The sequence below is a fragment of the Varanus komodoensis genome, unplaced genomic scaffold (assembly GCF_004798865.1).
Source record: "Varanus komodoensis strain SLA01 unplaced genomic scaffold, ASM479886v1 scaffold1, whole genome shotgun sequence".
Classification (NCBI taxonomy): Eukaryota; Metazoa; Chordata; class Lepidosauria; order Squamata; family Varanidae; genus Varanus; species Varanus komodoensis.
Window position 1 is genome coordinate 117182974 of NW_025335268.1, and position 143693 is coordinate 117326666.

General features: G+C 43.2%; 4 protein-coding genes and 1 pseudogene across 7 annotated transcripts in view; 2 read left to right on the forward strand and 3 right to left on the reverse strand.

Moving 5' to 3' along the window:
• The first annotated feature begins 8695 nt into the window (after window positions 1-8695).
• Window positions 8696-77469, forward strand: PTCH2 (patched 2). Its single transcript, XM_044441876.1, has 23 exons — window positions 8696-9143; window positions 10347-10539; window positions 38253-38442; window positions 38731-38800; window positions 39622-39713; window positions 54395-54590; window positions 60284-60405; window positions 61061-61208; window positions 61983-62114; window positions 62213-62368; window positions 63146-63238; window positions 63354-63479; window positions 64022-64140; window positions 64666-65068; window positions 65967-66279; window positions 67025-67167; window positions 67487-67667; window positions 67872-68155; window positions 69995-70132; window positions 70914-71056; window positions 72112-72211; window positions 72412-72660; window positions 73279-77469. Exons 1-23 carry the CDS (start codon window positions 8994-8996, stop codon window positions 73690-73692), a joined length of 4155 nt encoding a protein of 1384 aa, XP_044297811.1. The 5' UTR covers window positions 8696-8993; the 3' UTR covers window positions 73693-77469.
• A 9327-nt stretch (window positions 77470-86796) lies between these two features.
• HECTD3 (HECT domain E3 ubiquitin protein ligase 3) lies at window positions 86797-112177 on the reverse strand. The gene is made up of 21 exons (XM_044441902.1): window positions 111644-112177; window positions 109937-110097; window positions 108310-108402; window positions 107887-108022; window positions 106545-106660; window positions 103726-103839; window positions 102397-102479; window positions 101450-101615; window positions 100452-100533; window positions 99167-99349; window positions 97997-98049; window positions 97151-97215; window positions 95570-95673; window positions 94818-94937; window positions 93881-93970; window positions 91744-91950; window positions 90537-90666; window positions 88435-88509; window positions 87841-87922; window positions 87654-87725; window positions 86797-87292 (listed from the first exon to the last, which is right to left on the reverse strand). The coding sequence occupies exons 1-21, from the start codon at window positions 111989-111991 to the stop codon at window positions 87208-87210; spliced, it is 2565 nt and encodes an 854-aa protein (XP_044297837.1). The 5' UTR covers window positions 111992-112177; the 3' UTR covers window positions 86797-87207.
• On the reverse strand, window positions 98268-98420 carry LOC123034508 (annotated as a pseudogene).
• Window positions 112178-114818: 2641 nt separating the features above from the next.
• UROD (uroporphyrinogen decarboxylase) lies at window positions 114819-126948 on the forward strand. Of its 4 annotated transcripts, none has more exons than XM_044441922.1 (10): window positions 114819-114912; window positions 117269-117381; window positions 117950-118029; window positions 120008-120070; window positions 120181-120378; window positions 121125-121286; window positions 122374-122511; window positions 124092-124192; window positions 125009-125075; window positions 126433-126948. In XM_044441922.1, exons 1-10 carry the CDS (start codon window positions 114890-114892, stop codon window positions 126595-126597), a joined length of 1110 nt encoding a protein of 369 aa, XP_044297857.1. In that variant the 5' UTR covers window positions 114819-114889; the 3' UTR covers window positions 126598-126948. The 4 variants fall into 4 exon arrangements, with proteins under 4 accessions (XP_044297857.1, XP_044297866.1, XP_044297849.1 ...); XM_044441914.1 differs by lacking the exon at window positions 114819-114912 and adding an exon at window positions 114943-115787; XM_044441939.1 differs by lacking the exon at window positions 114819-114912 and adding an exon at window positions 114945-115609.
• A 1930-nt stretch (window positions 126949-128878) lies between these two features.
• The window catches only part of ZSWIM5 (zinc finger SWIM-type containing 5), a 62135-nt gene continuing 47320 nt past the window's right edge, over window positions 128879-143693 (reverse strand). The window contains exons 4-13 of the mRNA XM_044441890.1: window positions 142901-143080; window positions 141439-141615; window positions 139685-139831; window positions 138970-139107; window positions 137486-137746; window positions 136502-136637; window positions 135256-135410; window positions 131724-131887; window positions 130975-131056; window positions 128879-129981 (exon numbers count right to left, since the gene is read on the reverse strand). Coding sequence (XP_044297825.1) covers window positions 129119-129981; window positions 130975-131056; window positions 131724-131887; window positions 135256-135410; window positions 136502-136637; window positions 137486-137746; window positions 138970-139107; window positions 139685-139831; window positions 141439-141615; window positions 142901-143080 — 2303 coding nt within the window. The 3' untranslated portion in view covers window positions 128879-129118. The remainder of the gene's footprint in view (window positions 129982-130974; window positions 131057-131723; window positions 131888-135255; window positions 135411-136501; window positions 136638-137485; window positions 137747-138969; window positions 139108-139684; window positions 139832-141438; window positions 141616-142900; window positions 143081-143693) is intronic.

Here is a 143693-nt window from a genome sequence, read left to right on the forward strand (position 1 = left end):
CCTCATCTGCACTGGGTAGGCAGGCAGGCAGGCAGGGTGTGAGATAAATCCCCAAGGGATGAATGCAGGGTTGCCCTATCCTTTCCCTTGCATTTGCTTCCCAAATTATCCCCCCTCCCTTGCTACCCAAAGTCATCCCAGTTTTGTGGGGCTGAGCAGCCTAATGTGTCTGAGCCTTGTTCCTCACGTGCATGTACAGGCAGCAGTGTGCCCTCCCCCTGCGATCGCAGCTCCTCCTTAGGTGAAGAAATATCTCCCACTTTATCTTGCTGCTTAGATGTTTTGGGATGCAGATGTCTTGTTGGCTCTTTTTGCTCCGCTGCAAAAGAAAGCTGATTAATCAGCTGCACTGGCCAGTGCCTATTTCTGACAGTAGCTTAAAATGGACAAATCAGGAAAATGTAGAAAAAGCTTTAGCAGTCCTTCTTTGCCCACCCATTCACCCATCTCTGCCCACTCAGCCTCTAGAACTCTTAGAAGTTTAGGATCATTCCTACACTATCTCAGTAGTTGTTGTCATGATTTTGCAGATGCAGGAACATCCTTGTTTTTAAGCGTACCAATGAACCTAGCTCAGAAGCCACATGCTCTGACAAAGAAGAACCACCCCTTAATATTGCATATGGGGTATGTGTGTCCAATTTGTGTTACTCCATGAAGAAAGACACCCAGCACTTGTTCAGAGAGACAATCTGTTTTCTCACCAGCATCCAAGCAATAAAATGCCAAACTCTCACTTAATGCATGATATGAGAATTACAAGTTCATGTTGCAGCTGAGTTCTAAACATGCATTTTCATAATGGTTGAAGCCTGTAAAGGCTTTATTTATGTGAAATAGTTTCCAAGTGAAATAGTTCCAATATCCACAATTTTTCCCCTCTGCCCCAGTTCAAAAATCTTTTTTCTATTTTGCAGGTAGTTCGGTCATCATCTTATCACACAAAACACATCATTCTTGTGGTTTTTAGAACAATGTCTTGTGTATGGCATAGTTCTGAATTAGTGGGACATTCTGCATTTGCAACTTCCCAACATAACTCTGAACTCTTTAGTACATTGGTGTAGTGCCTGTGACAGAGAGGCCTGTAGAAAGAAACTTGTAGAGCATTCTTAATGTGGTGCAGATTGCCAAACCCAGATGCTACAATGACACTCATATCTATTGGCATATTCTGCTCAATAAATGCAGACATTTATTGATTGGAATGGTGACAAAACAGAATAATATGTTCCTGAAGATGCGCACAGGCTAGCCTGAAGGCATACAAAGGAGGCACAATTTGACAGTTTATGAGTTCTCTTTTTTCCTAGATTGATAAGCCAGTTAACAAAGTGCAATCCAGTGCACACTTACTTAAAAGTAATTTTTTATGTGCTCAGAGTGGCTTAATCCCAGCTATCTGTACATAGGATTGGAGCCCAAAAGTGTCTTATGCTACATTTTACTTCATTCAATAAGCATTTTGCTACTGATTTCCATAGATGCAGGATTGCACCCTTGCAGTTAGAGCACTTGGAATTAAAGGTAACTCTCACTGTGTCCAATGTTTGGGAGGTGCTTTGCTGTCCATTGCTTAAGGCTGAAGTGTTGAATGTGCACCCTGGCCCAATTTCAGGAGTGATTGCATAAAGAGAAAAAGAGGTGAGGTGGCACTGAAAGAGTGATAGCAAGATTATGCAATGCTGCCAACTCCTCGCACCTTTGGCTCTGGCTCCACCACCTTCACATCTGGCTCCACCCACTGTCGGCTGCAGGGCCTCAACTGACTCCTTATATAAGCAAATAGCTTTTCACAAGAGAAAGGTTCTACAGCTTTGGCTTAGGGTAGTATTGGGGGCACCAAGCACTATGCTAGCCTGACCTTTAGAATTAAGCAGCTTCAGTCTCCATGATGCTCCCTTTTATTCTTATCTTTCTTCCTCTATTGTTGGGAATGGAATTTAATTTAAGGAGAATGTTCTTAAACTACTCAATTTCTTCTACTATTTCTCTAGAAAGGTTTAGCATAGTATGACATAAATAAATAATTCTAATAGTACATTAAGATGAATTATACTTTTGTCTGGTACTTTTATTCTGCTTCAACAATTCTTATACATATAACACTTTTTGACCCATTCTTCATGTGCAGAAAAATCCACATGTGCTCAGACAATGATGGTGATTCATCACTCAGTTAACTATTATTAGTATGTGAAAGTGTGTGTGAGAGAAATAGTGGGGAGAGGAATAGCATTGGAGGGTGATGCATTTGAGAAGGGGTTAGAAAAGTTGCAAGAAGAAAGCTTCTATTGTAGATCTGGGATTTGAACAATCTAATTAAGGCCATAAAACTGTAAAGGTTGAAGAAATGTCCCCATTTTACTAATGTTCCTTAATGTGCTGTAAACAGAATAGAAAGCCTGAAGGACAGAGTGCATCCTTTGTATGCTGCTGAACGCTCCAGGTTCAGTCTCTGCATCTCCACCTACGGCTGGGAACGATTCTTCTCTGGATTGCTGGAGTCTTGCTGCCAGACAGTATAGATCATATTATGCTAGGGGGACTAATGGTTCAACTTGCTAGATAAGACAGGCTCCAGCCTTCCTAATGTGCAGTACCAGGAGACAACAGCTTTAAATCAGACTTCTGCTCTACAAAAATCAATTCTGTCCAACCCAGGGTAAGTCTATTTTCAAGGCACAGTGGGCATTTATTTATTTACCGAACATCATAAATACCACTGAAATGAGTAACTGACACACAAAGCAAATCCACCTTCTGTGTGTTCATAAGCACACTTAGTTAAGTAGATGTAAGGGAGGGTTATTTTGGGGTAGGTTAACTTGAAATGTGGGTAGGTTAGCTTGAAAGAACGAGTGCATTTTGGTTGAGCAAGGGTGGCAGAGCTATGATTGATCCCACAGTGAAATGCACTTTCATTGTGGTGCTCTTATCTAGCCACAGACATCTTGACATACAGATAAAGACTCTCATTATTCCTCTCATAAGTAGGAATGATCAAGATAGAGAACTCCTCTTGTATTTCCATCTCTATCCACTGTAGCTTATTCCCTCTAATTGTCAAAATCACCAACAGATCATGTCTTGACAACTTTCAAGCAATTGTGAATTACAGCTTTCCTTGCAAGATTAAAGCAACCATCTCTTATTTTCCATTAACTTATATAAGGGGAGGAGGGAGAGAGGAGAGCACCAGAAGTATTCAGGGGCAGCTTATCCCAGCATTGTCCACTAGGGGGGTTCTCTTGCCTTCTTTTAATGCTTCGGGTCCTTCTCATTGACCAACTGAATTTGGAGCTGTTGCAGTGATTATACCTATTGATCTAAAGCTAACACATTCCAAAACAGGATATACAAATAGTAGCATTAACCACTGTGTTCAACATAATTATTCCCGGTGTTGTAGAAAACATCCATTGTTTGACATAATCTTGGGTGAATATGGCCTCTGAACATAAATTAAAATAAAGAGGATCAAGATTGTGTGCATTATCACAGATTCAAGGAAAGTCCTCCCTTAGATTTGTGTTGGTGAGAGGAATGAAAGCCAAAGGTGAAAATACTCTGCTTTTTTTTAATAGTGAGGCAGAGGTAGGGTTATCAGTTTTGATATGATTATTATGAAGCTGTCCAAGGGACTGGGGAAGATGCATGATAAGAAATGAAAACTGCAAACATTTGTGCATAAAAATAGAAAGGCAAAACTGTTTGAACCTGAGAGTTCTAAAAAGGAGACAATAAGGTAGGACATGGTACTATTCTATACAGCACATTAATCAAAAGGAGGAGATAGAACAAGAAGTACTTGTTGTTCCCTAAGATTTAATAGCCTGTGAAGAAAGGACCAGCCACTAGAGTGAAATGGTGGAAGAAGACCAAATCTAGCCTGTATAATTCACTGCTCCAGAAGGGAAGCAGAGGCCAAAAAGTATCACAACATTCAAGAGAGAAATAAGTTCTGTGCGTGAATAAGACTTTACAATTTCATGTTGCAAAATATAGGGAAAGGAGCAACTCTTTCTGATCAGAACCATTTGCTACAAGTATTCTAGATTTACTAATGAGACTTTCCTGTGAACGAACTGTCTTACAGTATAAGATCTGGCACTTTCTCCTGCTGGACCAGGTGTTATCCTTGCTGGGTGGAAACCTGCTTGCCAAGGACTAGAAAGGAGACTACATTTGGTGATTGCTGTGCTTCTGCATGAGCATCCACCTCAGGATCCAGTCCTCTCCTGTGAGTGATGTGTCTTTCTGAAGGGACAAAAGCTGGTGTGGAGATGTCTCTTTATAAAAGAAACCCTGAGGCTTCAGTGTCAGGGGGTGATAACAAATAGGCAAGTAGTGAGTTGATGACAGATGAATTGTGCCTAGTGGAAAACCAAGGATCTCACTTAGATAGTGACTTGGGACCAGACCAAGCTAGTAGTTGCAAGGAAGCTTCATTTCAGGATGGAGCGGGGGTGGGTGGGAAAGAGTCATAATTACAGCTGGTGTTGCACACAGAGAGACAGACAGAGTGTGTGGGATGTTATAAGAAGACTTGTTCTCATTACCCTGGCAGTCTTAAATATGTCAGCAGCATCCCATTGCCTCAGAGGAAGGCCCTGAGACAATAATTTGTTAATGGGGACTTAGGCCCCTCAGAAGTCTCCAAAACACATTATAAACTGCAATAACAATATAATAAATTATTGTGTATGGCCTTCTGATGGTTCAGAATATGGCCTTGATGGGGAAAGGGATGGACGGAAGGGGATATATGCAATTATATGTTCATTGCTTTACTCGGCAATGTAGTTTTGCCTCAGTTGCAGCTTTCTGTTGGACCCCATAATATGTTGTGAATTTATTGAGAAAAAGAACACTTGAGGCAATGCTGAAAGAAGGCAGTTATTCCAAGATTTAAACATTTCCCCCAGGAAAAAGTCAAAAAGCTTTTACACTTGCAGGTCTTAATTTTAAAGATAATGGATGCTGTTTCAAGTCTGACAGGCCATGAAATGAGGCTTACAAGGAACGTTTGCAAAATTCCCTTTATTCACTTTGGATTTTTCTCTAACTCCCACTCAAACACTTCAGAAGAAATAACATGTTCCACTATTCCAGTGTCCAGTCCCAAGCATACATCTTCATAAAGCCACATTCACAAATTTTTCTGAACACTTATCATGTGCACAGTATAATACATATAAGCTCTATCACCCCCACAAAAAAACATAAACTGTCTCCTATTCACATATATTCATTTTTCCTTACCACCCAGCTTCTCTAGTAAAATTCACATTTCCAAATACTCACCAAATAAAGCAACATATTGCTTCCTGATATGGGAACAGGGGTGGCTTTACCCTCATTAAAGGCCATTGGAGGATACTATTCAACGCAACTGTTACTTGCTTTGGTTTTCCAAAGTGAACTTCAGTTCAGAATGAGTTGTGTGATTATTCAAGCCACCTCATATTTCCTTGGAACATGAGCAAGTTAGTTCCTCCCACTTTGTGGGTCTATTTTCTTCCAACCCAAACTTTGCAACCGGAATCCAGACTACCTATTTGTTACCTGTTTGCATGGCTCCTCCTCCTCCCTCCCTGGCAAAGATAATACAATGCCTGAATTCAGACCACCTGATAACCCACACTCAAGGGTGGAGTATAGGTTGAATGTGGGTTGTCACTGAACCATAGGTTGTTGTTGAACCTTGCTGGACCAAGTCATGAGCAGCGCTGGCTGGAGCTGGGTGTCAGACTAGGGAGGCCCCTTCTGACTCAACCTGTTTCTATGTTTCTAGGACTGGACTTATTAATCATGACCAATTCATGAAGATTTCTCATGGTTTGTTATTGGGCTGTGAACTCTGACCTATGCTGGGTTCAGATAACACAAGAACCCACATTTCAACGACAAGCCATTTTTCATTGACTACCCACACTCAGTCCATAACCTTAGAGTGTAGGTTATCACACTGTCTGAACTCAGTCAATAGTTGTCTTGTGGAACTGAAAGAAAACAGAGCGTGGGGACCCTCAACCACTAATTGGAATGGGCTGGGAAGGGTAGGGTAGGGTAGGGATGTTGCCTGGCTATAATTTAAATTGAAAAGAAGCATCCTGAATAATCATGCGGCTCACTCAAACTCTTATTTTTCACTTCATCAGTTTGAAATCTGTATTAGGACTTCTCTTGGCACATTTGTGTTTTTGGATCCCATTTCCCTGTGCATACAATGCGGCATCCCTGAGCAGCCAGGCTCCCACTCTCATTTTGATTAAAGATATTGTGAATATTTAGGAGCACTAAGAGTTCTCCTATGTGTCAATGCATTAGTCTTTGTTATTTAAATAGGCATATTGTTGGGAGGGGGGACCCTAGCAGCTTACAAGGTGGGTCACTTTGTGTGTAAGAGTCTTGTCAGTTTGCTTTAACTGTGTAAAAACCTGGTGGTTCTGACTGTGAGGATAGTACAACAACTGGCACCCCTTGCAGATAACCAGCCTGGTTGTGTTTTCTCAATTGTGAAAAATGAGGCAGTGGGCTGGTTTCAATGAATGATACAACCCATTGTGGGTTCTGTAAGTCACCATGGATTGCAGAGTGTGCTAGAGGCCATTGTGAATATTTAGACCAAGTGGGTGGATGTTGCTGTTTGCCATGACATACAACCCCCAATGAAGGTGGGTTATTGCCATGATTAATAAACCACCCACAACCATGGGCTGTCTTTGGCTTGGGGTTTATTAGCCATGACATCAGTCCACACACATTTTACCAGGTTTGGATGCACAATAAGCCACAGTTTTTGTCTTTGCAATGTCTTTTGTTATATGCCACAACACACCATATTGGTGTGGCTTAACAACTGGACCAGATCACATTCTTTGAGTTGCCTAGCTTTCTTGTTGGTTTGCTTAAGGGTTTGTCAATGAATGCTATTGAACCCTATTCTAGACAAGCCTATCTGGGTTTTAAGATCTTCTTGAGAGGAACTTCTTTCAGTAGCACCTCCATCAGAAGAACATTTAATGGGGACATTGGAGAGGACCTTTCAGTAGTTGGTCCTAGTTTCAAAAACTCTCTGCCAAGGAAGGCTAGGTTGGTTCCCTCTATGTTGTCCTTCTGCCAGCAGGCAAAAATTTTCTTACTCAAACAGGCCTTTGGCATAAGCTAGCTTGTTGCTGAAGGGATTTCAAGTAGTTGTTGCTGCTTATTTCTTTTATTGATTTGTTTGTATGTAATATGAAAAGGCTTTACCCTTAAAGGCACCTGAAAAAAAATTGTAAATCAATAAAATAAATTTTAATTAAAAGCTTGTTTTTAATCTAGCTTTTATTGTTAGTCACCATTTTTGCCTTTTTTGTCAGAAAAGCAGCATTTAAATTAAATAAAAGTCCTCCTTCCCCCTCATTTCCAAATCTGGAAAATATTCTTCCTAATTTTTGACAAAGGAAGTTTGGTCATGATTATTTGGGGTGATTACTTTGTATATGGTCAGGCACATTGCTTCACATTTCAACTACTAAGCCAATGAATTGAAAAAATGTTTTAATTCAAAGTGCTGCTAGAATTTGGCTTAGTGTAAACCATTATCTTAGTCCATGTGGTTGAATGAATGAGTTATTCTGATTTTATGGGAAGTCATAATTTTGGTTTTGAGAGGCTGAGTATATTTTGTGGAGTGGGGTATTTGATGGTATTTGTTGTCCTGATGTTTGGCAAGTGGTGTATATGGAATCCCCTAAAATATCATAATTTCAAGTATCATGGTGGCATGGTTTACTTTCTAAATGACAGGTGTTGGAGCTCAAGTTTGTTTGGAAGTTCCATTGCCATGTCTGCTCACATGGAAGCCATTTCTCCATTAAGCCACTGGGACCATGGAGCAGGTTAGATTATGTAAAGAATAACTGACATTTCTCACTGGGAGACCATGACACTCTGTACATGGTTAAAGGAACTGTTTCATTTTTAAAATCTGCATAATTCCTGGTGTAGGGAAGAAAGCATTTTTTGTTTGCTTGTTTTCTTTTTATTGCAGCCCCAGCAGCTCAAAAAGTAATCACCACCATCAACTGTATAAGAAAAGTTATTTTTCTCTTTTGTGCCACTGCTGATAGTAGTGCCAATTTGGGGTTTCCTACTCATTGGATCCATATAAGCTTTTTCCTGAAAGCAACCAATGTTCCCCTTCCCACCTTCCATTAAACCAAAAGGTTTGCTCCTTTTCTCTCCCCGCACCCAAATCTTTTGCAGAGTTCTTCGCTTCCCCCCGCAAAGTTTGCAGCTGTTCCGACGCATCGCTATGTCCGCTTGCAATCATAAATAAAGGAACCCGTTTGCATTGGCGAGGGGGAGGTTGCAGCTGGGAGGGGGCAACGACGGGCAGTGTTTGAAAATCTGTGGAGCAGAATTCCTGTGTTGAAGGCAACTCTCGCTCTCGCTCTCCCTCCCTCTGCCCTCATTGATTTAAGGCGGGGAGGAGGAGGTGCTGCCTGGGTGGTCTCTCCTCTCTCCACTTTGGTGAGCTGTTGCTTAGCAGCTAATAATAGGAGATGTTTGCGGAGTAATTTGCCTCTTCCTCGGCCAATGGGAACCGGGGCACTTTCCCATCAAACCAAACCTTCCTCCCCCCTGCTTCTCTTTTCAGGATCTCGGAGGGGACTGTTTGTTCCAAATGTTGATGGGACGGGATCCGAGGCGCACTGCACCGCCGGGCACCCGGGTGCCTCAACTCCTGGGGGCTGTGTGAGCTTGCCATCGCCGTCTCCTGCCGCGCGTCGCGAAGGGGCCACGCTGGGCGGCGCCAAGGGCGCATGGGGCGCGCTTGGATGGCCCCGGATTCGCCCCCATAATGTGCGCATGGAAGACCCGCAGCCGCAGCCACTTTGAAGCCTCGGAGCCAACGCTTCTCGCTCCTGGATTACCGCTCTTGGGAAACCGCCTGCGCCCCGTTGCCTCCCCCCAGCGCCGTCCTCGTTCGACCCCGGAGCATGGCTTCGGAGCGGCCGGTCCCTGGGGCCGGGGGCTACTTTAGAGAGCTCCCGCCGTCTTACGCGACTGCAGCCGCTGCTGCCAACTCGGATCTTCTTCGGAGACCCAGCTACTGCCACGCTGCTTTTGCCCTCAAACAGATCTCCAAGGTGAGGGAAGGAGGGGGCGGCGGCGCTTTCCCACGGGTGGGGGGAGAGTGGGGAAAGGTTGGGGTGATCCCATCCAACGGGGAGTGAGGCGCGCAAAGCAGCGGCCACAAAGGGGCAGGAGCCCGAAGCGGCTCCTTTGGCCCGGGCGAGGAGACGGTTGTGGGGTGGCGAATCCGGCTGGAAGCCCTCCGCTTCTTTGAGGTGGGGTATGGAGGGAGGGGGCGGGCAGCTCTCGCATGCGTGCTCCAACTTAGTCCGCTCCGTGGTTCCAGCGGTTTGTTTATTGAAAGGGTAGAGCCGTCCAGGAGAGATTGGTGTAAATGGGGAACTTGTGAGAGGCCTGTCCGCGATCGGGTCTTTGAGGGGATGCGGGGAGCTTCGGAGTAGGACTCGGGTCTGGGCGTTGGTGTGACTTTTTGTCCAGGAACGAGAAGAATTGGAGGGGGAGCGGTACTTCGGGTAATGGCTTGGTGAAAGGACACTGGGAAGAAGGAGCGCGACAGTGCAGACTGGGACGCAGCTGGAAAGCATGACAGGGCGAAAGGACACACCTGAGGAAAGGGGCGGGATGCCCCTCACATCTTCCTGTCCCCCTGAATATAACAGGGAGCTGAACTTGGGGCTCCTTAACACATCAAGTGGTGGCTGTAAAATCCTTGCAAACTCCCTTCAAAAAGGGAGCGTCAGCTGTTAGGTTTTCCCTAGAAGTGAGGGGTGCGACTGGAACTGAGGAAGGAAACAGACCTCACTTTGGGAGAGGCAGAGGACGAGCCTGCTTTGAAGTGCTTTCCCTATGCCTGAGTCCTGCGAGTCCTGAAAGGGTGACTGTTCCATGGAGGCATGCGCTTCAGAGTGGCCTGTTCCTCTTTGGCTAAGGACATCCAGCATATGACTACACATACAAATACAATACGAGTAAGGGATTCACCCATGTTGAGAGGCATCAGTCCCTAGTTAATCTCTGCAGGCTGGTAGAAGGAGAAGCAGCAAGAGGGGAGACATTGGCCTCTCCAGGTTCCTAGCAGATGGGAAGACTCTGGAGTTATGGTGCTTCCCCCACAAAAAATGTGAATAGGTCTTCTTGGAATGCTTTCTTCCAAGGCATTAGGTCTTCCTTCACCCTGATGCTAGTTTCCCTGCATTAGGAAGCTGATGTTCCCTGTAGTAAAAGTGTCTTGGCTAACTCTCCTTTTCTCTCCCCAGGGTAAGGCTGTGGGCCAGAAAGCCCCGCTGTGGTTGCGGGCCCAGTTCCAGGCCCTGCTGTTTACACTGGGCTGCTGGATCCAGCGCCACTGTGGCAAAGTACTCTTTGTGGGGCTGCTGGTCTTTGGGGCACTGGCTGTAGGGCTGCGAGTAGCCTCCATTGAGACGGATATTGAACAGCTCTGGGTGGAAGGTAAGTTCTTTCCTGGATGGTGTGAATGCTGAGAGGACTAAATAAAGTTTTGGGGCATTTGGGGGGGGGCGGACGTGGCTGAAGAAATTGTCCAACACAGTGAGTGGGAGACATTGCTTCCAGGAGAGCCTTTTAAAGGAGATGTTGGCAAGGGGCTCCATCTCTAAGCTCATGCGTATGTAAATCCAGGTTTGTATGTAGCTTCTTGGGTTTCACGCTTTGTCTCCTTGGAGGCATGTACCAAGCAACAAATGTAAATCTACTCACTTGGCTATGAAAAGTCTGTTCCAGTTTGAGGGACTCCTAAGGCCTCAAGGTTTGTATTAAAATCTTGACTATCCCCATGTTAACTGCTTTTCTATAATTAAAGCAGGGTTTGTAAGCTTTATACAAGTGGTAAAAAGCTTGGAAATGTGACCTTTAAATACACTGTAAAGTATTCAAAGCCACTTGGCAAAGAAAAAGAAAAAAAAAGCCTTTGTGAGGATCAAGGTATGGGGAGCTTCTTCTGTGCAAGCTCCATTGAGATGAATGAGAGCTGGATGAGCATGTGTCTATGCCTTGTGCAAATCCTTTCAAATAGAAGGGTTCCTCCAGTGGTTTTCAAGTCATTTCATTATTTAGGGGTCCAAAACATAATTCTTTGCTATTTCACTATACGATATGCAAAAGATGAGCATTGTTTGTAAATGTCAAGACATAGAAAGCTTTTGTTCCATAATTTAAGTCCTTAGATGGATTCATGGGTTATCAAGATATGCATAAGAGTAACTGGAGAATATGAGGTTGTCTTTCATATTTTCCTTCTGCATCATTGAAGACTGTGGCCTTGGCCTTGGATTTAGAGGTATCTGGCAGCTCCGTTCTTGGCAGTTTCACGAATGGGATATATCACATTCTTGACTGGTGGTTTCCAGAGTTTTGGGGAAGCAGATCCATAGATACTAAGATATATTTATTTATTTATTTTATTCTGTTCTTCCTCTGAGGAACTTATAGCAGCTTGCATATGGTTTCCATGCAGTTTCCCATCCAAGCACCAGACCTGTTTAGCTTCAGCAGTAGAAAATACTCATCCAGTACTTTCAAATCATTTTCCAGTAAGAAAGGGGTCATTGGTGATCCACTACAATCTAGAATGACTTCCTGTCAAGGCTCCTTTTTTTGTTTCAGGCCTGTTTGATAATGCTTGGCTCAATCTGTGAGGAACTATGATTTAAAAGCAACAAATATTGGGAAATAGACTTTTCTGCAATCCAAAGAGTTCTCCACTCCATTTTTTTAAAGAGAGAGATTTCTATGAACTTGTTCCCCATGAGTGCGTGAGTGTGTATCAGTCTTTCCATGCTGTTTTGCATGTATGTGCCTGTGTGTAGTGTCTCACTATGTGTGTAGCCCAGATCTCTATCAGTAAAAATACATGCCTCCACAGACAAGTGTAATTAAATTCTTTTTTTCCACCTCAAAGGAGATGGTTTTTCTTGCCACCGGGCCCTGCTTAGTGCATTACATTATTGATATTAAAATGCTAAATTACCTTTCTAAGGGTGGTGCTGAAGGAGAGGATAATTACTGTCTATGACAGAGCTGTCAGTTGAAGTTTGACTTGGGTCACACTCTTTTCCTAGCTGAGAATGGAATCGGGTTAAATGCAAACAGCCAAAAGCAAAAGGGGTCACTCAGGAGCAAATCCTAATTTCCTACTGGAAACATTTGATAAAAATTATGTCTTTGTTATTAATAAGTTCAGCATGCTATGCCTTCTCCCTTCTCTGCCATCAGTTTATGTGAACAGTGCCTGGGGTCTGCCTTAGCCTGCCTCCTGCTATTGCAGTCTCCCCTCTTATTCGACACCAGGTTGCACTGAGTTTTCACACCCTGTGATTTTAATTTTTTTTTATTTTTTGCAAGCAGCCTGGGAGCTTTCCAAGAGCAGATGTTTCTCTGTGATGACTGTCAGCGATCTTTAGCGTTCCACACCTCCTCCCCCTGCACAACCCCAGCTCCATGTGTGGTCCTAAACTACTCTTGGATTTTGTTCAACAATAGAAGCAACTTTACTCTTCCACCCTCCCAGTCCCTTTTAAATAAAACCCACACTCACATGAATGCCAGTAAAGTTTACCCACCTGTTTCACACACTGAAGGGGGATTGGAAAGCCAAAAATGCCTCAACCTTAGCTTCCCCTCTCCCTTTCTCCTTGTCTCTGTCTTACAGAAGCTTGTAGCAAAAGGGAGATCCATCAAAAACCTGCAGATGTTAAACATTTAAAGAAGGGAAATCCCCTTTTTGTAACCAACACATCTTAGCCCAAATCAAGAACATCCCCGGAGAACCTGTACAGTTGGGCTTGTACTTATTTATTGCTTTTTGATGCTGACATTTGCTCACTCTTCAAAAACATTTTTCTGCTGCCTGTCCTGTTGTTGAGTTGCTGGCATGCCAGAAAGAGAGTTGAAGGAGCAAGGGATCTAGTGCTTGGGTATCCAGGGATGTTGTATTGTAAAAGATACATCAAACTCCTTGGGACAATTTTGTTGGAAATGTGTTTTGCAACAAATTATGTATCAACATATGTTGATTTTAAGAAAAACGTTCACTGTGATAATATCATTAGAAACTACATACTGCAGCAAATAACTGTGTTCTGATCTGCTTGTATTTCTTTGGATATATAAGCTTGCTGTCTCTGTTGGCTGGCATTTGCCAGGCAGGACTTTCCAGTGCTGCCTTAATATTGGCAGCCTGCTGTGTTGCAGGAAACTTGACTGGGAAGAACTGGCATGCAAATAGAAGAGGAATAAAATCACAGCTGTAGATTTCCTTGTCCTGCTTTTCCCTCTGCATTCTGTTCTGTAAAATGCAGTTGTAATTGCTTAGCTGCTGTGGTGCAGGATGCTTTTGTGAGATTCTCACAGTTCTCCAAGGGAATGTCTCTGAATGCTTTATCTCTTCTCAATTGCCATGGGTCATTTGGATAAAAATAATGTTGTCAAAATTTTGATTTCTAGATAAGCAAATCCTCATTTTAGACACCTTTTTATACATATGGATTTGCATATGGATTGTATACAGTGACAAACCAGATGAACTTCTTGCCATGTTCTGCAACTGTATTATGGCTGTAGCTCTATGGCTGGTTTTATTTTTGCCATGCTCTTCCACTGTTTTTTCATGTGTGCATAGTATCATACACATACCTCTTGGGCCAGTGCAAGGAACCTTTTTTTTCTGTGAAGGACTACATGCTGGTGATGGAAAGGGCTGAAGGCCAAAGTGAATAGGTCAGAATCCAAGGTGGGCAAGCTTATGCATTTTCTTTCTGCCATTCTTTTCCCCCCTCTTTCTGCTATGCCTTTTATTCACACTTTCTAATTTTTTCCACCCAGCAGATGACCAGGGGAAAGACAGATCATTCTTTTCAGAGGTTTGAACAGATTATTTACAGTGGGCTTCCTCACCTTTTCATAGCTGGAAAGCTTTGAAAACTTCTCTCCACCATTACCTCCTCCTTGCCAGTGGTCTGAAGTAATGGCTTGCATTACCCCCACATATGCCTTCCAACACTCCCCGCTCTCTTTCCCTCTCCTGCTCCTTCACTCTTCCCCTACCTGTATGAGGGGGACATGTGGCCTTGAGGTTGCAGCTGCCTGCCTATGTCCTAGGGAGAAATGGCTTTAAAAAAAAAACACTCAATAGTATACACCTTTCTGTCAAGGCATATTCATGATGACAGATCTCACTCTTTTAATGTAGCACCGTGGTACAATATGATGAACAAATGAGACATCCTTGGGAATGATGGTTGTATTTTCTGTTCTAGATGTCTATAATCAAAGCAGAAAGCTGTCATTCAGACTTGCATGTGGACTAGCAGGTATAATATTGGATGAAGAAATAACCTGACTTTGTGTACAGTGCAGTTCAACTGTATGTCTGATTTCCCATTTTATTAGACATTAGGAGAACCATGGTTGGCTCTCTTTGCTGTATGTCCTCTCCTTGCTCAATGTCCTTTTAAAACTCCTCTTCCCATTCCATCTCAAAGTTTGTTATACATCATATATAAGAGGTGCTGTCACTTCATGGCCCAAGAGGATATATAATGTCAATGATTTGCCCTTCTCCCATCTCTAGGGTGTATTTCCCTATTTCAGAACTGTGGCCAGTGTCTCTTGAATGAGTGAGATGAAGAATTACCAAACCGAATTAAATCACCAGATGTACAGTTGACTATCTTTAAGTGGTCTTATTTTTTCAAGAAAGATAAATTGAATTTTTCCTATGTGGACCCTTCTAGAAGTTTAATCTATTTGATGTGTGTGAACAGGCTATCTACATCACTGATATACCAATTACATCTTAGACAGAGGGTTAGATTATGCCCTTAGTAGAGCTTTTCCATGAATCTAAGTTGTACCTGAAGATGCACTTTGAGTTCACACTGAAGTTTAGGTAAGGCAAGGAAGCAAGAGAGCCGCTGTCCCAGGCTGATCAGAACAGGAGGTTCTGATTGGTTGCTTGTATTGGCATTTGCTCTAGCAGTGGTAGACTGAGATCTTTTTCACAGCAAGAGCATGTGTTCTTCAATTCAACTCTCACTGAAAATGCCAATTTTTGAAGAGACTGGCTGTGTTTCCTGTGTACCAAGAAACCTCAGAATATTTCTTAGGAAATTGCAGGCAATTAAGAAAGATATATTCCATGACCTTCAGCCAAGCCTTATTAGGACTGACCTATTATTTTTGGAAATGATTAGATGAAGTTAGAAGTGTTGAGTGTAGTTTCTTCGGAGTAAAAAGCATGAGGGCATTCCGCATCTAGACCATGGAGTAATGTCTTACCTTATAGGTCTTTTCTGTTCAATGCTTGGGAGAAAGTCCTGAATTAAGCTACCTTGAGTACGATGTAAGTTGGTGTAATGCTAAGAAAGTGAACACATTACTTATGTGCTTTTAACTAATATAGGATAGGATCCAACTGTGCCCTAGTGCTAGTGATGTTGAGTTAGTATAAACTAATGCTTGCACAACATAACTAGTGCTAGTTGGGCAATGGAAAAAGACCAGGTAGTAAACTTTTGTCTGTGCTGTACCACTTCAGGAAGTAAGGGGGAGTTCAGAAGACTGAATGCAGTAATTACAAATTATATATGTAATTACAGTATATTAAACAAACAAATGTAGAAAACTGGGTATCAGAGAGAAAGGGTCTAGCATAGATTTCTCACTGAAATGCTAGTCTGCAAGTATTTTTTAGTAAAAAAAAAGCAGTTGGTTATGTGAACTTCAGCCTGCAATATCAAGTAGAACAGACTTGAAACATATTTACCATCTCATTTGCTGTTTGTGAGAACTAAGCCCAAGAAAATATCTAAATTACTACTAAAATTTTAGTAGCAATCTAAATTACTATGGCTAATACCATCTCAATTCTTAATATTTACAAAATTTTAGTTTTTTCTTATGTCCTGGTGGAATTCCTGATTTATTTATTTATTCATTTATTCAGCTGTAAAGGTAGCTAACTTGGATTACAAATGAGAAGAGTTGTTTAGTGAGGATCAGCTTTTTAGAGCGGTGGGCAGGGACTTCAGCCATTTCAGTGTGGGATAATATCTTCCATCCCTATATTCCATGTTTATGCTGATCCTTCTGGCCAGTTGCAGTGTAGAGGAATATGCCAAGAGCTGATGCCAACAGGAAATGGCTGCAGGCGCTTGCAGGTAAACTTTTCCCAAGGCACTTGCCTGTTAACATAGTTATGACTACGGTAGACTACTCAGTGGGAATTAAACCTAAAGCCTGGGACTTGAAAACAAGCCAGCATTTGGGAGGCAAAAGGTCATGGCTGATTTATAGGCTAAGAGTGACCTCAAAGGAAGGCAGGTTTAATCTTTAACCAGAACATTTTAGTGTAGCTGTGTGGCTGCAGGGCCTTTTAAAAAGTTGCTGCTACTGGACGGCTGTCCTGCCAGAGGAAATGCTTTCATCTTTGAATTCCTGAGAGTGTAGGGAAGCTAGAAGAAATGATGGAGAATTTTTGCCCACCCATACTGGAGCATGCAAAGATTGGAAAGAGTGTTTGATCAATAATTATGGGACACTGGACAGAGACCCTTGGGGGATGGACAGATTAGAGGAGGTAGGAAGCATTCAGGATAAACTTAGAATTGAGAGATCTGGAAGGGACTGCCCAGAAACTTGGTAGTGAGTCCATTTGGGTTCTGAGTGGGCATTCAATATTATTCTGACCTTGAACATGTTTCCATATCTTGAATAAGTCAAGAAAGCTGGTGTAGGTTGTATGGTTTTGTTGTGTTTTGTAAGGGGTTCTTGCTGCAGGGGATGAAAATGGTTCTTTGTTCTGGATTTGTTTCTTGTAAATTATCACGTCTAGTGAGGAGCAAGGAATATTCCTCTTGTCAATTTTTTTAAAAAAGATTATTTCTTTAGTACAGTATTTGGTGCTGGCCATTCCTGGCTTGTTGCTTGTGCAGTAGTGTGGTGGCAGTCTTAATGCCTCCTAAATCCAACTCAGTCTTGGGGAAATAGGAAAAGCCAAGGGTGGGAGGAAGTAACTTATAGATTTGAATGTTGTATGTGACCTGAGGTAATATGTCAGAAAGGGAGATTGTGATTTGGACATTCCTGAAATACACAAGCTTACAAAGTGGCTCAATATGACTGGGGGGAAAGTCCTATTTTTAGGAGTTCGGCTCAATCCTGGAGTCCTTTCCCTATTACCTTATAAAAATGTCCCATCTCTGTATCCAGTGTCCAGCGAAAGATGCCTAAATTGCTTAACTAAGTGCTTAGCAAAGGATAGTGTCTAAAGATAGTGCTGAGGCTCAGAGGTGGCAGATTTTTTAAGGACTGATACATGTACAGATTTAGCCTAATGTTTCAGTACATGGGAAAGATAAAGTCATCTTTGAATGGGGTCAGACCTCAGACTGTTTGAGATTGGAGATGAACCCCATGAAGGCACGCCATTTGAGGAATGCTAGATGGCCCAGCATATGTTCAATGGACCTTTTCTGTGCTGAACCTTCTTTCTGAACAGATAAATAAACCATGGATGTGGGGTCTGCATACCTCACTCATAAGAGCAAATAAACAAGCCCCCAAGGCAGCTGAGTGCAGAGGCCAAGGGAGCTTCATTGTATATATGTAGGTAATATACTTGGGTGGGCAATACAGGTGGGTGGCCTAGTGGCTAGCTGAAGGCTCTGAAGTGGTCTTAGTGCCAATAAAGGGGGAAAGGAAGGATCTGGAAATAGAGCATAAGTGAGATGGGTGATATGGACAGGCCTGAAGCATCCCATGGTGTTGGCCATTTGCGTTCTTTATTAGAGGCAAAAGAGGTTTACAACAGAACTAAGAAGGATTAAGCTGACAACCAAAAGTGTTTATGATCTTGCATAGGAGTCATGAAAGTTGTTAAGTTACAAACTGGTGTATATAAGTAGAAAAGCAAACTTCAGACTGTTGTGATGCAGGGGAAACATACAGATCCAACAGCCACAGAAGAAACTAGTCAATCCAGGGAAGTAGGGTATAAACTTAAATCCTTTCATATTTCCACCATAGGGAAATGCACTAGGCTGCCACAGCGATACAGAGTTCCTGTGTTTTTGGAGTATGTCTCAGCAATTCTACTTCATAAATCTCAATAATCCTATAGACAATTACACATTGTTGGCTTTACTTTGCTTCTTTGACTAACAGAGATGTCTGCTGGTATGCCATCTGATAGCTTAGATTTGGCTAATAACCTGTGCATCTTTACTCATTTTTCTCTGTAAGCAATGATTCACTCCCAAACTCTAATTTAGATGACCTTTCTATAATGAAAGTTTTAGGAAACAGACAGTCCAACCTTGGCAAACCCATTTCCATAGTCACTTTGGTCATATATTCACTATTCTTATGCCCTTTTCTTTTTCCTTATGATAGCAGCTGGCAGGCCTGACCGCAACAGCTTTGGCACATGCCAAGTGAAAAACATAATAAGTTGTAATTTATCTAGAACCCATAGATATATTTTTTTAAATACTATGACAAAGAAATTGTGTCACAATAGAAAAATTCTATTATTAGTAGAAGTAGAAAAGCATGACTTAACTGACAAACAAGAACAAAACTAAATGCAAGGAAAATGCATTCCCCCAGTCTAGTTTGTCAGCAAGTAATTATTTTCTATTTCCACTGGCAGTAAACTAATTTCTCATGTAGAATAACACTGGTGCTGATTAAATCCAGTTGTTTATAGGAACACTTGAAGAGAAATTCACTGAACGTTACCAGGAGCAATAGAGTATTTTTTATCATTGCTAATAATTAGTGTTGGTTGCACATGTGAACACTGCTGTTAGTCACTAATAACAACTACAGAATAAAAGTGTTCACTAACTACTGTAAAAAAATAGTGTGTTTGAGAATACCCCTCAACTACTCCATCCTCAGAGAAAGAGGGGGAGAGAGAGAGCTTTACCCATTATCCTCTAAATCTGCTTTGTTTTCTGCTTCTGCTTTGACATTTGCTCTAAGAGGCATCTTCTACTGTGACCATGGCCGGCTTTGAAAGGATCTTTCTTTTCTCAGACTAGCTCAAACTTGCTAGAGTTGCCACTCAGGCTGTTTCAATTTCCCAAAGAATTGAAGGGCTGGGGGAGGAAAGAGCTCCTTTTGTTGGGGGTGGGGGGTGGACAAGAGAAGAGTGGGAGGAAGGATGCTTCTAAATAAAGATGGGGTCTCCCCACCTCGTTGATCAAGTTGTGCATATGGAGATTTCATTTTTAAATGATATGTGAAGAAGGGTGCCTGGCCCTACCGTAGAGATTTTATTTTATTTTTTTACTATATTGGCAAGGGCTATGAGTAGGGAACAGAAAAGGGAGAGAGGGAGAAGGAGAGAGTGTTATTCTCTGGTCCATCCCCCCTGGCTTGGAAAAGTGGTCTGAGTTCAAAAAATTCATTTCTTGTCTGAATGAAGGCAGCAATGTGGAAAAATTTCGCCATTCAGAGGGGGATGAATGTATGTTTCAACCGCACATTAAGTCACATTAGCAGGCAGTGGAGTGCTTAATGTGGGCATTTTTCACAGCGGCCAACAGAGGGGATGATTAGCATAATTAGTCCAGGCAACTCTATACATATGGAAATGCCAAATGCGTAAATGCCAACACCAGTGGAAATTTATGTCAATGCTGACAGGAGTCTTAGCAGTGAATGGCTCCCAACTGAATCTCTTTTAGCCCCCTTTTTCGGGGGGTCGGGCTTTCCCCTCATCTTTGGCCAAGGCTCCTTCGTCCCATTCCTCTCCCCACCCACCCCCTCCACACTGGGAATCTGAGTCCTTCGGATTTCTGGTAAATAAAGACATTAATTTAGGTCTGGGATAAACAAAAGGCCAGGCCAGGCCTGGGGAATGGGGAGTAGGCCTCAAACAGGCCTTTCAGTGGTCTCCTTAGAGCCAGCTCCCCCATCCAGCCTGCCAGCCATCCCACCCCCTCTGCCTTGTTTATTTAGAAAGCAGCCTGGCGTCTCTGTCTTTGTCAGACTAGGTTTGTTAGAGAACAAGAACCAAGGGACACAGTGCTGCACATCTCCCCCTACCTCAGCCCTCAGCAATGTTTAGCCCCAGGGCGTCAGTTTAATGGGGTGCCTGGGCTCCCTTCCTTGTCTTCATGGAACTAGCTGCTTCTCTGTGGTGAACAGGATCCTGGCTGGACGTGTTTTGACAGCCATAGGCCAGCTAGCGGCTGGCAGGCCTTTCAGAGCAGCCGGGACAGGTAAAAATGGCTCTTTTAGCACGCCCCCAGCGAGACTTCCTCCCGAGCAGCATGGCTCCTTTCATAGCCTCCCTAATCCAGCTAATCCGCCCCTCAACACTTTGAAGGTGGCCTACGGCATGTGCGTGCAGCGCTGTGTTGAGGACGCTGCAAGAAATCAGAATCAGCTGCGGCTGCCACTGCCATGAGGGAGGGAGGGAGTGTGAATTGCGGAGTGAGTGCATATTACTCCTCACTGCCCTTTTTTCACTGCTTGTCAAGGAATCAGATCCTGACATGGACATAGAGATGACACAGCTGTCCCTGTACTCTCCATTGTTGCTCTGTTACTCAATTTGTTCCTGATGGGAACAGACATGGAATAAATAAAAACCTAAACTGTCCATGGTAGGCCTTGGTTTCAGTCAGACTCAGTTCTAACCACAGCTAGTATCGCACCAGAACAAGCAGATTCTAACTGGTTTTTAGGGGAAGCTTCCTCATTCTGGAAGCTGAGATAATCTGCCAGCACTGAGGCTCCAACCCTAATTTTGGCAGTTGAATAATAACAGTTAATTCTTTATTACACATTTAGTAATAATTAAGGTCCCTAAATTAAGAGAAACCCTATTTAGTCACAATGAAAACAAAATATGGACATGCCATTCTTCAAAATATGGCCCTTTAAAGACATTCTTGCTTTAGACAATGTGTAGTTTTAATACTCAATATTCATATTAGTATGTATTGTTTAAAGCAAGAATCATAGACAAAAAATCCAGTTATGGTGGTAACATACATGATGCACTTCTTATTTTGTGGCATATTTATTTTTGTTATAATTTTTCCATTAAAAATAATTGTTTCATTTCTTTTCTAGTGATGTTTGTAAGATAAAGATAAGGTGGGTTTTTTTTTTTTCATGATCTGTTATGTCAGTGGTAGGCAACCTTTACACCCTTGAGCGTCATGTATACCTCTAGGCATGGATACATATATGTGCAAGGTCACAAGCACATCAGTACCCAAGTGCACATGTTCTCACATACTCATGTGTGTGCATACACATTCTCACACTCATGTGTACACATAAAAATATTCAGGAGCTGTGTGCATATACATACACAAATATATTTTCATGCACATACATCCAGATATACAGACATTACCCCCATACCCCAACATCAAATTTCCTTACAGTTGCTGTGTGGAAAAGAAAAGGATTTTACCTAATAGCAGTGGGGAAACACCTGCCTGTTCCTCTGCACTCAGATGATGGTTGGCCAACTGCATAGTGCAAAGAGTGGGTAGGATACCTCTAAGGTTCACAGATCTGCATAGGGTATGGATGAAGACTGTGACCTTAATATGCAATAAATATATGTGTACATACATACATACATAATTAGAGTGGCTAAGCTATTGTGGAACCACATTTGTACCATTTTGGTCACATACTTCTCTGCATTGTAGGATCAAGCTTAAGAGAAACTGGCTCTGCTAATTTCCAACAATTACCAACTTTGTACAGTGCTGGCTATTTAGTAACCTCCCCAGAGCAGATTTTCAAGTTAAAAGAAAATCCAATGTTGCTTTTTTGAGTAATTTAACTGTATAAAATGACACCATGACACAGATGTTATCCAAGACGCAAATGTTACCCAAGTCACTTCATAAATACTCTTGGTGTTCTGTTTGAATGATAGTATATGACTACCTGAGGGCTTTGCATGTACCCTACTTAAGTTGCCAAGTGGTCAGACTTAGCATGCATGGTTATGAATGAACCAGTGGGTATTAACACATGGTATTTTGCATACTTTTCCAGCTTTAGAAGGGTAACCATATTATATTCCAGCAGTTTGGGATCTACAGACTATGAGGCCAGTAGGCTGATTAAGATCACCTGAGCCTCCTACACTTGAATCTTGCAAAGCACCTTGCCCAAGATGAGCAGAATGTATATCAGAGCCCCCTTGGGCACTTATGAGATAAAGAATCAATTCCCAAAACCAGTTGATCTTCATGTCTGCTGAAAATGAATCCTGTTCTTCCTGTTCACTTTTGAAGCATATAGACCTACTTTTGGATTTCCAAAGTTTTGAACTGTGCCTTTGAAAGTGTTCTCTTTGAGGAAACATTTATCTGAATTCAGGTCATGAAAGCTTAGGCAGTCCTCCTGAAAATGCCTCTATTTCAAAGCTGTGATCAAAGTTAAATATAACTGTGCCAAAAGGGTAGGAGACTTGCTTCCCCCAGTCTTTGTGAGATCCGTTTCATAGAAGTTATATTGTATGGCTGACAGAGAACATTTTTTAACCTGGATTAGGTGAATGAATGATTGTTTGAAGCTCTACCACACTGATGTGAGGAAACTGTTCTGCATGGGATCAGACATTCTTTGGATGAGGGTATACGTAAATAATGCAACTTTTGGAGATGAGCCATTGGTGAATAAGCTGCCCCATACAGAAAGAAACTAAAGGGCAAAGTTGGATACTGTTGGTATTAACTATTAAAGCAAAAACAATAAAGTCTCCTGTGGTATGCTGTTTGCCTGTTGTTTAAAAAAATGTAATAGGAGTAGCCTAAGGGATTTTGTTGATGATTGGACCAGTACTGTTGTCCCATTGAAATGGAGCCCAAATATTAGCTAAGCAGGACCAGGGAGCAGCAAAATAAGAGGTTACAACAGAAGTGCTAAGAGAAAAGCACAGGCCTTTTTTCACATTTTCTATTTTAAGGGTTGCATTTTGAATGTTGCCAGCAGTGGGGAGTACCATGGGCTTTGATAAAGGTGCATCCCTCTTAGGAGACATGGCTTGTCACTGGAAAGGATAGCTCTTCACTTGTTTATTGAACCTAAACAAAAACAAAAAACAAAAACCCAAAAATAACTAGCTTCTCCCACTCCTCTGGGGCACATGTTCAGAGACATGCAAAAGACACCATGTGCTTCTAGGTATTTTGCATGTATTTGTGGCTAGGGTTGTGGAAGAAGAGAATGGGAAGGTTAAGATAGATCAAGAGAAGTCCAGATTCTTGACTGCTATAGTTATTATTATGTACAACAAGGCCTGAAGAAATTACCTAATGTGAGGTTCTTCATTTATACTATGTTTACATGTTGCAGATGTGTCAACAAATAGAGTAGAAGGTGAGTACCTTGTTTTGTTCGTTGCCAGGGTAGTTGCCACAATGGTTGGAAACCTTGTGGGTGACAGGATGTATCTAAATCCATGCAAAGCAACTAAAATGAGATACTTGACTTTGTTTCTAGCAAAGTCAAATGATTTGAACAGGAACCTCTGACTCCTTAGAAAGGCCTCCTGTTTCATGTTGGGGAAAGCTCTAGAGCCAATGGCTAGCTGATTTGCAAGTAATTTTGATCACAGGCCAGATTCGCACATAGACAATAACCCACAGTTAACAAAGAATTGAAAATGCAGCAGGAGGAAGCACGTGGGCTTGTTCCTATCCACCGGATGTTCCCCAGCAACCCAAAGTTCCAGTTTCACACAAGACTTTTCCTAGGTTGTTTATTGCTGCAGAAGTAAGTGGGAACATGGGAACCAGCATGCATGCTCACTGCCACGGCATTTGTTAAGTGTGGATTGTTACTGGCATGCAAACTAGTGCATAGAGAGATCAGTAACAATTGGTCTTAGCTTCCAAAAACCTCAGCTTATCAACCAGACTGAGGCTTCTGGAGAATAAGGCCAATTGTCACTGATGGATCTGCCTTCAGAAGCTAGTGGCAGGAAGTCAACAGGAGATTCTAGTCGTCTCTGCAAGCAAAAATAAGCAGCTGAGGTAAAATATGATGAGAGTGCTTGCACATAAGGCTTTTATTGTGCAATCATACAGCCTCCACAGAATTTTACAAGGACTATCTATATGTGTGTTTCCAAAAGTCTTCATTGTCCATTTCTAACCTTTCTGAGTTTTTCCAGTTTTTCAGACTGAAGGGGGGAATCTATTAAGGAAAAAAAAAGTTGGAATAAATGTGCAATACCTTTTGAATATCAATATTATGAATGCTCCCTTGGGAAGTGTCCTACGAGGTTTCAGGGAAGGATGGAATGCTGCTATAAGCACCTGTTTTTCTTTTCTATATGTCTATCTCCTATCCTGACTGGGAAACATAGCCCTTAAATTTTGGAATGGCCAAGACATACAGATATAATCTGGTGATTCTCTGGTCTATTTGAGTCAATTCATTGTTGAGTCAATTTAATTACATCCTTCATTAATTACTCTGTTGCTGGTTTTAAGTTCTATTAATTAAATTCTATATCACCCAACAGCTGAGGCTCTCTGGGCAATTCACAATAGCACATTAAAAATACAATATAAACTACACCATATTAAAACATCATAAAACATTGTTAAAATTTACAATTCAAAATTTAAAACCAAATTTAGAGAAGATTTAAAAAATTAAAGTAACTAGAAGAAAATCTTAAGACCTGCTGAAAAAGTTAGCAGACTCTAATAGACTAACTGTGAATGCCCTGCAATACAGGACAGTCTTTAACTGGCACTGAAAAGATAGTATAGCTAGTGCCAGGTGGGCCTCTGGTGTTGGATGCGTATGTTTTCTAAACACATTCTCTTAAACTTACATGTCAGCAGTCCAGCCTCCATGCTCGTTCACTGAAGAGAGAGATCCAGAGTTTCCCTGCATCCATTCCTGGCTTTGAAAGCTGCTCTTCCCCAGCCTCAGTGAGCCTACCCAGCTGTTGGGATTTTGATCACTGAAGTCTTTCCTCTGGCAAACTGCTATAAACAGATGGATCCCAGTTGGATCTTGGGGTGGGGTAGTAAGAACTGTTTCCAGCTTTTGGACTGAAGCTGTGGTTTGTTTTTACTTTTATTCTTTTGAAAAGATGGAACTATAATAGGAGGAATAGTGTCCAGTCCCATTTACTATGATTCTTCAAAACAGAGCCCCAGTGATACATACAGAAAATAATGCTATTATTTTTCTGTTATTCAATAAACCCGTTTAGACCCAGTTAGTATCATTTGCTTGACTGGAGAGACAAGCTAACCAAAAATGCTAAAAGAAGAAGATGAGGAGGAAGATTATACCTTAAAGATCTAAGGGGTCTGTTGTATCTGTGCTGTTTCTGATACATTCTTTGAGTACTGTAATAGATTGCTATCCCTCTAAAATGTATCAAACGATATATTTTTCTTACAGCTGAGAAAATTATGGATCATAACATGTAAATTGCAATTGTTAAAATACAAAAAAGTTTTATATTTCAAAATTGAGTGTATCCTGGCAAAACTGAGAGACAAGATCACCAAGCAAAGCTGTTTTGTGCCAGACAAATAGGTATTAATGGTAGGCATGTTCTGATAATGGATGCAAGTTCAGCATACATCAGCAAATAATAAAAGGAGTACAAAGATATATATTTTACTGATTAAATAAGTAAAATGGTAAGTTATTAACTAGGTTCACTGGGGGAGATAACTACTTTTCACAATACTGCCATGACATATAAAGGAATGGATTCTCTGCTAGATGGAATCTTGCCAGTATCATGTTGATCATAGATTCAGAGAATCACTTTTGGAAGTGCCCAATGCATGTACAAGACCTCTGTCTTGAAAAGCTTCAAGACCTCTTCATAGATTCCATGGCCTAATCTAATATAAAGGCACACATTTCTCTTACATGTTTGTTAAAAACTGTATTGTTCATATGAAACTATAGCTGAGACGATAGGGTCTGCTTACACTACAGACCCTCTCTGATATAGAATAACCTTGGACTTGGTTGGATTAATAGTTTTGCTTGGCTTCTGTAGTCATTAAAAATACACCTATGTCACACACCATAGGACTTTCAGAACCTGATCATTCCTACTTTTCTTATTTAGTCACTTCTTTTGTCACATTTCATCTGGGTTTGTTTTTCAAATTGATTGGATATTTTGGATGAAGAAAGGCAGTTTTTCTACTGAGCAGTTGGGCCTCACAGTTAACTACAAATTAACAAATAATAAAATAATTATTTATATTATTTTGTTCCCATTTGCATTGTTTTTCTCCTGCACACTTCTGTATGTCCCAGAACATACCCTCTACCTATCCTAAATCTTTTTGATTTACATTTTTAAAGGAAATTATATAGTAGGTAAATAGAGAAAAGTATATAACGCAGCATAACATGCTGTCCATAAGAGGGTGCTCCATGTTAGTTTTCTTAAATGTAGATCACATTAACAGTAAGTTCGCACATGTATGTTCATCATAATAAAGCATTCCTCACAGATCAGACTTCATATGTGGAGCCTTTGTTTCTCTCCTTTCAAATATAATTGGCATAATCAAACAAAGATTAAAACCCATTCAAAATAATGAAATGGGACTTACCATGTTAGGTTTTTCCTGGACTGTGTCCAATATTTTTCAAGTGAGGCAGTTTCAACATTTAGCTGCAGATGATCATCAAATGATGAGTGATGCAAAGCCCCTAATTCTGAGTGTGATTCAATTCCTACTTCTCTCACTTTGTTCCTTTTCATTACTGGGCTTTCTCCACTTCAGCTGAATTATTAATATCAATAGTATTACACATATATTGCCTGCATCTTAATACTGAGCTTTGATACTAGAAAACTGATTTTTAAAGGCAAGTTGTTGTGTGCAGATCTGGCTGTTTTGCTATAAGTAAGGTGGCCTCTCATTAAAAAAAATCAATCCAGCACTTTGGGAACCAGGCATATAACAGTATCAGGGATTTAAGTGGAACTAAGTACTACTTTTAGTCAGGCAGCTGAATAAAAGGCAATGTTGTATGAAATTGTAATTTTGCTGAATATAAAATTATGATAGTGTGCCAGTTGGCACAAATAGTTCAGATCTTAAAGAGCCTAGATTCATCTCCTGTTGGAGAACCTGGCATAGTTCACCTGTGAAATGAACGCTGTGCTTATCTTCTTAGCCAGGAGCTGAAAGTGGATAATGGCAGGGAGATGGACTATGGATAAATACTTCAAAGTCAACTAGAACCTATACTTATCCATACGCTAACCTCCATTTTGCATTCAAATTGAAAGAGATAAAAAGTATTAAAAAAAGGGGTGGGGACATAATTTCTTGAAATGATTCTGATTTACACCAATATTTTGACACTCTTAGGTAAGGCACACTCTGTAGATCCTGTTTACCTGGAAGAAGTGGGATTTACAAACTGAGACTTTTTTTTCACATGCCTCTGATTTTCTTGGATGTTCTGTGCAGGGTAGGAATGCTGTTGTTAGAGAGGTGGGTGCTTTCCTGTGGGGCCCTCAGAGATACCTGACTGTGCCATTCTCTGGAGCTGGCCTGGTTTCAGTTTAACATAAAACAAGTTTGTCTATCTTCATCCATCAAATGGTGGAGGTTATAAAAATAACCGGTTGGTCCTGTTTCCAGCCATGTGCCCTTGAATAATTGGACTGCTTTCTTTTGCACTCAGAATATTACTCCCTGCACACTTGTGGATCAATAATGCTTTTTGCTCAGCATTTTTTATGTTATATTCAAATGAGTGGGATGCAGATTGAAGATTACTGGAAGGCAGCTCAGTGATTGTGTGAAGTGGCTTTTTTGTATCTTAGGTCATATGAAGGCATTTTAGGCCATATATCCAGATGCTGAACCTTTCCTTTCTCTTTTCTGCAGTTCTACTTACTAGAATTTGGGAATGGCACATGTAGAGGGCAACAAAGAGTGATGACAGAGCAGTGTTAGCCAGTCCCCCTTCTTTGTAAGTTTACTGTAGCCCCTATCTGCATAGGGGCTGCATCTGTATTTCAGGAGGCAAATCTAGAGATTCCCCAAGTAATATATGTTTATTTCTCATTTGTTTCAGAATGTATGTGTTTTCTCCAAAAATATGCTACTGCTTCTGAGTATTTGTTTTTCTCAATACAAATTGTGATATATTATAAATGAGATAATTTCCTCAGCTAGCAGGGTCATAGAGGTTTGACCAGTTGGAGAAATTTGGTTGTACAGGTGTCAGGAGCACTTGTTAGAAGATGAACGAGACATAATTGGTAATGAGTGACACATAACATAAATTATCACAAGTGTACAACTTGTCCTCACAGTACTTTTGAAAACCATATTTCCTTCTCATTAAATTGTAAGAGTTCCTTAATGGTGTAACTAGAACCCTACAAAGAACTATCAAAAATAAGTGAGGCTATCCTCTTCTTCACAGCAAGACCATCATCAGTTTGTTGGTGCTTTAAAAATAGTTTAAAAACCATCTTGGAGATTGTATGATTGATCTCTTTTGCACCAGAGCATACATATCCCATGTTTCATTTGCTCTTTAAACTAGAGGCAAAATATTCACAGCAGCAGGGCAGGCCCCGACCCACCTGCAATAGCAAAGCTATCCCTATGATGTTTAGACAGGATATTGTACAATGCTGCTGGGTTTGGGGCTGTGCATTAGTTTTCAAAAATGATTTGGATAACCTTTGCATGGTCTGACAATCTTGAGGCAAATTTCCTCATTCTTTCTTTGTCTGAGATTCTTTAGCAGGTTCTTGGACTGTGTATCCATTCTCTATTAATTCCAATATCGCCTGTTGAATGGATTTCAAAGGAGAATGCCATTATTAACACAGGAGTGAAGGCAATCTTGTATTTTCTATTGTTGACCATGGTGACAATGCCCAGACTGAACTCTTTCCAAAAGGTGAGAGATCATTATCCGCATGGAGAAAGTTTTGTATATCTGGGTGATTAATTACACAATGATTTCTTGATGCCTTTCAGTCACTGCATCCTTGGAAGACCTCAAACTATGGGTCTCTTTGTTGCCCTACAATCCCATGACAGGTGTTCTCCTGTTCCTCTGGCCCAAGGCCTACTGTGAGTGCTTACACCCAGGGCAAATAATATGGTAGCATTACTTGAAGAATCAAAGCAGTTGTGTTACCTGGTTAAATTCAGATCAGTGTCATGCAAATTACTTAGTGTCATGCTTCAGTGGATGGGTCCATACAGCATGGCAAAGAACTCTGCATTGTTTCCACAGCATACAGATTTTTGCCCAGACTTAGAGGTCAGGGTTCCAAGGCCAGCATGGTTTCTGCCCTCCCTACTCCATTCCCTTGGCCTTGCCATGCATCACAGCAGTGCCAGAAGCAAAATCCTTGTCTTTTCCCTGTTTTTGCATATTTGTACTCCAGCATTCTCATCCTGATGGGTCCACTGTGGTCCTGAGGCAGATTCCCTCTAGCAACTCCCAAGTATACCTCCATATCTGTAGCACTTCTCAGCCACATTTTTATTAAAGGAAAATAAAAAGTTTGTCTGCAGGGATACAGACACACTGCTCTGCCAATGGGAATAAAGTAAGCATCTGTGGCTAGGATGCTGAAGGTAGTAAGGAGCCTCTTGGCCAGGCTATTTCTGTGGTTTCTCTTACCAGGGGACTTTATGTTGATTCCATACCGATACAGGTAACACTGTGATTCTGGATCCAGACAACTGGAGAAGCTGTGATGAACCTTAGAACAGACTATTGATTCTCTTCATGGTTTCAGAAAATGAATTCCTACTACACAGGAACTCTGGAACTTGATCCAGATGACACAACAGACCCACAACAGTCAAACTTCAACCTGTCTTCTCATGTTGTGTGAACCCACCCAGTGAGTGCTCTTCTGGAAGTGCAATGCAAGTTATGTTAGGAAGCTGCAACAGCCTTTTATAAGTTTGTTGTACATTTCTAGCCTATTTGTACAAAAAGATTTGGTGATGAGAATGTCTAAGTTCCTTATCTATGTTTCCTCAGACAATTAAAATGTGTTTGGTTGAAGGCTGTTGAAAGAGACACTGTTATTCAACAACAAGAGTTTCTGCTTCTACATACCTTTCACTCTGATATTTTTATCCCAGAATGGATTGCAGTTACACCACAAAAGAGGGTGGGGAGGCATGTTGGAATGTTCCTTCCTTATGATACAGGGGAGCAATGGAAAACCATTTTTGAAAGCTTTTTTTTATGCTGTTATCCATTTGCTATCAATGGGAAACAGACTGCTTTTCTTAAGGAGGCGTTTCCGTTGCAAGGATATTGCATTTCCCCAGCACTCAAACTGCAGTGTTAGCTGAGAAAATGATATGTACATTTCCTCTAATGTGCCCCTCCTGTTGTAAATACTGTGTGCATCATCATGGCATAGAAATTACAGGCATCTGTTGGATGACATTTGTCACAACTAACAGTCATCTCCTCTTGATTCGCTAGTTGGTTTTATTTCCTACTAGATCAAAATCTGAGCACTCTCCAGTGTATAAGCCCTTCTTTAGCCCCATTGCTTAAGCTCTTCATATTTCTGTCTGATTTGTACTTATAATGTGACATGGCTGTATGGCATGCATGCATATTAATTATATACTGATAAATGTCATATAGGCAATGTTTGCTGTCTTGGACCTAGTGGCCGTTCTTCTATGAACTCTAGAGGCTCAGTTCAGTTACTTGTGTAAATTTTATTGGCTGTACTGTTTTCCATTTTCTAATATCTGCTTGACCCTTTCTTCATTTGCTAGTCAGGTATTATACCCTTTTGGTTTCTCTAGCCCATGCAAAGGAAATGCTATCAGGAACCAAATGAATTCTGGAATGCAGTTCTTAAAAAAGCATATAGACGGATATATATCTCTTCAAGTCAAACTAAATGTGATGTTATTAGATTGCCATTTACTAAATAATGTTCACCATGGCAGGAAATTTGGATCAAGACTGGGGGCATGGGTTTAAGGCTTTGCCTGCACTGTAGTCCCAATTTAAATCAACGGCTAGTTGCTATTTTCTGCCATTGGTAAAGTGTCTCAAACTTTGGCCCTCATACTTGGGCCCAGCGACTTCAGCATAATAACAAGGACAACCAACAAGAATGACACACCTTCCTTACATACTCTTTCCTTTTCTCCCGTTCTGTGATGTTGATTAAGTGGTGGATGACTTGCCTCATTCAATAAGGCTGTCCTTATGACAGCAAAGCTGTCAACGTTACGAACATTGTGATAATCAATGTTATAAACTTTGATTTCTTACAGAGCTTACATGTAACCATTTTTTTCTCAGTTGTCAGTTCTGCATTTGGTCAAAATCCAGGAACCATAAGAGATTGATAAAGTCTAGGTTGTTTAACTTGCTAAATAACTCAAGAGTTTTTGTTCGAGACCTCAAAAGAGAGCCAGTGTGGTGTAGTGGTTAAGAGCATGGGACTGGAACTCAGAGGATCTGGGTTCTAGTCCCCACTCGGCCATGGAGCCAACTGGGTGACTTTGGGCCAGTCACAGACTCTCAGCCCAACCTACCTCACAGGGTTGTTGTTGTGGGGATAAGATGGAGGAGGAGAATGATGTAAGATGCCTTGAGCCCTTTGAGGAAAAAGGCAGGATATAAATCGAAAAAATAAAAAAAATAAAAAAAACAAAATAACCCAGGAATGGGTTATTGATTGAAGGCAGAAACAAGGAGGTGGAATGCTCATGTGCTCACTCTCATTGGACCCTAACAATACCTAGGTTTAAAAAACAACAACCCTGGAAAAGAGATTATGTGAAAATTGGGTGGAAGATAGGAGATTGTACTGTTGGTGCTGGATCTTACTATGAATACAAATTTGCCCTTTTTTTCCTGGAAAGGCTTTGAGAAGGGCTTCTCTCAAAAGTTTTGTCTGCTGTGTGCTTGCCACCCCTACACTATTTTCTGTTCCATTCACGATGCAGTATTTTCCAATAGGAGTTCTGTTCATTTCTTCGTCTGTGCTGTCTAGTTGGTTTTCTTCCATGAATTTGAGTTTCATCTCCTATGTCAGTCCAGATTTTCAATTGTTTGAGGCAAGAAATTATGTCTTTTTTTTTGTGTTGTGGGTTGGATCTTTGCCTTCTGCCATAAATATCCATAGGAATAACTCTGAAGCTTTAATAACATAGCATTTCTTTGTGGTAGGAATAGATGGTCTGCGGGGAGATTTCACTCTAGAAGAAAGTGTGTGTATTTCACTGGGGCATAGCATTTATTGTCTGAACAGTTTCTCAAGCCAGGTGGCCATTAATAGAAGAGCCCTATACTGCCCCTTTTAATTGAGGCTCTCTTGGGCCTCCCAGCTGGTGTGGAAACAGAGCAGCGGGGCTCATTTGGGTGGCCCAGCTGGAAAGGAGGAGGTGCCCAGCCCAACAATTTATCCAAGAGCCTGTAATTATGGGGATAATTCTGACGGCCTGTTCCACTGCCTGGAAAGCTGCTTTGCTGAACTCACATGGGGGGTGGGGGGAAGGAGAGAGTCCGTGTCAGCATGTGCAAACCAGGACTAAGACATTGCTTTTGTCAACACCAGGTAATTGATCTCCCCAGCTCCTCACTTACACAACTGTCCATTTCTCAGCTGAGTTGAGAAACAGGGTTTCTCATCTAGTTTGCCTGGAAGGCAGCTGACTGTGTAGCCCTAGCTGAAACGGCACCCTAGAATCCGTTGAGCTTCTTCAGTGAATACTCATATGAGAAGGCCATGCAGTGAATCCCAAGGTGTATGGCCTGGAATGGTTTTCCAGCTATGGGAAATGATGGCAGAAAATAAAATATCCCATAGAGGAAGTTTACTGTATAGCCCCCACCCCAACAACTGGTTGATCATGGCACTTCAAGACCCTAGTCTTGTGCCAGATTTGCAACAACAGTTTTGCAAAAGTAAATTGGTTACCCCCTTTAGGCTTGTTGGATGTGCTGTGGGGATGTTATTAGACTGGACATCTTTGGGTTACTAGACATCCCTCCATTTGGGTTCCAACCAATTCTGCTTTTGTCCTTACTGGTGTGCACCTTAGCTGCTGTGCAGTGACAGGGGAGGAAGCAGAGAAAGTTCAGACTGGCTGGGAGCATGCTGTGAGGCATCATCTGGCCCAAAGAAGCTGTGGTAGGGAAGGAGTGTACTATAAATAGGGCTCTTCCTGCAAGATGCAGCAACAGATATATTCAGGGCCCCACATGCTGCAAGGACTCACTGATGGAGCCTGCAGCCTTGAATTAGAACATCTTGGGGGTCTCAAGCACTAGAAGAATTCAGTGTTTGCAGGGAGTGCTCTAGTGTTTGACTGCTCTTGAGGAGGCAGTGGGAGTGGGATATGGTGCTCTGGGATCTGTATGTGTGCAATGCATGTGTGGCAGAATGAGGGATAATCCAATCTAATACTCAAAGCCAAAACAGCAGTACAATTGGGGGCTTGATCAGAAGGGAGAGGGACCTTTTGCATGAAAAAAGGAGAGGGCTTCCTTTGTTAATTGGAGTAAAAAAGAATTTGCATAGGGCTCCTCATTAACATGCTCACTGTTGCTACCTCCCTGGATACCAGGATCCCCTCCTCCAACTTTGCATCAAACAATGCTGCTCTCTCAGTGTAGAGGAGGGGTGGGGTGAGCAGGAGCAGCTGGGGGGGCTGTGGGACATTGAGTGACAGTGCCTAGTTTAACCACCTCCCCATCGGACGAGAAAGTGCCCTCATGTAAAGCATACTTGGCAGCCCCTCTCTTTTTGCCTTGTCTTTTCATGTGGCTCCCTGGTTAATTAGGGTGTTGGAATTTGAAGCTTCCTCATTCCCCTTTGAAGCTTCAGACTGTCCTGTTCCAAATTAACCCTAATTACAAGGAATATCTCCCTCTCTCTTTTTGCTTCTTCACAGCATTTGCAGATGTACTGTCATTTTAACTCCAGACATTAACACATACATACATACATGCATGTCTCCAGTGTCCATTCCTTACTTTCTCCCAGCCTAGTCAAGACAAGAACAAGGTTGCTGAGTAGTCAGTGCCCTGAGGCAATTTCCAGTTAAGTTCAAAGGATTTACTAGAGAGGCAGCAAATGGGAGAGGTGCAAACTCTAGCAAGATTTTCTCATTTTCTGAATTGTAGGGATGGGAGGCTGTTAGTGTCTCTGCCTTAGCCATCACATGGCACAAAGCCATCTCCTGGCACTTGTTAATGGAGCTTTGTACTTCAGGTCCATCTGATGAAGGACTTCTCTAATTTTCAGGTTCCATCTTGGCCTGTGGCTTGAAAGTTTGGATTGAATGTGTTCCCCACCCTTCCTCAACATTCTGGTTGTATGTGTGGTTTCTCTCCTGGGTGGCCTAGTCAAGATCAGCACAGCTCAGCATGACTCCTAGTGCCTTGCCTCCCAAATAGCCTGGAATGGTTTGGATTCTGCCTCTAATACTTCCCTTCCAGCTCGGACGCAGAACATCTGTCCCCTCCCTATGTTCCTTGGCATGAAGTCTTCCCTTGCTGGCATTGCAGCCTTTCCTTTGGAGAGAGTGGGGTGGAAACAAAACGTATGCTTGTCAATCAGCCTATTTTTTTCAGCAGCCACAAAATATTAGAACTAGAATGTATAATGACAAAAGTCACAAAAATAGTGGGATAAACTAAGATACCATTAGAATTGCTGATCTCAGCAGTTAGAACAATAAAAATCTTGAAGCAAGCTGCCTTTATTACCAAATATAAAAACACAGTTTCTAATTAGGAACCTAGAAGGAGGCTGTGGTGGTTTCATATCTTTATTTACTATTCTGCATTAAAAACAAGGTGAGGAAAATGCAACATGTTCCTCATGTTTTAAAAATATGTAAAACTGTATTCTTTTAATATGAACTGTGTTTGGACAGGCGATCTCCTCTCAAGACAAATAGTTTGATAAATTGATACAATGGTGTTCCGATCAAGAAGCAACACCTTGCTTATTTTACTGGAGCAATCAAAATCCCTGTAAAGTGGCTAGATTGTTCTCTATAAAATTAAAAATACACTAGACACGGCCTTTATAGATTCATCTTAATTCTTCCCTTTGAAGGCTAAATTAAATATGGATAAGTCTGAGTGGCCCTTTGACCAGTAGTGTGTTTATGCTCTATGGTATACCTTTTGTAGTCATAGCTGCTGTTACAAGACATGTCTACATTACAAAGTTACTTTAGGTTTATACTGTTTAACTGTCATAATTTCCAAATAATCCTAGGAATTGTATTTGGTGAGGATGGTAAAAATTCTCTTTCAATAATCCTTATCTTCCTGGAACATTATTAGTGTTCTTTGGAGACAGATAATGTCTATTAAAGCTGTGCAAGTATGTAGTGAAGATATGCCATACACATGTTTAGAAAAAATGAAATGGGACAATCTTGGAAAATGAGATTCTTAGATTCAGGGTACAGTTCTATGGCCTCCTGACATCATATGGGAGACCATAGGCCTTTTTGGAGTCTGAGCACTGAGTTTCTCTGATCTTGGTGCACAGACTCTGAAGCTTGTGCTCCTACATTGCCCCCTTGCAGCCAGAGATAAAAGATCTGTTCTGGCTGCCTCTCCTGGGCCTCAGATGGGCCTCAGAGGGGATGTTGGGGAGCAGGGAGAGGAGGAGGTGGCTGGGGCTGCAGAGTTGTGCAGTTCTCATCAGTGTCCCAGCCTATTTCCCTCTCCAGTGATGGCTGACAATGGCCATCTAGATAAAATGCCATTCATGAGGTGCACAAAGGCTGAGAGAACTGCTAATGTACCTCACACCATACACTCTGAGTTTGGAGGCTTATAAGTGGGATTGCATCCTTGCTGTCTTTTGGTTCCAGCTCCTAATTGACAGTTACTATTGTCAGCTCCATATGACAGGGACCAAATTCTGCAGAAATGTTTGTTCTACTTTAGCAATTACATTTTACATGGACAATCTTCTTTGGTTTACAAGACAAGAGGTTTAGACTAGAAAGTGAGATATGGTGTTTCAAAACCAATTTGAGATCAGTAAACAAATTCTATGACTCTTAATCTGAATGTCTATATAAGTAAAATCAGAATAGTGAAGACAGCTCTCACATTCTTATTTCAAGGTTCTTGGAAGATACAGTCGCTCTACAATTAGGGTCATGACAGAACCCTAATTGATTTAGATTTGTAACATAAATATGTCCTACAACAAATAGTGAAACAATGTAAATTAATATAAATTATGTGTTTGTTCTGAGTTCCTCAGAAATTTATGAGGTGAGGTTTTCCTCAATGAGAAGATGAATAATGGCAGACAAGTGACTCCACAGGAGCATTTTTTGTCCACTTCCCTTCTTCTGCTACAATGTGCAGCCACTGAGTAGTGGTGTGTGTATATGAGGGTGTGCTTTCAGTTTGTGCAGGGGTGAGGTACTCTGAATAGGTCCCAGATTCCTCTGCTGAGTACAGCAGTTCTGTGGCAGGTATAAGGAGCTCCTTTTCAGTTAGGAAGCCTCTCACATATGAATTACATGAAGGGGCATCACACAAGTATTGTGGAGCACATACCTCACCACTGCTGTCCTTGCTTCCCAAGTATCTTTGGTGCAGACATTCATACTGCCATGTGGATCTTCAGGGGTGAGACTACCAGTGTTCTAGATGTGGAAATGAGAAGCAGCACTAGTACCCAGCAATTGTACAATGTCCCACTTAGAAGTGAATGAGGCCAGACATATGGAGAAAGACTTTCCCAAAAATACATATTTGAAAACTAGTAGATTTAAAAACACCAAAATTTACAGCCAGATAACAGCTAGAAGGGCATCTAAGGCCTGGGGATCAGAACAGGGGCATGTCTCACTAGAAGAGCAGAGGAGACAGCTGGTTCCCACTATGACTCCTTGGCATTACAATACCCAGTGGACTGATGATTAGGGAATGCTGATGCAGTGATGAGGAGAAAGGGAGTCATCTTGCATCAGGTTATCCTACAAGCAGAAGCAGGGGGTACAGTGTGTTTACCCTTGCCATTGTCAGTTCATTTGTCCCTCCAAAAGCCACAGGAGAAACAACTCATCCCTTTTTGGTTTTTAATATGACTCCATAGTCATATTTGCTACACTTCTTATTGTGGCTCCTGGAACCACTGTGGGCACCTTCCTGTTGGGAGGTAAGTGACAGCACTCTATGCTGGCTGTGGTGTCTCATATTTTGTAGTCTCTCTCTGACCTTAGCACTTTCTCAATAATAGTAATCATCATCATCATCATCATCATCATCATCATCATCATCGAGAATGCTAGTCTGTCTGCTAATGCCATAACTGAAAGACTGTGAAATCTAGACACTTGAAATTTGGTATGCATATGAAGGGATGTGCACCACAGTGGTATTTTAAATAAACGTATTAATGAATTATAATTAATTTAAATATGTCTGTGCATTTGAAACTTGCAATACCAACTTCAGTCACTAGGGGACAGAGTTCCCTAATCAGTACACAGCTTTGCAGTTTGATGAGGAGGGAGTAGTCTGAGAGTCAAAGCTATATGGATATCCCTTCTCCCATGCTTTGGGGAAAACAAAGGAATCGATTGGACAGACCGCTCCCTTAGAGTGCTGAAAGGATGCACCATAGCTGCTACCAGCTGTAGCTTCATTCAGACATGGTAAATGCACTGTGTCCAGCTCCAACAGTTGTGTAGCTTTGCTTGAAGGCTTTGTTGTACCAGCTGATGGCTATTCTAAATTGTACAAATGAGCTGGATTAGCTAGAATTGCAAGCTTTTAAATAAAATACTCACAGAAGCTGCAGTCTGCAGTGGAAGACCTGGGAGAGAGACTGGCTTCCAAACCTGGCTTCAAAAATCCCACCATTGCCACTTACTTTCATCCTGCCTTTCCACACCTCCCCATTCCTCTCATGAGGTGTGGATGTGGGGAAGCTGTTTGGTAGGTGATTTTCAGCAGAAGAATCACTGAAAGGGAAAGATTCAGAAATTTGAAATATTGCAAGATGCAATCCTATGGATGTGTTCTCAGTTCTATTCATTGTTCTGGTGATAATGTAAAAGGTCGTCTTAGAGGGTGGAACTAAGTGAAAGGTGTATTGATTTTAAGGTCTGTCTGTGTCTTTTCAGAGGGTAGCCGTGTCAGCCAGGAGCTCCGGTACACAAAAGAAAAGCTAGGGGAAGAGTCTCTCTACACATCTCAGATGCTGATACAAACACCCAAACGGGAAGGAGAAAACATCCTGACCTCAGAAGCCTTGGGAATGCATCTTGAAGCTGCTCAAGCTGCTAGCAAAGTGCAAGTCTTACTCTATGGAAAGTGAGTCTGATATGGAGGATCTGTGTAATACAATCATTTCCTAGTTTGATGAACTGCAGATTATCTAGTCCAGCATTCTGTTTCTGTCAATGATCAGCCAGATGTCTCTGGGCCCCCAAAAGCCCAGAATATGATGTTCAGGCTTCCTCTGATGCTTGTGCCCAATAATTGCTTCTATACAAAGAAGTTCTCTTAAGTTATCATCATACTAATCCTATATTAACTAAGGTGTGTGTTTGCAGATGACTCTGGCTTCCTGATACTCATTGTCTCTGTTTCTTCTTTCAGGTCATGGGATCTCAACAAAATATGCTACAAGTCAGGTGTCCCCATAATTGAGAATGGAATGATTGCTCGGGTGAGTTGCTAAGGGAACATGTGCATCTGAAGAAATAAAGATTGCAGAGATATGAACTGGATCAGCTAGGGAAATTCTTTTTGTTGGACAGTGTAAATAATTCCTTGGGGAGAGACTGGTTGGCTGGAGAATAGGGAAAGGATTGTTATTGAGATAGGGTGGATTTTTTTAAGGATACTATCTCAAAGAGATAGTTCCCCACAACATCCTTCTGGGCATTTCTGTATAGATTGGACATTATTCTTTTGGCGAGATCTCCTCACTCTACTAACAATCTCTACTGTATATCTGAGATAAGAGTTATGCATCCTTATTTCCCTTCCAGCCAAGTACAGGAGTAAAGTCTATTTTATCCTAGCTGCTTTTAGCAGTGCCTGTCCTTTATTAATAAGTGGTTTTTATATTCAGCATGTTGAAATTGTAAGAGAATGCAGAACTGCTGGTTGTTTATGCAGCCAGCCACTGAACATGACTACCACACTTAACTGGGCTGGTGTCCTCAGGGTAAAGACTTCCCATGATTAGCACATGGCCTCTAGGATCTCTGGAATGAGAGTTCTGTTTGAATTATGGGATTTGTATTTGGGATGATGCTGTTTGGTACCTAAGACAAGAGCTCTCTTCCAGATGATTGTGAGAGAGTATATGCAAGTGACAAGATGTACTTTATTGGTTTCAGTGACAGTTGTAGACAGGAATTGTAGAAAGTCAGACCTACCGTGAAATTAGGTGAGCACCTGAGCAGGTGGATAAGTTAAAGAGAACAGTAACTATGAGCTTGTGGCTTTTCTTAGTATTCTTATTTCTGTTGTCATTCCTAGATGATTGAGAAGCTTTTTCCCTGTGTTATTGTGACCCCACTGGACTGCTTCTGGGATGGTGCCAAGTTGCAAGGTGGTTCTGCTTACCTTCCGTGAGTACCTGCTTTTCTCGTGCACTTTTCTGCCCTGCTATGATTGGCATTTAAGGACAAGCCTGTGTAGAAGGGATTCTGTCATTTCCTTAGCATCCAGCCTAACAATTAGGGCTTACTAGTTAATGATGCTGGGGGCTCTTTTTGTCAGTTGACCCTGTGCAACACTTTCAGGAAAATCTGATGTCATTAGCTGTCTCTGCTTTCATCAAAAATTATGGTAATCTACCAAGCCAGAGCTGGATTAACCTGTGTATTTTTAGGGTGTCTGGCCTTACAAAACATAACAGGTGATGTTAGCAGAAGGTTGGATGGATTTTGACAAGTATTTTGCAATTGGTATTGTCTGATGTTTGGGTTTCTTCCTTGGCATCTGAGGCAAAGCTACTTTCTTTTTTCTGGTACTTCCAACTCCCCTCTGAGGAGCAGCTAAACAACTGGGACTGTTTAGCTTAGAAAAAAAGGCAAGTAAGGAAAGATATGATAGAGGTGTTTAAAATAATGCATGGCATGGAGAAAGTGGGGAGGGAGACATTCATGTTCCTCTTCCGTAACACTAGAACCCAAGGTCATCCTATGCAGCTGATTGGTAGGAGGTTTAGGACAGATAAAAGGAAGTACTTCTTCACACAGCATATAGTTAACCTATGGAGTTTGCTGCCAGGGGAAGTGGTGATGGCTGCTGATCTGGATGGCTTTAAAAAGAGATTGGACAGATTCATGAGAGAGGAGGCTATCAGTGGCTACTAGCCTTGCTGGCTATGTGCTGCCTCCTTTATCAGAGGTGGCATCCCTGCATACATCAGTTGGTGAGGAGCTTGGGCAGGAGGAGGGATCCTATCCTGCTTAAGGGATCCTGTGGGCAGATGGTTTGCTACTGTGTGTACAGACTGCCGGACTAGATGGACTTTTGGTCTGATTCAACATGACTTTTCTGACGTTCTTATAACAGACACATAGATGCCAGGTCATTTGCAAGGGGCTCCAGCCATATCTGAACTGAAGTTTAAAGTGGCATCTGCTTAAGCAGTTAATATGACACGGCAGGAGAGCCCTGTAATATCACTCTAGAACAGCAGTAAGATGTTAGTAGCACTATGATGTTACAGTTTTATATCCTACAAGAACATGATTGGCAGGGTACTACTTGCAGCATCACATTAGGGAGGGGTGACAGCAAGGTGGTGGGTGGCAACATGATAGAACCACATCCTCCAGCTTGTCCCCAAAGAATTTCTAAGTCCACAGCTCCAGCCTTAGCTCTTTGCCCCATTTCCTAACCAGAAGAAAAGATGCTTTTTCTCACCTCTGCTTCCCCTCCACACAGTTTCAGCTTTGAGGGCAATTGTTTTGCTTTGTTGCCTTGTAATTATGTTTCTATTAAGGTGTACAAAATGGGAGATGGAAGGGGAGAGGGAGTAAAGATCTGGGGATCAGCCCCTATGCAAGCACTGGGGGAGGGAGAGCCAGGAACAATAGACAGCATTCTTTCTGTTTACAAGTGTGTTTGTCCATAAGGGGCCCTGGAGACTTATGCTTTGTCAGCAAACGCCAACACCATGTATTCTCATGCTAATGATACTTTGAAATCTCCAAGTTGCCCAACAAATGGAATAGTAGCTTTATTCAGCCTGCTGTGGAGAAAAGGGGGACAGTGAAGCAGTGAGGAGAAAATGAATTTCATAAAAAATTAAAAGGAAAGGATTTTAATATAGGACTGCCAGGAAAAGGGGTTGGAGTGGAGTGCAGGATTTCTCTTTGGAACTGAGGAACAGCACAAATCCAAGGTGGGGGCAAGAACAGCATTCATCCCATTGAGTTTTTATTGTATGGTTGTCAGGTGTTATCTGTAGAATGAAGAACAATACAGAAGAATTTCTCTTGAGCCCCCCAATAAGAAAGGGATTTTTAAACATCTTTTATCATGGTTACAGAGTCTGAGATTTTTGGAGGCCCACCTTATAACTGTCTTCTCTAGCTTCCTTTAAAAACACATTTTAAATAATCCAACAGTAGCAACGTAGGAGACATTGGGCTTTAAGCACACATTTTCATAACCGCTCAGCTTCTGCCACAACAAAGCAGCTAGCAAAGAAGTGAGAGTTTGCTTGCTTTTTCTAGACCCTTCTATGGCAAATACTCAGTGTCTTGCTCCCTTAGTTTCTGAACTTGGTTGCTTAGATTATGTGGAAGAAATGAACACATTCCATATTGTTCTTCTAACCCTGTGGAAGCTGATGATCAATCTGACTGGGACAGGGCTGTGAAGGACAGGACAGCAGAGGTGGAGCCAAAGGATCACAGGAAGCAGTGCCAAAGGGTCATAGGAGTCAGGACAGTCTTAGAATCCCGAACCACCGGCAGTTCATGCCCCAAAAATAAGTGAGGCACGTGAACTTTAAGACTGAATGTACAAAGCAGGGAGTGAGGACTCACATAAGGCACTCCTTTGGATTCACATTGTCTTCATCCAGAAATAACTCCCAGTCCACAGAGAATAGTGAATTATTAGCTGGGGAGGGGGCAGGGCGGGGTGGTGTCCAGACCATGCAAAATCATGTTGCTTCTGCTAATGCTGATAATCTCAGAGTCACACAGCCAGGGCCAGGTTAAGGCCATGATGAGCTCCAACTTAGGATTTTGTAGTGAGTCTTCTACTCTAGCATCAATACGGAATTCACAACACTCAAGCATTCAGGCACAATATATATTGTGTTGTATATTTTAGTGGAAATCATCTTCTAGGCTTTCCTTAAAACAAAAGACTCATACCCATGGTAGAAAATTCTAATATAAACACAAGCTCCTCCTTTTGCAGCACACAGAAAACATAAGCATGAATCGATGTTCTCTGTCATATATATGTACATTCAGGAAAGAGACATAGACTGACATAGCCACATACAAAGCCACGATTGGTCCAGGATACTGTTTCCTGAGGCAGATCAGCAGATGCTTCCCATTACTGACAGACTGAGCTGGGCCAGAGGGTAACATGGAAAGGAAAGGCAGAACAAAAATATAAGTAAATATTTTTATACTAGAAAATTGTCTTACATTATGTTCATAATAAGCTTCCTAACACAATGGTTTCCTGTGCATTAATATGTGCATTGCATTTGTACTAGAGATGAGAAGCATCCCATACTCCTTTCGGTTATTTATCTGATATAGACCATGGAGAGGGAGCCTGAAAGTTGATACCAACTTTTATAACTCATATTAAATAAAATGACAATTTTTAAACACCCTCTTGCTTCTCCTATGTTCCACCCATATGCGCATCTTCATATGAACATCAACTCAGAGAAACTGTATTAGTAGCAAATATCTTGTGGGATCTTAAAGAATAACAAATGTATTCTTGTATAAGCTTTTGTGGATTATAAGCACTTCAAATTGTTATCCACTGCCTCCCTCACCCTACATTTCCCTAAAAACAAGTAAAAAATCGAACATACTAACCAAACTGGATATAAAATCTGGACTGGTGATTCAGTGTGTGTAACAATAATAGACCACTTTCAGTGCTTACATGAGCCATGAGTGTTCTCAGAACACTCAAAATGCATCCTTTTGCATGTTGGGAGAACAAAAACAATACCAATAATCATGCAAATGCTCTTCTTTAAAGCCACATTTTTTCATTCTAACAACCCACATTCCAGTGAGAATAAAATTGAATAAACTGTCTTTGAAATTATGAGTGCCAAATGTACAACAAGACCCACATAAAAATACATGCACAAGCCCCAAGGCATCCATGCATATACAAAGTATAAACCACAAGGCATTCATTTTCGTTCTCTTTCTGTCGCACGCACACATGCACACACATGGTGTTTACACAAATACCTTGTTTGCACAACATGACAGCTCAGAATGGATAATCATCCAGGGTGGGGTTTTGTGTTGTACAAATCTGGTGCAGCTTCTGCAGGGTCTTCTTTCTTAGGAACCACTACCATCCTGAGTACCCATGGATTGTTTAAGGGTTGTCTCACTCACAATTGGGTCTCTCAGCCATCTGAGACAGATAGTTTAACTTGGTGTCCTACACTGTGTGGGGGTTGGACCCAGTGGCCTTCTGCCCCTTCCAATTCTACTATTCTACAATTCTGTGAACCTGGCAGGGTAGTATGATCAGTTACAGAGCCACTCTTCAAGATTAGCAAAAACTCCTACCACTTGCTTTCATGATTTTCACCAGTGACTGCCCTTCCACTGATGCCAAAAGGGAAAGACAATCATTCATGAATATTTCTCATTTCTAGAATGGCTGGAAACTTAGAGACGTGTTGAAAAGGTGGAGGGCACTGAGAACTGTCAGTTCATTTAAAATTAAGAGGATTACACTGATAAATGGGTATATTACTCCCCCACCCCTTAGCACATTTTCCTTTGTCTTTCCCCTCTTTACAGGTGCTTTTCAATTAACAGCCTGGCAATTGTTCATTGTATTCAAATTAGCCTAGCTGCAGTCTTGTCTTGTCCTATCCTAGCTTGGACTGCTGAAACTGAGAAGGAAATTGACTAGAGCCTGCCTTGCCTAGTCAAGAATGCACTTGTGAAAATCAGAAAAATAATAGTAATAATAATTTTAAAAATCATGAATACAATTGTGCAATTGTAAGGGCTTACAATAGGAACCCAAGTGCACTTTTTGAGGTTCTGAAAAATAAAATTAGAAATTGGTAACATATGAAAAGAAGTTGTGATTGGAATGAGGAGAGGGAGAGAAGACAGGTTAGGTTGTAAAGGACACTAGGATACATGCCAGAGGTGGTTGGAGGTCTGAGGGAGAATCATAGAATTGTGTAGCTGGAGGGGACTTACAAGGCCAATGAGTCCAACCTCCTGCTCAGTACTGGACCCCAAGTTAAACCACCCCTCTCAGATGAATGTCCAGTTTCATCCTGAATGCCTCTAGTGTGGGAGAGCTCACAATCTCCCTAGGTAATTGGTTTCATTATTTACTGCTCTAACTGTCAGGAAGTACTTCTTGATGTTCAGCCAGAACATGGTTTTCTATAACATGAGCCCATTATTCCATGCCTGCACTTTGGGATGATCGGGAAGAAATCCTGGCCTTTGTGAGAACATTTCATGTACCTGAAGAGTGCACTAATATCACCCCTCAATCTTCTTGAAGCTAAACATGCTTGGTTCTTTCCATCTCTCCTCATAAGACTGTTTCCAGTTCCCAGATAATCCTTGTTACCCTTCTCTGAAAGTTTTCCAGCCTGTGTGCATCTTTCTTAAATTGTGGTGCCCAGAAATGGATGCAGTACTCCGGATAAGGGTCAGGGTTTGGGTTTGCTGAAGTCAAGATATGTTATGTCCACAGCATTCCCACAGTCCACCAGTTACTCACCTGAAAACAAGTAGACCTACATAGATTGATGTACACATCAACCCCTCCCAGCTTCTCTCTCACCCAGATACAGACAAACCAATTTCTCTCGTATATATAATAACATAGAAAAAGCAATTTGTGACTGAGTCTGGATTCCATCGACTGCCTGCATAGTTCTACATCTTGTTGAGTCACCTTTGCTAAGCTGGAAAGACTTGTGCCTGCAGCTGAATGGGTGACCACATTTGAAAGTGGAGCAGGGAGTTGAACTCTATGGCCTTTTTAGGCCTCTTCCAACTCCTCTTCTCTTCTCTTCTCTTCTCTTCTCTTCTCTTCTTAAATGAAAGGAGAATGGGAGGATACCTGTATTCCTACTAACATACCCCTATCGTTTCCTTTGCCATGTTTCAAAACGTTTATATACCAGGGTTGCACTGGGCTGGCTCCTCAAAGGAAACAGAGAAGTGGCTAACAAGCAAGGCCGCATGCACATATGCATGCACACACGCTCATTCCTCTCTCCTCACCACCTCTTTCCCTGCTTAAGGATTGGCTGGCTTGGCTCAGTCAATGAGCCAGCCTGTGGTGCCTTCATGGGCAAGAACCCTGTCACACAAAAACCCTCTCTCCCTTGCAGAGGGATGGGGACTCTTCTTAAGTTGGATAGTTGAGGACATGGGGGGATCTTTAAATGTGTCCTGAGGCAATGGGCTTGCCCCGCAATCAGACAGCCTTTTGAGGAGGCTCTGTGCTTCTGCAATTTTTAAAAAGAAGTTGCTGCACTGGGAAAGGAAAAGGACAGGGAAAGGATGCTGCCCTGCTGTAGACAAAGGAGAGCAGCCGTTTGTAAAGCTGCTGGGCAAAGGTTTTTTGTTTTTGTTGTTTTAAATAAAGGGAGGTGCCCTGGCGCTCAGAGAAAGGATCCGTGACTGTCCTTACCCCTCAAAAATTTCACACACAGATCCTAAAGTTTTGTTTGTGAATGGCTGGAATAGGGGAGTCTTTTCCTCAGGCCCAGCTTCCGCTTCAGTTCCGCTGAGGGTCTCTCTCTCAGTCTCTCTCTCTCCCCCTCCCTTCCCCTCCCTCCTTTAATGCAAAGGGAGCAAAAACTTGGGAGAACAAAGGGCAGCAATCTATGGAAAAACAAAAGGGCTGGACTTGGCTCAGTGAAGCAAGAAACAGCAGATAAAAGAATCTCTCTTTGGGAGCAGGAGCTGGGCTGTTTGGAATGTGGGAATCAGGCAAGAAGGAACCTTCTTGGACCTGAGGTTTCATGAATGATTGGAGAGTGATTTTGCCTTGAGCATGGCAAGACTCTCTGCTTGAGCTTTCTTCTTTTCCCCATCTTGAAAGTCTGCTTCTTAATGCCAGTTGTTCTTTCATTCCTCAAATGTAAATTAACTTGTTTGGTTACAAAATAAACCTGAGTGAAGAGACTCAAGACTCACTAAAGCTTACCAGAAAGAGCACCACCAGAGTCTAGAAGATAAACTTCACTCATCAAGGCCTATAGGAATTTCACTGGCATTTAGGGTAAATTCTGCAGAACCTCAGAGGCCTCAGCGGCTGCTATTTCTGCAGTAGTGGACAGGTCAGCTTGCATAAAGTTGCCAACTTGTAGGGCACAAACTGATCTCCTGTCTTTTTAACAACTTCCTGCTGTGCAGCTATTAATCACAAGCAAATTCTCCCATTACAATATCAAAATGAAGGCAGCAAATCATGCTTAAAAACCTCCCTATTGCATAAGTTATCAGTTGTCTTCAAGCATTTAAAAATATAGGCAGCACCTCCAGCTGGAAAAAGGCTGTCTAAAAGGTAGCGGAGAGGAGGAGTTTCTGGACATGGTCAGACCCAGAGCAAGTTGCAGGGACGTCCTTGGATTGTAGTTTCCATCTTGACCTTCGAGAATGAATATGCAACTCAGAGGTTAGACCAACTACACTGTGACAGCTTCTTACTGTCCCTGAGTATGGTCCCAGACAGTCCCTCCCCTGTGACATTTCCAAGCCTGATTCAGCTTGCCAGCAGGTACTAAGTTGCTTTAATTAGTTGTTCTTTCTCAGATCAAGAAGAGGAAAGGTTTACCCATTAAGGGGGAAATTCAGTATTAGCAGTGCAGAAAATATTCATTTCTCCCCCCGCCCCAGGTGTATTTATATTAGTCAATGCTGCCAACATTTTCTGCCTCAGTGGTTCTTTCCTTCTGCTTAACACCCATTCTGGTGGATTCCTAACCTTTTTGCATCACATAAGATCAAGCAGCACTGTTGGTGACACTAGAAATAGATCAGAGAATTGAGTTTCCACCTGAGGTAGATCCAACTATGGAACTTATGGCCTCAGGATGTAGATGAGTAGAATTTGGAGTAATCTGGAGAGAGGAATGGGTTTTCTATGTGGTAGGGGGATTTAGTAGTACATAGCTTGTCCTTAATAGTACAACTCACCTGTGACTATGACTGTTAGGTCTGAAGCCTCCCTGGGACACATTATTCCCCATTTGTTCATTTTAAAAATTGGACCTGTCGAGCAGGGTCAGAATGTCTTTTCTTCTATCAAAATGCTTTTTCTGCTCAGCATATACATTGATCTAAACCAACAAAAAATGCACATATTATGCCAGCACACAAAGGTTTGGAAGAAAGTTGTGTGTGGGAAATAATCATCTTTTCTTGCCAATCTTTCTTGGAAGCTTTCTTTTGCTTCTGGAATTCACACTAATGCCACCATTTGCACGTGAACTCATCCTTGAACACACACACACACACACACACACACACACACACACACACAGAGAGAGAGAGAGAGAGAGAGAGAGAGAGAGAGAGAGAGAGAGAGAGAGAGGTTCTCGTCTTGCCAGAGAAGGCACTGTCCAGTTCCTTTAGTGCTGGCACTCCAAACCAGATGCCAAATGAAAGCAGCATGCCTGATCCTGTTATGCACATGAACAAAGGGAATGAAGCCCTATCACAACACTGCACAAACCCCTCCCACCTTGAAATGAATCTTGTGAAGCCAGTCAGGGCAATTAACGCCAGCATGCTAACATCTTGATAGAGCAAGGGCTGAGACAGCCAGGACTCTATGAAAGGGAGAGGCCGTACCCCACAAGCCTTCCCAGTCTTACTAGTGTAGAAAAATGAGAAGGGAAATAGATTTGTAACCACACTGTGTAAGTAATGGTCAGACCTGGTTCAGGTACATGTTTATATGTTCAGAGGATTGCCCTTTCTCTCCTGGGGGAGTGGTGTCGGATTCCATATACCATATATAGCCTCTTTATTTTACAGTTTGCATAAGACTGCTGCATCCCAGATTTCACAAAGGTTGCTAGCCTGACCCCTGCTTCCCGCCCAAATGTAGTAACCTACTTACACAGTGATAACTATATGAATGTTAAAATACCCTTAAGGAACTCCCCACCTCTGATTTTACACCTCAGAAATATGGACTTTGAAAACCTAGCTGCTCTGAGATTCAAAGAGAAAAGAACAATAATGTAGAGAAAAACAAAACAGTTGAGGATTTATTCATTTTTGCCTTGCTTTAAACTTCAAAGGAATTCATAGAGAAATCATGACCACAATTGCATAGGGAGCTTTCATTCCTGGTTCCACTTCACAGATTCTTACTTTTCAGAGTCAAAACAAACATTCCTTTCATCCAAACTGGCATCTATTTACAAGAATACTGGGCAGGACATTACAGGTGAATATTCGTATCCCCTCCTTAATTTAAGCCAAAGTTTGGGAAGATTTGTTTTCCTGATTAAAGAAACCTTACAGAACATCCTGCCTCATATCTTGCCAGGACTGGAGATACCTCACTGCTACACTGTGGAACAGCTACTCTCTCCAATATGTGTGGCATGGGAGGAGAAAGCAAGAGAACCAGAAAATACAAAACCAAAATAAAAATATTATATAAATCTGCCAAACTACCATGCAAGGCATAGGCAACATAAGCTAGCAGATACAGTGTCCCTCATTGCATGAGGCCCATGCTAGGAAAACCTTCAACTGCTGTTAAACTGTCCATCATGTGGCTTGCATGGATACAAGAGCCTGCCTGGAGGAAGTAGGTCAACAACTCTATGGAAGAAGAGCCACTACCGCTAGTCATGGAGTGGGCCTGTTTCATGGTCAGCCTGGTACAGCATGGATTCTGTACCTGTATGGAAGCGGCTTTTGAAAAGCAAAGGGAGACACCCTGAGTAGCAAACAAATCTATTGGAGTATATCATTCCTAAACCTGGATGCATAGCCTGTGACATAATGAGAAAGAAGAAGGAATGGTGCCACCTGAGTGTTATGCCAGTACTCATCCCTCCCCTTCATTCTCTTACTCCCTCCCTTGAGTGGGGGGATTGTATCTACAGTCTGCATCTGATCTTTAGAGGTTGCAGTGGAATTCTGTATCTACAGGGATGACTTGTTGTGGGCTCTCCCACACTGGAGGTATTCGAGAGGCAGTTGGACTGCATCCAAAATGTGATCCTACAAGGTGAACCGGCTTGTGAGAGCTAGGCCAACAGTGGTAGTGCTGGGTGGAGGGGATGGGGGGATGGCTGACCTTTATCAGTGGAGAGCTTACCTGCATACAGGAGTAAGTTTCCTGCAAGATTGCAGGGGAGTGGTGTATTGCAGTGTTACAGCAATATGTTTTAGATAAGACACAGCATTCACATATGACAGAGCAGGTTGGAGGAAAATGGTTGCAGCAGTTATAAATTACAACATGTATCACACCTTTCTTTACCTATCTGTATGGTGTGCTCTGTCCTGACATCTCCAGGTTTTGGAGCAGGCTTGGGTGTTTCTATTTAAAGTCCCAAGATACCTGATAAGGTTTTACCAGGAAATGCTAGCAAGTTCCTTGATTTCTGTGGGGGTTTGTGAGACTAGGTTCTTTTATGCAAGATGCTCCTCTATGTGCAAAATGCCCTTTCCTCATAATTACGTTACTGATGGTTTCTCTTGTCAGTGATAAGTGTGTGAAACATGGGTCTAGGAATGGACCCTAGAGGGGACTCTGAGCCAGTGTCCCTGCAGAAGCCCCTAGGGCACCATGGCTACCCTTCTTCCCAGTTCTCCTGTTGCTATCCAGCATGCTTAGTTGGCAGTCATGCTCTCTTCTATGTCCCAAATCATAGAATAGTATAATTGGAGGGGGCCTGTAAGACTGACAAGTCCAACCTCCTGCTCAAAGCAAGACTCTAAGATAAAGCATCCCTGACAGATGGCTGTCCAACTGCCTCTTCAATGCCTCCAGTGTGGAAGAGCCTACAACCTCCCCTGAGTAATTGGTTCCATTGCTACACTGCTCTAACAGTCAGGGAATTTTTCCTGATTTCCAGTCAGAATCTGGCCTCATGTAATCTGAGCCCATTATTCCATGGTACTCTAGGATGATTGAGAAACGAACCTGGTCCTCCTCTGTATGACAGCCTTTCAAATATTTGAAAATATTTGAGGCTAAGCATGCCCAGTTCTTTCCATTTCTCCTCATAACACTTTGGTTACAATCCTCTGATCATCTTTGCCACCCTCCTCTGAACTTTTTCCAGTTTGTCTTCAGCGGTTCAGCTACTGGTTGTTGATTTGAAATTTGAGTTCAACCAGAAGTGAGAAGGGACCACACGGGATAACCATGTTGTATTGTTCCCCTCCCACCTCCTCCCACCTGAGCATCTTTTTTCAAAATAGCAGCTGACTACTCAGTCACTGCTAACCTTTCTTCAAAAACCGCACTTGAAACCATGCAGCTGCCTTTTAAAGTGCTTTCCCCTTTGTTGCAAAATTCGAACAAGCATTTTTTGTGGAGAAAGCAGCAGTAGTCCAAGTATCATCAGAGTTAGTCCAAGTATCATCAGTAGTCCCTATTTATAGACTAAATATGTCTGTGTATTATGTGTAGATTTCCATCATAGTCTATGCTGTGTTTTGGGAAGATGGATGGAGTGGTCACTGCTATCAGGGAGGCTAACTTTGGGTTTTTTCCTTTCTCACTGGAGCCAATGAAGTGGAAATTCTTGACAAGGAAATAATAAATAAAAGGAGTCAGGTTGGACCTGCAACAAACCGTTACAGCATGGAGTGCTCCCTGATCAAGACTCCAACCCCTCCATTCCATTTCACGTCCTAGCCTGGGTTTCCTGGAGTCTGCACTGTTGTGCATGGGTGCTGCTGCCTTGATTACATAAATGCAAGAACAAGAATAGTTGCAATCAATGTTATTAAATATGATAAAAGCTCCTTCCAAGGGTTAAAACTATACCCACCAAGCACAGAAAATCACAAACTCTGATTCCTTGTCTTACTCTGTTAAGTCTTGATGGGTCCAAAAGCAAAAAGAACCACAAAGCTCATTGTAAAGCTAAGTAGAAGGCTTCTGCCAAGAATTCTTTCTTCATAACTGATAGTTGGATGCGCGCTGTTTTTCCCACTTTAGAAGTGTTTATTGCACAAGTCCTTAGACCATGACAGAGTAAAACAAACATATACAATGCATTAGTCATAGTATATGAAGAGTGATTAGAGTTAGCATATAAAACTAATATATTAAACATCCTCAAAACAGGTTACTATTACTAAAATGCAGATAGAATAAGCCATTTACAGGTGGAAGGACTATTGGGCCACAATCATATTTTCCAAACATTCTTGATAATTTGCTGAGAGAAAGTCTGCAAACTCTTCCCTGCATCTGGCAGGCTTTATCACAAACAAGGCTGTATTTGTCACATGTCAGTTTGTCTCTTGAAGCAGAAAACCCAACTTTTCTTTCTCTTCCCAGTACTTCATGTTTTTTAGGAATGGTTCTAGATTACATTTTCTAGTGTCAGTACATAACTGTCAATGAAACATATAATCGGTCAAGTCTTCTACTTCTAGGGATCCACAGATACACAGTCTATCTTGAACTGGTATGCTCTGAAATCTCCTTAGTCTCATCCTTGAATCCATTTGTTCCAAACATAGCCTGGTAAAAGCTTTCCAGTGTTCCATTATCATAGGATATGTCAAACTTTTTTCATATTGATGTTGATGTTTTGTACCTGCTAACCATTTGCCTATTTCAGACACCATCTGGAATACTGTGTTCAGGTTTAAGAAAGATGCAGAAAAATTAGAAAGGGTCCATAGGAGGGCAACAAGAATGACCCAGGGTTTGGAAACACTGCCCTATGAGGAGAGACTGAAAGAACTGGGTGTGTTCATCCTTGAGAAGAGAAGACTGAGGGGGTGGGATATGATATCTCTCGATAAGTACCTCAAAGGCTGTCACAAAGAGGAAGGTCAAAATCGCTTCTTACTGATACCAAAGTGTAAGACACAGAATAATCAAGTCAAATTGAGACAACCCAAGTTCAGGCTGGATATCAGGAAAAGTTTCCTCACTGTCAGAGGGCAATACAGCAGTGGAACCAGTTGCCTAGAGATGTTGTGGGCTCTCCCACACTAGAGACATTCAAGATAAAACCGGACAGCCACCTGAGTGGGATGGTGTAAATTGTGTCCTGCAACAGCGGGGGGTTGGACTCAATGGCCTTCACAGCCCCTTCCAATTCTACTATTCTATGAGTCTATAATTTTAGAGGATATAATGGCAATTACCGTGTTTCCCCGAAAATAAGACCTAACTGGAAAATAAGCTCTAGCATGATTTTTCAGGATGCTCATAATATAAGCCCTACCCCAAAAATAAGCCCCAGTTAAGATCGTCAGCCAGACGGCCAGGGAAACACGGTAGTACATCCGTTGCAACACACAATAGATGTATTGAATTATAAAATAATAATGATAATATATAATTAAATATAAATAAATAATATCATTGACATTAATACTTAAAATAAATGATAATATACATTATAATTAAGTATTTGTAAATACTGAAGCAGGTGCCTTTGGACGAGAGGTAAATGCCTATGTAAACGGATGAATGCGTGACGTATTGCTGAATGACCAGAGTATAGACACAACATACAAATAACGTCAATACATCGTGTGTTGTAACAGGCATACTTAATACATGGATGCAAAATGGGTGCAAAAAGAAAGAGCTATTCTGTCGAGTACAAGAAAGGAATCGTGGAGGACTCTTGGGGCAAGAATCTTATGGCTTTCATAAGGAAAAATAGGACATCACCTGAAAATAAGCCCTAATGTGTCTTTTGGAACAAAATTTAATATAAGACCCGGTCTATTTTCGGGGAATCTACAGTATATAAGATTGAGTGATTTATATCCAAAACTTGTTTAAAAGTGTCTCCAATATTCTTTCCCTTTGGAATCAATGCCTGTACAGAGAATCCAAAGTTTGAGGGTAATTTTGTAAATCTTGGGAGCTGAAACTGTTCATATAAAATTAGTCCTCTAGGCAAATCTTTGGAAGTTTATTTTCCAACATCTGATTGACTATGCAGCAGTAATTTACCATTCTTATACACATTAAACCAGAAATCATTCCTATACCCAATTTTGCTCTAATTATATAAGATAGATTTTGAAACTCCAAAAATCATACACAAAAATGGTTTTTGACTCTCTCAGTGTTGGTCAAATCATCAAAGCCCCAGATTTCCACACCAAAAATTAACAGTTGTATCACCTTTGCCTTGACAATATTTAGAATTTGACATAATGTCCCATGAAATTCAGGAGTCTGTTTAGAGATTGTAGACCGGCAGCTGCTTTTAATTCACTTTTCTTTTTTTGTAGTTCCCAAGAACCTGTAGCTGAGAAAATTATGCCAAGGTAGCAAGAAGAATTTGCCTGCTGTAGCTTTTTTTGCATTTATATACATTTATGCACTTTCTTCTTTTTGCCAAAAAATGTGACTTTGGATTTAGTGTGATTAATGCACAAATCATTTTCTGCATAGTAAAATCTAAACCATCTGAAACAATCTTCTCAGGCCAACTTGATTTGCTGGCAATAACATCATGTCATCTGTGTAAAGTGGTATATTTACAAATCTATTTAGAATGTTGGTCACATAATATTTCTGGTTATGCAAGAGTCCAACTATATCATTTATATAAAAGAGGCTCAATAGACACCTGTATGGGTTGTGATTAGCTCTGAAAGAGCATAGTTGGAACCTGTCTGAGCCTTCAAGTAGTTTTCTGAAAATTAAACTTTATTTAGGTACAGGAATCTCAGATCTATATTTGAATTTCATCTCAAACTGCTCCCCTGGTAGTCAGTGCATGGCAGTGTATGAACCCAGTAGTGCATCTGCTTCAAGAAATATCAGTAAGTGATGTGATCCAGGTACTCTTCCTGCACTATTGAAGTACAACTGTCTTTCTCTACAGGGGCCGACGGGATATCCAGTGGACCAACCTAGACCCTATGCAACTGATGGAAGAACTGGGCCAGTTTGCCTCACTAGAAGGATTCAAAGAGATGCTGGATAAGGCTGAGGTTGGCCAGGCCTATATGGAACGGCCTTGCCTGGACCCATTTGACCCTGAGTGTCCTACTAGTGCCCCCAACAGCCAAAGCAAGAAGGTAGGTCAGAATCCAAAATGTTGTCCAAACATTCTGTGCTTGTATGAATTAGAGATCTAATTCTTGCCAAAGGTAAAGTGGTAAGAGGTTTGTTTGTTTGTTTTACTGTAACTCAGACTGCAGTTGACAACTCAAATGATAGGATACTTAGGGATATAAGAGAATTGCTTTTTCTTGCAAAACATGCAAGCATGCTCAATTCAGAGCCCCAGATGTAAGCAGTTGTACATGACTATTGAAAAATGTTTGCAAACTTAGGATGTGTGCTCCTATTCATTTTATTCCCAATTCCTGGTTCAATTTATGCAAGTTTTTTATTTTTCACAAAAGTCTTTATTAGGTCAATTCAGTTTCGTTTTAGCCTGTGGAGAAAATTTATGCAAATCTGCTGTTTGGTCACTGCTCGTTGCTCAAATTGTGCAAATCCTCTGTTTTGCAAAGACAGTGCAATTGCCAATGGGAATGGGTATTCAGCAAGCTGCAAGCAACAGGTCAATGATTCTGTGAATCATTAGGAAAATCCTAATTAAGCATTGCTTAATTGCTTGTCCAGAGCAATGATCAGAAATTTTACATACGGAAATATAACATGCTTTCTCCTGGCACCAGCTTGCAGTGTATAAGGGATATATTTGTAAGGTTTTCTGGAATGGTAGCTGTGGCAACAAAACAATTAAGTCTTGTGCCACCTGAACTACATGTATTATGGCATAATCCTTTATGGACACTGTCCACTTCATCACTTGCATCTTATGAGGTGAATATGTCCCACAAAGTTTTATGCTACAGTAAATATGTTAATCTTTAAGGTTCCACAAGACTGTCTGTTGTTCATAACATTTGTTAAGGAGCAAATGTTTCCATCATCTGAGTCTCTCCTTGAAGCCAAACGAGAGAAAAAGGTTTATTCGTTTATTTATTAAATTTGTATGCCATCTACTAATCCAAATGGATTCTCTAGGTGGCTTACAGTAAAATACTAAAAATGCAGCAATGAAACCAGTTATCTATAAAATCACTATCAAAAGTTAATATAAAATATAGTCTCTGGTGAGGCAGGGGCCAATTTAGATATCAGAAAATAAGGAAGATGATTTAAATCTCATCCCCCCCGCCCCAGTTGCTTTGAATGAAAAAAACAGGGGGAACACCCATACAATATCTGATCAGCATGACAGGATTTGGCTACCTAAAGGACTGCTTGCTCCTGTATATATCTACCCTCCCATTAAGAACTTGGCAGGAGGTCCTTCTAAAAGAGTCGTCCCTTCAGGAGGTAAAGGGGACAGTAAATCAGGGCCATCTTAACACATGGGCCTGATGGGCGCATGCCCGTGGGCCCCATACTGATCTGTGTATGTAAACCCTTGGAAAATTGGAAAACTTCCAAAATTAACAGTTGCTGTAGTTGTCATAGGGGCCCCAGTACACTGCTTTGCCCAGGGCCCATAATGCTGCTAAGATGGCCCTGCAGTAAATAGAAGAATGGCCTTCTTGGTGGATGCCCCAAAGAAATATAATAATTGCGCTAAGTAAGAAGAACAACAGGTATCAGAATAAATAACACATTTCAAATGTGTTCTTGAAAGTTTTCAGAGAAAAAGAAACATCATTCCCTGGTGCCAAAACAAGAACAAGGTTGTTCTTGAATTTCTTTGGGGATCCTGTGTGTGTGTGTGGGGGGGTCCCCTAGAAGTGCTTTCACTTTCAGAATTGAGGCTGATCACTAGATATTAATCTTTTTTTAGTCAGGATATCCACATAGTGGATTATTCACTCGAGGGGTACCTTACTATTTCCCACTTTACTAAGTTTTTGGTACCAGCTGAACTGGGCAATTTTAAAATCTTGCTGTTTCTCTGCTTTAATGTTCGTTTGCTGCTGCTTTATTGCTTCGTGCTTTAAAATGTATTGTTTTTAATTTGATGGGAGGTGCATTTCTATTCCAAACACAAACTTATCAGCTCCCTTAGAAGCTAATCCTCAGCCAGAATTATGTCAAATTGGACTTGATGACCCAGCATTTAAGTGAACAATAGTCAGTCCCACTGCACAAATAACTTTGGAACCGGACTGCCAGACAGCCACAAGGCCTGTCCCAACATTTTTAAAGCCTCATCTTTGACAGCACAGTTCTATGCTTTTAGGATTCTTCAGAATCCCAGCTCTGACCTTGGAAAGTTGTTTTTTGGAGCTGGAACTCTGAGCTAACAATGTGTGAGGAATCTGATTTGGAGATAGGAATCAATCAGATTTCCTTGTCTCCTTTGCCCTCCTTTCTCCTTTGCCCTAAGTTCATCTTACATCAAACATTTACATGGATATCTGGCAGGAAGCAAGTCTAAGTGAGCTCATGAGGTTGACTTGCACATATGCTGCCTGCATGCCTGCTGTGCATGTGCTTCCACACACTTGTTTTATGGGCATTCCATACTTTGTATAAAGATTTGTGTGCTTTTGACAAAGAAGGGGTCTGCTAGCATTCCTGAGTGTTTGTGGATTTGATCTCAGCTTGACTTGGTTCCTGGCCAGGGCCAAGGATAGAAAAGAACTCCAGTCAGCACAAGAGAGACCGATTCCATCTAGATCTTTGCATCCCCACTCTACCAACCACTTCTCTGAGGTTGCAAATGCAAACATTGAGTAAGCATTCCAGGAGACAGGGAAGGGAAGGATTATAGGTATTGAGACTGGATGGGTCATTTCAATGTGGGTATGATTTGAACAAATTCTTCAATGTACAAAGTCATTTTTTGCATCTCTCATAAAAAGCTGGATCTGAGATTAAGAGATACAGTAATATAGGGTTGGACTGCTTCTTTGTAATAGCCATGTTATTTTAAAAACAGGGAAGACAGAGAGACTTGTAATATAATGAAATGTAATTGTGAATTCACATTCAATTGTGAATGCTTTGCAGAATTGATGTAAAATTTTTTCATTTGCATGAAGAAGTTAGTGAATGATGAATGTTAATTGGGGCAAAAAGTTAGAGATTAGCAAATTGCATTCATAAATGACAAACATGGAAAATGAAGCAAAGTATTCCATTAATTGCTCTGAACTCAAGTCATCCAAATAAAAGTGTTTTTTAAAATCATTTGCAGCCTCTGTTTCAAGCTAGTTGCCAAGTCACATATTAAGTACCATGAAACAAGACTGATATAGCCAAAGAAAATGAACATTCTGGCTATAAAACATAGAGGAGTTTCTGTGACGTGGACTTTGGGAGGAGGGGAGAATAGACTCAATGATCTTACAGAGCTCTTCAGACTGTAATGTTTATACAAAACAATAGGACAGCTACTTTATGTCTCATTGGTGCTGGGAACCTCTTTTCTGGCAGTGTGTGCCCAAAATGGGGAGGGGGTCAACTAACTGTGGGATCCTCCATTCCATTAACTTTACCCTTCTGTGGCTAAGCATGGGAGGAGATGTGGAATGCATGGCATTATGCCAGAGAGACACAGGCAGGACTGGTGGTGCTGATCCCAGCAGACGTAATGCAAGTGCTGGGCAGCAGGTGGTCATAGTTGGAATGTGTCCTGAAACAGATGGCAGCTTAGGAGTTTTGGGAAAGTGCAGGGTTTGGAAGCTGTGTGTGCGTGTGTGTGCTGGCATGCGCTCGCGCTCACACAGCACATATGGCCAAGGGCAAGCACTAGGAGCGGAGGACAGGGTTGCAACCATAATTTCGCATTTCCTGGCTTGAAAGCCAGACTGTTATCATTTTGGCTATCCGGTTTCTCTTGCTGCCACCACAGGAGCAGAAAAAAGATGCCGACAGGATTGAAGGGAACACCCAGTGTGCCAGCAGTCAAACTTACATACAGTCTTGCAGTTGCTGTATATATTATGACTGTATCTGCACGGTCAAATTTGAATAGGCAGTATATTTGCTCATCTCTTACAGTAAGGGAGCCAGACTATATGTTATCTGTTATAAGAGCTATTGTTATTCCTGAGTTTCTTTGTTCCATTAGGCAAATGTCAGTAGGTACTGAATCCATCCACCTGATATTGTTCACTATAGCTAGAGATGTAGAAGTTAGAGTATTGGATTTAAACTCTGGAGATTTGTATTCTAATCTCCACTTGGCCATGAAGTTCACTGGGTGATATTATTTTATAATAAAACAAATATATAATATCTTTATCATCAGTGGCTATGGGATATGAACAGTGAAGATATATACCATATATAAAAGTGAGGTTGATCTGTGAGCTTCTCGAAGGTGCTTTTGCTTAAGAGACTCAGCTCAAATCCCTACTCGGCCATCAAGCTAACTGGATCATCTCAGGCCAATCAGTAACTATCTCTCAGCCCCACCTTTGTCACTGGATGTTGAGAGAATTGTATACATTGCCTTGAGCTCCTTGGAGGAATGATGGGATATAAACTTAATAAGATTTTAAAAAATTAATGAATTGGAAGTATTTAGATCCAGTAGTTTCCTGCTTCTCCCATTGCTTGGGACTTGTGTTGTATCTGTGGGCTGCATGAATGTAGATGTGGACTGCATGAAGACTTCTGTTTGCATAGCCCCATATAAGGTTCCATTCTTTGTACACCTGCATATGATAGAATGTTGGAAGAGTTTGAGGGAATGTTGTTAACTCTTGATTTATAGGGGGGAGAGATCAGTCCAGTAGTGCTGTTAATGTGCAAATTGCCTTGCCAGTTTTAGTATTTATTTCTATTTTAATAAATGGGAAACTGAAATTGAGAAGTACCATCTCCCCAAGAGTTCACTAAATTAATGGCTAAGCAGCAGTTTAAAGCCTGCTTCATTATCTGAAGTGTGATGATGACTGAGTCTGCATGACATGACAACCTGTCATGGGATATATGCAGTATGGGTTGTCGTGTCATGCATAGCTGAACCAACTGCCACAGGGTGGCTGCTTTGAGGGCAACAAGCCAGTCTGACAACCCGTGACTTGTTTTATGATTTGTTGTACCCATAATGGGTTTTTGTGTCATCTGAACATGGGTGGTTATCCCATCATAGGTACTGGCAAACAGCCAGCAACTCACTCAGCAAAAGCAGCAAAGAGCCCTTGTTGCTTCTGCCAAGTGTGCCAGGGTGCCCCCTCCTCCAGTGCTGGCTATCCCATGTGACTTGCAACCATCCCCACCACAATTATTTAAATCCAGTGTGCCTTTTTGACATTTACCTTTTGGGGTAAACAACAGACAGCTTTTGTGATTCACATTTTGGAAGCCCCTAACAGCCTTTCAAAATGCCCAGTGGTACTTTGAAGGGATTGCTACTGGCTGGCAGATCATATTAAAAATGCAAACATGATCTGTAAAAATAGGGGTTTGGGAAGAAAAATGTCTTTTTACCCACGCTTACACAACTGCAAGAGATTAGTAGTTTCATAAGGGTGGAAATGTGAAGCCTCTTTAAGTCAAAGTCTTGAGGATTATCTGCTGCCAAGTGCAGTAGGTACCAATTGTGAACATTGCCCTAAAGAGGCTCCAAATAGATTTTTTTCCTTTTCTTTTTCTGGGCAGCTTTTAAAAGCCAAGGTGTCAAGTAAAACCAAAGGTGTGATTTTTTGCTCACAAAAAGGGAGTAGTCTGATTTATACTCCCTTTGCAGAAAGATTGCAATCTTTTCCCCCCTTGTGTTCATGTCCTAAGTTATTGCTGACGTGTCAAAAGATCTTTCTTTTTGTACCACCAGGAACCAGACATTCCCTCTGAGCTCACAGGTGGCTGCCACGGCTTCTCCCAAAAATACATGCACTGGCAAGAGGAGCTGATCCTGGGTGGCACAGTGAAGGATTCTCAGGGCAAACTTCAGAGGTAAGTGTGTGTTTGTCCATCCACATCAAGATGATCTCTCTGACTGGAAAGAACCTGATAGTTAAGAAATTCTTTTTGCAAGGCAGATGACTCTTCCTTCCTAGCAGGATTAATTAAAGATGATAGACAAAGTCGTAAAGTAGGAGTGGGGAAGACAGGGCTGCTGCATACTGACTCTCACTCTTGCCCCTCTGACAATTGGGGGTGATGGTAAACTACCCCAGGCCAGCTTGTAACTTGATGCTGCTGAGGTTCATATTCTTTGGAGTGCTAAGTGCATATCCACAACCTGACGCCAGGAGCAACTGGTAGGCATCCTACATATTGCAAGCCTATTGGCAATTGTGAGCCTACTGTCTCATGCTGTACTTGGAGTACTAGGTATTGATTTGTTTCCCAAGAAGCTGATTAATCCAGCATGGGTTCACTTTGGGTACATTTAGATGTGGGGATGTGAGAAGCTTGTTGTACTGAAAGAGGCAGAAAGGGGGAACCTGTGAATCAGCTTCAGGAAAAAAAGGAAGTTGGAAATCAGAGCTCCTGCTTCCCCCTCAAGCTGGGGGAGGAGTGGGTCCCTGTTATCCAGAGGGCAAAGGACTCCAGCATCCTTGATCATGAGTAGGAGGTTTCCCTGAGCCTTCCTCTCTTCCTACAGAGCTGAAGCCCTGCAAAGCATGTTCCTGCTGATGAGCCCCCGCCAGCTTTTTGAGCACTACCGGGATGACTATGAGATCCATGATATCAGCTGGAGTGAGGAGAAGGCAGCTGCTGTGCTGGAGGCCTGGCAGCGTGAGTTTGTTGAGGTGAGATGGGCAAAGGTTGTAGCAAAACAGCTCTGGCATCTGTGTGGAGACACTGAGGCTCCTTGATTGAAGGGTGTTGTCTTTGTGCATAGGCATATCTACAAAATGCTGAATGTCAGGAAGGTAACATGCAGAAATGCATGCAGGTCTGTGGTTAAGCGATGCGGGGGAACTGCATGCAGATGTACATTTGTAAACATAAAAGGTTGTGGACCTATAGGAGCATGAATGCCTGTGAATATACAGAATGCATTCAAAGCAAAACAAAGATGATCACTTCTTTCCCCCAGCTGCAGAGTTGGGATCTCTCACAGTGCTCAGCCTTGTTGGCTTCATGATAAATATAGGAACTTGCTGTTTTGACACCTTGTGACATTTTGGTGTAGTGACGCCAAATCAATGTAATCTTGATACTAGAAAGAGATCTGATGAACTTGAGCAGGGCCTCTATTGTTAGATATGTGGATATTACTGGCTTGCTAGATAAGAGTGGTTATTAATAGATCCCTTCTTGAATAGATTCTAGATCCTGCAGATGCTTGTGTGTACTGTAATCAAATTTCTTCACTGAGCAACAGGCTGCTTATGGGTGAATGTTTTAGCAAGAGGTGTAGGTCTCGGCAACATCTCCTCTTCTCCATGTTCTGAATGTGGTAGGTATGCAAGTGGATCCTGTGCATGCATGTATGTGAGACAGACTGCAGTGCGAGCATAGCCACTGAGATAATGACTGTGTTCCTCTTCCAGTATTTCACAGATCTTGTGTCTTTCCAGTTGGCCCAGGAATCCCTCCCAGCAAATTCCTCCCAGACTATCCACGCCTTTTCTACCACCACCCTCAATGACATCATGAAATCCTTCTCAGATGTGAGCGCAATCCGTGTGGCTGGCGGGTACCTTCTGATGGTGTGTAGCTACTTCTTCCTTCTCTCTTGCCTGCTCTGATTCCTTTTGTAACTGTCCTTCCTTCCTTCTCACTAATTGTCACTGTCATCTTCTTGCAGCTAGCGTATGCCTGTGTCACCATGCTACACTGGGACTGCTCCAAATCACAGGGTGCAGTGGGCCTGGCTGGTGTTCTCCTAGTTGCCCTTTCAGTGGCAGCAGGACTTGGACTCTGCTCCTTGCTAGGCATCTCATTTAATGCAGCCACCACCCAGGTATGTCACACACTGGAGAGGTTCACCTTTCCTCTTGCATCCTGATAACCATGACCTTCCTTCACTCTCTGTCAGTCCCTCTTTCTCTTTCTCTGCACACTTTAGAACAGACCAGCCTCTCTGATTTCTCAAGTTAAGCAGTGCTGAGATTTGGCATTTTTGTCAAAGCAGTGGATTTTCCCAAGGCTCCAGAACTAACTGTCTTGCTATCTTAATCTCACAGAGGACTGTAGTAGTCTACATGCTGATTTTTCATTCACATGAAGAGAGGGAAGTCATACAATAGTTAAAATGAGCCACTGTACAGTTGCATTGAGACAATATTATTTACATCTTGATTAGGAATGTGCACAAGGCTGTCGCTAAAGTACCTGAAGTATTCAGCTAAAGGAAGGAGCCTAACAAAATGAATCTTATGTTGCTCCAGCATGTGAGTTACACTGTATACTTTTAGGAGAATGTAGAAAAGCTTGTATGGCCATTAGCCAATATGAGCTTGGGAAAATTAGAGCCTGAGCATGAAAGTAAAAATAAGCATATATATAAACACAGAGCTACGCAGTACCTCAGAATCCATCTGTTAATCCCTGCTGAGTGTAGGTCATACAATGCAAGATACAGCTGCAACATCATCCCTGCCAGATGGCTGTGCATCCCACTGCCTCCATCTCCCCCATTTCCTTTTTAGCATAACCTAGTGCCTATACCTAGTTCTGTGCTGGTTTGGTAAGTCCGATCCAAGCTCCTCCAATTGTATTTCTCTTCATGTCTGTATAGGTGCTCCCCTTCCTGGCACTGGGCATTGGTGTGGATGACATGTTCTTGCTGGCACACGCCTTCACAGAAACTGGCCAACATGTTCCCATTAAGGTGAGATCACTTCTTTGTTCCCACACATTTGAGTACCTGTGTACTGCTGTTGCATACTCAGCTCCGGCCTTCAACTCATTGCTTATGGCATCTTATTTGCATTTTTCCAACACAGGAGCGAACTGGTGAATGCCTGCGACGTAGTGGCACCAGTGTGGCACTCACCTCTGTCAATAACATGATTGCCTTCTTCATGGCTGCCCTTGTACCTATTCCAGCTCTGCGTGCCTTCTCTCTGCAGGTAAGCCTTTCTACTAGTGTTTCTTCCATGCAGGCACACAAGCCTTGTCCTTTTTTCCATCCATTGCAATTGGCTGGTCTCCCAGCTGCAGGTTTTTTTCTCTTCTAAAAGGTTGAAATGGTTCTCCAAAGGTTAAGTTAATGGTAGCAAGAGCTTTAAGCTACAAAGTGCAAGGTGTTTTTTTGTACTTTGGTCCTGCCCCATTTGCCTTTGGCCCCACTGATTAGTCACATGAGTCTGCCCCTGTTCCTGCTAAAAGTTTCTCCAAAACTGAATTTGGCCCTCAGACTGAAAAAGGTTTGATAATTGTTTAAAGCCCCACTCCCATGCCATGGTTTGTTTGTGACCTGGCACCTTATGAAAGAAAGCTGTTGTACTCAAGGGCAAAGCACTTTCATAGTTTGGCCTTCAGTCTCCATGATCTTGGCTAAAATTTGTTTGGTTGAAGAGAACTGGCATTGGCAGGATGGAAGTCCATCTATATAGAGGATGACATGGCTCATGTTCTAACTTCTCTCTTTTTCATCTCCTTATGAATACAGGCTGCCGTAGTGGTTGTGTTTAACTTCACCATGGTGCTGTTCATTTTCCCTGCCATTCTCAGCCTGGACCTCCACCGGCGTGAAAACAAGAGGCTTGACATTCTGTGCTGCTTCTACAGGTACTGATTTCAAAGTGAGAGAGAGCAGGAGAATCTCTTCTCTCTTGGGATGCTCCTGTACTTTCCAAGGCGTGGCCTGCTTCCATCACATTTGCTGGGAGAGGAGACAAATGCTGTATCTGGGGGCAGAGGTTTGAGAAAATTACTAGGCATAACAATAGGGAATCAAGCACAGCTGCAAGGAAAATGCAAAAAGAACAAAAACAAAAACCAGATGAGTAGGTGGCAGTGTTTCCAACAAGTTTCAAAAATACTTTTTTATGGGTAGAATTTTGACTCTAAAAACCAAGTCAAAATACACATAAAACAAACAAGCTCCGAAAAACCATTAGACCCTATAAGAATATATGATGGGCTTTGGGTCCACCTTCATTCCAAAGCTCTGTCCAACTGCTCAACAGGAGAACTAGAATTCTTTTGTGTTAGGTATGTCTAGATGCTGGGTCTAATCTTTGCCACGTCCATGGATGGCTAGGATAGTTTGCACCCCGCAAGTGGTTTCTAAATGTCCTCTTCTGCCCACAGCCTCTGCTCCTCCCGGGTCATCCAGATCCAGCCACAAGAGTATGCTGATGCGAATGTCAACCACACTGCACCTGCGTATCCCCATGGTCATCCAGCACTGACCACCAGCACACACATCACCACTACAGTGCAGGCCTTCACTCAGTGTGACCCCTCTGGGCGGCATGTGGTCACTATCCTACCACCCACGCAGCATGTCTTCACCACTCCCTCCACTCTTCTACCTGCCAACCCTCTGGGCTCACAAATCTTCACTCCTGCCAGCTCCACCCGTGATCTCCTGGCACAGCTGGATGAGGGCAAAGGTGCCCAGGAGTGTGTGCCATTGCCCTTTTGTCGATGGAACCTTTCCAGTTTTGCTCGTGACAAATATGCACCCATCCTGCTGCAGAGTCAGACTAAGGTAGGCAGTGGAGAGTCACTCCGAAGGACTGTGCCTTAGGTAGGAAAAGGATGAGTGTGTTGCAGGCAGTTTGGAACTGGCCTTCTCTGTCTGTTGGCGATGAGAGCCATATTTCCTACCAAACAAAACTGGAGCATATTTACTATGTGCTTCTAACCTATCTCATATGAGGATATTCCTTCTGATGGTACCTCTCTCACCAGTCTGGAAGATAGAGAGATCTTGCAGTGTATGTGTCAGGTTTGATGGAGCTGTTCAAAGATGAGAGCTGAATGGCATTTCTAGTCTACTTTTGCACATTCATTCTGGAAGCATAACCCATATTTCTGGTACCAAATGTAGGCTGTATAGTGCAGGATACAGCTACAACATCCCTGACAGATGGCTGTCCAGATTAATGCATGATTCAGTAGTTACGTTAGTACCAAAAATCTTGGTTTAACTAAGACAGTCTGACTGAGAGAAAGAAATTATTCAGAACTGAGACAAAAGAACTGTGTGTCTCAGGGATAACCAAGAGAAACATCAGTGTGGTTCTGGACATAGGTGACTCCCTGCCTGTTATTTCGGATGCTCTTGTCTTGCAAGTATTCTTTGTGCTCCCAAAGCATGGCCCATTTGGATGTAAATTCTATTTTTAAAATTATTGTTCGTGTCATTAACATGTATATGGTGCTACTGAAAAGCCATCAAGGGAATTGTCCAGTGGAGGCAACTATTACCACACAGGCAGGCACTAGAGAGTGGAACTAAATAATAACCATTCCAAAGCCCAGGCAACAGTCTGCTTTCTTAAGAATAGGCAGATCTCTTTATAGCAAGAAGAGAAGAAGCTGGATTATACAGAAAGGTTGGGGTTGACCACACCCTCCTTGATTCTTTCTTTCTGCATTTTCAGGGAATTGTGGTAGTCCTATTTCTGGCATTGCTGGGATTGAGCCTGTACGGTACAACCAAGGTGCATGATGGGCTCTACCTGACGGATATTGTACCACGAGGCACAAAGGAGCACACCTTCATTTCTGCTCAGTTCAAGTACTTCTCTTTTTACAACATGTTTGTGGTAACCAAGGGTGGCTTTGACTACCCCAACTCACAGGAGTCCCTCTATGACCTGCACCAGGCCTTCAGTGCGATTCAGTATGTAGTGCGGGATGAGAAGCACCAGCTGCCCAAGATGTGGCTGCACTACTTCCAAGATTGGCTGCAAGGTGAATGAAAGACTTTGTGCCAACTTGCCTTTATCGTCTGTCCTTAAAGAATGAGATAGGATGCCCTCTAGTTTTCAGTGCAGGATATCCTTGGCATGAATTGCTGGTGTCAAGGAAATACATAAGGAGTTCATGCCAGGTTATTGGCCACGTCATTCCAGGAAAGGCACATATCACATCTGTTTTACAAACACACTCTAGAGCAGACTTCTTCAACCTAGTTCCTCTAAATATATTGAACTACAACTCCCAGCATCCTCTAGCTGCACCATGCAACCAGAGAGATACAGGGAATTGTACTCCAGCATGTCTAGAAGGTATCATGTTGGGGAAGACTGTTCTGTTAGAAATAACTAGTTAGAAATAACTTCGTTCTCTGAGAACTTTTCAGAAGCTCTGCATCTTGTGTAGGCACTGAGTTTGTATTTTGCATACTCAGATACACACTACTTATGTTTACAGTGTACATAAGATATGTGTGCAGGTTCCCCTCCGTATATATTTGTATAGATTTCCTTCTACCTTTTGAAGATTGATAGCTCTATTACAGTTTCTCTAAAGCAGGGAGAGAAACATGCTCAACCTCAGAAGATGCTCCTGATTCTGTGATTACTATACTAAAGCATAGGCATGGTGGGCATGTGGAGGGGAGGACATAGGCATAGCTGCTGAGAGGAGCTCTTGTCTCTAGGCTGTGGAATTCTACATAGGTTGCCCCTTTAACAGTGTACTCCCCAATACCCAGGTCTACAGGTAGCCTTTGACCGGGACTGGGAAGCTGGGCACATCACCAGAGACAATTACCGCAATGGGTCAGAGGATGGTGCCCTGGCTTACAAGCTCCTCATACAGACAGGCAACAAGAAGGAACCATTCAACCTAAATCAAGTAAGTATGGGCACTAAAACTAAAAAATGGGTAGAAGAGAAGGGTAAAGAGGTATGAGAGTTAAACCTGAATGTGATAGGAAGGAGAAGACCCACACCCTTACATGGTGAGAGTGGTGGGAGAGTCTGTTCCCATGTAGCCGGGGGCGGGGGGTGGGCGTTAAAAATGAAGATTTTGAGGGATATGAGGTCTGCATAGCTCTGGACAGGGTAAGCTGTGCATAAGCAAGGAAGCCTCAGCCCTTTCCCTGCCAAACACTAGCAGCTGGTTAGTAGCATCTTGAGCAAACAGTTCTTTCTCTTCTCCATCTGCCCCACAGCTGACAGCTCGCCGCCTGGTGGATAAGAAAGGGATCGTTCCCCCTGACATCTTCTACATCTGCTTGACAGTGTGGGTGAGCAATGACCCTCTTGGCTTTGCTGCATCCCAAGCCAACTTCTATCCTCCACCTCCAGAGTGGATCCATGACAAGTATGATGCCACTGGAGAGAACCTTCGAAGTGAGTGCAGATTGGAGCCTTGTTCTCATTCAGCATTGCGCTGTTTCAGCTCTAGCCCTGTCCCATACTTAATCCACAGTGTGAGTCGTAATATGCTGCATCCACCTTTGCAAGCCATGCCAAGCTTCATGAATTGGTGGGGAAAGAGCAAAGGGAACAGGGAAGGAGGTCACTGTACCTGATGGCTGCCTCTCTTTTTGACAGTCCCTGCTGCACAGCCACTGGAGTTTGCCCAATTCCCGTTTTACCTCAATGGACTGCGGCAGACATCTGACTTCGTGGCAGTCATCGAGAGTGTGCGTGCCATCTGCGATGAGGTGGCCCAGACACACGGAGTGCTCAGCTACCCGAGTGGCTACCCTTTTCTCTTTTGGGAGCAGTATATTGGCCTGCGTCACTGGCTTCTACAGGCCATTAGTATTGTGTTAGCCTGCACTTTCCTGGTGTGCACCCTGTTGCTCCTCAATCCTTGGACTGCCAGTATCATTGTGAGTATTCTCTTCCACAGACAACAGGATACCTAGCAATAGCACAGATGTCTGGTTTGCTGAATCTAGGCCCTAATGCACTGTAGCCGTGTGGCACTGTGCATCATGAAATGCTGTCACATGCGGCTGCCTTTGTAAAGTCAATATAGATGATTTCTAACCCTCACTGTTGGGACAGGAAACTTAGCAGTGCACATAATTTGTATGAAGCTTCATTGAGCAAGGTGTCAGAAGAAAAGTTGGTTGGTTGGTTATGGTTGTTAATTTATTTCTGTCCTGCTATTTTCCCGCAAGGAATGTAAGCTGGCTTACATAACCTTATCTCCATTTAATCTTTCTCCCCTATTATTTCCTTTTGTCCCACTTTAAAAATGGCCTGAGAATTTTTCCCTCCGATAAAAAGGCAATTGCAAAAACTCAAATTCTTTAACTGGAATAAATTAGAAAAAAATGCTGTTAAAGTAGTTTGTACCATTTCTATGGATTTCTAAATCTAGGGAGAGAGAGGTGAAAGTACATCTCTTTCTTCATAAACACAAAAATGGACTTGTATACATGCTGGACAACACACATACTTACCACTTTAGGTCTTGTACAGGTGCATGCATCAAGAAAATGGAATTGGCCCTAGATTCCCTCTGCTGCCACATAAAATTTAAAGCAAATCTGTAACTTTGCAGTAAAAGCAAAAATCCTACTATATCCGCAAGTTTCTTCCTATGCTGCAAAAGAGGTTAAGCTTGCACGGAACTGACCTGACCAACAACTGATAGAACTGAAGCTCATGATTAGGCCTCACCACCACTTTTGTTTTGCAAATGGGCAACTTACTGATTTGCTTGTACAAATAAGTCCCACCACTTGCACAGCAATGATTCGATTAGGTGTTTTTGGGTGCAAGCCCCAAAATGAGAAATGGGTTGGTTTTAAAGCAGGGCATTCAGCAGAGCTCTTATGCAAACTGACTTGCCTTATTCCAGAAATGACGTAGGTTGCTCCAAAAAAACCAAACCAAACCAAACCAAACCAAAACTAAATGGTGCAAGTGGTAGATGCTGCTTTTGCAACAAAATGGACAATGCTGGCCACTCATAGCAGTCACCACTACATACTGCCTATGGTACCTTTAGCTACCCATATTAATAGTGTGTCCATCCAGATCCTTGCACTACTGCTCCTTTCTTGCCTTCTGTAATAATTTACTGACATAGAAGACATCCAATAGTACTTTATTGTACTAATTCTTCATTTAGAGATTACATCTCCTTGTGGCACATGAATTATACCATACCAATAGCTATATGCTTTCCCATCACCATACTCATTTGATACCTTGATCGTTCATATTCTGAGCTTATGGCCTTCACTGTATTTTCATAATATTCATATTTGGCACTGTTAGTATTCATTGCTGATTAATGTTTGTACCCATAAAAACTATACTATTGCACTATAGAAGCTTAATATTAACTGAAAAATATCCAAATCCTGTGCTAAAAATAAAATACCCAAATAACACAAGGACAGCATCAGTGCTATTGGAGCAGAAAAAGAGGGCTTTTGCATATCAAGGGGATGAATATTGTGCTTTCTTATCACTGAGCACTGAAGGCTTCACAGACCATCCTTCTGATTTCTGATCCTTAGACAACTTCCTCTGCAATTACAAAGTCTAGCAACAGCCTAGGATCACAGGATTCCTTCAAAAACATGTAGATTTATAGGTTCCTGTTCCTAAGCTGCCTGTTAATATATATGACTTTCTTTGGACATATAACTGATATGTCCATTATGTTAGTTTCTGGTGAGAGATTAATGTGCTGCCTTTCACTGTTTTAGGTATTTGTTCTAGCTATGATGACAGTGGAACTCTTTGGCATCATGGGTCTGATGGGTATCAAATTGAGTGCTATCCCTGTGGTCATTCTTATTGCATCTGTGGGCATTGGTGTGGAATTCACTGTTCATGTGGCCTTGGTAAGTGAACTGTCATGTATACATAGCCCTTTGTGCTACCTAATGAGAAGGAAGGACTCACTGGAGAAGACCCTGATGCTGGGAATGATTGCCGGCAAAAGAAGAGGGGGGCAGCAGAGGATGAGGTGGCTAGGTGGAGTCATTGAAGCAGTCAGCGTGAGCTTAGGTGGACTCCGAGGGATGGTGGAGGACAGGAGAGCCTGGAGGAATGTTGTCCATGGGGTCGTGATGGGTTGGACATGACTTCACAACTAACATAACATAACCACACTCTTTTCCACACCAGATAAGTTGGTATGCAATAGTACAACCTAATTTATTCAAACAGGTTCCCAGAATGGATGATCCCAGTTTTCATTTCTTGATTGGAACTGGACCAGTACTAGTGTTTATATGAAAGGATCAGCCAACAGCGCACCTTCAACGTCACTGAATATTCTTTAACTATCCTGTTGTAGTCTAATTAGTAAGGGTGTAGATTACCCTGGGTTTAGCCATCCTTCTGGATTAATTAGTGCTAAATATAAGGACAGGATTGCATACAGCGTGAAAAGCGCTGTCCAAACTCTTTCAAAGGAACCCAAACAAGAGCTTTCAATTTTGAATGAGCTATCCAGGCTCCAACAATAGCATCAGACTAGATTTGGGGTTTTGGCTTTTCTTGTTTTCCTATCCTTGGCGGGTCCCCTAAGATGTAGCATAATTACTTGCTCCTTTCTTAGTATTTCTTGGTCTAGTTACTCCCTTTGGTTCTATTCTGACTCTCCATCCTTCTTCTCAGGGTTTTCTCACAGCCATTGGCAACCGGAATTTGCGCTCCACTGTGGCTTTGGAGCACATGTTTGCTCCTGTGATGGATGGTGCTGTCTCTACTCTGCTGGGTGTACTGATGTTGGCTGGTTCAGAATTTGACTTCATTCTGAGGTATTGTTTTGTGGCTTTCTTTTCCATTTCTATATGTCTTTCATTGGTCCTTTGGCCAGTGGAAGACGTATAGTGTAACTGAAAAGGCAAATGCCCCGTGAGCTAGTTTCAAAGGCCTTAAGATTTCAATGAAAGGAAATATCTGGCATCTTCTCCTGCATCAGGTGTTGGCACTGTAGAGAGGGCAGGGTGTGCATTGCAGTGCCTGTGCTTCCTGTTACTGTGTCATTGAATATACTACTGAAATTTGGTGGTGCAGCAGAAAAAAACCAGCTGTTTTGTTTTCCCTATGGATGGAGGAAGCTGCAGATTTGGTCATAGCAGAGATGGTCAGGGCCACAAAACTGGCTGGGGTTCACATGTAGACTGTTGGCTGTATATTGCCTATCCATGCCTTATATCAATGAGGGTATGAGGAATGTAAGCTGTAGAGATCTGAACTGGCTGAGAAAAAGGGAGCAGGGGTTACTACATCTTCCATATAGAACAATTCTGATTTGAGACTGGTAGCTAGTTCTTGGATCTAGATTCTGGCCTAACGAATACATTTAGGCAGCCGGCAGGTCTGTATGATTTGGAGACTGCATAGCATCCCAGCCAGAGATCAAGCATCAGAGGAGGTCTAAAAGGTGGGAGTCTGTACTTAACAAAGAGATGTCACTGGCGCAAATGTTTCTTCTTGAATGAATTTGCCCTGTTCTAAAATGGCCCAAGTGGTGCCATTATCTCATATTTTCGTAAGTAAGGAATGCATATGTCTATGAGAATATCCACTATGTAAGTATTCAGTAAGTCAGTTTGTGTGAGCAAGCAAGAAGATGCACAACCATATCCCTGTGACCTGATGAGAGGCCCAGATGCTTAGCTGACATCTGCCACCATCTGTGTAAATATGCTCCCCTCTCACACAGGCCACAGAGCTTTACTTTCTCAGCTGCTGAGACAGAGAAAGAAAACAGGGGGCACAATAATTACTTATTTTAATTATAAAGGTTCTATTATATGCAGATGAGTGCTGCACGTAGCATTTACTGGCCTCCTTCTCTTCACCCAAGGTATTTTTTTGCTGTGCTCACCATCCTAACCATTTTGGGGCTGCTCAATGGCCTGGTTCTGCTACCCGTCTTGCTGTCTATCATTGGGCCACCAGCAGAGGTAAGAGAGCTCCTGTTTCTAACATGCCTCAAGTGAGTGGAACACTGGGTTTTCATTTCACCTTACCATCCGTACTTTTCAGGATCTGCTATATTGCATGGAATGGTTGCATCTTTATCTGCACATAGGGGGTCTTGTTTGAAAGTAGAAAGGCTGGAAACTTTGTTTGAAGCCTGTGCTTTCTGCTTTTCATCATGCAGGTCACACCAGCCAATAATGGTAGCCGCTTGCCAACACCATCACCTGTTCCCCCACCCATCAGCCATCACAGCTTTTATGTTCGGCAGCAGGGGGGCACCTTTGCTGACTCCTCAGATTCAGAGTACTATTCAGAGAGCACGGGGGCATCAGACACTGGTGAAGATGACCGCAGCACCTACATCATCCCCCCAACGCAATCTCACATCCTGGTCAGAGCAAGCAAAAGCCCCAGCTTTCCCAAAATCACAGTAAGTGCCCACCAGGAATCAGGAGAGCCAGAATTCTGGTTTCTCCAAGTGGGCAGTGGAGTCTCATGTTATGGCAGGAGAAGAAACAAAGGTTCCTGGATCCTAGCTCCATCATTAGGGTAGTGTTTCCTAATGGATTTGAAGAAGAAAGAAAGCAATTGGGGACTTTGTTTTTTAGCTTTATTGCTGAAGTGAGAATAGTTTTAATAGACTGAAGTGAGTGGGGCCCTGGGAGAAGCAATTCCTAGGATCCCCAGGAACTATGGTCATAAAGCAAGGGTACTCAGAATGCTTAGCTTTCTTCCATATCTCTGAGTTGCAATGTGGTTTATATTGACAAAATAGGAGTCAGGTTCTATTTCTGGCTTGCTAAGGGTTTTAAGAGTCAGATCAGATAATGTCAAGTGACAGCTGGACACTTGTTGTAGTCTGTTGCTCAGGACAACATCATCTTATCTCACTGCGACTCCAACTCTCCTTGCAGAATTAATGCTTTTCCTCTTAGAAAGCATTCAGAGGTGCTGTCATTTGAAATACTTTGTTTCCATTGTATATTCTTACTATGTGCTTTCCCTTAATAATCACCATGCTCACATCAATCTTTTCCCTCCTGGGCAGGTGGTGAAAAACTACAAGACAAGCCTAGAGTCTCCTCTGTCATTGTGCAGCCCAGACTGGACTCAACCCACAAGCCCCCAGGGCTACTTGTCAACCACTGCCACAGAGGTCAAGGATGCATCACATCAGCAAGAGCAGCCAAACCACAGACTAGGTCCTCGGCTGGCTCGAACTGCTCCCCTTCCCCCTCAGATCAACCCCACTGCTCACAGCACCAAACTGCTACCTCTTGGACCTGGCAGCACCTTCACCACAGTCACAGCCACTGCCTCAGTGATGCTGGCCTTGCATCCATCCCTGCCTGGCTCCTGCCGGGGCTACACACACGAGGGCTTTGAATCTGATGGCCCTGAGGAGACTGGCATAGACACATCTGACAGCTTGGAACTTCAGGACCTACAGCAGAGACATTAACTTCCTAATTGGTCAGGCCAAGATCCTGGCTCTCAAACTCCCACCTCAGGGATGGGATGTGCACAGCATCCCAAGTGAGGGCTGGAGCCCAGATTGTTCACACATAACACACACACACACACACCAGTCTGTGAAGCAGGCTGGATTTGTGGGAGCTCCTGCACTATGTCTGACCAACTGTAGGCAGGTGGTGCCTTTGAGAATGGGAGCAAGGAGGCCAGATGAACTGCAATAACCATTCAGTGAAAATGTATGTTGATGGGAGCATTTCTCAGCAACTGGTACTCCATTCTCCCATGCCTTGTTTCTCTGGGTTGATCAGCCACCAAAAAGCACACTGGTTTCTCAATTGCCAGGGCATTTGGCTTCAGAACAACCCCAGTCAGTCCTTATGCTGGGCTGACTGACTGACCCACCTAGCATTGGGCCCACTCACCTGTAGACAGAAAAAGTGCCAGCCCCATTGAGTCTGGAAAATGGAAGTGACTGTTCCCCACGTGCGATATGAACTGTCTCATGGCCATCATTGGGGCAGGGCATCAGAATGGCCCAAACACCCAACCTCCCATGGAGAGAACAGGACTCAACTTAAGTGTGAGGGAACTGTCCCTCATTGTGCTGCTATTCTTTTATTTTAATTAATATTAATATTATTATTATTATTTTAAGCTGTATAAAAAGAGTCACAAACCCTCCCCCTTATAATTATAATAATTATTTGTTGTTATGTTCACAGCTCCCTCATTAAAAAAGAGGCAGTATCCCTTTAAAGGGAAGCACCAGGGTGAAGTTAAAATGGGGAGAGCACCACCCCCTGCGAGTGTGGAGTGGAGGGAGCATGCAATGGAGTGGCACAATGTGTCTTAATGTTCTATGCAAGCTGTGTGGGATGGGCGGTGTTCTGCTCCCACTCCCATCAGCATGGCTGTCTGGGCCAGCATGTGCCACATGGTTGTTTTGAACTGTTTGCTTCCTCTCTGCTGGATCCAAGACCTGAAAATCTCTCCTCCGTGTCCTATTCTTTAGTTCATTTGCCTCTTCAATCAGCCTAAAATAGTCAATCACATGAGTGGTCCCTAAGCAAAAATGAAGTATCCCCATCATCATTTAAGCTTCCAGCTTCATGATTTCCCAAGAATAGTAATGGAGCATAATTCATGACTAATAGAAGACAGGGATTTTCAGGACAGAGTTTGTTGACCTTGGAAGTCTTCCAGAAGTTGCTCCTTAGGACTTCTGGAAGAGCATTTTGTTCAGTTGTGGATTTATGCCTTTCTGATTCCATGCTTTAAGAGGTGCTTCTAACAAGATATTTTGTATTTCAACACAGCTGGCTGAGTACAAAATGCATGTGCATTGTGTTGGCTATGAAGGGGTGTTTAAAATGGAAATTTGAGTTGGCTGGAAAGAACAACGGTTGCATAGGAAAACTGGGTGTCCGCATGGTAAATTTGGCCCTTCACTGCCCTCTTTGAGGAAGTGCATAAAATACTCACATTCTCATTGGAGTTGGTAGCACACACCATTTTGGGGTCTTTCGACACACAGTGTTTTTCCAGTGGTGAGATGATGGGCTTTTCTAACCTGTACAGTTGTAGTACAGCCACTTATGTCACACTTCATTAATGATGGTACACAAATAGTTTATTTCTCCCTTCCCTACCTGAAGATTATTTTTGTGCAGAGGAAAGAAACATATGTAAAATTGCCCTTTGATTTGACCCAGCAGAGATATTTGGGTGTCAGAAATCTCTTATAGAAAAATCCTCATGTAATCATTAGGGCAGTTCATTTCATCTCCTGCCCAAAAGTATGTGTGCCGTGGTTGCTGTTCCTGAATTCTTCCTTTCTGCTTCAATTTCTTTGGCTAACGCTTGCCAGCTGGATTGGTTCTAAAGGACAAGTCCATTTCCATCTGATATCCTTGGTTTCCACATAACCAAGTCAAAAGTGCTTTATGGAATCTTATTCCATACTGTTTCAGGACAGAAATCTGAAATTTGCATGAAATTTAAAGTGCTGGTTTCTGACCCATGCTATCCTGGGCATTACAAGAGAATCGCTTACAGCATATATATATATATATATATATATTGAAACACAGTACTGCTTTAACAAAACATTTTAGATTATTTCTTCCTTTCTTTCAGACATGCTATAAAGAAAAAAAGATGGGAGATAAAACAATATTCCTTTTTGATTATGATTACTGACATATTACGAACATTCTGTGCTAAACCATTGCACGTACTTATTTAAGCTAGCATCAAAATTACACACTTTTACCTGATGGCTTTTGAGCCTGATGAAGAGCTGCAGTTTTCCGCAAGGACTTTGATGAGAAAAAAGGCACTGGAACAGAACTTGAAATAAATTCACTCAGACATGGGCATATCCAAGCCCAACAGAAAGTGCAAACAGCTGCCTGGGGCTCAAAAGTTACATGGTAAATCTCTCAAGGCAAGCACAATTACCTACTCCAGACCCTTGGAACAATGATCTGAGAGGGGGCAGTTGTGTGTTCCTAACTCCACTCAAGTAAATGGAGAATGAATCCATTTGCCTCGAGGAGAGTATGGAAAATGAGCTGCATATGGGGGGAAAAAACCTCTGTAAAATGGGGGGAAGAATGCAGACATGTTTACCCTTGGTTGGAAACAATTCCTCACCACTATCCCTATTACAAAGAGATGCAAGGAATGGATCAAATTTATTTTTCACTTAAGCTAGCGAAATAACTGTTAGCCCCAGTTCCAGGCTAAGGGTTTTAGGTTTCAGGTAGTATTCTTCACTCCAATTGCAAACATCACTCAGCATGATTCTGCCCAGCACTTAGACCCTAGTACTTTGCCTTTTTAAAATGGCACCGTTAGGTTCCATTAGCTAACACTTTACACAGTAAAAACTTACTGGGCTGTCTTAAGGATTAGGTAAAATAAGTGTTGCTATACTCTAGCTGTTCTTTGCTAGCATGGGGTGATCTTGTTTGTGGGGGGGACAGCCTTTATGTGAAATGGGGAAGTACTTGGGAATACAGTTGTGTTTCCCCTTGGGCACTGAAGCACTACACTCAACCAGCTTACTTGTTGAGGGCTGATTCACCCTGAAATCCATTTCCCCAGTGACATTCTTCCCTCCAAATCCCAGGCACTTTAAATGTCCCCCTTTACCCGATAACTGCTGTAATTTTATTCTCCAGCCTACATTGGATTCTTTATTTACTTCTTGGTGCCAATGGCACTTTTGTTGTGGTTTTCACATTTTGTTTCTTGTGAAAGCTTCAGTAGGATCTGGCCTCCTCTTTTAAAATGAATTAAGTCAGTTTATTTAAAGCTACCAGTGCTTTTTGGAGGGGTTTCTCTTTAGAAATGTGCCATGTGGCAGGGACTGACCTGGCCATTTGGATTTCTTCAGTTTTCCCACAATAAAACTACTATATAGGCTAGAAACTAATGTCAAGTTTAGGATCTAGCAACAGATGACTCATCTACTGCATCATTTTCCTCATTCCACTCACCCATTGCCTAAAAACAGCTATCTGCATCTAGGAAATCCACAATACAAGTGGTGTGTTTTCCCCTCTTCCCAAGTGTGGAACCAGCAAAGCATGGGGAAAGGGTGGAAAGGGGACACATTATGTGTGCATGTGTGTGCGTATGTGTGCGTGCATGTGAGTATGTAAAGGGTGTGCTGGAGACTTTTTAACCTGAAATGTTGTCATGCCATATAAATTATTTATATGAAAAAGAAAAAAGATTTATTTTTGTAGTTTGTACAGACCTCTAGCCTCGCAATGGAAGTTTTATTTTTAAAAAGTAAATATATATTATATATAAACCTATATTCCAATGGTGCCTGTGTACTCTTATTTGGTCCCTGTTACATTAGGAAAGTCCATATACTTGTAGACAAGTTCACAACTAATAGATTCCCACAGGCTGTACACACAAGTTTAGGACAAAATAGGTGGATAGGAAATTTTAATCTGAAAAATAATGTTGGAAAAATGCTCTGTGCTACTCTCCTAATATCATCCTTATTCAATTATTTGTTAAAAACTGAAAGTGAAGAGAAAATACCTTGCCCAAATATGCTCAAAAGTTTCATCTCAGGAAGTGTGTGAGTTGTTGAACAATGGCTTGTATGTGTATATGTCTGGGTGTGTAAAATAAATGTGTAACATACATAAGGCATAGCCTTTGCTCCCATAAGGATCAAATTTTGGCCCAAGAAAATGCAAGTTCTAGCTAGATTTAATGTTTTCAAATGTAATTTACATAATTTATTACAATTGACCTGTTTCGAATTTCACACAATTCAGTTGTAGCTTTTCATGGAATTTAGAGATACAGAGTTTTAAACAATATTTTCTCAACAAAAAGTATTTGCAACAGCCTGCCAAAGGCAGTATGAAATACAAAATACAAATTGTGAGAAGGTCAGAGATTACTATAAGGAGAAAGGGTTTTATAGGCTCAAACAATAATAACTCTTTGCATTACTTTTTCCTCTAAAGCAGAATACTGGGGCTGGAGGTGGATATTCATATATGACTAATGGTACACCAGAGCTCAAAATGCACATAGATTTGCTAAGTGTGAAGATAATTGGCAAGACACTACTATACATCAACTCCTACAAAATATTTGTGGATACTGCTTTCTATGGCAAAGGGAAAACATGATGATATCATGGAAACACCATTATTCCAAATTCAGTGACTGACTCTCTCTAAACATACAATCCAGAGTAGATTTTTAGCCCATCAGATTGTTTCCCCTTTACTCATTTTTTTCTTGAAATTATTGAAAGTGCATGAGTTTGTAGAGAAGGAGGATGTGATTGTTCAATGGGATATGCATGACCTTTTTCTGGTTTGGAAACAACAGAGCATCAGAGGGAATTTTTTTTAGAGAAAGAGGGCCTGCCTGCTTTTTATTCTATTACGCTGGACACATCCTGAAGGACAGTTAAATTCAGAAAAATGGCAGTGAGCCTGGTTAAGGCACAACGGGCCCAGTCTCAGTGGTTGCTCTCCCTCCCATGATCAACTTCTCCACCTCCATCTCAGTAGTGGCTCTGCTGCAGCTGCTTGGCAGTGTTTATTTTTCCATAGTATGTGCAGGAAGCCGGGACAGAGCAGGGCAGAGCCCAGCCTGTGTGTGTGTGTGTATGTGTCTTGTCAGCAGCCACAGGAACCTCAGCTGAGCCAATTCCACATGCAGAGCAACAAACAGAATGAAGAAAAACAACCGAGGCCAAAAAGCTCTCTCACACATAGCAATGCAGGCTGGGGGCTCAGTAAGGGGCTCTTGACAAATGTGGCTTTTCTGCCCTCTGCAGTTGCTGTGCACTGTGCACTTGCTTTACCAAAGGAAACTGACTATGTTGTTATTACTACACACCACCAAATCATCTCCAACTTACCAACTTACAACCCCATGAATGAATGCCCTCCCCTTCACAACCTTGTCCTGCTCTTACAACCTCAAGGCATGGCTTCCTTTATGAAATTGATTCACTCTTCTTTTTCTATTTCCCCTAGCATTACTGTCTTCCCCAGTGAGTCTTCTCATGATGTGCCCACACTACACCAACTTGTTTCATAATTTTTTGCTTCCAGGAAAAGTTCTAGCTTGATTTTACCTAGAGCTCACTCATTCATCTTTCAGTCCAGGATATTCGCAAAGATCTTCAGCACCATATTTTGAAAACACATATTTCTTCCTGTCAGCTTTCACATGCATACAGAGTGATCAGGAACAGAATAATGCAGATGGCAATAGTTTCCCTGATTATTCCCTCTAATTCCTTGATTTATTTACGTATCAGATTTATGGTGCACCTTTTTTCTTTTTTTTTTAAAGCACTCCAAGCGACTTATATCATTCTCCTCCTCTTGCTCTCTATCCCCACAACAGCAACCCTGTGAGGTGGGTTGGGCTGAGAGTCTGTGACTGGTCCAAAGTCACCCAGTTGGCCCCATGGCTGAGTGAGGATTAGAACCTAGATTGCCTGAGTCCCAGTCCCAGCACTATTAACCAATATACTACACGAGCTCCTATTGCTTCCTTCTAAGTTGTCTTCAAAATTTTTGGCTGTAGTCTCACTCTGAATTGATAACTGAGCCAGGGTATGCAAACTGTTCACAATTTCAGTTACTTCACGGCTGACATCAAAGCTGTGTAAATCTTCTGGAGAATATTATTTTCATAATGTTCACCTGCAGTCCTGCTTTTGCACTTTCTCCTTTGACTTTCACTAGGAGTTGTTTCAATTCATTGCTGCTTTCTGCCAGTAATATAGAATCATCCACATATGTTAAATTGCCAGTATCTCTTCCTCCAGTTTTTACCGCTTCCACTGATCCTAATCTAACCTCTCTTATGATATTCTGTGTACAGATTGAACAGCAAGGGAGATAAAATGCACCCTTGTCTGATGCCTTTGCCTATGGGTAACCACTCCTTTTCTCCATATTCCTTCCTAACAAAAGTTTCTTCTCCATGATACCAATTATGCATCAAGTGCTCAGGCACACCCATTTCTTGCAGAACCATTCAAAATTTCTTGTTATCCACGTAGTCAAAAGCTTTGCTGTGGTCTATAAAACATGGAATGATCATTTGAAAATCCTTACTGCCAATGTATATTTGTGATATAATACTGAACTCATATTTTTCAGAATCCAGCTTGAATGTCAGGCATTTCTCATTTCAAAGGGATAAAAAAATTATTACAATACCCTGAGCATCACTTCACTTATATGGGAAATTAGTACTGTAGGTGCTGCCCTCTTTAGCATCTGCTTTCTTAAGGATTAGAATATATATTGAGGTCTGTGGGCCATTGTTTTGTTTTCCATATTTATTTACATATTCTTTATAGGATTTAGAACAATTCAGTCTCTGCAGCTTGGAAAAGTTCTGCCGGCACTCTCTCTGCTTTGGGTGCTTTATTTGTTCCAAGTGCTTTCACTGCAGTTTTCAACTGACTTTCTAGTATTTCAGGATCTTCCTGATAGGATTCGTCTTTGAAGAAACTGTCATTTTATCTTTTCTGTATAGTTCTTCTGTATATTATTCCCACTTTCTCCTTTTCCTGGTCTAATAGTATGCTCCCTGTTGATCTTTCAGCATTCTTATTCTAGGTTTGAAATTCTCTTTGATTTCTTGGACCTTCCAGAAGAGAGTTCTTGTTTTGCCTCTCATGTTGTTCTCTTCTATTTTTTCCCCACCGGCCACTGTAATAGTTCTTTATGTCTTTATGTGATAGAAAAGCTGCATTCAGGATTCTGACCCTATTTCTGTCACCTTTTGCTTTTCCTTCTTGCCTGTCATTAGCAATTTTGCTTGTTTCTTCTGCCTTCCATCTAGGCCTTTTCTTTCTTTTTGCTACAAGAATTGTCTTTTTGCATTTCCCTAATAAGGCCTCTGTTTCAGTCCACAGTGCCTCTTCAGTCAATTGAGTTCAGAAAGGCAGGTCTGTTCTTTATGTGGACTTTAAATTCCTCAGCAATGTTAGTGAGGTGGTATGTTGGCACTATGCTTCTGTGATCTTTTTCAGATGTACTCTGATTTTTTTATATTAACAGTTCATGAACACTACTACAGTCTGCTCCTGGTCTTTTTTATGGCAGTAAGAATAGAGCTGCTTCCTCCTTCTTCCAATTTGGTTCTCTATTTTATTCCTGCATTGGCCATCTGGGGATGTCAATGTGTGCAGTTGTCTGAATAGGTGCCTAAAGTATGTATTTGCAACAAGCAGCTTCTTGGCTTCACAGAATTCTATGAGCTGCTTTCCTTTGTTTCTGATCCTGGGCCAAAATATCCCACAACATTTGATTCTGCTCTATTTCCTACTGTTGTGTTCCAGTTGTCTATGATTATCAGCATGCCTTATTCTGGCATGTTATCTATTTCTTTTTGAACACCTGCAGGAAAGTTCTCAATTTCTGTTGTTGGAGCATAGATATGAATGATGGTTACATTGATAGGTTTTTCTAATAATTATGATTGATATGATTTGGTCGAATTTTTCATTATAATCTCTTAGTGCCTGTGTTACATCTTGCCTCATTCTTCAGCCTTTCTGTTTCTTCTGAATTTGTCATTTCCAAACACTGTGTGTGACTGAAAATGTCCCATTCCACTCCACTCCAGCTCATTCACACAAAGTATTGCAATGTTTAACCATTCAATTTCTTGCTTTACAGTTTACACTTTGCCTTGCTTTATTATTCTCATATTCTATGTTCCAGTGGTATGTGATGGGCAGAATTGTACTTTCCTTTTGCCTTTGAACATGTCAGTCACTAACTTCCTTTTAGCTTTGAACTAGTTGGATCATCAGCAACAGCATTATTGTCCTTTGCTTTTCCCCAGTACCTGGTTGAGTGCTTCTGACCTGGGGAGTCTCATCTTCTAACAGAATGTCTTGTTTCATTTTGGATTATTTCATCATATGGGTTTCAAGGAAGAAATACTCAGAAGTTTGCCATTGTTGCTGTCTGCTCCGTACTAAACAGAGTTAACTTGAGCATCACTGCCATTGGCTGTCAAAGATCCTCCACCAGTGCTGTCTTCAACTACTGTTCTTGCCCAGTAGCTGCCTTTCAGGGATTTCTCTCCCCGCTCACAATTAGAGATAATAGATCATAGGATCATACAGTTGAAAGGGCTCCAGCAAGCCATCAGGTCCAACTACCTGCTCAATGCAGGACTCAGGTCTCCCATCCAGATTCCAATCAGGCCTGACTCTGCTTAGCTTTCAAAATTATCTGTTACCTTCAGCTATTGTGAGCATTAATAGTTGAATGCATCACAGTCTGGTGTCTCAGCTTTGAGCATTCTGTCTTAGTTAATCTCACTTGGAGACCAGTCTAGTAAGAGAGTCTGGCTTCCTGGTGGCATTGCACTTGACTTTTCTCAAATCATGGATATTAAGGTATTCATCCAAGAGGAGAAAAATGTCTGTGGGTGCAACCAAAACATTGGATAGGCAGATCCTTGGAAACACAGATGTGTAACTTTGATTCAAAATCCAGTGGCTACTCCAAGTAGAAAGGACATTGAATCCGCCTTCTAAAGAGTGGGATCTCTTTCTTGCTATTTCTCACCATTATTTCTCAGATTGGTTACTGGGGTGTGTGTATGTATGTGTGTGTGTGTGTGTATATATACCGAGAAGCAGGGATTTTACCTGGAGCAATGCAACAGTCCTGAAAACATTGAGCTCTGATTAACTTGTAGCAGGATCACTGGCTAACTAGAGCATTAGAAGTAAATATGGTCTAAGCATTCAAAATCAGCTAGACTGGTTAAAAACATTTTTGTGTGATAATCTTTCTTTGTAAAAAGCCAGTCCCCTATAGATCTCACACTTCTTCAACTCCTAAAACTGTTAAAACCTACCATTTCCCCAACTCATTTTCTGAGAAACTAGCTAGTCAAGCTGTTTATGCCCTTTATGTCAGATAAGTGCAATTTATTCAGCAACATTCACTGAGGATCCAGATTTACTACCCACTACCTGCCTCTTCTTTGTACGTGCAAGTTGCTTCATAAAGCACAGCATTTCCCATAGTTTTTCTGCTCAGGACTTCTCATTTTCACTGTCCATACTCACCTATATAAGATTCTGCCACAGAAAACTTCTCACTTTACCAAAATGCACATTACTTAACCTACCCATAGTTCTGTCATGTCCTTTCCCATGTTACAGCCAGTAATTCTATACATGACAGAAGCCTACTGGCACTTGACTCATTTATTGCAGGAAAATATAGACTGACACGCTGGTGCTGCTTTAAAGAATATTTGTATAACCACCATGTTCTATAGCCTTTATCTCTCCTTGCTCATCTAGCCTGTGGAAGCTCAGGGACCTTCTGCAGGTCTCTTCCTCAGGCCTGAAAACTAGCCAGGTTTTGGGAACAGGCATGGGGAAAAATCCTCGTTATCACCGATCACAGTCAGGCAATAACAAGGGGAGGAGGATGCAGCCATTATGGCTCTCCCCCCACTTTATAGACACTGGTCTATAAAGTCAAATCAGCACCGACAGTAAAAGTGACAAAGTTTATGGCACTCCAGGGAAGGAAATGGACAAAAGCTGCACTGGCACCTGCCCTCCAGAAGGTGGTTTATTAAAAAAGGGAGCATGCTATATATTCATCCTATTTTCACTTCTGGCAGATGAATTTTGCAAGGAATTTAACTTGTTCATAAAAGTGCAAAATCTGTTTGATTAGTATAATAAATGTATGCGTGCCTCCATTTCGGCCTGAGAAGTAAAACCTCTCTTGATCCCTTCCAACTTTAGTTTGACTGAAAGCATCCGAGTTTTTCATACCTTAAGGACCTCGTACGATAGATAGGCTATACTGCAGTGCCCCCTGCTGGTCCTACTGGCAGTCACCGACGTGCTCGTGCTTTCCCTGATGCCGCTTGTGCGTAAAACAGCCATAATCGCATCATAGAAAAGAAAGCACGCAGGTGCAAGAGCTGGCGGGACGTCCCGCTCTGCGCGCCCGCGGGCTTGGCTCCTCCCCTCCAGCTGCCTCCACCTCCCGGCTCAGCGGGCGCGCCGAGCGCTTTCCTCTTGCTGACCCGGTTCCAGAGAGTGGCCTGTTAGCCTATCGCAGCAAAAGCAACCAAAGGCTTGTGGCGGGCTCAGCAACTTATTCTAGCATAAACTTTTGTGGACTAGCGTCTCCTTCAGCAGATGCTTGGAAGTACAATGGAGAGGTCCAGGGTTTTATATAGTTCTGTATGGTGATAGTGGAGAAACTTTTATCGCTCCCACCTCCGCAGTTCGTAATAAATAAAAGCCTGAAGCTGCTCGTGAGACTCCATGCACTAAAAAAGTGGCCTGTAGCCCACGAAAGCTCATCGCAGGATACATGAGTTAGCCTTCGAGGTGCCACAAGATTCCTCGGTGGTTTCCGGGCTTCAGCCCGGGCCCAGCTTTCCTCTGTCTCGTGCAGCCGGGCTACCGACCACAGTCTTTCGTGGCCCCAGTGAGAAGCAGCTAGCCTCCTCTTTTCCGCCGTGCACAGGCAAGTTTGTGCCGCTGCTTCTGGCCTCATCCCCACCCTAGACTCCTCACTGCAGAAGGCTTGGTGCCAATGGCAACACTGGAAGAGGCCTCCTTGCTCGTTCGTCGCTGCGTGGCGCAGAGGCGAGAGTGCTGTCGGCCGCACGCTGCTCCTCGCAAAGCCACGCTGCGGCAGCACGAAGAACGGCGTGTGGGCAAGAATCGTTCCTTCCTGTGCTACCTTCGGCACTCAGGCGGCCTCGTAGGCTCGTGGATCAGGACACAACCCTCAGCGCCGCAGTCCTGCCGCTGCCCCTCACTTGCCTGCTGTGTGGTCTGCAATTAATCCCCCGCCACAGGCGGTAGGCGAGTTACACGTCCTCGCCCAGCAGGGGAGCCCCGACATCCTCGACTAATCCCCGGTCTTGTTACTCGCCTCAGGGGGCTCGCCGCTACCTCCCTCTTCCTCGAAACCCCCCCGCCCCGCTTCCCCTGCCAGATTCAGAAGAGTCTGTGTGTAGACGAAGTGGCGATGGAAAGCTACGAATTCTACCCCAGCGGGGCGATCCTTTCTCGTGCCCCAAATCTAATCTCACCCTTCTGAAAAATTACGCAGAGCAGTGCTCGCTGCCCCAAGCGCCGCGCCCTCAATCCTGCTGCAGCGTCTCCAACTTGTTGGGAAGCCCACTGGGGACAGACGCTGAGCTAGGAGGGAGCACCGCAAGAACCGAGGAATTAAACATGGGCCGATGTTTATTTTGCAAGAAAGAAGAGCAGCGCTCAAGAGAAGGGCTGAGGTGCTGTGAAGTCGGAGGATTTAAGCTTCCCTTCCTGTTCCGCTTTGCATGATAAAGGCCCAGCTGCAGAGATGACACTGTTCCTCCCCTCCCAACCAAATTCACCTCCCCAATTACCAATCAAGTCCATTATGTGGGTACAATAGCCGTCAGCTCTCCAGCCCACCCAAGCAGCCCACCATACAGACAGCACATCCTCGACGCCATGAATAGAGCCATTTCGCCAGGGGGTTATGTCCCATTTTATAAGTGCTGTTATCAGGAAATAAATGCTCCTAGTTCAATAACATGAAAGTGAAGTTTAGCAGTCCAGCTTTGAGGTGACAGCCACGTGGATTCCATCTAGTTGCTGGAAGCTGTCAGACCAGGTTTTGCATTTTGGAAAGCTTAACTTCAAAACGCATTTTGCCTATCTGCTGAAATAAATATGCTTGCATCTCTGCATTTCTTTTCCATGTTGTGCACAAATGTAATTCTATTCTTTGTAGAATGTTATATAACATTATATAATTGTACTATAAATTAGCCATGCTCCTATTCCTGCAGCACTGCCTAAACTCTTAAAAAAAAAAAAACTTTAGTGCAAGGTGCCAGAAATGAGTGGCACTAGACTGTGGCAAGGGACAGTACAAGGATGCCTTCTTAAACTCATCAAAGCTGAAAAGTGCCTCCATTCCCTTTGTCTCAGCACCATTTTAGTGACTGGATTTTCCAAGTCCTGAGAAGCAGGGCGAGTCTCACTCTCTGTTACTGCTTGCCTTGGCGTACAAATATGCCTTGGGCAGGGCAGGAAAGGAAACAGGGAGGACAGATGACAGTGTGTGGAAAGGCTTAGAATTAAAATACTAACATTGTTCCTTTTAGTTTTGGTTTCATGATGCCCACTGGTGGCCACAGCTGATCAATGCAAGTACTTAAGCCAACACTACAATGGCCAGATAGTTTGTAGGAAAAGAACACTGAAAACTGCTCTGTAATGCTGCACAGGAACAGACTTAGCAACTTTTATTGCTAAGGAGGGAATCCTGAAATGTAACCTCACCCCAAGAAGGTATCCACAATGCTTCCATCCAGCTGATGGGGGTGGGAGGGGGGAGACAACAGCCTAATTTCTATTTTCTTGTGGTTCTCACATGTTTCTTTGACTATCTCTATTCACAAGTTAGCCCCACTGAGTTCCATGTAAGCTACTCCCAAGGCAAGCATGTACAAGACTGCAGCCTAAGAAAAAGAACAGAAATGAAAATGTAAACAGATTCAAACAGAGACGTCACAGTTGCAGAAAATATGTCTGTCAAAATGCAATTACCAGCAAAGTTGTAGTAAAATACGACAGTCAGCATGTTTTTGTTAGACACTTTTTCAGAGAAAAATAAGCTAGTATTATCAGATTCTGGAATTATGTATCTAACTGGCCAATCTCACAATGTTTCAAAATTAAACAGCTGTTTCTTTCTACCATAAAGATCTTATTTTTTGGCCCTATCCAACCCCAAGTTTTTACATCTGTACCTGCTTATTAATAGAATTCTGTCTTCACAATTGGGAATTTATTATATGTATTTATATATATACACACACACATGCGCTTCCTGGAGCCAGAAGCAAGGTAGAATGAGAGTAAGAAATTCTTCCATGTAGCAACTACAAAAGATCTGTTTGGCAAAATCCCAGCGTAGTGTCACTCCTCCCATGGGCTCATATCTGTGTCGATGGCCACGCAGTTATAAGCTGCATAACGCAACTTTTCCTCACAGACCTTGGCACTACAAATGAAAAAGAAAACTCTTTATCTCTACAGTCATGTTGGTAACCGCCAACCCACCCTGACTCCTAAGCACGAGGCCCTTCCTCACCACTACAGCCAAATGCCATCTGTGCGGTATATTAGCCCGATGCCAGTAAGGCTTCTCTGTGTTTCCATATCTTCAACACAGGAATCACCCTTTTTCGCTGGCCTGCTAGCCACTGCGAATACCTCTTTCCTGATCCCCAAGGCACAGCCCTGCCCTCCTAGCTCTCTGTAGTTACTTCTCACAAACTGTCCCAAATTTTCAGCAACCTTTCCCAAATCTCTGCCACAATCACCTCTCCGGTATAATAGCTTTTTAGCAGAGCAAGACTTACGAGGCATAGTTGGGCAAAAAGAGTGTGCTAGAGCAGGTGGATGATTCAGGAAGCGCATCAGTGGTCTCAGAGCTTGAGAAGCAGAAAAAAAGAAGGCAGTCAGTTCTGCAGGGAAGGTTCTACTGGACCCCGGAAAGACAAAATGGCTGCCCACTCAGCCCCACCTTGATGGAAAAACATTACTCACCCTAATTTGTCAGGATATATATAAATTCGAGCAGGAAGTCGGCTTCTTCCAGTCACAAACCTCAGGAAGCGACTGCGATCCTCTGAGGGGAAGAGTAGATAACCATCTGAAATTCTTAGGGGGATCACACCACAAATCCCTCTCTACAACATGTTTGCCCAAGAAGTATATAAGGTCAAAGCTTAATTAACCAAACCTTGAAGGCAAAGTAGTCCTGATCCAACAAATGAACTCAAAGTATGTGACAGAGTGAAAGCCGGTCAATGAATTGGGAGTGAAAAAGGTGCCACAAATAGGTAAAACAGGTGAGCTATAGTAGTAGAGTGAACTGTAATGGTCTATTTGGAGCTCTTCTACTCCACTCCCACTGCTCAAACTTTCCCTTCCCAATATTAGCTTGAACAAACAATGTCATCTACAGGATTGCAGTTGCTTTTCTTCTTTACAAAGGGATCTGCAGGGAGCAGCTACAAACTGGATCCACAGGAAAGAGTCTCTGAAAGCACCCTGTGCCCAGAGTCCCATTGTTGGCAGGTGCAGATTCCCCTACATTATCAATGCACAACAGTGTGCATTGGGCTGGAGTCCACTCACCATTAGTGAAATTGTTCAAGGCCTCCCAGAAGTACTGAATTCTGGTGTCTGAGGGTTCAAAATCTTCAAAGCGAGCTGTGTGTAAGAAAAAACAGACACAATACACACTGGGAGAAAAGCTATACTGGCAGAGATACAGTTCCTATCAAGGCCCAGCTGGAGGAGAGAGGGGAAATGACGTGCCTGCATTTGAGCAGAACAGACCCAGAAAGAAAGAATCATATGTCCTTCCTTTGAGTACACAGACTAGAATGGTTCCATATGAACTCTCAACTACTATCCTATTTCTTTCCATTTATATTTATTAATGAGTGGATTGATCTATTTTAATTAATACATTAATTATAATCTCTTTATATTTATTATATAACGTTATATTATATATCAAGTACAAATATATTTTATTATAGATAAATATATATTACTTTTGTTTATGGCCATCTAACCATAAACAGAGTTAAATACCACCAAGGACTCCAAGAGTACGCTTGGTTGCCTTTTTGGTTATTGTTAACAAGTTGTGAGCCACCGTATTATTTTTACAATGGAAGAACAGAATACAACAATTCTGATCAATACAGCTTTCAGCGTCTTGTCATTACACAAGATCTACTCAATGAAGTTATGGGTCTGCAAATCCAGTTCTTCTATTTGCCAGGTGTGCAAACATGTGATGCTAATGCTGCATGCTGAACTCACAGCACAACCCATTGATATGGCCCTCATGCTGAAAATCTCAACACAGCAGTTGCATACAGAGTGGCCAGTCACAGCTTCAATCAAGTACTGCACACATCTCATGACGACTTCACTCTACCAATGGAGAGTGGTGCGCAGGGCTGTATTCACACATAATGGCAAGCCATGCTGACGATGGCTTGTTATTTATTTATTTATTAAAACATTTCTATGCCGCCCCTTGCCGAAGCCTCGGGGCGGCTCACAACACAAAATAAAATACAATAAAATACAAACATAACAATATAAAATTCACAATATAAAATAAATAACAATATAAAAGAAGTCGTTATGTGTGAATACTGGAAGTGTGATGAAATGTAGCACATCTGGCTGCTGTGAATCATCATGGAGAACCTATGTTAAGGTTTCCACATTTCAACATTGCTTTTCATTAAGTGTGAGGCTGGTTGCAATGTTTTACCATGGTTTCCCCATTTCAGCCAATGAATTTGGCAGCAAGAGCAGCCACAGGCACCTTGGCTACCATTTTCTGCTGCTCCATTTGCCTAACAACAGCTGAGTTGCTAGCAGAGAGAGTGCTGATTGGTTGCCCCTACGCCCTCTGTCACCCTTCCTGGTGCACTCCCTAAAGTTTGGCCATTATTTAGATTATTATTTATTTTATTTAGAACATTTCTATGCTGCCCCATTCGCCGAAGCCTCGGGGCGGCTCACAAATATATCAATTAAAATATTATACAATAAAAATATAAAACAAGTGAACAATATAAAATAAGTCGCCCTGGCCGAAGAATAAAATAAATAAATAGTATTAGCAGTTAAAAATGACGTTTGAATAAAAAGGTCATCCCGCTGTCATGCTCGCTGCTTGGCCCCCTCACCTCTTCACCGCTCACCACTACGCTGATCTTGCTGCCAGGCCAACCTTGCACACACCTCTCTCTCTCACATACACACACCTCCTGCGACCAGTCTTGTGAGGCTGGCATGCTGGCAAGTGGCAAAGAGGCACGTGGCCAGAGCGGTAGAGCTGAGGAACAGCAAAGCAGTGATGGCGGGCATAGTAGCAGTGGGGCAGCCAAGCACTGGGAGGGAGCGCCTCCAGCTACTCTAGTAAGTAGACAGGGCCCCCAGGGGACAGCAGGGAAAAGGCGGCGGCTGACTAAGGACATGCCCAGGGGAGCATGTGGGCCACTGGAGTAGAGGCAGGCAATGCGGGCAGGAACAGTGAGTGCCGAGATTGGCCCCCAGCCATGGAATGTGCCACCACAGGTGGAAGACGGAGGCACACGAAAACTGCCTGTGCGTAGCTAGCTTGTGGATGAGTGAAGACAGGGCACCAGGTAAGGAAGGTAACACAGTGATATTCCTAAGCAGTATTTGTGAATGCAGCCACTTACTGAGCTTCTTCAGGGCCTCAACGGTAACTTCTGGGTCACCACAAACCTTCTTCTCCAGTTCCTGCCAAGTGAGTAGGTCCAGTACAGCCTGAGGCACTACCTTAAGAAGTCCAGCTTGCATGGCTGCAATCTGGAAGGCAGGGAGGAAGAAACAGGAAAAGTGAACACAGTACCAGTACCAAAACGATGAAATGGAAATGTAAGAAAGGCAGGCTACTTACTGCCTGTCAAGCACACAGTGATGAGCAGCTTGTTTGCGAAGTTTTCTAGAAAAATTTCTTAATAGACAGTCTGCTTAAAGCAACGCTCAGTTTTTTTTAAGTGTCAAAATAAGAAGAATCTATGCTGGAGCATGCTGGGAGTCTAAACTTGCATAAGGTTGCATCCTTATATGGTATTTTACACCTGTTTCATGAGAACTGGAATGACTCCACAAGCTCTCCAATAATGCATTGATAAATTGGAAAATTTTGCTCTTAAATGCAGTCCCACAACTATTCACTAAATTTTCTGTTTTCAACTTCTCTCACCATCCCACAAACTGTCTCTTCCCCTCTGCATTAAAAATTTGGATTCAATTTCTGCTTTGGAAAGTAAACAGCTGGGTGAAAATGTTGCATTTCAAATGTATATTGGTATTCTTTGCTAGTGAATGACCAAACTCTTGAGACAGATGTTTAACACCTTCTGGACCTACCAGAACTAACTAGGATGTGGTAACAAGATGTGGTTGTTAGATCTAATTTGCCTGGTGGGATTGAGGGGGATTCCATAGTTTGAAAATCTCACAAAACAAGAGAACCTGGAAGTAATATTTACATTTCAAGGGGTACAGAAAAGGAAAGTGCCCCCCTTACCTTTGGCAATGGTCCCTTAACTTTTTAAACAGCTAAGCACACAAAATTTGGCAAAATTTGTGGGAGCTGAGTTGGGACTTGTGGATTTCATCAAGGGCTTACCTACCTTTCTCCACATGTTCCAAGCTTTTGCTTAGAAGAGTGAAAAAAAATCTGACACTTTCTTGCATCCCAAGATCAAGGCAATAGGTCATACACAGGGACAAAACAATCTCAGAATGACCTGTGAAGTGCTTTGCTACAAATCACCCAAGTGAGCAAGAGTCACACACCAAAAGAAGTCCAGCACTGTCAGCTGCTGGATGGGATGCCAGACACATTTGAACTGCCTTAATGCCATACTGCATTACCTGCTCCTTGCTCTCATTTAGCCGTGCCTTCTGCACCAGGTGGATGAAATCCAGGCGGTCTTCGTAGCGCACCACAGTGTGGCTGCCACCAGGGATAAGTTCCACCATGCGCTGGTCACTTAACACTGTGGTGTAGGTCAGCTCATTCCCAAACTTGAAGTCAAATGTCTCTTTGTCCATTACTTCCATCATTTCCAGAAGCTTCACCTGATAATTTGAAGAAAAGCTGTCTCACCCAGAACTTCCATGGCCAAGATAGCAAGAGAGGGGGTGACTGAGATATTACATAAAACCACAGCCATAATTAAATGTCTACTGTAATATACTGCAAGAACATCTTCCCATCAGCTTGGAACTGTATTACGGGTGAGTTCACACACCAAGACAAGTAACCTGCGTGGTTTCCCCCATGCAGGTTTTTGGTAGAGATGTGTCTGAAAGACAGGTTCATCGTGGTACCTCTGCTCCCATCTTCCATTTTCTTTCCTCTCAATCCTTTAGGCATTATCCCAGGAGGAATGAAGCTCCTTGTTTTGGCAAGCATGATTGTAAGCCGAACTTCAGTTGGACACTTCATGGGCACTGGACTGGGAACACCTCTCTGGTGAGCCAAGGCGGATGGCTGAGGCACACAGCATCCAACCAGTCATCACAGTCCAGTGGATTGTTCCTCCATCTAGTGTAGGAGGGGCTTCACTTTGGTACATGAGAAAGGGGCACTTTTCAATGTTCAGTTCAAGTTAATGAAACAGGTGTTCCTTGAATAATCCTTGGCATCATTTTTAATTGGGGAAGATATGACATTAACATGGCAAATTATACATGGGATTTCATGTATAACTTTACTGGGGACAGACTATCAGGATAAACTGTATATTGCTACAGTCACACACACACACACACACACACATCTCTGTCCATACGTAATTAAAACACAGTAAAATAACAACAAAACCTTGAAGCACAGGGAGGGGAAAACTATCCCAACTAACTGCCCCTCACAACACTTCACAACACAACATATCAGCTTAAAGAGTTATGACCAAAGGGGAAGAGAGGAAGAAGCAGCAAATAAAAATGGGGTGCTAGTGGGGTTTCAGCTCTATTCCTTCTCCACCTGGCTGCAGTCTTAAAAAACAAAACAATATACACCTATTTGCTAATATCATAGCAACATATATCTCATAACTGTCTACGTGGAAGTAGATTGCTTGCTGTAAAGTGAAAAGAATCCAGCTCATCTTTGCTCCTGATGACTGAATGATGTTGAGGCAGGTATGGCAGCAAACAAACCTTGAGGACTCCTTTCCTTTTTTTTTTTAAACCGGGCAATCCAAAGGTACATTTATAGATGGCTCTGTGCTAGAACTGTTAACAGCTTCCCTCTGGTGAACAAATCTACAGAGGCTCGCAGCCCCCAGCCAGCTGCTGCCATCTAGCGGCTTCTTGCCCAGCTGCTGAGGCAAGAGGGGCAGCACAAACGAATCCACTGAGGTACACAACTGGGTGTCACCGTCAAGCAGATTCTCACCACTCCCACCTGTGCAGGACTGGTGGGGAATTAACTGAGCAGTGCTGCACTTCTTCAGCACCAACCAGCTGATTGCCTGTTCCTGCCCCAAAGAAGATCTTTAGGGGGGAGTGGAAATGCCTCTGAGAGTTGCGCAGCTGTCAGAGGTGTTCTCTGGTCCCTTGGCCTTGGTACCATGAATTGTGTTTTCTTGTTCAGATAACAGAACAAGCAATTGCGGTACCAAGAAACCACAGAACAGACTGTTATTTCTGTTCATGGTTTCTCAAAACCAAACATATCATGCTGAAATACTGTGGTGTGTTTGGGTTTTACACTTTGTGTAACAAAACCCACCACTGTTTGTCTTGTCATGCGAATCCACCCTATATCTAGCACAGTTGGTATGGCTGAAACTATAGAACTGTGGGCCACTTTACACTGTTGATTATGAATGTGGAAGGAAGCTGCCACTCCCCTTCCCCTTAGCATTTTAGGGGGAAAAAAGTCACCTGCTCTGCCATGTTGGCATTTCAAATGCATTGACCATGCAGAAAAGCACTAGGAACCAGTTGTACCCCCAAGCATTAATAATGACAATAGATACATAATCTCCAAGTAACTCACCAGCACAGAGTCAACAGCAGGGAAATCCTTACTCCAACTCACATTCTCCCCAGTCAATTGCTTCCAGACAAAGCCAGGTAGGGCCAGGACCTTGGAGAAACATGAAGAAGATAGGCAGTTCTGCAAAGCATTGTTTCTGGATGCAATCTTTTACGGCCCACTATGCCCAAAGGAAATATTTCAGAAGGTAAACAGGCAAGAATGATCTCTAGGTTTGTTTGTTTTAGGAATACTGTGCTCTGTTTCTCATTTTAAATGATGATGTTTTAGTACAAGGGTCCTAAATATGGCTTTGAGTTGGTAGCCATATTTGGAATTTTGAGAGCATATCATGGGTGCTCTCACAAAATGGCTGCCATAGTAGACATGGTCAGTCACTTATTTGCCAGAAGGCAAACTGGTGAGACTAAGTGAACAGTAACCTAAGTACAAAGTACAAGGTACTAGAGACCACATTTGTCTGTAAGTACAATAGTGAACCTAAGTACAAGGGTGAGGTGGCGTCTGAACTCCATAACACAAAACCAGTCAGCTGAACCAAAATCAAGACAGCGCTGGAAGGCAGCACTTCACTTTGCAGCCAGCCAGTTTCAGTTAAAATAAGTAAATTAAAAACATATCTTTAGAGAGAAAAATTGGGAAGGGAAAGCCTGACAAATATCAAGAGAAGTGCCTGTGGGCACTGGTGCACACTGGTGCACACAGACACTGTGTTGGAGACCTCAGTATAGCGTAGTGATGGTATTTTTAGCTATACATGAGTGAACTGGCCTTAAAATTCACTTATACATAGGTTAAAAACACAATAAAATTGTACAGAGAGATCATCTAGCCAGAAAATAAAATAACTAGGTACAGTGGAGAAAATAAGGTGCAGTGGGAAGCTTGGTTTCCATGGCTTGTACCAAGGAGAGGCTGGTCTCTGGCTGACACTCACAAGGAACTCCATGCCACGTAGAGCTGCACCCATGATCTGTCCAATCCACTCGTATTTGGTGAACTCCTTGCAGGATGGGTTGGGGACATACATGTCCCGAGCCTCTCCAGTACTACTGCCCTGAAATAAGAAACAGTTGTTGCGAGGATAAGACTAAGAGGAAGAGGAGAATAATGAAAATGACCTTGAGTTCTTTGAAAGGAAAGGAAGTGGGGCATAAATGCAATCATCATCATCATCATCATCATCATCAGGTCTTGCTCAAGCTAGTGCATGAGGATGCAGTCAGCACAGACTCCATGCTGCCATTACCAGGATATCCAGCAGGATATCCTGCTCAATACCAGGATCCCTAGCAAAGGGATGACCTCCCCATAGCAGGAAGACACATTGCCGCACTCCCTGACACTATGTAGTGATCTGATGTGGATGAAAGAATGACTCTAAGAAACACAATTCTTTGTCTCTCAGCCATTTTTGCCATGCAGTGGAGGCAGGCTAAATGGGCACACTAAGGAGGACCAAGCAGAAGAATGCTATAGAAAGGGTAGAAGTTGGCTTCTGGAAGTTAATCTGATGGCAACAAAGCCATCAGAGATAGAGCTTTTATGTCCATGCTAACAGTTCCCTACAATAATGCTTCCTACATAATCCCCCTTTTCAAAGCTTGCCCTTGTCCTCATATTAATAGAATCCGCTCCTCAGGTGTTCCCAACAACAAAAAAGACTTAGCTTCAGCAGACAGTACACACCTGGTTGGATGTGCGAACAAAAAAAGGCAGCGGTACAGGGGTCTCGGCTGAACTAGGGCACAACTCTTCAGACATATCAGCAATGCTATCCCGGAAACCACCACCTGGGAGAGAAACAAGAAGCACCACCTTCATATTTTTGTTCTACCAGTACTTTATCCAGGTTCCAGGTCTTCCTATTACCATTACTGAGACCAGCCCAATCTTCTGTAGCATGCATAAAATCCTGAGAGTACACAGAGATAAATGCTCAGGATGATTTGCTATGTCTGTTCATGTTTGGCAATGTCTCTGTTGAATCCTGTTGGGCTTAAGCTTCTACAGGATGGTCAGCCTGAGACAGAAATCTTTTGACTGCCCCCCACACACTGGTTTTATATTTGCCAAGCCAGCAACAGAGTTATAGCGCTACACATCTTCATCACCTGCCCCATGCCTCTTAACTGGGAGTGTATTTAAAAAATGATCCAAATCCAATCCAAAAGAAATCTGAGATTATGATACAGTGGTGCCTCGCAGTTTGAATGCCTCTAGTTTCAAATGAATCTGCAGGATGAACTTAGAAGCATGGTGAAAAAAATGTGGTCTCAGCAAAACTGTCATTGGTTGTGCACACAAGTTAAAAAAAATACATTACAGTAAAAGACACATTGCCATTAATCCCCCTCAAAATACTCCCCCTCACTTTGAACACACTGACCACATTGCTCACGCCACTTTCTGAAGCAGTTCTGGAAGTCATTTTTCATAAGTGTCTTTAGTTGCGGTGTTGTGGCTGCCTCGATGTCATGACTTGAATTGATTTGTCTCATCTTGAATCAATTCATCTTCAATCGATTCAGGACATTGAGGCAGCCACAACAGCGCAATTCATCTAGAATCGATTCATCTTGTCTTGAATTGATTAATCTTGAATTGATTTAGGACACTGAGGCAGCCACAAGTGCACAGCTAAAGACACTCATGAAAGAGGACTTCCAGAACTGCTTCAGAAAGTAGCAAGAACAATGGGGTAAATGTGTTTGAAGCGAGGGGCGATATTTTGAGGGGGATTCATGGCAACATGTCTTTTAATATAATTTTTAAAAATTTAAACATTTACCATATTTTTTGATCACACCTTGTATATAACCTTGGACTTAATTCATTTCAAGAGGCTGTATTTGCTGTTTAAGTTTACCACAATGGGTATTGTTCAGGGCCTGGGAACAAATTAATTCACCTTCTATTATTTCTAATGGGGAAGATTGATTCAGACTGTGAACAATTCAGAGTTCATATGGTCTCCTAAAACAAATTAAGTTGGCAGTACAAGGCACCACTGTAATCAAAAATATTTGCAAGTATTGTGGTGGTCATTGTGAAAAGAAGAAAGATCTTGGGATTGGGGGCAGAGAATAGGAGTTTGGGGGAGGGCTACAGAATCCTCACATGACCAGCTCAGTCTCAGATTGATTTCTTCCAGGAACCATCATGGCTAGAGACTTACCTGTTTCTCTTGTTTTTATTGAAATATACAAATATCTAAAGACCGTGTTTGTCTCAGCTATAATTTTGGACTACACAAAGGCTAGAACTTACCCTGATCAATGATGCCCTCAGCAATGAATTTGCACTCCCACCACTGGTCATAACGCAGTGGCCACCTGAGATGAAAGGAAAATGAGCAGGTAAATCTACCAGTGTGGGATAGCAGGAGTTACTGCACTGTTGGTAAAAAAGTCACATCCAAAAATCAAGTTCCTTGAATGAACTTGAATGACTGGCTTGCAGCAGATTTTTGGTGAGGTATTTTACTTTATTTACTTATTTATGTACAAGTATAGACATTTTTATTCAGCATCCCATAATTATGACATCCATAGGGATTCAACAAATGTAAAAAGGTATCTGTGTAATAAAAATGCTTACGGGCAAGTTTATCTACAGTAGGAGGCATAAAAATAGCCTTTTTAGAATCAGAACCACAATTATGGTCTTAAAGGCTGCCTAAAAGGGAATTACAGGATGGTGGGATATCAGAGATTTTCATGTCGGGAAACCAGTCCCAGCACCACCAGGTTTTCAAAACAGGGGAAAGACTCAGTAGACAGAACACTGCCTTACAGTGCATGTTTGGTCAACAACAGTGTGAGAAATGCTTTAAACAAAAAAGCAAAAGTTACTTGAATGCTGACAGCTGTTGCCCATGCAAGAATTTTCAAAGGGCTTGCAACCCGAACATCCTCCCAAGACAATGCATTTCTGTCTAGCAAGCTCTTATCTATGCAAATCAAGGTATATCCTCTTTCTGCGTATTGAGCTTTTGCTTTGCAACAAGTTCCGTGGTGCTTGACACTCAGGTGTTCAGAGATACCAAACAGTCTGATTGTAGAAGTGCAAGGGAGGGGAGGCAGATGGCAACTGAACAATCATGGAAGCACTCACCTATAATCCAGGGGTTTCTCATACTTGTCGGAAGGTTTCAGGCCTTCATACACCTACAAGGGTAGAGAATGTGGCCAAGGAGTTAAGAGGGAAAGGGATGGGCAATGATGCTGATTGACAGCAAAGCACCAATGCGAATCCCTTGAAGGCCTTTGTGCCTTTGCTGTTGTACAGCAGAGGACTGGAGAACAGGTAACAAAAAACTATTCTATCAATGCTGTCTGGTTAGGCAGATAAAAGTATTTGTGTGGGTGGGTTGTTTTGTTTTTTTATGTGGAAAGCACAAGCACAGTCCCCCAAATTATGTAGGCAAGTTTCCTACATTTGGAGAAACTGCAGGTGTCAGTGCACCCAGAATACAATGGATGAATCTCACCCTGGAAAAACTGCTTTGACCAAGGTGTCTCCTCTGCCAGGTAAGCATAGATAAAGTATTAGCAATAAGGGACAGTCATGAAATTAAAAAGCCTGTGTGATGAAGTGGAAGAGATTGAATGCAGAAAATTCGGATTCAAAGCCCTGCTCATGCACTGGCCATAGGACAGTCACTACAGGCAAGCCTAACTTCACGGTGTTGTCATAAGGATAAAATGAGATAATTCTATTGAGAAGCTTTTATCGGTGGAAGAAGGGGTAAAACAAACGTTAAGTATAGAAACAAACAAACTGAGAAGTCCTGTTATGCAAAGGCCTCAAAAAGAGAACTGGGCACAAACACAAAACAATTTCTGAGAATCTGGGGAAAAAATCCGCCCTGGGATTATAGCTTACAGACATATGTACTTTCTGCTGGGGAGAGGTTAGGGCTGAGTATGTTAGTTACCAAACTCCTTGTACCAGAAAAGACAGGAAGTTAAGCTCTGAACTTTCTATCACATTACACAAGCAAATTCTTGGAAAATGCTGAATTTTATCATAAAGTGAAGGGATTCAGGAGCATTGAAGGAGAAGCTGCACAGCCCTACAAAACTGCTTGCTTGCTTAGGTGAAGACATTCGTTCTTGGATATAGTTTCTACCAGGAACTGAATCTATTTTGGAGGATGGAACTTGAAAAAATGCCTGAGGTACAGTATAATAACAGTTGTGGGTTTTTCTGCCTATGCAACCTGCTATTTCACAAGTGTCCATTTCCGCACAGGGCATGTGCTAGTGAGTGAGCTGGCCTTACCTGGGTGAAAACAGTGTTTTTACAGCTAGGATCAAGTGCTGGGTTGTCACGATGCTCCATGGCCAGGCGCCGGTTGATGTAGAGCCGTGGCCTGAAGTTCGGTTTGCTTGTCTCAGAGTCTTTGAGGCACTGGGTGATTAGTACCATACGCCGCTTGGACAGTAGCAGGAACTGCTTGATTTGCTGTCATGGACAAAGCGGGACAGCAATATCCTAAAACTTAATATCTTCCTTCTCCCACCTTCCCACCAGTCCTACTGCCAACATCACCCACAAAATGTTCTAGCACCATCAATTTTCTTTTAAGAAACCCTTTCAGGTGGGATGACTCATGCTTGATGCAGAAAGTTACTTCCATTTTCCACCTAAAATTTCAATGTATTTTAAATTTATTAGAATATAAAAATATATAGCCAGGTTTCCCTATTAACTCATGTTCATCTTTAAAACAGTTGTCTATTTCAGATGATCAAATGAAGAAACCTACTTTGGAATCTGAAAAATCTATTTGCAACAGTCTTTCACACAGTCCATGCTTGAAACCTTGGCCTTCTTTTAAATGACCATCACTTGAGCTACAGAAAAAGCCTGTGAGTGTATCCCTTTAAAGACTGCTACAGAAAGATTTTCAAACTTTAAAGATATATGTTAGGACATAGTATGAACAAGTGTCTTTGAGCGTACTGCATGAAATCTTTAGGTCAACCAAACTAGGAGTCCTGGATCCTCATCTCTACTGTGACACTTGTACATAATCACTTGTACATAATCGCTGCAATGAAGTCAGAGAACTGCGAGCACTAAGACAGCTTTCACATGGACCACTGAGTGCGCAAGCATAGGCCCATGAAAGTGCGCAGAAGCAGTAATGCTTGCCCCAAAGACAAGTTTGGGGGTAACTTGCCTCCTTCAGCAGGAAACTTGCTGTCCAGCATAAGCGTATCAGTTAAAATTAGAGAGGCAGCTATTTTTATTTAGATAATGTGCCAGTCCACAGAAAGGCTGAAGGAGAATCTCCACAGCAACAGGATCCATGTGGCATCTCTGCTATGGCCTTTTCTTCACACAAGCCTCCCTTGCCTGCAGGAAGCAAGTTGGAAACAGAGCCTAGCTGGTTGACCAGTCAAGCCCCAGAGTAAAATACAGACATTCATTCAGTTTGTTTTTGACTTTTGTCAAAGGAAAAGAGGCCTCATAGGCAGGGTAAGCTATCAAGAAGTACTATTGTATTAGCTGTTCAAAAGGAAACAAAGAAACTGCCACATGAGAAAGATTCCAGCCTCACCTTGAGCTCACTGAAGGTGCCAAGTGTGTAGTCCCATGCTGGAACAAGGTGGTGAAGAACACTGTCCAAGATCTTGATAAACCTACCAAAATGGAAGTGCAGAGCATGAGAAAAGCAGAAGCAACCTATCTGAATTTAGTAGGGAGTGACACCCAGAGTACTTGGCACCTTACCACATGTTCATGTTAAGAGTAAGAACATGCTCCACCTTTTCATTCATGCAAAGTATATCGTGTTCAATAATAAAATCTTTCTGAGTAGCTAGCAATCACAGAAAAATAATTCCATATACAGATAAAACCACAATCATTTCATGCAAATGCAAGAAGAAAAACCAGCAGTAAAACGGTAACAAACACATAGCAGCATCAGAATTTTCTGATTAATGACTCTGGAAGTTCTCACCCTTTCCCTGTGATTATAAGCACGCACTGGCTTATGGATATAAGAATGCAAGTAAGCCATGTTTCAGCACATGCTCAAAGAAATATTCTCCAAGTTCGTAGGATGAGTGGTAAGTAACTCCCAGTGGTAAGCTCTATAGTACTCCAAGTTCCTGGCAACAGAATAATTCAGATGCAGAATAGGACACTGGTGATGCAGGTCTTGGTGTGCTTTCCCTTTTTCACGTACTCCATTCATCAGTTTTGTATCCAATGCAACAAAGCTCAAGGAACCAAGGTTCAATATGGATGCCAGCAAGTACTTCCTGACAGTTAAGACACCAAGGGTATGGGACGGGCTTCCACAGGAAACCCCACCAGTGAGGGTGTTTAAGGATAGGCTGGACATGCACATAGTAGGCATGTCATGAGTGGAGCTGGCTAGTCAGACTAGATGGCCCAGGAGGCCTCTTCTGACTCACTCTGTTTCTATGTTTGTACAGACACATACACACAAAAGAGATTATTGTCTTCCCCTCCACAAATGCAGATAAGTTATCACATCTTATTGCTTTGAGACAGCTGCCTGGTGTTCCTTAGTGGCATTCCCCTTACCTTTGGATGATCAAGGCCCGCCGGTAGAGCACATCAGGATCCCTCCCCTCAAGGCGAGGATACCTCACTAGGTTGGCTGGCTGAAACATGTCTGCATTGAGCCCCAGTTCCCGTTGCCGAGAAGATTTAATCTTTATGCCCCGGAGCCGGACATCAATCCCATCATCTGCATAAAATAGAAAGACAGTGCAGCTCAGGCAAGAAAGCCAATTAAAAACAATTTCCTCTGGTGAAGGGAGAAGGGGATACTGCAGGGATGGGGTCTTCTCTGCAAATGACCCAGGGCCATCATAAATAGAAGCTGTATCAGTTTTATTCCTGCAGAATTTCAGAGTCCTACTCATTTGATGCAACAAAAGCATGAATACTGTGGCAGTTTAAAGATTAACTAATATACTGAAATAACTACCATACATGCATGCTTTCATAGCCTTTGCTGTTTTATTATTATCAAGTGCCAGGGCAGCTACTATGCAGTGACCCCTTAAGGTTGGGGCGTAGACCTTCTTTCAGAACTTCTTTCACTCTGGAGATGCTCTTCAGGATCATATTCCAGTGCTGGGTGGGTCTGAAGGCAAAAGTGGCAGGGCCAAAAAAGAAAAATGCCAATACATTTTAGTCTAAAGCTGATATTTCCAGTAACTAGACCACTGGGGAGATATTTTAGTCATTTACAATTGAGGAGAAGTGGCATAAAAGCCAGGAAAGCACCAGGCAATGGAGGTTTGGAGGGAATGATTTGGTGGTTGGGGGAAAGTGGGTAGGTCCACAGGAAGGGAGCATGGTTTTCAGAGGAGCACTGAAGGGCTGGATTGGGATTCAGGGCCTGCAATTCTACACCTCTGGAAAAGCGGTCCCAATTCCATGCGGACTACAGGGTGGAATTCTTGCAGCCCACCTCCCACAGCTTAACAGGCTCCTTCCCACGCGGACACGCACCCACACACCTCGGCATTCCACAATGCGGATTTCAATCACAGGCAAATGAGCAGTCATGTCTTCCAGCACACACACATCCCCGATGTAGGTCCTGGGGATACAAAAACATCTGTTTCCTTTTGCACAGGTTGGACCTTCTCCTTCCAGCAGGCAACTCTTTAATCTTACATGTTCTGAATCTATGGGAATTGTCACATTAGGGTGGAGTGGGAGCTGAAACCTTCTGGACAACCCAAACCAGGAGTGGGCAGCTTCTCGCATGCCAGATGTTCGACCTACAAACATCTAGAATTGCTGTTCAACAGCATCCGGAGGGCCACCACCCACCTCTGTTGCCCACCTCTGACGCAAGCTCCCTTTGATTGACTGGGGGATGCATGGGGAGCTTTTGTGCTAACAAAGACGCTGGGGTGGGATGGCAGGTGCAAGAGCTGAGTGTATCTTCTGCAGACACTGTTGCACTCTAAGGGCTGGTTTCTGCGTTATCTTGTCACATATAGCAACCTTCCCCCGCCAGCCATGTTGAATGGAGAATGCAACCCAACCAATTTCGAAGGGCGCTTGGGTCAGGAAAGACTAGCATACAGAGATATTTAGCCCATCAGTTCTCCTATTGCAAGCCTTTCCCAGTGGGTTCTGCTCAGAACATTTGGCCCTGAGATCCTCGTGCTTTTGTGGTGGATGGAACTCCCTTCCCTGGGTGAGCGTATTTAAGAAGCAATGAACAGGCATTTGATGTTCAGGATTAACCAAATGCAGAGGTTGGGTGATGATGGAGATGATGCAGCAGAAGCTGCCACCACCACCTTGTGTTTAAGCACCTGACTGCCACCTGGAACAACAAGGAATTGCCTGCACGGAAGCTGAACTGGCAGGCAAGAAAGGGTCAGATTGTTCTATCCCTCCTCCATGTCCACAAAAGAGCAAGCTGAATGCCTAAGGAGGAAATCTGCTTCCTCAGCATCAGCTTAGATGATGCAAGTACAGAGTGCTCCATCTCTCCTCTCCCAGCAGCTAGTAACACTTTTGGCTTTAGCGGCCTTAATACAGGGCTATAATAATATGCCTCCTTTTTCTGAACCCATGCAATATAATAGGCTATGAGCTCAAAAACAAATTGCTGTGCATGAATTGCTGAACTCTTCACCAACATGGGCAGGAGTGACAGTCCATTGCTTTCTATCACCATCTTAGTTTGGTGGCATTTTACACTTCCTATTCTTCCCTCCCACTTCCCATGTCCTTGGACATGAAGAAGTAATTGGAGCAGGTTGTTAGTTTAACTTCATACCTGGCTTTCCCTGCCATCCAATTCCCCACTTAGTACCCCGACTCACTCATCAATGCCCACGTCACTCAGTTTCTTCAGATTATCTCCTTCACCACCATACACAGTCACCCTCTTCGGCATGAAATTCTCATCTGTTGTGTCCACAGTCAGGAACAGCTTCCTGAGGAAGGGAATCAAGAGGCAAACATAGGACAATGAGAAGACATAGTTGGAAAACTTCTAAAATTGGGGCAATTCTATTAGGACCAGAAGCCGAAGGACTGCAGAAAGAATCGAATGAAACAGGGCAGCTCTACACAAACAGGACAAGCTTCCAGTTTGATTCTTTCCAGATTTCTTATAAGCAGTGGATTGCTCAAGCCAGCTTAAAGCCTTCAGGGACTGGAAAACTTGGGTAAACATCTCAGCTTAAGCAAGTCTCTTAAATGTCCACCCCAGTCTGTATTCTGTACATCTGGGAAAGAGGGAGGGAGGAGAAGAACTACCACAGATGAACACTAGCAATGGCAGAGGAACTCTTCCAACTGACGTTTTCTGAGGCTTGGAGAAAAATATCTAGCACTTTTTCCCTTTTCTAAGAATTCTCCAGAAAGCAGAAAGTTCCAGCCCATTCTGACCTCTGATGGGGAGGAACGTCCCTCACTGGTCCCAACTTCTGTGAAAACATCTGTGATCAGAGTTTTTCAGGTCTTATTTAATAGAAAAGTAAGTGGGAGGAAGATTAAACTCAGCTCTGCTTCCTTTTAAAAAGGAGAAAGTGAGACTAAAGAAATATTTTATTCAACAATTTAGAGACCAATTTGGGACTATTCTAGAACAGCATTCCACTTAGGGGTGTGGGGGAGCTACAGCAATATCCATGAGTACAATCCCTTGATGTTATTGTGCAGGAAAGTAGTTTCTACCTAGCAGGCTCTCCTCCATTATCAAACACGCTGAACAAGAGGAAGCCCAGGTAGATCATGACCAAGCAACACTCATCTCATCAGTATGCTGACTGCACACAGCTCTGTCTTTCCTTTTCAGTCTCATAAGGATAAGCTGTGAATGTCCGGCTGCAACAATGAACTGGATGAGGCTAACAAACTGAAGCTCAATCCAGACAAGACTAAAAATGCTGCTGGTAAACAGCTCTTCAGACTAGGTAGAGAGGGTAGAAATGTTCTGGATGGAGTTGTACACCCCTTGAAAGAGCAGATTCATAGCTTGGGAGTTCTTCTTGATCCATGTTTCTTACTTGAGGCCCAGGTGACCTCACTGGCATGGAGTGCCTTCTACCAGCTTTGGCAGGTGGCCCAGCTGCACCCCTACCCACCTTGCTTCAGTAATCTACGTTCTGGTAATCTCTAAAATAAATTTCTACAATGTTCTTTGCACATTATGCCAGAAGAGAATTTGGAAGCTGCAGCTTGTGCAAAATGTGGCACCCAGACTAATAACAGGGACAAAATGGTCTGAACATATAACACCAATTCTGGTCCCCTAGTATTAGCTGCCTATATACTTCTAATTCAAAGTGCAGGTTTTCATCTATAAAGCTCTACACAGCTTGGGAACACAATGCCTGAGAGAACAGCTCTCTCAACCACACAGCACCAGGACACCATGCTCCACATCTGAGGCCTTCCTCTGAATGCCACCTCCAACAGAAGCTTGGTTGGTAGCAACAAGGAGGAGGGCCTTTTCTCTGGTAGTCCCCAATTTCTCTGGTAGTCCCCAACAATGATCTCATCTCCCAGAGGCCTTCCTGGCACCAATTTCACTATCCTTTCAGTGTCAGGTTAAAACAATTCTCTTTGTCAAGGCATTAATCAACTACAAATAGCACATGGGAGTGGGGGCAGTATTGCCATGTTTTCCTTTTTTTAGCAGGCCTCGCAGTACAGACTGGTTTTAGTTTTGTTGTGATAATGTCATTAAAAGTTTCAATGTAATTTTATTATTTTTATTTTTGCATTGCATTTTATTGCATTTATTACCAGTTGATCACTGCTGAGGGAGCTTCGGTTATTGGGCAGTATAAAAATTAATTAAATAAACAGCAGCAACAGTGTGGGTCGCATGAAGTGGCTTTCACACGCACGGAGAATGCGGGAAACAAGATGGTAACATTACAGTATTTATATAAGTGACAGACTGGATTGTGACAGCCAAGGGCCTGCCCCCTTTAGTGTCAGAGAGGGAAATTTCATTGTACAATGGTATCTGGGCTCACGAATGCCTCAGTTCACAGCCAAATCAGGTCGCAAACAAAAATTTCATAAACATTTTGCCTCAGGTCACAAACTTCACATTGGGTGGTGACCCCAGGTGGGGAGATGGCCAAGATCGCGCCCATCTTTCCTGCATGAGTTTGCCCATGACTGCACTTGTCTTTCCTGCACAAGTTTGCCTGTGATTGCACCTGACTTTCCTGCACGAGCGCAACTGCATTCGCGCCCTTCTCTCCCCCTGCAGCACGCCTGCGTTCACACCCGTCTTTCCCCTCCCGAGCGCTCCCACGATCGCGCCTGTCTCCCCCTTACCCAGCACACCAGGAGGATGGGCACATGCAGGGATGACGGGCGCGATTGCGGTCGTGCTGGGGGGGGGGGTGCAGAGAGATGGCCGTGCTCATGCTTGGGGTGGGGGGGGCAGATGGCCGCAATCTTTGTTGTTGTCACTTTGCTTCACATTTTTCTGATTAAAAAAAATAGTTACCGAACAGATCAACCTTATTTACATTGAACCTTATGGAGAAATTTAACTTGGCTCACGACCAAGTTGGGTCACAACCAGAGTCCTGGAACAGATTAAGTTTGTGAGCCAAGGTACCACTGTATATGGAACAGGTTAGTAAAGGAAAGAGAAGCACTAGCAACTCACTTGATAATGGTTCCTTTCTTCATGTTGAGGCGGACCCAGTGCTGGCCCTGTGACCCATCACTCTCCCAGTAGGTATCTGCATGGTTGTCCGTCAGGCATGAAACATTGAATTCCTCCTGAGGTTGGTATTGGAGAATGTTATGCAGATTGAAGAGGGCTGAACCACTCTCATTTACACACATGCAAAGGCATACATATGGGTGCACACAGATGCACACACTTAGTTATTTTTCACATTTATACTCCACACTTTTTCCTTTTACGAAGAACCCAAGGCAACTCATACAATAATAACAATTCTCTTCTGCATTCTATCCTCACAACAACCTTGTGAAGTGGGTTCGGCTGAGAGACCATGACCGGTCCAAAGTCACTCAGTATAGAAACATATGCTTCATGGGCAGAGTGGGAAACAGATCTCTCAAATTCCGATTCAACACTCTTAACCATAATGCCACACTGGCTCATAAAGACCCACATACCCACACACACACACACACACACACACACACACTCATGTACGCATAAATACAAACACACAAATCTACACTGGAGAATGTAGGCATTTCAGTGAGTTATTGCACCTCTTGCTTTCTGCAAAAAAAAAAAAATCTAGAAATGAGGCTTAGGAAATGCTGGAGGCAGGCAAGTGAAATGGAAAAAAGAAAGTTCCTTACTATAAGGTTATTGAATATACATCCTTCCAGAAGTTCTTGGACTGCAGCTCTAGCCTGCTGATTTGGGCTAAACGAGAGTTGCTTTCCAACTATATTTGAAGGGTTGTATGTTCCCTGCTCCTGCCAAACTTCAACCACAACCACTCTCTCCTTATCTTTACATCAGTTCTCTACATCAATCAGTCATCTTCACATAGATTTTAGGCATTCGCCAAAACTTAACTGCTTCCGTAGACTCTTGCTTATTAGCAAAAGATGACACGGTAGGGAAGATTCTGATGCAAAGAGGGAAGGAGAGGTCCCAATAGCAGGGGTGCAGATCCTTACACCAGGGGACCAAAGCCAGCTATCTGCTAGTCCTCAGAAGGGCATGCTCCTTTCCCCTTTTCTCCAATTACTGATCTTTTTGTGGTTTCCCAGGTTTTGTGTCCTCTGCATCCCCTTTCTAAAAGGCTGAAATGCCTCTTCTAAGGTTCGGTAATTGGCAGTAATAACCTTATGCTGATATTTTTGCTTTTGGCCTTGCCCACTTTTGCCTTTAGTCCTGCCCACCACTGGAATGCAGCCACCAAGAGCTTCTCCAAAAAGGAATTCAGCCCATGCACCAAAAGAGGTTCTGCATCTCTCTGCTATAGGAAGGAAATCAACCACTGCAAATGCCATACCGTGTAGGAGGAGACATCAATGCTGTCCACATATTGCTTGATGCTGCCCAGATTCTCATCCTCTTTGCCAACGTGGTCATAAAGGAAATGCACCAAGTCTTCGTCACATTCATAGCTCCATGTGTGGGGTACAAAGCTAATGATTGGAGTTAACGGTACAGATGGGTAGAGGGGTGATGGTCAATCGATAGAAACAGCCCCCTGTTTACCCTTCCACCACCACGCGCTTTCCACTCCTCAACACCACACACAACTTCCAACGTATTTTACCCCACACCCTTCTGTATCAGCACCACTCCGAATGTAATTCAGTGCTGAAGTTTATGAAGCCTGGCAGCAATTTTGGCTGACACCCAAAGCAATCCAGCCTGCTCAAGCTGCAGTCCCAGTTTCCACCATTCTTATTTCCACACAGAAAGTTACCGGAGTCTCTCTACTGCAGCTACATCTGGCTCCATAATCTTTGGCTTTGCACCAAGATGCAGGGAATATGTTAAATCCACCACCTGCTCCCACCTGGAATAAAAGAAGGGCAGCTTTAGCAAAATATGTAAACTCCTGTTTAGGCAAATAAGAAAAAGAAGAGGCTTCAACTATATGATGAGCTCCTAAACCTGACGGGGGTGGGGAAGTACATGGCAATACATCTAAGGGGTTTTTATAACACACTGTAAAAGGATCAGGAAGATCACATCAGAATATTTTCAGTAATTCTTTTTGTTCTGTTATTCAAATATGTGTGCTTTGATTTATTTAATAAAACAAGAAAATGAACAAAGATGGAACCCAACAATTCACTCTTTTCTACAGATGATGACTTACTAAATTACAGTTGAGGAAGTGTGCAAACAACTGAAAGCATTTTTATACACATCTGTGAAAGTTATCCCTTTTATAGCAAATTTAGAAGTGGCATGGTAGTACTTTTACTTTGAATACACTGTGTATTTGTGCATGCAGGAATATTCAGAAAATCTCTCTCACACACACACACCTGCTTTGAAAGGCCTCCTTTTCTACCAGTATTTTGCTTGAACAGGAATGCTGTTTGGCCTCATCCTGTCTGTTACTGCACCCAGGTATTGGTCCAGAAGGTCTACTGCCTCATCTGGGTTTAAGGTAGGAGTCATCTGTATATTGGTGACACCTCAGCCCACACAGTCAGATAACTTTCCCCAGTGGTTAAATGTTCAACAGCATGCCAAATAAAGCTCCATGGAACCCCACAGCATAACTGCCAAAGGACAGAGCAATAATCCCCCAGCACCATCTTCTGGAATTGGCCCTCCAAGCAGGAATGGATCCACAGCAGAAAGGGCCAAGATAATCAACAGGGTCTTACTTCCCTTGTCCCAGGGCAGCTTCCATTCTGAAACCAGGCCTGAAGCCCCATTGAAATGGACCTAGATCATCCATTTCATTCAGGAGTGCCTGGCAACCATCCACTCAAACACCATGGCCAGGAAGGGGCTATTTGCAACTCTCCAATAGTTGTTAACATCTGCTTGCTCCAATTTTTCAGGAGTGGCCTAATAACTGCCTCCTTTTGATGACTGATAACCCACCCAGCCATCCCCTTTCCCTATTTGATTCAAGAAGGCATGATGGGCAAGGGTCAAGGACACAGGTGATTGAGCAGACTTGTCCAGGTACCATGCCTGCATCCTTGGGTTTCAACAACTGAAATCATCTAATGAAATAGAACCAGATGGTGCTCCAGAGGCCTCTAGCCATGGAACTGTATTAACTGTGGTTGCTAAGTAATGACAGGTGCAAATGGCTTTATCTTCAAACTGTTGTACAAATTCCTCGCAGCATGCAGGTCAGGAAGTAAGAACAGAGCAGAAGAATCCCAACCAATTTTGGTTGACACAACTAGCAAAAACATTGAAAGCTACCGATTAAGCTTGAAACAATGGCATACTTTTTGTCCTTTCTGAAAGTCATGGAATAACGCACAATACAATACATAATAATATATTACACACTTGACACACCCAGAGCCCTCAAAAGCCAACCATTCCAAAGACATAGGACTGAGTTCCTGTACCTGATCACAGGCTTAAAGTCCATCCCAAAGAGTTGCTGCTGCCTCTGGATTCTCTCTGTTGATTCCACTGGTACCAGCCTGTCCCCACTGTCCGCATGCTTACACATGAGTACCCAGCCTTCCTCCAGGTCACAGCCAGTCTGGTATTCCTCAAGCTGTTCCTAAGAGGAAAGAATACTGTGTTGGGTGACCAGTGAAGCCTGAGTTCTTCCTGTACTATCAGGAAAATATTAGAATAACTCAGGCATAACAAACAAACTGCATTAAATTGTATTTTCATAGAGGATTATAGTCAACTTGATGAATTCTAAATAGCTGCAGGCAGCCACCGAGGTAAATACATTGATCTGTATATGATTAAGGTGTGCAAACACACAGCCTCTGATGGCCATGAAGATATCAGCTAAATCTTCAGCTCAAAGAGCGCTGCTTTAGACTACAGCTGTTCATTATATTCTGCATGTTCCAAGCAGAGACAGAAAAAAAACCAGGCACAGTTGACAAGAATGCCTTCCGGCTTTTCCTGTTCCAAGGTACTTTCAGTATTGAAAACTCATACTGTAAATCTCATGAAGGGGGTGAGTGGGAGTTAGGTACACAGGAACCTGGTATTTTAAACATGAAACCAAGGAAGGCAGATGGATCCCAGACTACCAGGAACCAACAACATCCAACTGAAACTCAAGACATGTATGTTTCACCTTTGGGAAACAGACCCCTAGAGAGAAGACACCATTCTTGGAAACAGATCTCCACATCATTCCCACAAAAAATAGTGACTCAGCACCACTCGCCCCTTGCTCGCTGTTTAGCAGAAATAGCTAAACAGTCTGAAACAAGGGGGATTGCTCTGTAAATGGCCTGGGAGATCTGTGTGTTTAGAACAGGCTGAAATCCCCATGGGCATGTAACAAGAGGAGGAGATGGGAAAAGGGTGGCAAGAGTATGGCTTTTTTCCAAACCATTTTTGCTTTCAAATGCTCATTCAGAGGAAAATGGGATATAGACAGGGCAGTTACTTCCAGTGAATTAACCAAATGCAAAATGATCTTATGTGAAATAAAATGCTATTAAAAATCGATCAGTGAACACATTAGATATGGCAGATCTCAAAAATCCCAGTTTTGTATCTGTATGCAAGCGAGTATGACAAACACAAGTACTCATCACAAACCTGCTACTCATCTTATCTGTGCATTTGTATTATGGGCAGCAGCTTGTGTGTTTGTGCCATTACCGGTAAAAAATTTTCATACAGATGAATGCACATGCATCACAAGCAAAACAAGAAGTCACCACCTTCTCCAAGAATGGAACAGGATTGTATAACAGACAGCATCTCTAGACAGCCTCTTTGTTTATCATCTCCCAGTATATATCCAGGACCCCACCTCAAACAATGTGAGAAAGGATGGAGGAGGTGTTCGTTAGCCTTCACAACCTGGAGACCACCAGATGTGTTGAATTACAAGGCCTGGCATCGCCCAGCCAGTAATTTGATCAAGGGTTCATAAAGACGCGACTGCCTCTGAGGATGCCCAGAGTGTACTTCCCAAGTTCCTCACAAAAGCACTCTGAAGCAGTAAAAATGGAGATCAGGGAGGAGGTGGCTCTTTCGGGCTTCTGAGTCCCGCTCCATCTCTCATTCGGAAGCGTCACCTCCCGCTCACCTCCCTCCCACTCCACCAACTACGCGGCATGCCTCACCCTGGTAAGCTTCACCCAAAGCCCGTGCCCGTTACAATATTCCTCGCCGCTGGCTCGGATGCACGATCCCTTGCGCAACTCGATGGTGCCCCTGCCTGGGCCCTTCCTGCCGCCGGAACCGGAGCTGCCGCCCTTGCTCGGGCTCTCCCACACCGACAGCAGGCTCCGGCCTGAGGCTGAGGCGGGCCCGCTGGGATCCTTGCAGATCTTGTACTGCACCTCGCGGGGCACGTAACACAAAGCGGCGGGCAGCGGCTCGGCCCGGCTCAAACACCCGATCGCCTCGCTCAGGAAGCGCAGCCGGCCCAGCAGCTGGTGCGGGGACTCGCCTGGAGCCAAGGGCACCATCGTGTCAGTCCAGCGGCGCCCGCCGAGCAGCTGGCCAAGGAGGACGGAGGGGCGACCGCCAAGGGGGAGCGCCGCGCTCCACCACTTGCCTGCTCCCCTGTCCTCCCCTCCCCTGCTCCTGTAACCGGCGCGACAGACCCCACAGCGCCGCGGCCGCCAAGAAGAGGAGCGGCAACTGAGGCTGCTTCCTGCTAGCGCCCTTCCTCAGCCCTCCTTCTTAGTCCTACGTACGGTACCGTAATGTAGCTTCTATCGGCGGTCGAGTAAATGAACGAGCCTAGCAAGCGGGAAATAAATGAGAACGTTGAGATGCGGCCGCATGGGAAATGGCTTGGCGAACTCGGGCTCCTCCTGCGATCTAGGCCTAAAGACCACAAAGGAAAGTCGCTTCGCAGCATTGCAGCTCAATTCTTCGGAAACTTCGTTGGTGGGAATAGCTGTAGTTTACAGTGGCCTAACCCACTTCACAGGGTTGTTGTAAAATGGAGTGGAGGAGGACTATGTAAGTCCTCTTGGGTTGCTCAAAAGAGGAGGAAAGGCAGGATATAAATGCAATGTAATAATAACAACAATAACAATATATTAAAGGCGGCCCAGCTCTGCCATTATGCAGGCTGATGCATCCACATTCGGCAGCATAGTGGGAAGAGCAGCAAATTGCAAAGTCCCCTGGCTGCCTCCAGGCCACTTCCAATAGGTGTTCTGGAGAGCTCTGCCAAGCCTCAGCAAGAGAGCAACTCTTTAAAGCAGCCTTCCTGTGGCTGCTGCCTGCCTGCCTACTTATGCTTGACCAGCTGCTGGCCAGTTTTCTCACAATTGCTTGACCAACGAGCCCCCTGCTCACTTGTCCCTGCCCAGCTGTGGGGGGGGCCCACAAGTTGCTGGGCTCACCTGAGATGGCAAAATAGGTTGGGCTGGACCTATCAGCAATGGAAAGAGCTGCCTGCAGAATTTTTATTTATTTAGAATATTTTTGGATTACCTTTCTACTCAGCTCTCAAGATGATATGCAATAAAAAGAATACACAAATCTGCAAAGAACTGACACATTCTAAACCCTGGTGATTAATGATAACAAAGGAGAACATCAGCCTTGACTGTTAAAAGTTTGGCAGTGCAGTATCAGCTTTTCTAGCTTTCTAAAAGGACACCAAGGAGGAGTCTCGCCTGGAAAAGCTGTTCCGGAAGATGGATGTTGCTACATAAAAGACCCTGTTAATAGAGTGTTAAGCAACTCAGTGCCTTCTGGGACACAGAAGAATGCCCACCAGCCCGAGCTTGCTAGCAGGTGGGCACACAACAGGGCTTCAGGTGAGAAGCACCAAGTCCAGGCAGCCTCATAAGACTCAAGTGCAAAAGTAACTTGATCAGCCTTGGGTACAATTCACTGTGCGGAGCTCAAGCAGCAAAATGACTTGACTGGTGTGATGGTAGTGATTTTCATTTCTGTTCTGCTTATACTAGAAAGGAATTTGACCCATTGCTGAATGTGACTAGAGCATTCTAAATTAAGCATAAATTTATGTGGAGCGTTTGGGGCCTCTTACTAGTTCAAGGTTGATAAATAAGTGATGACTTTCTGTTCTTAAGAGATAAGAGCTATCCTCTGTCTTGAGCTGATAAAAACTCTAGCCTCCCCCTGCATGGATGCTTTGTGTTCTCTGGTTGCAGATAAAATGGCCTGAACCACAGCATCACTAGGGATCCTCTAGATCAAAACAAGAGACGTTACCAAAGACAATTTTGTCTGTTCCTGTTTCCTTTCTAGAGAATTCATGGCTCAGGAGTAATAACATATGTGGCAAATTCAATTCTCTCAAAGTTTATGTATCCAAAATGCCACTGTGCATGCAAAAAGGGAGATATCTGCTGGCTTGTGAGAACTTGGATTTTTGCAGTAATAGAACACACAAAGAAAACAGAACCATAAGAAAGGTAATCCCCAAACTGCTGTAAACTGGTGTCTTACAGAGCAAATCCAGTGCCTTCTTTACCCCAAAAGCTGCACAATGGAATGACTTGCATGTACCACTACATCTGAATTCAGAGTTTCTGATGGCAAAATAAGGATTCCAAAACCTACAGCTGAGAAAGAAGTTTATTAGGACATGCCAAACATGGACAGTACTATGGGGAAGCTTTGGAGATCTTTTCATCAAGCAAACTGTTTTTAAAAAGTCAAGAGGAAGAGATGGTGTGTGCATGGCCAGAGCCCTACAATGAACTGGAGGAAGAGTCACCAGTTAGGCAACCCAGGTGCCTTGCTAATGTTTTGGGATTACATTTCTACTAGCCCCAACTAGTACAGGCCCACAACAGTCAGGGGTTATGGGAGATGTAGTTCAAAATTCTAAGTGCCATGCAAGTTTCAGATTTAAAATGGACATGCAATGCCAATCCCCCATTTCTGAAAATAAAAATCAATGCACACTGGTCAGTCTTAATAACATTATTGCATGACCATGGAATTGGAATTTATTTATTCAATGTTTTTATATACTGTTCTTCAGCAGCCACTAATAGGCAAGCACGTGAGTCCTGGATCAAATCAAGCCACAGCTTTCCTTAGAAGCAAAAATAACAAAACTGAGGCTGTTATTCTTTGGACACATCATGAGAATGCAACACTCTGGAGAAGACAATCATGCTAGGGAAAGTCAGAGACAGAAGAAGAGGGAGACCTTTTTTTTAGGTCGGCTACGGCGTGCATTACGGTAACAGCATCTCGCGCCTTTCACGCAAAGAGGAAGCTATGGGTGTGCCCTTGAAGAGGCCAATCGAGGCAGCTGGAGAAAGAACCCGGAAGTCAAGAGAGGAGGAGGAGGAAAGTGGGCGTGCTTTTCTTTCGCTCCTTGGCCGGGGCGGAGGAATTGTAGTAGCTGGAGGTGAATAGAAAGCATGGAGAAGAACGGGCCAGCGCTGTGAGTAGCAGCAGCAGTGCAGGCGGAACCCGAGCTTGCAGGGCAGCGATGAGGGCGTGGGGAAACAGCCGCACAGAGCAGAGGCTCCGGGCTAATCGGTTTATGAGGCGGGAGGGACAAGAGTCGAGGAGGGGGAGGAAGAAGTAGCTCCGCGGTGACCTCGGGTTACTCTGAGTAAAGGCACTGAAGGACGGTGCCTGCCGCTTGCTTGCTTTCTTCCTAGCAGGACTTGCGTGTCTCCGGTACTTGGCGGCGCGGAAAGCCTTCGCTGACACTTCGGTGCAGTTCTGCGCGTAGACGGACATGTTGACTTTACGGGAAAAGTGGCAACCCTGATTGTTCGATCCCATGTTTTGGTACTCGGCACGAGCCTCGGGGCGTAAGCAGGAGCTGCTCGAAGCTGAGTTGCCAGTCTTATGCTGTGGTGAAGGGGAGTTATTCTCTTCCTATTTTATACTGACCTGCTTTTCCACTGTCTTGATCTTGCATGTTAACATGCAAAGACATGTAGCAGTTTCACTGTGCTGGAAGAAAATGGGAGAGGAGCTCAGGCTAACTCTTCTAACTTTCCCCTCTCCTTCTATGGCGGTGTTAGGTGGGTGTTGTAACCAGACGTGGACGATACAGTAGCGGCTCTTCACAGCAATTTGTGTTGAGCTGAGACCCGCTGTCAGATGTGATCCCAGTCATGAAACATGTGGGTGATGCATGTGTGGTACATTCCGTTATTCCCAGTGTTGAAAGCTCCCAGAACAACTAGCAGGGTGGAAACCCAAATAAATCAGTTGGCTATATTTGTGTGAACTCAATACAGGGAGGATGCTGCTGAAGTTCCTTATGCAGTCATCTCAACATATAAAGTCAGTTGTGCAGAGGTATTCTATTTATTTATTTGGAATTTTTATTTGTAATTTTTGTATGCCGTCCCATTCGCATAAGCTCGGGATGGCTTCCAACATATAAATAAATATCTTTAGAAATACATATATATAAAATCTGGAGACATCCTGGCTTAATAATTTAAAACCAATAAATAAAATCAGCACTTATTAAAATAACGTTTAAATAAAAAGGTCTTGGCCTGGCGCCAAAAAACAACAACGGCACCAGGCATCTAATATCCCTTCTATTCTAATATCCCCTCAAATTGTTGTCACATGATACCCAATATTGACCAGAAACTGAAATTGCAATGGTGCTTCATTTGGTTGAAACTTGAAGATGCAAAATTCAAGTGCTTTCTGACTATTTTGGAGGTAAAGGCTGCATAGGGTTACTTTCTTCTGGATTCTAGAACCTTTAGGGTACAATGCTATGTCTGTTTAAACAGGAAAAAGTCCTGCCTGGGGCATACTGGAAGTTGTAAGTCTTTTTTCTAAACTTGCATAAGATTACATACTTAGGTTAGAAACCTGTATCCACATATCTGAAAATACCCCCATTGAACCGCATGGAACTTGCTTCAAAGTGAACAGGTATTCCTGGCCTGTTTAGCTTACACCAATACAACTTACCCTTTTGCTGCACTCAGATTAGTTAAATTCAGGTATGTCGTTATCCATTAGTTGGTTTGCTACCTTTCTGTGTTGCGATTACAATTGCTCTGTATTAGGCTGGAATTAAAGAATGTAACATTATTCATGTTACTTCATACAGAGTTTTACTGTCCTGTGGCTATTGTATACTGACTAGGGCAGACTATGAGTTTGTACCAGTATAATTCTTGTTTCTGCCTGGCGCTGATAATTTAATCAGTGACTGTTCATGGGCTGGGCTGGTGTTTGTGTGGCTTGTTGTTGGTTTGTGGCATCAGATTGTAAGTCGATAGCTTGTATGAACAAGCAAAATGGACTGTCTTTTTGCAGCAAAAAACATTGCAGCATGGGGAATAGTAAAGGATATTGCCAGGAAATATCTTGGTTCTTGCAGGTTCTGGTTACAATGTGTAATTATGGATTGGCTGCCACTCTTCTCTTTCTCTTGTCAGAAAGGTGGTATTTGGAGAGAGGGAGAAAGGACATGGCAGGCCCATTATACAGAGAAATACAAGACCGGTTATTCCTAAGGCGGGAATCTGACTGTTTGGTAACATGACTACGCAAAGATATGATTTCTAGATGGAGTTAAGCCCTGGTATTTTTCATAAATGAAACTAAGTACTTGGTTAAAGCTTGAATTTTTTTATCCATAGGCATATTTATGGTAGAAACTCTTTGATGTTGGATGTCCTTGCTTGGCTGTAGGATTTTAGTTCTATGATGAAGAATAGCTCTCATGCTCAGTTCAATCATGCTGACCCCAGGGATAGAGAGCCACCCCTGTTCCTTGTGCAAAGCCTTTGCTTTTTGTCGATCAGTCCCACAGGATTTCCTGAACTGAAGAATGATACTTTCCTCCGGGCAGCACAAGGAAAAGAGACAGAATATACCCCTGTTTGGTGTATGCGGCAGGCAGGAAGGTACCTCCCAGGTAAGTGAGGCAACTGGAACGGCCTGAATGAGGAGCCTGTGGCCCTGCAAATGTTGTTGGATTTGGAAATTCCCTAAGGGAGTGATCCACCCTGAATCATTTGCTTTCAAAATTAGCCTGGCAGAAATTTCAGTTCTGCCTGAAGAGCTTTGACAGCTGTTGTCCTGGATTGGGACATTTTCTTCATGAAGTCTCTGTAACATGGTTTGCCTTTTCTGTTGTCTTAGTCCAGTTCCTCTGGAACAGGAATGGGCAACCTGCAGATCCCCTTCAATCATTTGTTTAAAAAAATGAAAAAAGGGGCCTCCATAGTGGCTGCAGCACACCAGAAGGGCCAATTAGCTCTAAAACAAGCTATTTTTATCCCTTTGCTTCTCCACAGCACCTAACACATTTAACACATTAGTTTCCATTCTTGTTTAATTGGCACCTGTGGGGAAAGTGCTTCAGGTTGTGAGCTAGAGAGCCGCAATGGTCTCCAAATATCCTGAAGCTGCCCCCATCTGTTTCAGTGCCTTTTCAGGGATGTACCCTTCCTGTCTTCACCATTTTCTGATCATTTTTGCAGAGTTCCGTGAGAAACGAGCTGCTCAGGATTTCTTTGCTACGTGTCGGTCACCGGAAATGTGTTGTGAACTCACTTTGCAGGTGTGTGGGCAATGGAGGGGGATTTGTTTGTCTGAATTAGATGTAAGGATTATTGATGTATGTATCCTTTGGTAGAAAGTGCTGGATAGAAGAAGAACGGGACAAAGAAAGGGGACCCATGCAATCCGCTACATTTCAGGGTTTTGTTTTGTGATGTGTAAAATTTTCGCTGACTACCCAGCAGTAGAGAACACACACTGCAGTTGTGTGAGTCTGCGATTTGAATTGTCTGTTAAGTTGTCATGTGGGAAAAGTCAAACATGTGACCTCGGATGACAAGGCTAAACGTAAACATCTGCAAAAAAAAGAGTGTATGGCAGGGGTGAAGCCTATTCATTGGAGGCCTGAAATGACAAACTGCCACCTCAGATTTGCTACTGCAAGGTCTGTCTGTCCTGTGGTATGCAGCATTAGAGGACTCAGATTTGCAGGTGACTACAGACAATTGTGACATTGTATATAAATACAATGCATAAATATTGGGGGAGGACAGGTTCTGCAGAGTGCAAAAGGCCATGTAGGTTTAACATGCTTATAAAATCAAAGGTGCAATTTAATGAATGTTGAGGCAAAAAAGCCCTACAAGTCCCAGCCTTCCTCAGGAGTTATACGGCAGCATCACCCCTTGGCAGCTTACCCCAAGGGAATGCAGGCCTCACCAAGAAAACACCTTCCACAGCCCTGCTTTCAGCCTATGCATGACAGAAGGAGACAACGACTCTCAGCTGGGGAATGCTGGAGGTTGTTTTGATGGGAGGTGGGGATGTCTTACAAGATGTTGCTATGAATCAATGAAGACAAACGTCAGTCCACATGTTTAGAGAAGGTCCATCAGGTGGGGTTTTTTGCCACACAGATGTACAAACATTCAGCTAAAATGGTGCAAACAAACCAGATGGTTAAAAAACAGATGATAGATCACCAGAATGGAGGAGCATTGTGGTCAGCAAGGAGGTCAAGTGCCAGCATATACATACATCCAGCTTCACTGGTGTCCATGCAGGGCCTGTAATTGTAATTTTCCCCCCCTTTATTAATGTATGTAACTGGGAACTCTAGTTTTGGATTCTCTTTGAATGGGTCATTGACATTTCCATTGTGGGTAGCATGTTATGTAATCTTCATTTATTTGCACAGCTGAAAGGTGAGCGTGGTGTCTTAAGGGCACATCGTGTGCTCCAGTTACACTCTTAAAAAAATCAGACTCACAGGTTTTCTACACTAGAGAGCTAGTGTGGTTGTTTCTTTGTAATATTTCTTCTGTTCCACTTAGTTTAATTATGTGTGTGCAGATTGGCTGCCCTCCCTTCATCTCTGCTTTTGCTCACCACCTTAATTTTTGCCCTTATACACACCATTTTTCTGAGTATTTCCTTTCAGACTGTGTGTGGAGCTGGGGGTGTTGAGCCAGGTGACAAACTGTGCAATCCCTGAGCCCAGTTACTTTCATCCATCCATTTAGGCTTCATTCTGAGGGGAAGCAGGTGGCAAGTTCAAGATCCATTTAGGCACTCATTGTACTAACAAACATCCCACTTTAGAATTATAGGAAGTTATACTTGAGGCTTGGTTGACTTTGGCAATTTTGCTAATGAGAGATATGCCTCCCCAAGGTCATTAGCACTGGGCTGTGAGAAAGTAGACCCACATGCAAGGCAAGTCTGTACCCCTGTTGCTGAAAGGCCAGGCTGGCAAAGTGCAGTGAGTGGGTTATGCAGTTGGTTTCATGGTGTCTCTGCCTGCAGCTCATGTTGTCTCTTGTTCTCTTGGAAAATGAGATGGGAGATGCTGAGCACGGGTGCAGTGGCTCAGCAGAAATCCTTCCTCCATCCCCCTTTCTTAGATTTTGGATTTTGTTTTCAACTCCTTGCCCCATCATTACAAAACTAATTTCTGCCCTGCTTTCTCACATATATGCACCTTCTAGCTAATTTAGGGTGCAACTCATATTCTGTATTTTTTGTTATCTGTGCTTTAGCCTCTGCGACGGTTTCCTCTGGATGCCGCCATCATCTTCTCTGACATTTTGGTGGTGCCTCAGGTAAGGGTATATCTTTTAGAATTGAAGGGCATATCTTTTAGAATTCCTTCTGGAAATAAACTCTTTTATATACTATGCTTATTCCATATTACATTGCGCTCTCTTCCCAGGCTCTAGGCATGGAGGTAGTGATGGTGCCTGGCAAAGGACCAACCTTCCCTGAGCCACTGAAGGAGGTAGAGGACCTGCTGAAACTCCGACAGAAGGTAGATGTGGCAGCAGAACTGAGCTATGTCTTCCAGGCCATCACATTGACACGGCACAAACTGGAGGGGAAGGTGCCTCTGATTGGCTTCTCCGGTGCTCCAGTGAGTATGATTCTTCGGAAATGAACCTCTCCCAGAGCAGACCTATATGAAGGTTCAGAGAGTGCTGATGGCAGTAGGGGACATGCTGGCCACTTTTGTTGCTGACTTCAGGCCAAGTAGATTCTGAATCTGATGAGCTTGTAACTGCAGCAGTTGGCCAATTGGGGTGGAAAAAGTGTCAGAGGAACATGCCACTGATAGACGGGCATCTGCTAGTAAGACCATTGCCCTGTCTGGCTTATCATCTGTTGAATCCCCAAGATGATCTTTGTTCAACTGGTGAGCAGCTGCCTGGCCTTGTCTTGTAGCAGGTGCCTCCGGTACTTCCCCATCAGTGTTCAATGCAGTCCATGGAAGCTAGTGTGCCAATTGTGTGCTAGTGTGCCAAGCTAGTGTGCCCTTGCTTAAATTTTGTAAGTTGGGTTAAAGTTCAGAATTCTCATATATTTGCTAAAAGCAGGCAGTGACAAGGAGCATGACCAATAAAATATGAGCCATTTGCTGCTTTTGTGGGAGGGTGTGTGCAACCGGATTAGAGGAAATAGATTAAGGCCAGTGTGGCTACTGGTTTATAGGGATCAAGTGGGGTTAAAAAGCCTGGTTCCATACTCTCCACATAATTTGTTCTGGGTCGAGCTCTGTTGCTCTTGTAAGAACTGTTTATAGAGGCTGGCTTGAGCAAGGTGGGGCACTGGAACAATGGCTTTCTATTCAGGCCTATCGTAACATTCCGCTTATGCTTGCAGTGGACACTGATGTCCTATATGATCGAAGGTGGAGGCTCCAATACAATGGCCAAAGCCAAGGCCTGGCTTTACCGGAATCCTGAGGCCAGTCATCGTCTATTAACCTTGCTGACTGATGTGATTGTAGATTACCTGGTGGGGCAAGTGGCTGCAGGTGCTCAGGTGAGTAGGTAGAATAAAGTGGCATCATCCTGCTGGAAAAGAGCTGAGGGTTCTGAGCTGCATCCTCCTACAAGCCTGTAGGTATGATTGTGATTGAGCAGGTCTGGCCCTCATGTTTCAAGGTGCATCTGAGATAGCCCTTACCTTGCTGTTGCTACAACCTTGAAGAAACTAAAACAAGTGTGATATTGAAAATGACATCTTCAGGGTGAGGTAAAGGGTACACATCTTAATTCCACATGACAGGAAACTTATTCTCCCCCCCAACATCTCAACAGCCCCCTTTTCAGTTTGCGTTTCTTTATTACTTTTATACCTTGACTTTTTTTCCCCTCTTGCAAGGAATCCAAGGTGGCTTAGTGGCCCTCCTGCATTTTCTTATCACAGTAACTCTGTGAAGTCAGTTAGGCTGGTCCAGAGTCATCCCATGGCCCAATGGGAACTGGAACTCAGAGTTCCCAAGTTCCAGGCCCATACTCTGACCATTGGACATATATCAGAGGCATGGAGTAGGGAGCCAATTGGGAGGGTGTGGAACCAGCCAGCACAGTTTCCATGCATTTAGCATAAAGGTGAGAATGGACTATATTAGCCTTGCTAATGTTAATGTTAAATATTCAGGAATGGAGTCTGCTTATACAATCCACTATCCTGTTCCCCTGTACACAAGCACACATCTTCACTTGCAGATCGTTTCCCTGGCTTGTGACAGGCAAGTCCCAGGATGAAACCTCTGGGTGACAACAAGAATCAGGGGTACCAACTATCATTCTAATCTTATTAATACTTACTTCTGAGTATTACTCAGTAGTAAACCATACTCCGGGTGTCTTTTCAGTGAGATTTCTTTCCAGAGAAGTATGCGTAGGATGGCAGCCCAAGCAGTTTACATGCAACTTTGTTCTAGTTGAAGAATTCTAGATGGTCTTCAGGATTGTTTACTTGTCCTGCACCAGGAGAGGTGGACTGAATGGAACACAAGGTTCAATGGGCAAGGGTAGTAGAGGGACCCTGTTGGGGAAAGGAAGGAGAGAGATGCTACCCTGGAAGTGATGTCAATGCCCTGGTTGTTTCTTTCTCTGGACAGGCGTTGCAGCTTTTTGAGTCCCATGCAGGACACCTGGGACCAGAGCAGTTCTCAGAGTTTGCCCTCCCGTTCATCCGGTCCATTGCCAAGCGTGTGAAAAGTAAGCTGCAGGAAGATGCTCTACCTGCAGTGCCCATGGTAAGAGATGGGGCTGTTCTGTCCATTTTCTCTTCGCCTCAGTCACTCTTTTGAGTCGCCCAGTCCAGAAGACCAGCTGTGTTCTGTTCACCTTCACCACAAAAATCACATCGTACTGGCTTAAAGGGCTGCCAGAATTTTACATTGTAAAACTAATTTGATTTTTTTAAAAGGGGGCTGCTGGAGTCCACCCCATGCTGTTCTCAATGTTGAGAACAGCACTGACAGCTATTGGATGACACCTTCCAGAAGAAATATATACAGGGCAGGGGGAATATAAGGTGAGCAGAAAAGCAGCCCTGCTGGATGAGAGCAAAGGCTTATTTAGTCCAGTTTTCTGTCCCAACTATGGCAAACCAGAAAAAGCAGGAGGGTGCTCAAGTGCAATGAGCACCCTCCTGCTTTTCTGACTACATTGGCATTCAGCTTCTGATGCTGAAGTTAATATAAAGCCATAATGTAGCCACTGACGGTGCTTGGAGTTGTATGTATGAACATCTCTAGTGTCCATAATCCTTTAAGCAGAAGAAGAGAAGGTGGTGATGGTAGTAGTACCCTTCTATTCATAATTTTCCTTCTGTAAGAATTGAACTGGAAACTACAACCCCCATGTCCTACTGAATAGATAGCTCTTCCATTGATTGGCTAAGTCCTGGTGCAGCCTTCAGATTCCCTCCAGATCTGCAGGTTCCCTCCAGATGTTTTGGACAACAATTCCCATCATTCCTGATTATTGACCTTTCTGCTGGGGATATGTTGTAGTCTAAAACCTCTGGAAGCCCTCAGCTTGAGAAGTATCCTAACTGATTTCATGCTTTGTGTCTGTCTATTCTGCATCGAGCTATATACTGGAAGTGGTTCTCTTAACTCACCCAGTCATAACTTGGCTAAATAATCCACTGTCTTCTGCCTGGCAAAGCAATATAACTCAACAGTAAGACCACATGCTTTGCATGAAGAGTCTCAGGCTGCCCTGACATCTCCAGCTTGGAAGGTCATGGAGTGGGTGATGTGGGGAAAGATGGCCTTGAGAGCTAGTGCCAGCTTGAGCTAGCTGGGCAATTGTTCTGTCCTGAGATAACTCAAGCAACTGAAGAATTGGCTGGAAGTAGAGGAATCTTGAAGACGAAACTCATGGACGGTGCACTAAAATCATTGTTGCTTACAGAACATCCATGCCTCAAAATGACCTGCATTCTAAGCCAGTTCTCCAGTCTGGAAATACATGTTGGTCTTTCTACTACCTGTCCCCATTCCCTACTTCCTACCTTCCTTTTGATCCTTCTTTCGGCTTAGGGGATCTACTTGAATGCACAATCAGCAAGGCCTCTGCTTGCTTTCTCCCATTCTCATTTGCTTGCTTACTCAATCACTTGCACACATAAACACACACCTCCCTACCTGTTTTATAAAGAAACACTTTGTATGCCTGGGTTGGCCTCCAGAACTTCCCAGTGACAAAGTGAAAGCTCGTTGGAGAGGACTGAGCAATGCTGGCCCTGAGCCTAGAACCAGTGAAATCAGTATCTTGCTCATTTGTCCTATTTGTTTTTTCATCTCCTCACTTCATCCTCTCCTAGATTGTCTTTGCCAAAGATGCACACTATGCACTGGAGGACTTGGCACAATCTGGGTATGAAGTAGTTGGCCTGGACTGGACCATTCGCCCACAGGAAGCTCGGTAAGAAACTGGGCATCCTGCCTTGGGGACTTTAGAATGGTTTGTAGTATCTCTAGAGTAAATAGTCCTTTGTTTTAAGTTGGATACCTTTACCAGTACTTTACTTTGTTTTCCAAGTAACCAGTTTCTAATCTTATTCAGAGTGGGTTGTACTAGTGCATCTCATTACAGTGGAGCATTGCAGAAACAATAAATATGCTTCATTCATTCTGGTTAGCCAGCAGCTCTAGGTGCAGGGTGCTTGTCCACTGAGTAGCCTTTAGGGAAACCATATTCTGCTTACATGCAGTGGCTGAAGAGCAAAGGGACCATCACCTGTGTCTGGAAATCTCACTTACTTCTATTTTCATGAAACCTTGTTTGAAACCCCATCTTAGAATATAAATCTGTTTCCCAAGAAGATGAGTATAAGAGGGTTATAAAACTATGCAGCAAACAGGATGTGGTGCCCTACCAGTCTACCTTTTGGAAACAGTTTTAATGCTTTAGAAACAGAGAAGGCAAGACTCCATGCAGGGCAATGAAGAGTCGCTGAAAAGAATTGCTCTGATGGATAAGACCAAGTTTCCTATACCTGTTCTATCCAGAGTTAGCCAGCAAAATGTGAAAGACTTGCAAGGTAAAGCAAAGCAGTGGTGTTCCCTATTTATCCTAAATGCTAATAAGCAGATGTGTACAGCCATCTTTAGCTACTAAGATTAGTTGCCTTTGATAGTTTATCTTCCTATTTTAAAAACAGTGAATAGACAATTAGTACCACATGTTGCTTTATCGCAAGTGCCCTGCCTCCAGCATAGGCTTTTCTTCCTTTTCCAGCCAGCGTACAGGAGAAGGTATTACCTTACAAGGAAACTTGGATCCATGTGCCCTCTATGCACCTAAGGTAAGGAAGCAACCATAATAAACTTATAAAACTGTACAGTATTGGATCATCTGCCTTTGCTGCGGAGATGCAAAGAAGAAAGACAGCAACATGAGCTTTTGTTAGTTACAATAAGAAGACTGGCGAAGGGCCGAGAGCAAGGATTTGGGTTATGCTTCCTTCTACTGCAATTGGCTTCTTGTATCACCCTGGCCTATTTGTCAGTCTTCTGGTTCTTGCTTCTCTCGGTAAAAGGGCACAAATAACCTATTTGGAGGTCATTGGTCAGTAGTATAAGACATAATGGCTGGGATTTCTTTCATGGAGAGAAGAATACAGAGTGCAATGAGCTCAAATCCCAGTGAGAAGGGCATTTAGTATATTTGGAGATAAGCACCTTCTCTTACTGCAAATAAAATCTTGCTGAGCCTGTTAGAGTAAGGATGAAAAGTTGTTGCTGATCAGAGGGAATAATGGTAATACTCCAAACCTTGTTTTTGTACTTAAGATTACTATATGGGCTTGCATGCTCCTCACTTTCTTGATTTATTATTGCTATTCTATTTCTCTAAGTAACAGTAAAAACATAGTATTTCACTGAAGATTTTTAAAGCAAATTTTAAAAACTTAAACTGCAAGTACAGCTTCATACAGCTCAACTTAAATAAGCTTACAGTACCCTTTCCTATGTCTAATTCCTTGGCATAGAGGGCAGTCTTATCCTGGTGCTGAAAGAATACTTGGTGCCAGGCATGTTTCAGTGGAGAGGTCATCCTATAACTTCAAATCTGCCATAGAGAAGGTCGTACCCTTTGTTGCCACCAACCAAATCTCCACTGGAGGTGGTATTTGGAGAAGGGCCTCAGATGTCAAGTTCTGTTGTGATTGGAAGAAACAGTCCATCAAGTATGGTGTCCCCAAGCCATAAAGGGCTTTATAGGTTTCAGCCAGTACCCTGAACTAGGCATTGAAGCATATAAGCAGCCCTAAGATGGGGCCAGCACTGGTATCATGTGTTTACATCTAATCAATTTGGGCCTAATGAGTGCAGCACAATAGCAAGATGTTCCATTTGGGAAAACTGGGTTTGCACTAACCCAGGCTGCTTTCAAAGCATGACTTATACTGTGCATTGGAGGCAAACAATGGTCAGCTGAAAACATTTGAGTGAGACATGACGAGAAGGAAAAGGGAGGTGGTTGCTGGAGGGGGACTTGAGCAAGGCCTAATTTCCAAGGCTTAGGGTTTTGAGGATTGTAGAACTGCTTTCTGCATTAAGCCTCTCTCTCAAACATCCACAGTATAAGCCTACTAAGGGTTCAGCCCTATTCTGCTTCTACCACTTAACTGCCTTACCTACTCATACTTTTTTCCCCAGGAGAAGATAGGAGAGCTGGTGAAGAGGATGTTGGAGGGCTTTGGCTCCCAACGCTACATTGCTAACCTGGGCCACGGGCTGTATCCTGACATGAGTCCAGAGCATGTGGGTGCCTTTGTGGATGCTGTACATACGCACTCTCGTTACCTAAACAAATGTTGTTAAAGGCTGCTGGAAGTGGGAGTTTAGGCTGGAAAATGGACAGTGTGCCAAGCCTACTGTACCAAGAGATTGCCTAAGGAGAGGGCTTTCTTGGTGATGTCTACAAAGCCAGCCATCAATGACTGCCAAAAGGAGGAGGGCATAGAATTTCAATCGACAGCACTGCTAAAGATGGCTTCCTCTCAATTCATAGTGGTGCAGCCCTTGAGGAAGGCCAGACAGACAGTGTCGTCAAAGAAGGGGGTGAATGTGTGTTATGTACCATCTCTGTGCAGAATGTTTGATCCTAGCTTACTGCTACAGACTCATAGGTACAGTTACATAGATCAATAAAGACCTTTTGCTACCACTGAACTTGGTCTGCTCTTCCCTCCAGTCATATGGAACTTCTTAGGTAGCAGTCTGTTCTTCTAATCCAGTGCAGCAAGCTCCTTTGCTTCAGGTGTCAAAAGTGCTGCTTGCCCTGTGGACAGAGAAACTGGGATGGCAGGAGCAGAACTTCTAGAGGACTGTAGCAATGATACCATGCGCACAATGCCAGTGCCTCGTACTCTGAACCCACAATCTACAAGTATCCTCTCTCCAGAGGTCTGGCTCTGCAGGGTAAGTAAATTCCATGTTGCGGTGGGGAATGATTAGTCTCCTTATACACCTTACGTGTCAGTACCTTGTTGGTGAAGCTGCAGGGCAGAAAAAAAGGGGAAGACATGAGCTTTTCCTTTTCCAGCCAAAGAAGCATAGAGTATAGTTTAAAACAACTCTGAAAATGGCAGTTCAGAAGGTTACAGCCATTCTCATCTCATTATCCCTGTCCTGTCGAGTGCTTGCATGCCCTGTAGTTTAACAGTAGTCTTTCTAACTGGCTCTGCTCCGTGACTAATAGAAATGGCTGGAGTGATACAAAAGTGATATGAAAGTCTTTCTTCTTTTTTATTATTATTATTATTATTATTAAACATCAGGTCAAGAAGTTGTACACATAAAATAAAAAGTCAGATGTGAAGAATGATACTTCTATGGCAACAAATACTGGGTGAGCTGGGTTTGTCTGGTCTCAGGACCAGTTTTTCAGGATGTTTTTGAAAATAAAATTGGAGTCAGACAGTAAGCAATTTTTAATCCACATTTCCTAAGCTACACTTCACCCCAAGTTCTGCCCCACTTTCCCTCCCTGCCCCTTTTAAAACTAGAACACACTGGAACCAGGAAACACAAAGACAATTGGAATAAGGAAGAGACTTTTTGCTCCTGCCATCCCCCACCCACCCTTTGTTTCATTGGAACAAATTAAAAACTAAGGTGAAAGAGAGCAGTGATGAGAAGTGGAGCAGCAAGGACTTTGACAGAACGCCGTCCTCAGGAGGGCACCAGCCACTGAAGGCAACAACTTAGAAATGGGAGTTGAAAATAAAGACAATACAACAAGAGGGAAAATTGGATTTCCTGCTCCTCACCTGCCAACAGGAAAAAAGCCTTCCCATCCGTATGGTCAAAGAGGTATGCAATTCTTGCACCCATCCATCTGTACAAACACATGGAAAATGGCCAAAAGTAGATTATTTACACTGGGATTAACTGTTTTACAGCCAGATACCTGGTTTTCTGGGAACTTTGTATTCCATATACTGGAAACATGGTACAAACCAGCAGAGGCAAGGAGAATGCTCTGGTTGACAGCCAGCAGGCCAGGTCCACACCCTGATGGCCTTGAAACGTCAAGATGCATCTGGCTTCGCAGATGCCAGTCTGATGGTTCCACTTTCAAGGCTGGAATGTTGTCATACTTCTATATATTCTGGATCCATCACCACTCATCAGATACCACCCACCCAGCCCTCTTCATCAATAGTGCTGGGAAAAACCTGAGAAATGTTCATGTTTCCCATGTTCAGAAATGCTTAACAAGAACAAAATATATATATATCTCAGCCCACATCACATTTCAAGTATTCCCCCAAACAAAAAGAGAATAATTATAAATAATTAGAACTTTACAATTTAATAATTGACACATACACTATTGTATTTACAGTATCATAAATGCTTCTGTTACTTTTAGTGAAGCAATCCCTGAGAATAGTTAACTTTAGGTTTTTAATTAAGCATCTTCCTTCTCTCTCTCTCTCTCTCTCTCTCCACACACACACACTCACACTCACACTCACACACACACACACACACACGAAATTTGCCAGTTCTGGCAAGATGCACCTCTCGCAAAACCACCAGCAAGGAACATGGGTAGCAATGCAGGAGGCTAAGAGACATGCTTTCGTATCTCCAGGGTGGGGGTTTGCTTTCCAGCCTCCATTTGCCATGCCCTTTGGGAAAGAGGTATTCAGTTTCCTAGTTAGCTTTTGGTATTGCCGAGGTGTTTGCAAATGAATGGTAGGTAGGACGCAAACCCTTCCTGCCATGCTGCTTTTGGTTTACAGTCCAATCTTCTCTGAATGGAAAACTCCATCAGTCTTGCCTGGTAAGCGTAATTCCACCAACAGGGATCAGGGTTTCCTCGTGCAGCAGCTCATCCAAACCGTTCTCTCACTAGCAACATGAGTTTCTTCTTGCCCTTGTAGATCTGCTTGAGGTTGTCTATGAACTGCGCAAACTGGATGTGGCCATCCTGAGCCAGCAGGAAAGTTTCCCGAGCTTTGCTAAGAAACTCTATGAATTCTCCGTAATGCCGAGGGCTGATGTGGGTGAGCCGGGAGTGTGTGGTGTTGATGTAAGCGCTTATTGTAGCATCCAGCAGTTGGCGCAAAGGTGCTTTGTCCGTTGACATCAGTTTCCCAGAGTTCCTGCGGCCAGGAATGCCTGCCAGACCAGGTGCTGTCATGGTGCAGCGCCGTAGGATGTCAGACAGAACAGTGGCACAGTGAACGCTCTTCACCACCAGCGGGATAATGGCTGCCAGCTCATTCTTGCCCAGGGAGTGGCTGAGTGCACATGCCCAAAGCACATCATTGATGGCAGGGTGTGTGTCCTGATTATAGGCAAGGTTGAGGTGCGTCATGGCAAGCGAGGCTAGCTTGAAGGCCCGCAGTGGGTACCCTCGGTGCTCCATGTACCGTGCAATGGTGAAAAGCTGCGAGTAAGTCATGCCCGTGGAAGCAGCATCTATGACAATTTGGTAGGCTGTCTCAAAGGCGATGTGGTCTTTCTCACACAGAGTCAGGGCTGAGAGCGCACAGTTCTGCGGGTCCTTCATGGCACACTGGAGGGCCAGTGTACGGGCACAGCTGGCCAGCTCCTCTCGCTGCGGATAGTCCAGGCTGAGGCGCAAGATGGTGTTATGAGACATCACTGTCGCTGCTACTATGCTGGTGGCTTCAGTGGGGGTGAAGAGGGTATACCAACTCTGCAGTATGCTGACCAAGGCCCGAACACCTGCAAGGAGGGAGCAGTAAAGTAGCAGCATCATTATGAAACACCTGAAAGCATGGGGGTGCTGGAAGAGCTAAGCAATAACTTGGGCTTCAATTAGTAACAGGTGACTCTTGATACTTATTTCAGGTGCCAGTACTGAGGATTGCTTGCTAGGTGTAAATTGCTTTGCCTTGGTCTTAAAATCAGGGTATTGCCCTGCTCGATTATGCAAAATTTGCTATTTTTGCAATGCAGAATTGTGTTAACAACCAAGATCGCTGCGATAAGGAAGCTGAATGTCTAAATTTACTTATCAGCACAGGGCACTGTCTTTTTCTGAGTCTAACCATTGGTTTATTCAGCCCACTATTATCAGCACATCCCAGCAGTGGCTCTTCAGGGTTTCAGGCAGGGTTGTATCTTGCTCTCCCTGGAGATGGCTAGGATTGAACCCAGGACCTTCTGCATACAGATCAGGTGTTCTCCCACTGACCTATGGCTTTTCCCCTTAGTTGAGGCAAGAAGTTCTCTCATTTGACAGACTGTTACCCACAATGTCATCTTCACTGATAAAAGTTCCTTAGTATCAAATTCTATGTTTCTCTGTTTTCTAGCTGGAAAGGGCTATATCCTCTGTGGGCATGGTATAGTACAATAGATAACAGAATGAGCCATCAATCAAAATGCCTTCTACTCAAATCCCACTTCTGCCATGAGCTCAGCAGGTGATCACAAAGTTGAGACTTCTTGCAGTTCCCATACCTGCAATATGAAGCTTATAATGGCCTACCTTACAATGTTATAAGGCTTTCAACATGTCAATGCATATGAAGGGTTTTGACCATTTGAAGTGCAAGTACTGTTTTCTCCTCTCTGCTATGTTGTTCTCTGCCACTGCATCTCCAGGTTGCCATCTTCAACCTACCACTTCAGATCTACCACGGATTCATCTGAATGAACAGGCTGACTTTGCATGCAGCCTTCCCTTGTGGGAAGCAGTCCTGAAATACCCACCCACTTCTGTCGCACAGGTCACCAGCCATCGCACCATTTCCCTCCGTCTCCAGTTCAAGGTTGATAGGGTCATGCGCATCACCTGGGCAGAAAATGAGTGGAGAATTAGAATTATTTTCCCCTAAGTAAAGAGTTTATTCTTTCCCGGAATACCAGGGGCAGAGTAGAGCCAGGACTTGTGGGAATGTTGTGCTAGCCCTTTTTCTTTGTATGACTGCTAATGTGATCTGCCATCCCCTCAGAATTCTCTGAGAGCTGCAATCCTCACAGAAACTGATGGAAAACTAATTATCCTAGCAGTAATATATGGTTGTAATCGAAAGTATTTTGGGGTGGCTTGGTCTTTAAGGCTCATTCACTTTACAAAAGACTTGCTCCTAGCAGAGGAAAACTTGTAGAACTAGCTTATACCTGCCATACTATGGATTAACACACCAGGAGAATGGCCTAAAGGCACAGGATACTTTGCTGCTGCTGAAAATAGGCAGGCTTGACCTCATAAGCTGACTGGATGGGAGACTAACTGAAAGCTTTTCTGAATTCTTCAGAGAAGTGAGGTGTAAAAGCAGCTCAATACTTCAATGGGTGGCACTGCATATAAGTTCACTAAGAAGCAGTAGGCACACCCAAGAACAGAGTCACATTCAGCACGTTGCTTCTAACAGATGTGTCCCCTCCTGGGCTTCTAACATGGAACAAAGATCTGGAAAAGCTGCCAAGGCTTCCTAGTAAGCACTGCTCTCCCTTACCTGCAACCCAAGCTCCAGTGCCACATTGAGCAGGGTTGTGTCAGAGCTGTTGTCAGCAGGAGTTGCAATCTTGAAGGCATCCTGTGCCAGTTTGAAGATCAGGGAGGAAGAGTGGATGTTTTTCTGAATTGCTTCCAGGACCGTCCGTAGACGCAGCATGTCACCTGTATGGAAGGCAGCAGAGCACTCATCTTAGCTTGCTGGATTGTCCAGTTTGTCTCATTCAGAGCTGGCAAATTGTGCAGACAATGCTAAGCATAAGAGCACAAAGAGTCATGCTGGATCAGACCAATGGCCTATCTGGTCCACATTCTTTTCCTACAGTGGCCAGTCAGATGCCCACTGGAAGGTCACAAGTAGGACAGGAGCCTAACAGCACCCTCCTGCTCATGTTCCTCAGCAAATGGTCTACGGAGGCATACTGTTCCTAATGCTAGTGTCTGTCTTATTACATTTATATACCATCCAATAATCAAAGCTATCTAAGCAGTGGCCATCCAGGTAGGTGGCCATCACTGCATCCTGTGGGAATGAATTCCTTAGTTTAAAAACAAGTGGTGGCATTTCTTACAGGCTTGCCAGAGAGCAGGCAGTCAAGGTGTGAAGAAACATACTGCCTTCTAATCTATTAGAAGCCATCTCCAAATTTAGAGAATTGCAAACCCCAAATTGGCACCTACTGCCCGGAGACAGCTGCTGCCCTCATGTCCTGTTGTGGGCTTCCCAGAAGCCACTGGCTAGCCGGTGTTAAAAACAGGATGCTGGGCTAGACTGATCTGTACTCTGATCAAGCAGGGTTTCTCTTACGTACTGTCAACATACTTGAAAAGCAAGGGTAGGAAAAAGTTGCAAGTGCAATAAACTGGAAGTGACCTAAGCTAGAACTTTGAAGATCCTGGCATTCTAGAAGTGTGGTAGTGATCATGTTTATCTCTAGATAGCTAGAAAACTGATAAATGGAATGTTTATAATCAATTTGAAAGTCCCTGCTGCAAAGCAAAGAAGAGGAAAGAAATGTAATATTATCAATGGCATTTTTGTTACCTTTAGCACTAAACAAAAGCAATGTTTAATGTATCAAATAAAATAATCTTAGTGGCATGATTCCAAAGGGGAGGAGTTCATCTTTGCTCAGAGGAACTGGTGTTTTTAAAGGTGTCTTCAGTGATACCTGGCAAAGCGTATTTGATAAAGACTGCATCATGGTATTTGCCATCCTTTTCTAATGGAGCCAGCTGCCGTTTTGCTCTTTGCATCTGTCACTTGGTGGCTTCCCGGGGAATGCAGAAATAGTTCTGAAGATCTGGAAATTTTATTCTGATATATATCACAGCCCTTCCCAAAGGCTCATGACAGGTACAATATAAAAGCCAACCATGTTTGTAAAAAAAGTTGAAAGTACTTTTAAAATTCCTACACTCAACAATGTAAGTACAGTATTTTTAAAAATTCAGCTAGAGAGAATATTTTCTACTAGACATCATGAAGGGGACATTTCTATGACTTCCTGCCATTCAGACTTTAGCACTAAATTTTTGAAACTCAGGTTATCTCTTCATTCACCCCACCCCTCAGTTTCTTACTGCCAACAAAGCTACTAGATGCCAAATCAAAGCAGAGGTTGTAAATACCCCAAACCATACATTTTTGCTTTATGTTTTATCCTTTGAGTTTCCTTTAGTAGCCAGCATCTATTTGTCTTTGTTAGGGACTATCCATCTCATCCAGGCAGTGCACAGAGACTGTTCACACAACACAGCAAGCAACCTTGCATGATACGCAGTTTTTTTTTACCATGATCTATCTGACCGACATTCAAGTGGCTTCTAATTTATAGTGGCTTCTATCCTCCCTGCTGAGTCCTCCCACTGTTTACATGTATCCTGTCAATTTCAGTGCCTAGCATTCCATTCCAAGGTGCATCATATTCCCTGCTTATGCTACCTGCCTCTTCCTCATTGGCCCATACATACAGGCTGCATGGCTGGAGCAGCTTCTGCAGTTACCACTCTTTGCAAAGGACCCTGTAACAGCTGCATGCCAGGACCATGGTAGCCATGATCCTGGGTTCAGACAACACAGTAAGCCATGGCAGTATAGCAAAACCATAGAATAAATCATTGTTTATTACCATGGTTTCTAAAGACCAAAGTTACCCGGTGAAATAGCACAACTGTTTCAGACAAGACAAAAGATCTGCAATGATAAAATAAAAAAACAAAACAAAACCACCCTTGGTTTTTGTGCTGTCTGAACCTAGCCAGAGAGATCCATTGCCAAGTGCCTCACATGGAGAACGTGAATGCAGACAGTGCCGATTTCCATCTACCAGGAGGAGCTTCTATCAGCTAAGAGAATTGGGCAGATTCTGTAGGAAACAATGACTATGCCACACTGGGCATCTGATACAGATCATCAAAACTCAGTGATTACTGAGTGTGACTGCTTTTCTTAGAGCAGTATGCATGCTACTGTGGCCCTAATAAGGAACACAGCCAAAAGCTGGCACTGAATCCAGTAAAGGCACTTTGGCCAATTAGCCAGGGCACATAAATGGGAATCAATCTATGACCTGTAATGTGAGGTGCACTCAAGCTATTACACTGTGACTCTCCTTAGTTTAAGACAATCACTCTCCTCTAAATCTCCAGGCAAGAGTTTGTCTGTAGGCAATCCTGTGGAATAATGGGGTGGGGGAGACAGCCTGTGTGCCGCAAGGCATGGCTTAAAGTATGCCTGGGAAGCAGCAACAAGTCATTAACCAGATCTAGTTGGCCCCAGCAGCCTGCCTTCTCCAGTATTAGCAACCATCAGAGTGGACACAGAACCACATCCTGTACCCAGCAGCTTCTCATTACCATGTGGGAACACACCTTTGTCCTTAGGGATCCCACCATCCACCAAGGAGAGAAACTGTTTTGGCCAAAGAGTACCTTGTGCATAGCACAGACAGAAGGACTCTTCAATGGCAAAAGTTCAGTTCTCTCTGTGGATAAATTGAGCAGAAGATTTCCTTCTCAGCAGCTCAATTCTTTGGTACAGACCAACAAAAAGATGCCTGCAGTTTGGTATTCTCATTCTCCAAGGCGGTGCATAGCATTCAAAAACCTTTGATAGGATGTAGCTAGTAAACAGTGCATGCTTTCTGCCTTCCCTTCATTTCCATCCTTCTTTTCCCTCCCAAGATATCCAAGTTTATTTTGTATACCTCTGTCCATGAATGCACACATGCAAGTAGACAAACCTCACTTTTCTTCATTGATGTTTAAGTCCTGTGATATGAAACAACTCCTAGTAAAAGCAGCCTCTGGGACTCTGCACTGCAACAGGCATCTACAGTCTTCTGACTGAATATTTGTTGGTGAGCAATCTACCTGGAACAGCCTTTTGCCAGCCTAGTGCTCCTCAAACATGCTGGACTGCAACTCAGAATGCCATGAGCTGCGATCCAACACATCTGGAAGGCACCAAGCAGGGGAAGGCTGATGTAGAGATTGTGGTGTTCAGTTGTGCATGAAGCTTTTTTACCCACCTTTGGCTGCTGTCAGCATGGTGGAAGCCAGCTCACACTGCTGTGATTCCAAGTGTCCCAGAGTAAACCAACGTGGGTACCTACTAGGCACCACTGAAACCAGATGGTGAGAATGTGTGACATCACTTGAAGGAGTTGTTTCCAGAACAGGAAGTCTAGGAGGAACCAAAGCAGCAACATGACATCAGACAAGGATACCCACCTACCAACAGAAGGTTTAGAACTTCTCTGTCGCATTTTCCCATGGCATGTCAGTGGAGAGCCTTGTCAGAAACCTTTGAAAGGTTTCTTCAACATACAGATGCAAAACCAGCCTTGAACAAACTTGAAAGGCCTCTGGAGATTTAAGGAGTGACTTAGAAAATTGTAAAAGAAAAAAGTGAGTTTAGAAAATAACCCTTTTTGTGCTTTCATGTCAGGACCAAGCAGGATTGCATGGCAGTCATTGGATTTTACTTAATAAATGTGTGAGTGCATGTGTGTCTTGCTCACAGGCATTTGCCACAGTTTGGAGCTACCTGGTCATAATGTTTTAATTTAGAGGCCCTGGAAATCCAAGGAACAGGAAGCCAGAATTCTTCTTTCTCCCCACTCCAGAGACAGAGCTAATGCAAAGACACACAGTTAATACAGTCCCTGATGGTTTCCTGCATTTATTTTTACATCCTTGAAGATAAGGATGACACATTTGCCAACCCAGAAGCAAAGTAGCCAAGCCTATGTGTTCCCAGCCTGCCTACCCTTTCTAATTCTCTGTATATCTAGCTGGAACAGCAATAAACCAAGCAACATGCAACTACTCTTTAGTAAACATGTCCCATGTAGGGAGCATTCAAAAACTAATTTACAATGCTCCAGTTCTGTATTTGCCATCACCACCACTTGGCATAGGCTCTGCCTCAAATCCATAGTGAAGATACTGGAACAACTAGGGTCACTGAAATTTCAGGATGCTGTCTAGATTAAAATATCGCTGCTTTCCAAAAGCTAAGTATTGAATCAAAGCTTACTAATGAAACAGACCAACAGCACCTGCTAATCAGTAACCTTGTTTTTGCAGATTAAAAAAGTAATGTGTGTGCAACTTCTTTATAATTCTGCCAGGAAAATATTGCAACAATTGGGATGCTAAAGACATTTTAGAACAGAAGGATTTAAAATACAGCTTTAGAAAAACATCCTGAAGTTTTCATTTTGCATCACAAGCTGCTTTTTTATGGAAAAACGTGGGGAAAGAGGTACCAACCTCATGGAACGCAGTGCCAGTTTGTAGGCTAGGTCAGCATCGTGGGGCAGCAAGGCAGAGAACAGGAACTTGGCAAAGGTGTGCATGGGCACGCTTTCTCGGTGGATCACCTCGCCAAGGCCACTGAAGGGGCCACCTAAGCAAAAGCAGAGCCATTTCAGTATCTGTGTTGCAAATGCAGCCTCAGGATTTCAGCAGAGGAAGTTCTGTGGGCATGGCAGGTACTCTCCTGCTGGTCTCCTTTCTGTATTAAGGATTTTGACCTGAGAACTTAAGTTTCCATGGGTCAGGGGAGACACCATTGGTGGGGTCTCTGCCCAGAGGCCCAAACATCATGGACACAAAGGGCCCAGAGGGACAATTTCTCTCCGCAGGACACTGAAACGCTGCTTCTATTCCCCTCTTTTCCAGTGCTTTGAACTCAAACACCATCACTAGTAAGAGAAACTAAGGGGTAACTCTCCATTCACTCTCTGTCCCCCACATGGCTGTTGCTCCTCCACCCTCTGTTGATTTTCAGGGGGAAATGCAGAAGTGTGAATATGTCGGGCTTTGATGCAGCTGGAGTGGAGGGGAAAAGCAGTGCCTTGGCTCAGGCAGAGTGAGGCGCTCCCTGGGCTACCCCTCTCGTTCAGTGCATCTGCAGCAGGAGAGCCTTGGGGCAGATAAGTTGCAGGCATCACTGCAAATGCTTCCTTTTCAGTAAAACAGCAGCAGAAGCAGCAGTGACAGAGAGGGAGAAAAGGTATGCTGGCAGCAATTGTGAAAATGCAAGATGAGCTGTGTGTGCTATTCCCAGAACTTAGGGAAAAAGAACATCCACACTGTCTCGCTCTTCCCAAAACAGTGCACTCTTTCCCTCTAACTGTGACACAAACAACCCCCCTCTTTCCCATAGCAGGACATGCACTGCTGCCTCATTGTTCCATTTGAATTCTCTGAACATCCATCCCTGATGGGGATAAGGCACCTCAGTCCCCTCACCTTCCAGGAGCAGGATGCACTGCTTGCGTAGTGTCTGCACCAGCACGGCATCCAGCTCCAGCTCCTGCAGGCAGGCAATAATCTGCTCCTCATTCCGCCACACTTTGTCTTGAGCATAAAGGCCCTCGGGCATCACCCGCTGCTGCCCCATTCCCATCAGTGCTACTTCCAGAGCTAGGGAGAGGTAGGATTCCCCATTCTCAGGAGTGCCATTGGCCACTGGCACGTGTTGATACACTGGAGGCTTCGGGTCACCAGCATCTGATGGAGAAGAGAGTTACCAGCAGGATGGTAGAGAAGTCCCCATGTCACGCTTGCCTCCCACCTCCTTCCAGGATCCAGTCTGATCCTTGCTACTGGTCTAGTTCTAGCCTGTCCACAATGCAGTGGCCCACCATTGTTTGCTTCAGCTATAGTGGGTTCAGGTGTGTGCCAGCAGCCACTTTGAGGATTCACCATGACATGCAAACTGAGCAAGGGTGAGTGACTGCTGTGGTTAGCTAACCGCCCACAACCCAAGGACTGTCTCTGTGTCATCTGTGCTGCGATAAGCTGCAGCAACTGCCTGCCACAATGTGCATATTCACGATGGCTGTCAGTATGCACTGCAACCCACTGTAGCTTAAATAAGAGACCCTAGGAGCCAACCCAGTGGCTATTTCTTGGTGTGGCTCAAGGGCCCAAATATGCTGGTTCAGTTGCATGGACATACTCATTGACTCCAGACCGGCAACTTCTGCACAAAGGACTGCACTGCATGGAGATCATAAAGAGTACCACAGGAGCACTTGGGTCCCTTGGGCGACAAGCAATGTAACACAAAAGGTGTCTGCAAGCTGGCATTATTTTGGGATCCACTTTGGCATCCTTTGCAAAAGAAAAAGGCTTGTCCTGCTACCTCTCCTATGGGATGTCTTGTGCTCACAAGAGGAAGCCAGCCACGCAGAATACGTATTGACAATCAGGATATCGTACATAAATTGTAATGGCTGCCCAGGGAGCATGATGCTAATAGGTGGCTTTTATACAAATTAATTGATTAAATGAATATCCTGTGCTGACTCTACAGATTATAACTGTAGTCCAAAGTTCCTGATTAATGCATGCTAGAACTGAAGGGCATCATGCTCTGGTCCCATCCACCAACCCAGAGACCAAGGGCAACTTGGAAGCTGTACCCCCTGCCTTCCAGGAAGAGCATGAAAAAAGGTGGGGGAGTCCAGCGTGTCCCCACCCGTCAGCAGAGAAGGACTTCCCTTCCTCTCCTCTCCCTGTTTTTTCCCCTTTTGTATTGTATCTATTAGATTGTGAACAGGGATGGGGGACTCTCTTATCTTTTGGTTTTTGAACAATGCTTATTCTTAGCCATCAGTTCAGCAGCAGCAGCAGCAGCTTGTAGATGGTGCTAAAATGGAGGCAAAAGAACAGAACAGTTCTGCTTTGTACTCAGTGTTTGACAATCCAAGGTTCTCAGAATCTCCTACCTGAAATTTCAAGGCAGTTCTCGTCTTCTACTCGGCATGCTTCGGTCAATGTGAGAAATAAGCAGCCAATGGGATTGAGCGGATGCCCTACCCAACTTTCCAGATTTGTGATAGTGGTCGCTCCTCTCTGCAGCAGTTCTGGAGCAGGAAGAATAGAAGAGAAATCGTTCAATATTTATTTATTTATTTATTTATATTTGTCTTGCCTTCCTACCATTCGAGGCATCTTCTCTGGCTCCAACAGAGAACAATGGACACTTCCAGCACTTCTGCAATGATGGGGCTGCCTTTCTACAGGGTGCATTTGTGCTCTGCTCCTCCATCACAACCAGCTTGATCCTACCATTAAGCAGGCTGAGGTGGCCACTGTCAGGCTTCAAGTGTTGGGGCAGCATAAACCCCATCTTACCTTGTGCTACGACAAGAACAGTGGTTAACATAATCTCACAGCAAGACGGCTATATATGTGTCTGCACACACATGCATACATTCACTGCATGGGCAACTGTCTCATTAAAAATGTTGGATACATTTGCTCTAAGACCAACATGTGGTTGGGGCATTCAATTTCTGACTATCCAGAAAAGATGTAGGAAACTACAACTTGGCACAGCTGTGCTGCAAACAGCACCAAAGCCATCCACCAAGTAGGCAACCACTACTGGTCACCTGCAGGATTGGCATGAAGCCTACGCAACAACAGGCTAATCCATACCTTTCTTCTGATGCTTGTATATCTCCAGCTGCCTCTGCTGTTGCAATCGCAGGGTGTTGATTATAGCTACAGTGAGACGGAGTGCTTCCTTGGGGTATCCATGTGAACGAAGGGCATCAACACGGGCACAGGCTGTAGGGACATGCTCTGTGGCATAGTTCAACCACAGTATACAATTAAGCTCAAAATATAGACAAAGGAAGAGAAATAACTCAACTGACATTAGGAGCACAGAATTCTAATTCTACTCTTTTGTTTGGTTCTTTCATAGCACTGAAATACACATACAGATATATTATGTGGTACAGCCCTTCCAGAGTCCTCCGTGAGAAGTAAATTTTCCACAAGCAGGGACAGCTCCCACGTAAAGCAAGGGTTTTAGCCTAGCCTTGCCTCAGACATGCCAGATTTCCAAGGGAAATAAGATGCTATGTTTTTTGTGTACATTTCCTGTTAGTGAGGGGATAAGACAGTCCCCAGATCCAGTGTCATCTGGGCATTCAAAGAAAAGGCTACAGTGGCTACTACCCTCACATCACCCCTTCATTCATGTCTTTTTGTCAGGAAAATATTTACATTTCTTCCTGTAATTATTACAGACTTGGGCTCAGCTTCTTGAATGCCTCACTGCAAGTGCTCTTGCATGTAGTGAGTATTTTGTGCTTTTCTTAAAGACTTGCTTACTGGAAAACAGCTTGCCCCTCTGTGCAGCACAATTGTGTGACACAGACATTCATCTGTTCCTACTGGCTGTCCTCTACCTGAAGTCACAAGTACCGCTGAGAGGATTATGACTCCAAGGGAGAAGTCATAAGGAAGAACAGACGACACGCTGCATGAAAAGCCACCCAGGTTCTGCTCCTCTACAAATATCTCTATACAGGATGAGGATCATCTCCAAAGGCAGTTTCTTTTGCTAGTTCCTTAAATGTAGCTATACTCTCTTTCCTCATCTTTCTTCCACTCCTCAGCTGATTTCAATGTTGAGCAAATGCTAATAAAGTCTACAGATGACCTGAGGAAAGGCTCAAACATTTCCAAAAATTTATCTCTAGTGTTTGTTTGTCACATGGAGTAAGACCTCTTTCTCTGAATTTATCATTCAAACATTTCTAGCAAATCAGAAGCAATTCCAAGTGCTTCCAGAGTCCTCTAGGGGGAGCTCCGAGAAAAGTGCAGGAGGCAAAACAGCAACCTTTTAGAATTGCAATGTGCACTATCAATACCTTCTGCAAGAATTTAGCAAGTTAAGAAAGAATCGAGGTAAATAACTGAGGACCAAGGAACAGGATGCAGAGGTGGCCTCAACTAGCTGCGGCACAAATCAATTGGCCCCAAAGAGACTCGGCCACAGCCACTGGATCCAATAAATGCACCCATCAAATCTGATTTTGCTTCACTTAAAATATTGCCACTTGGGTTGCTTGTGCAGTTGGATCAGTCTGGCAAGATAGTATGGTGTTCCTGGATGTGAATATCCTGAACAGTGCAGCAACAACTGCTCTTGATAGCCAGAAGTAAGCCTTTGAGGAAGGCACCCCATAGGCACTGGAATATTGCTATGAATGCCTCGAATTCTCAGGTTCTGAAAGAGGAGTCAATGTTCTTTCCTAGAAAATGACCACATATTCAAATGTGTGCTATTATTATTCTATCATGATAGGATAATTTTTGCAGCCTTTTCTTAAGCAAACACAACTTTCCTCCATCAGCATACTGGATTATAGCCATTGTCAAGAAAAGTAACAGCTTACCCAGCCACAATGGCTGCCCCTGCGAGTTGAAGAGAAGGCCCTCTCCATCCCTTTGGTAAGAGGGAGAAATATAGAAGTCACTGCTGATTATCCGCTGAAGGTGACTATCCTGCCAGTGCAGATCACAACCTTCGATGGCACGAGTGAACACTGTGCGTCTCGGCCTTGCTAAAGAGCCTATAAGTAAAAGAACATGTCGCATGTCCAAGTGTATTCTAAGGTCTTCTCTGACCTTTCACATAGGTCTGGCTAAATATCCATTTTGCCACAGTGAGTCTCTCCACTGAGTTGTTCCCCACCAGAACTGAGCTTAGGGGCACGAGAGAGAGAGCAAGTGGAATATAGGGGGGCACAGAACTCAAAGGCCTTTCTCAGGGGCTGCTCCCAGGACCTAGAGCTTCCTTAGGGGGATGCTCAGTTGTCTCCCTCTTTCCTCTCCTTCCTCTGACAGGAATTTTGGTTCTTCTCATTATTAGCTGTATTGAGTGCCATTTCCTTGGTGGAAAGGTGGGGTATAAATCAATCTAGCAAAAAGCACTGTTAATGCAAACAACATCCAGAAGCACCAAGAACACTTCCTTTCAAAAAAGGGCACTACTAACTCAGGTTCATGTCCTCTACTTTGACTACTGATAAGCAAAGGCTTAGGAAACTCTGCACTTGAAAATACCAAGCTCTAACACTGCTATAACTTCTGCAATGTGCAAGTCTGCATAGTTGCCCAACAACAAACATCAGGGGCCTTTTAGCCCACAGCATATAAGGGCAAAATATGGCAAAATATACCACTGCATATACAAAGAAGTTCAAGTTACACTACTGAGACTGAGCACAAGATAGCCCAGTAGAAGGAATTACTGAAGAGACAGATAAGCTGAGTAGAACTTGTTTAATTTTCTTGATTATATTTTGCGGGGGGATATTTATATTGGCATGTAAGGCAACCCAAGTTACAGCAGTGCCCGTATATCCCTGGATATCTGCCTCCAATGACCCCAAACTAGCAAGTAAGCACCAAAGAGAAGAGGAGAGAGCAAGAGGGAGAGAGGAGAAGTGCAGAGAGAAAGCTGAGATGAGCAACCAGAGAAACAGAGAAAAGAAGAAAACAAGATTTATAGCATTCTAAAAATGCTAACATTTGTACTTCAGCAATTTTTGCTTAATTGGCTCTTTTAATCAGAATACATCTTACACAAGGCACAAACAAGGTAAGAAGCTCCTGCTGGTAGAGCCATGTGCCTCCCTACTGAAAACATCATTCAAATACCTCCATAAAGGAATCTATCAATTGACATGCAGAGGCAACAATAGAGGTAATCACTCATCTGAACAAGCATTATTCTCAGGCACAGCTGGGATCGTCTTGGTTTTTTTTTCTTTCAACTGCTTGCTGCAAGGCTGGGGATATCCAGTGGGGAAAAGGTTCCATGGAAGAAGACAAAACATTCTCATTTCAACTTACTTTGCCTGTGACTGGAGCTCTGAGTAAGTGCACTAGTGATGTTGGGAAGTTCATTGCCATAATTCCCATCCTCCAGCGGGCAAACATCCATATCTCCCCACTTCCGGAGCTGTCGCAGCCAGCATGCCTTCTCTTCCAGCGTGCAGTGTGGGTTTAACACAATGCACACCCACAGCGCCCCTGTAAGAGCAAGCCAGGAGCAACCATGCAGAAGGAGTTATTCAGCATTATTTGACATGGACATGCAACAAGGTAATCCTGCCACTTCCCCACCTGGGAAAGTTTCAGGCACATCTACACCTTGCTTCAAAGAAATGCACCGAGCCCCAGAGGGCTAACTGAGAAAGTAAAATCCCTAACTGAAGAAAATATTTCCATAATAAAGCTAAACTGCATTCCTGAGAGATGTATCCAAGATCATTTTGGTCTGCCAGGACATATTGTTTGAACTGCACATCAAAGCCCACTTAAATATATGCCAGCAAACCCGCGTCAGTTACTCCAAACAATCTGATTTCTATCCTGTACACGTCTGCTCCACAGTATAAAAGGGGCACCAGAGTAGAATTTCATCTACCATTGTTCTTCAGCACATCTGCATTCAGGTGGTTATTGATGCTAATTTCTCAGAACTACTCCAGTGAATGTTGAAGTTCTCTGTAGTATCCTGCCGGCATAACACCCCGTACTGTAATCTTGCCATGGCTCTCAAACAAAGCAGAAACCACAAGAGATAATGGAAAGGAGAAGATAAGAAGGGTAATATATGGTAGTACTCAGGCTTCCACGTTCT

What these genes read in the sequence shown, in the direction of transcription:
- PTCH2 (XM_044441876.1), top strand. Translation starts at nt 8,994, where the DNA reads ATGGCTTCGGAGCGGCCGGTCCCTGGGGCCGGGGGCTACTTTAGAGAG. An exon ending in GGTGGTTCTGCTTACCTTCC is followed by an intron (nt 39,714 to 54,394) that starts GTGAGTACCTGC and finishes CTTTCTCTACAG; the next exon opens with GGGCCGACGGGATATCCAGT. An exon ending in CCAACAGCCAAAGCAAGAAG is followed by an intron (nt 54,591 to 60,283) that starts GTAGGTCAGAAT and finishes TTGTACCACCAG; the next exon opens with GAACCAGACATTCCCTCTGA.
- UROD (XM_044441914.1), top strand. Translation starts at nt 115,732, where the DNA reads ATGCTGCTGAAGTTCCTTATGCAGTCATCTCAACATATAAAGTCAGTT. An exon ending in GGCAGGAAGGTACCTCCCAG is followed by an intron (nt 117,382 to 117,949) that starts GTAAGTGAGGCA and finishes TCATTTTTGCAG; the next exon opens with AGTTCCGTGAGAAACGAGCT. An exon ending in GTTGTGAACTCACTTTGCAG is followed by an intron (nt 118,030 to 120,007) that starts GTGTGTGGGCAA and finishes TCTGTGCTTTAG; the next exon opens with CCTCTGCGACGGTTTCCTCT.
- HECTD3 (XM_044441902.1), bottom strand. Translation starts at nt 111,991, where the DNA reads ATGGTGCCCTTGGCTCCAGGCGAGTCCCCGCACCAGCTGCTGGGCCGG. An exon ending in TTTGGGTGAAGCTTACCAGG is followed by an intron (nt 110,098 to 111,643) that starts GTGAGGCATGCC and finishes CTTTCCTCTTAG; the next exon opens with GAACAGCTTGAGGAATACCA. An exon ending in TTTTTGCCCAACTATGCCTC is followed by an intron (nt 87,293 to 87,653) that starts GTAAGTCTTGCT and finishes TTTCATTTGTAG; the next exon opens with TGCCAAGGTCTGTGAGGAAA.